General features: G+C 37.6%; 3 protein-coding genes across 9 annotated transcripts; 1 reads left to right on the top strand and 2 right to left on the bottom strand.

The window, feature by feature from the left end:
- Positions 1-2,233: 2,233 nt before the first annotated feature.
- Positions 2,234-16,359, bottom strand: rab12 (RAB12, member RAS oncogene family). Its single transcript, XM_026925219.3, has 6 exons — positions 16,002-16,359; positions 12,875-12,935; positions 9,277-9,415; positions 7,612-7,701; positions 6,335-6,439; positions 2,234-5,245 (listed from the first exon to the last, which is right to left on the bottom strand). The coding sequence occupies exons 1-6, from the start codon at positions 16,264-16,266 to the stop codon at positions 5,138-5,140; spliced, it is 768 nt and encodes a 255-aa protein (XP_026781020.3). The 5' UTR covers positions 16,267-16,359; the 3' UTR covers positions 2,234-5,137.
- A 1,357-nt stretch (positions 16,360-17,716) lies between these two features.
- On the top strand, positions 17,717-29,263 carry napgb (N-ethylmaleimide-sensitive factor attachment protein, gamma b). The gene is made up of 12 exons (XM_026925218.3): positions 17,717-17,881; positions 18,208-18,275; positions 19,622-19,706; positions 20,938-20,955; positions 21,055-21,085; positions 21,291-21,400; positions 21,913-21,979; positions 24,138-24,208; positions 24,416-24,494; positions 26,117-26,196; positions 26,536-26,665; positions 26,930-29,263. The coding sequence occupies exons 1-12, from the start codon at positions 17,826-17,828 to the stop codon at positions 27,065-27,067; spliced, it is 933 nt and encodes a 310-aa protein (XP_026781019.1). The 5' UTR covers positions 17,717-17,825; the 3' UTR covers positions 27,068-29,263.
- Positions 29,264-29,393: 130 nt separating this feature from the next.
- LOC113533233 (piezo-type mechanosensitive ion channel component 2) lies at positions 29,394-115,815 on the bottom strand. 7 transcript variants are annotated; one of them, XM_026925211.3, is made up of 56 exons: positions 115,227-115,815; positions 106,469-106,564; positions 98,486-98,611; positions 90,203-90,245; positions 85,160-85,322; positions 81,230-81,512; positions 79,866-80,079; positions 77,324-77,492; positions 75,726-75,827; positions 74,282-74,317; positions 72,785-72,914; positions 72,408-72,574; positions 71,446-71,676; positions 70,361-70,475; positions 69,507-69,706; positions 69,045-69,193; positions 67,701-67,874; positions 67,320-67,361; positions 66,703-66,735; positions 65,907-66,106; positions 64,682-64,842; positions 64,280-64,456; positions 64,028-64,150; positions 63,051-63,251; positions 62,608-62,812; positions 61,614-61,715; positions 61,269-61,434; positions 59,234-59,477; positions 58,481-58,577; positions 57,977-58,145; positions 56,761-56,850; positions 56,149-56,285; positions 55,823-55,891; positions 50,966-51,069; positions 49,764-49,862; positions 48,715-48,835; positions 48,505-48,573; positions 46,872-47,038; positions 46,349-46,542; positions 44,701-44,874; positions 43,161-43,736; positions 42,454-42,712; positions 42,070-42,252; positions 41,630-41,918; positions 40,352-40,484; positions 39,612-39,759; positions 38,659-38,873; positions 38,374-38,532; positions 37,289-37,436; positions 36,803-36,991; positions 36,547-36,639; positions 36,164-36,333; positions 34,904-35,017; positions 34,692-34,771; positions 33,626-33,821; positions 29,394-31,431 (listed from the first exon to the last, which is right to left on the bottom strand). In XM_026925211.3, the coding sequence occupies exons 1-56, from the start codon at positions 115,288-115,290 to the stop codon at positions 31,179-31,181; spliced, it is 8,811 nt and encodes a 2,936-aa protein (XP_026781012.2). In that variant the 5' UTR covers positions 115,291-115,815; the 3' UTR covers positions 29,394-31,178. The 7 variants fall into 7 exon arrangements, with proteins under 7 accessions (XP_026781012.2, XP_026781017.2, XP_026781014.2 ...); XM_026925216.3 differs by lacking the exon at positions 49,764-49,862; XM_026925213.3 differs by lacking the exon at positions 55,823-55,891.
- Positions 115,816-125,132: the final 9,317 nt, after the last annotated feature.

The raw sequence follows: 125,132 nt of genomic DNA, 5'->3' as shown, positions 1-125,132 counted from the left end.
ACCCGGGATGGGGCGTGGGTCCATCATGGGTCACAATCGCACACACACTCACACAATATGAACAATTTGGAAATGCCAGTCAGCCTACGATGCATGTCTTTGGACTGGGGGAGGAAACCAGAGCACCTGGAGGAAAGCCCCGAAGCACAGGGAGAACATGCGAACTCCGCACACACAGGGCAGGGGGATTCAAACCCCCAACCCCCAGAGGTGCGAGGCAACAGTGCTAACCACTAAGCCTACATACTCCCACAAGTGAAGTCAGTAAAGCCAGGAGGAATAAACAAAGTGAGCAGGTGGAGTCGAGCCATGCCCCCTGTTACCTTGGTAACAGGTGTGGTGCTCAGGGTTGTCCTCATGTCCTCATGCAAATCCAGCATCTCTCAATGCAAATCCACAAATTCTGACTGAAGCACTTTACCACTTCCACCAGCTTTAGATACAGCCTCGAAAACTGGGAAGTGGTTTTCAAAAGTGGCTCTAGTGAAGATTTTAAAGTAAAAAAAAAACAGTTCCAGTAATTGACTCATGTACTAAAGCGAATCGGGCAGTAGTGGTTCAGTGGTTAAGGCTCTGTGTTGCTGATCAGAAGGTTGGTTCAAGCCCCAACACTACCAAGCTGCCACTGTTGAACCCTTGAGCAAGGCCCTTAACCGTATCTGCACCATATCATGGCTGACCCTGTGCTCTGACCCCAATTTCCTAACAATATGCGAAGGATATTTTCGAAGAAAGAATTTCACTCTACTGTAATGTACACTTCTGGGCAAAAATATGGGCCAAACCCAAAATGGCAAAATATAAAGCTTTTAATGGTCTTAAGAACAAATCACTGTTCAGTAAATTAACAAGAATTAAACAGATAGATAAAGGAAGTTAGTATGGGAGCTTTTCCCTTTGATTTCTTGAAATGTTAAAGGCTTGTGGCCCTTGATGGGCTGCATCAGGTATGGCAGAAAACCATATAATGGCTAATAATCTTTAAAAAAAAAAAAACATTCCAGAAGATATTTCTGGAAAATTTTGTACACCAAGAATGTCTTAGTTTGAATTTTACATCAAATATTTTAATCATTACCATGATTTGACCTTTGCGTACAAGAAGGCTATATAAGTGGATTTCCCTGTTTCTAGCTTTTCCCCAAACAAACAGTTCACTGCAGCAAAAGTAAACCAGCAAATGGAGACACAGGAGCTCTCAGGAGGGCATTTGTTTAATTCTTGCTAATTTCTGACCAATGATTTGTTGTTAAGACCATTAAAAGCTTAATGTTTGCCATTTTGGGCTTGGCCCATTTTTTTTTTGCCCAGGAGTGTATATGTAACTAAAATAAAGCCTTGTTCTTTCCAATATCATACATAACTAAGCATACATATTAAACATACCCAATACTGAACATAATGGCAAAATAAAAAAATAGTTTTGATATTTAAATTGTCAATATGTCAATAGTCACCTCCAGTTGTTGTGCATGTCACATTTAAATTTAATTTCAATTCAGTTGTATTCATACAGCATGTTTAACAATAAACATTCTCACAAAGCAGCTTTAAAGAAATCCAGATGTAAATTCAGATCCCTAATGAGCAAGCCAGAGGTGATAGCGGCAAGGAAAAACTCCCTGAGAGGACATGAGGAAGAAATCTTAAGAGGAACCAGGCTCAAAAGGAAACCCATCCTGTTCTGGGTGACACCCAGTAGTGAGAAAATACACGATTACTCTTTCACAACTGTGTACTGTAAAGTCAAACAGTATTACGTGTTGAAATAATGTTCAGTATGAGTATATTGTGACAGTTTATATGACTATAGCAGCAATTCTTAGGTAAGTCTACACTACACGTGTGATTATCTACTGACATGAGGGTGAGTCTTGGCCATGAACAGGGAAAGTGCAAATCTTTAGGGTGTCCATGTGGGATCCATATGAGCAGAAAGTGAATCACAAGTCCGGAAAGCTCCAAGCAGAAGTAGAGCGTCAGCAATTTAGTGTTAAATCTATGCCAGGATTTTCACATGATGAAAGACCTTCTATTGAGTTTCTATTGAAAATGCTTTACTCTCATTCTTTTTGCTGCAACTGGCCACTTGTGTGATGTAGGTTAAGTGAAAAAAAGTCAACTAGCACCTGTTGGAAACAATACTGAATCATGTGTAATCTGACATCGCCATCTAATGGCTTGAAGGAGATACTGAATTCCTGAACAGCCTTAAAACAGAAAATAAGAAGAAAAAAAAAAACCTCTCATAAAGGTAATAAATATATTTTTTTTATTTGCACTTCATTAGTTCAAGAACACCACGAGTTATAAATATCACAAAAATGTTTAAACATGCCAAACGGTTTCAAATACCTAAACTCAGATTACAAAGTACTCTTCCTCACCTCAACATCTAAGTGAGGGTCCATTTCACTTTTTTCCCCTTTTTATTGAATTTTTTTTAATAAGTTCTGTATCATAAATTCTAAAATAGTCCTATAGGTGATGAAAATTAACATAAGGTTACTCTATACAAAATGGACATTTGTAAAGGCAGCAGTTATTGCTACTTCACTAAAGAAACCCTCACAGTGGGATGAAGAATTTTTATGGGCCATGACATGTTCATGTTCAATAACACAAGAGAAAACCATGTGACAGATTTACCAAGTGTGATTACTAGTGTTTCTGCAGCAATACTGACGCATATAAAAAAAGAAGAGAATTTGACTTAAAAAGCTTTCAAAAATGGAGAGTTCAACTTAAAACATCCAAGAAAAGAAAGAAAATCAACAATTCTAATTTCTCTTGGGAAAAAAAAAACAGGCAAAAGAACTTGAGAATAGAGACAGAAAACAATTCTAGCAAAAGCTTAGTAAATCTGACTCATCGTCTTTCAAGAATCCAGAATACAAACAAAGGAAAACAGAAGTAAAAACAATTATGCACATAATAAGTCAAGTAAAAAGCACTTAGTGATAAATAAAGGCCCTTCATCAACAAATCTGGCACTTTCACCAAAAAAAAAAAAAAAAAATAGCAAACAACCTTCAGGTTAGTACACATTCCCTAAAAATGTCAGGAACCATGAGAAATACTGCAAAGTTTAGGTTGGTTTATAAAAGTTTACAAAGCTGTTGTTAGAAATCATATTAAATATGAAAATGAAATACATGAGCTTGGAGCTGTGTGAAAACTCCTGCACTGCTACACGAGGGTTAGACGTTCAGTACACAAACACACACCTGTTTCTCAGAATAAGAACCAAAGCTGCCACATTAGTTCTTTATGCAGTTATGGGGTATTTCGTTTAATGTGAATGTGAATGTGAATACATATTAACACCTCGAAATCTCTGTGCATGATTGTGAGCACTCAAATCAAATCAGGAGCACTCAAAAAAAAAAAAAAAAAAAAAAAAAAAAAAAAAGCTCCATTTTTGTCCTCATCATAAATTATTGTGCCTTTTGTTAATTAGTGATTACAGGAGGCCTAGAAGACTAGAACACCAAAATGTTGAGCCGTGTTATGAAGACAATCAATTCAAATAATCCACAGCATCTTGGCAGACCAACGTGACACCGCCAACTCATGGCGTGACGCGAGTATAATAGCTATTTGTGTAAATGTGTGTGTTCCCATGGCAATATCTGCAGTGACAACAAAATAAGATGCTCCAGAACGAGGTGCAGCATTTACATTTCATCATTCAACAGTCCTTTTTACAATACAGCCCCTAATATCCATTTACGTGACATTTAGTCAGGAACAAAGGGCTGTGTTCTTGTTGTCGCTATTTAATGTCATCTACGCAGCTTGTTTTTTTTCCATGTAGCCCTTTAGGTATAAATGTTGCAGTTCTTTTAGCACCCTCTATCAAACCCTCTGTAATTTAGTGTAATTCTATTGATTCAAAAGTCGCAGAAATGGCACTGGTAGTGAACTATATCATGCGTTAGTGCTTCAGAGTTTTCTGTACGCAGCCTGCCCTGGAAAATCTCAGCTACGAGTGCGGATTGTAGTGCAAGAACATGACGAACAGGAATACTGATAGACCGAGGCTGTAAGTCTGACCACCATCCCCTATCAGAAAATAACCAGAATTGGAAACTCTGGTGTCTGGTACATTTATAGATTTGCAATATTTGCTAGAACAATCCTAGCAGGCAGAGAGAGGGTGGAAAAAAAACCCAGAACTGTACCACAAAAGCGCTAGTGTATGTCAGTGGATGAGACGGGAATTGTTTTGAAGGTGTGCACCAAGCAACAGTAAGAAAGCAGCTTGGTTTTACTGCTCCTTAATAATAAGCAGCTCCTCCATTTTTTTTCCACTGAAGAGCTGCCTTCGACTGCTTTCAACCGAAGACTGAGGCTTGTGAATTCACAAATTAAAGTTCACCTATCCTTTCTCCTTCAGTGAATTACATTTATTTGCATTTGGTTTGACTGCTGCTGTAAGTCGTTCTGGACAAGGGCATCTGCCAAGTGCCATAAATGTAAACGTAAATGTAAATGCTGTAGCTGAAAAAGCAGAAAACCCTAGTGTAGCGAGGGATCGTGCATGCTACTCCTAAACGAAACTCTTTACTGGATGGTAAATCACTCAGGAGAAAAGAGGAGCTGTTTGAATCGGGAAGTCTGATCTGACTTGCTCGTGACTGGCCCAGCTTTAAATCAATACAAGACGTACACTCTTGAGGTCATGAGCGTGCACTTGATCACTGAGATGCTACAGAGATGAAGAGTTCTTAAAAAGACTGAAGAAGCTTGAGAAATCTTTTTTTCCTCCTTATACTGAACTGGGGATATTATATATGTATATGCGTGTGTGTGTGTGATGCGCTATTTGTAGGTGTGTATGCAACTAGACGGTCAGAGCAGGAGAAGTCGGTTGGTCAGTCTGGATTTCATGTAGTTGGAAACCTTACAGCGGTATTGTACAGAGACAAAGTCTAAATGTGGTGAATTATTCTGAATGTTTTTGCTCCTGGAACTGCCCTCCCACTGCACATGCCCTGGAGTCCACAGCTCCCTGCAGGTAGGAAGGCCTCAGTGCATTCAGGGGCACTCTACCCCCTGGTGGTCAGTCGCTGGAAGTGCAGGGGCTGATAGGAGACGATGGGGTTTTTCTGGAGCAGGAGGACCGAGATGAGGCTCAGCAGCAGCGCATGCGAGGAGGCGGCAGTTCTGGGGGCACTTCAGGCTCGGGCTGAAGGGAAAGGACGCTGTTGGAGAGTTCTCTACTGGGCATTTCCAGAGGCATCTGCAGAAACATGGAACGTAGATGGCCCGTATTATATAATCTGCTGTAGGTCTGAAATGCCCTCTATCAAAAATAGTAATTCAAATGTAAACAATTTTTTATTGAATTCTCCAGTCTTATTCGAGTTGAGAGAAATTAGTTGTTTTCCCACCCATTTCGACTTCCTTTTTATTTCAGTGTTTTTGGTCAACAAGGCAAAATCTGTTTGTAAAAATTTGTATGTAAAAATAATGAAGCATTACTCTTATGGCTACTTGTGTGCTATATCGTTGTGTCATACATAATACCTAGGTTTCTTCTCTGCTATTGTAGAATCTGAAACAGGAAGTAATGAGTCTAGCCAGTAATGTTATTGGATGACTAATCCAGGAACAGCTCACTTGTACACATGGTGCTGTCGCATTTTGTTCCACTGAAGCAAACACAAGACTGGACTCAAATTGAGTAACAGACTTCACACTTGTCAAAACATCAACCGTTCAGCACAAACAATTACATTTCACTGATAAGTTCATTTACAAAGCAGTGACCATGAAATGAGTGGAAGTCCCAAGGTATTGTTAGCAACTAATTATTTTTCATTCATTCATCATCAATTAGCGCTTTATCCTGGTCAGGGTTGCGGTGGACTCATTCACACACTCATTCACACACTCATTCACACACTCATTCACACACTCATTCACACACTCATTCACACACTCATCCACACACTCATTCACACACTCATTCACACACTCATTCACACACTCATTCACACACTCATTCACACACTCATTCACACCTAGGGGCAATTCAGCATAGTTGATTCCACTTGCCAGCATTTTTTGTAAAAAGGAAACTGGATATCCTGGAGGAAACTCATCTAAACCTCCACACAGACAGTAACCTTAGCTGAGCAATCACTTAGCACTATGCAAATATCCACTTTCACCTAAAGCTGATGGCATTAGGAATTTGTATATTAAAAAAAATCACTTTGTTAAATAAATAACACCCCAAAACTGACCAGAATGATGTGCATAATCATCTTGTATACATCAGTAACTTTGTGTTAAAAGACAGAGATAAAAAAAGAACAATACTGACCTTGCTCAAAATATCATCCACTAGCTTGAGAAAGATCTCATCCACATTGAAGTTGTCCTTGGCGCTGGCCTCGCAGAATCGCATCCCTGATATCCGTGAGGCAAACTGCCAATCGGGAGAGAAAAGAGAGATTCCCAGCTTACAAAACGTCTGAATAAGCAACTAACAGCACTGAACACTGAAAACAGTTACTATTCAATGCTTAACCATTAATCAGTTTATGGCTAAGATGATTTAAAGTGGTTGTGTTTTGTTTTGGCGCTTCAAGTTCGGCTAGTGCTACAGACCCTAAACAGATGAGATATCTTTTTTTGGATTTGAAACAGAGAGAATAAATCAGTACTTGTCTGTCTATGTTTTTAAACATTCGGTTTTCATTGTCATTGTCAACAAGCCATGTACATCAATGCCAGATCAGACCAGGGAGAGTAAACAAAATGGAAAAAAAAAAAAAATTGATGAAAATCTGTGAACACACTCCCCTTTCTGATCTAATGTCTCTAGCCCTGTAGCTAGTGTCTGGTCTGATGAGCTGCCTTCGGCTAAAGCATTTACATAAAAGTATACGACTTTTATAAACTGCAACAGATGATCTGCTACAGATCGTCCACAGCTAGTTTTTTCCCTTATGTTGATCAGTTCTGCTACAGTATTTTTTTCCCCCAAGTACTCGATGTGGATCGCTGAAATACTTTGCTACGTCTGTACCTGCGATTACAAATCATTTTTTGTAGAGTTTTTTAATAAATGATCTTGATTTAAAGCAAGAGGGAAATAGAAATTCCATGTTAATGCCAGTAACCTGAATTCAAGTTTAAAAAACAAACAAAAACAAAACAGCGAGCAAAGCATACTCAGTATAAAATACACCCTGAAGAAATAAAGATAGCTTTGGATCCATTACAGTTTTTTTTTTCTCTTAAACCATGCCCTTTCTGACTTCCCCTCACCTCCTACATCATAACACTGAAAGGAGGGTGTAGTAAGGAAAGCACTTTTCTAAAACTGGCTGTCACACAAAGACGAGCCAAATCAAATGATATATTCGGAAAATATCTCAGTGCGTCTGTCTACAATTATTCGCAGCTTAAGTGCAATCTCTCTTCGCTGTTTGGATAGAAGATTGCAGAGATCATGGTGCATTTGTGCTAAGTTCTGTTCCTGAAGTCTACAAGGGCTCACCAATGGCTCATAAAATGGTGTCATGAATTCCACTCCTCAACAAGGGTGTGTTAAAAACAGCACTGCGTTACACGGAGCTTGTGAGACACACTCACCCTCTCGGCCTGCTGTCGTGCAATGACGCGGTCGGCCTCACAGTCCAGCTTGTTCCCGACCAATAGGAGCTCAGCGTCCTCTGATGCGTACTGTAAAAAACGCAAATCGAACGCTACATTTCACTGTACATCACTAAAACTTTAACGTCTAGCGTTCCAGAATTATTGGCACCCTTAGGAAAGATGGCATAAAAGGTTATGAACAATGTCCCAGAAGTCTCCATACATAGGAGAAAATAATACTTTTTAGCAAAATGTAACTTTAGTTACAAAACTGCCTCTACATCCTCTACATGATGGCCATTTCTTTGTAAACACACACTGAGTCGTCTCTCCCACTCAGGATGAACTCGTGTTAACACATCCAATGCAATCTTGCGACAGCTTCCCAATCCAGCCATGATAATGATTTCAATATGTTCTTCTTTTTGTCAAAGGCATTCTTAAAGGCTATCTGGGGGAAAAAAAACCCCTGTAAAACAGAAGGATGAGTATGCAGAAAAAAAAGCACTAATCCCCATTGCTGAAGGATATGGTGGAGGATCTGTGATGTTGTGGTCTGTTTTAACTCCAAAGATCCTGGGAACCTTGTTAGCACACATGACACAGTGGACTACATGAAGTACCAGGAGATTTTAAACGAAAATCTGGCTGCCTTTGCCAACAAGTTACAAGTATGCACTGGTTGGATCTTCCAGAAGGACAATCATCCAAAACATACATCCGAATTCACACAAAAATGCTTCGGTGATCACAGAATCAAGCTTTTGACAGGATCATCTCAGTCCCTTGACTGAAACCCTGTGAAGTGGAGCTGAAGAGAGGACTTGTAGGGGATGTGGAGAGATTTTGATTTTTTATTAGAATAAATTTACATAAAATTAAAGCTTAAGACTTCTCTCATATTTTAAGTGTGAGATCAAGTTAATTAACCACAAAGCCATTTTCCATAACCTTTTCCTACTCATCTTTACCAAGGGTGCCAATAATTCTACAGCTTGACTATATGACAAGCATTACATAAAAACCTACATTAGGATCCAAAGGTCCACTAACAATAACTATTTATATTTAGCCTTTTATGAAAACGACATTCTCAAATCTTTCTAAACTAATGCGAGAAAAATAAAATGATCCAAGATCAAATCAAGTTTATAAAAGCCTCCTTCAAATCAAACGAGTCATGCGCTAGTCATTTTTAGATCGCATTTCTATAAAAAAACGTTTTTATGATAAAAGATAAATACTGTTATGATACATTTTGAATAATGTTGCGGTATAAAATGTTGCTCATATCACTCCATCTCTATACGTATAATTTTTACCATTTAAATGAAACTCATATCATGAGTGAACCAAAAAAAGATTAATGTTATGTGAACAGATATTCAGATATAAATTTATATTTCATACAAGGATTTCAGAGAACACTGTATTCTTAGATAGTCGAGTATCATCTGAGTAAAATCTTCCATTAATAATAGATAAGAAAATAAAAACGCTGTATGTTATGTATTAAAGTAACGAATTCGTGTGTAACATTGCCCTTTAAAAATGTCAGAAGTATAACCAATGCACCAGTAAAGAACATGGCTGACCATCAAGCTGCGTTTAGACTGATTCTGTAGCTCATCATGTGGTTATAGTTAGCAATGCTTACACTACCTTGTCGATCATTTTCATCCATTTGGGCAGGTCTTCAAAGGTTTCCTGTTTGGTGATATCATACACCACGATGATGCCCTTAGCGCCTCGGTAATAGGCTGAGGTGATGCTGTTGAATCTCTCCTGACCAGCGGTGTCCCTAAAAAAAAAAAAAAAAAAAAAAACCACTACATTACAGCATCTCAAAATATAATAATCACTTCCTTACTGCATAAATATGAAACAGCTCCATAATACACCGCTCGGAGATAACGCACTAACTGAAGCACTAGAATACAATGATTTCTAAATTACACAAGGCTGAGTGTTAGTCGCATGCATGGACATGCTTTAGCATTGGAAGCAGATTTAAGTGAGATTGTCTGCGTGCAATGTTTATGTAATTAAAGCATTAAATCTGAGTGATTCATTTGCATTAGACTTACCTGATGAAAAATGTAAAAAAAAAAAAAAATAAAAAAAAAAAAAAATCACGCTATAATAATATTAATAACTCTATTAGAAATCAGTTGTTCTTTTACTAGATTTAAAAATGACAACCTGTACTTTTACTGTACCTTATCCACCCTAGCCTGGTCGCAATAAACAGGATATGATGTCACAGAGAGGGATAGGTGAGGCGTCACATGGCAGTGATGGCGTGTTAAGGTGAACAGGGGTGGAGCCGAGGATGCTGGGTAGCTGGATGTCAGTAGATATGTGACACAAACAGAAGACATATAGAGAGGGAGGTGGGATTAGTAAAGGGTGAGGGTCAGAGGTTAGAATAAACAGCTGGAGGGATGGAGGGATGGACGGATGGACTGAGACATATTAAGGAGTATGAGGTAAGGGGTAGTGAGATGCATGTAAACCTTTTAACGTTTCGTCAACTAGTGGCATTTCTTACCCATCATGCTACAGTAACTGGTCCAGTCCTTTCTAATGAGTAGTTAAACCGTGCCATTTTCTAATATATACAGTGGAGGTCCAAAAGTCTGAGACCACACTGAAAATCTGGGATTTTTTTTTTTTCATTTAAAACTGAAAATAACCAAAAGCTTTTAGAATTCTGAAATATTTAAAGCATAGGTTCAATATCTTCAATATTTAATATTCAAGATTCCGCACTATTTCCAGGTCTGTATTTAAACGTAAGCAAATGTGATATTGATCATGTTAACTGCTTGGTAAAAAAAATGCCAGATTTTTCCCTCATGCCTGATCTCTTCTGTTGAAGCATGTGTTCAGACGACACACTGATGGATTTGATCTAAAATGGATCATCAGGTTTTATACAAACTTGTGGAGTCCATGTGCGCTCGAGTGCACTCTGCCATCAAAGCAAAAAAAAAAAAAAAAGGGGACATAATGAATACTAAGCTCTGAAATTCATGTAAATATTTCAAAGATTCTACTTTTCACTCAAGTTGTTTTCAATAATATATTTTGTAATGAAAATTGTATTAAATTAGAAAAGAATGTGAAATAGGAGCATTTTCACTAGCGCTCTCAAACATTACTGACAAGTTTGAAAGAAAGACAAGTTTACAATGAGAAATAAGTTCTCACTTTGATTATCAGCATCAGCAGCGTCTCTGTCTCATCACCTGATGTAAAAGTCACTCGTGGCTTTTAAACACGAGCCTCATCGTCGTCTCTTCACACGACTGACTCTCTGTTCACGCTAACACCGGTGGGGAATTAAATAACCGAATAAATCAGTTGGTTAAATCCCTTGTCTTTTGATTCGGTCACTTAAACAGTTTAAAACTTTGTCCGCTGTCATTTGTACAGTGTGTATAAGAGCTCTTCTCTGTTTTGATGATGATGATGATGATGGTGTGATGGTGCAGGAGAACTCAGCTATTGACAGCTGGTGTTTGATTACAAACTGAATGGTTCAGGCTTATATTCACTCCACTAGAGCATATATCTAATGAAACAACTTGAGTCAAGGCTGAAATTTGCTGTGTGAGGAAATCACGCTTAGCTAGTGAGACATTTTTAGACATCTATACCACAGTGTTTGTTAAACTGGCTTCTTACCCAACGTGATCTTTACAGGCCGAAAGACAAGGTAAGGTTAAGAAGGCGCCTAAATAAATACAGTAGAAGTGTCAGAGAATATTCCTGGCAGAAAATCGCTGACAATTTACTCGCAATTTTTGGACGTCTTTCCATAATTCAGCTATAGTGACATCTGTCAGGTTTGCTTTTACGTGTTATACGTGCTTAGGAAAAAAATGGAGTGACTACACAGGCTTGAGCTTTGGGGAAAAAAAAGATGTTTTCAGAAACACCAGAAGTTTTTAATCTTAGGTGGATAAAAACTTTAACGAGGCAGATTTGCACTCAAGCTCAAATATAAAGGCAGTGCAATGATCAAGCTCATACCTAGTCATTTTTACTACAGCTCAATCCCTCCCACTATGTTGTTGTTCCTCTTTCGGCTGCTCCTGTTAGGGGTCGCTACAGCAGGTCACTGGTCCGCGTATTTGATTTGGCACAGTTTTTACGCCAGAAGCCCTTCCTGATGCAACCCTCCCCAATTTTACATGGGCTGTTGAACGCAGCCCCAGTTACTGCAGTTGGTTCCCTGGCCGGGAATCGAACCCTAACCACTAGTCCTCCAGGGACCCCCATCAATCCCTCCCAATATAACATACTGAAAACATAGATCTCAGAGCTTCCAGATTCCTTTAACAACCCAAAATGTTCTCTTAACAAAAAAAAAAAAAAAAAAAAAGACAGGAACGCAGAATGAGCTGGTATTTGAAATGATAAAATCTAATGGGTTAGAACCGGAACTGAAGCAGTGACAGACTGAGGTTAAAAGCAACAGAGAAGAGAGGAAAGAAAGCCATTCAGAGAGGAGAAATGCGGAGAGGAAGATACAAAGAGACGTCAGTGAACGTAACAGGTTAATGTGAGTCATCAGACTCAAGCTAATTAGTCATGTGGGCTGCAAACTTATCTGCAGCAAGCAAGCATGTATTAATGCACTGAATCTGCTAACCAAAACATGGGACTTGGCAAGTACACTGGGGTATTCCCTCATCCACCCCCGGTATATACTGTAACGTTTATTTTTTTAAAAAAGAAAGAAAGAAAGAAAGAAAAGGAAAAAAAAGAAAAATGGTCTTTACGCTTGTATTACTGACATGAAAGGAAAACCACCAATAGGATCATCAAATAGCTTTTAAAAAAAAAAAAAAAAAAAAAAAAAAAAAAAAGAAAGAAAGAAAAAACAGCATAGTTAAATGTTAAAAGTTAAATACAAGTATCTCAAATTTTCTATCATGGTATATCATCATACCAACAAACCGCAACACTGTTACTCTTGTAACACTACCACATTTCGAAACAGAAGAATTATGATACTCAGAGATGCACTTCTACTAACATTCAGCTGGCTATAAAAATGCCTCAACTTCTGCATTATCCTGATGCTGGAATTAGTCTGTCAGCGTGACCCTGAGGGAAGGAGGGGGGGAAATTATGGGTTAGACTTCCCGGCTGGGGGCGCACGTCTGTCCGTCTTGTGCCTCTGAGACACAGGAAGTGACACAATCAGGGCGAGTCAGTGATAAAGACGGAGCGCATCCTGTCCACTTACCAGATCTGCAACCTGATCTTCTTTCCTCTGAGCTCCACCGTTTTGATTTTAAAATCCACACCTTCATGAACAGACAGACAGACAGACAGACAAGAAGAAAGCGGGACACAAAGACAGACACAGAGAGAGAAAGAGAAAAAGAAAGAAATGTTTAAAAAAATGTGGCAAAGAAATTGCCAGAACGTATGACACTGGCATGAAAGCAGAAAGCTGATCTGAACGTTATTCGCTGTGAAACAAACTGCTGAATTCTCAAATCTGATTGGTCAGGAGGTGTTGACTGATTTTCTATAACAGCAGCTCTGACAATCGCGCCGGCTGTAATTCAAACCACAGGATTAAATTCATTTGCTATGTGTATATACTATCAGCTAATTCACAAGGACTTGTATGACAAAAGCTACACATAATCTAAACCTAATAAAAAAAACAGCATAATTGTTGATATGGTGGTGTTTTCTGTGAGGAGATGTTTATTTAGCATGTTTGGAAGGAGTCTCCAGTGTCAGCGTTAGAAGTAAAGCTGTAATTCTTCCACAAGATGGAGGACTTTGCACTTTGTATTTTCCCAGCAGCAAGCTTCATTTTTTGTCTTATTGAAGAGAAAAAAAATAGCGAGAAGCTGGTGAGGGATTGACAGTTTATAGCTGCTATAATGTAGTTAATAGCTAATAGTAACATTAATAAACATTCCATAATGCTTCAGGATGTGCTTTTATAGGAAAATTATCAGCTTCGGGGTGTATAGGAGCACCGCTTAATGTGGGATTAGATTAGTAGACTGTCATTTCAAATTTAAAACTTTCAGGATCCCTAGAAAGGTTTATAAAGGGCTTTTATAATTAATTAACTCTTTCCCACACATTCAAAATCTGATCAAAATGACCACAAAGGTCAATGTTAACAGTGTACTAGCCATTAAAATGTGGAGGTGAAGAGTTCATTATCAGCAGTGTGTTTTGTGAGATAGAAGCCTGCACGCCGTGTTTTACAAGGGTGACGGTGCAGAAAATGGAGGCCAATCTGTGTGCCGTAACAGCTGCCTGTGAAAGTCGGACTATTTTGGGAACTCGGTTCCGCTGACTGCTGATCTGATCTGAAGGCCTGAGCATGTGAGGGACACGGTTCAGTGTCAGGTTTCAGACTGATATATTTTGTGTATGAGCTTTGGGAAAATCCCTAAATAACATTTATGTCTGACTGGGTCATCACAGACAAATAAAGCATCAGCAGTGTGTTATTATGCTGATCCCGTGACTGACGCAATAAACACAAAGCTCATGCTTAGTGTATAAAATACTGAGTTTGCGTTTGTCCATTCCAAATATAATTTTTCATGATTTATAGTAATTCTCAGACTTTTATGATTATGATTGTAGACTGTTCTATTAAATGTGCATTAATACATGTACCAGGAGTCGTCAACTGGTGGCCCATGGACAAGATGAGGACCCAGTAAATTATTTCAACAGATCGAACAGAGCACTTCAAACAAACACTGTATCAGCGCTGATAAAGACATGGGGTTAAAAACTAGCTGTAGTTCCTCGACTCCAGTTTTCTGAACACACACATGCTCTGCTCCCATAGCGGATCCTCTGTTGCGTTTTATCCAATCATTAGCTAAAGGAGCCTATCACACCACAGACTAGCTACAGAACTAGACCTAAGGTTTTTTTTATACGTTTCTCATGTTGTTTACCCTCTCCGGTCTGAATAGTGAACTGGCTTGCTTTACAAAAGGCGAGGCTGAAAAACAATCTTAAAAGACGACTGGACAGAAAAGTATGTGTTTATTTTCACTGTGTCAAATTAAAAACACGTCTCTCTTTAGGTTCTATGGCACTGGTTTAAAGCGGGAACGTGAAGCACCACTTCGAAACTAAACATTACCACGTCAAATTGTCTTATTTATAAACTAATCATTAATATTCAAGCATTAAATGGCAACTATGGCGACCATTCCGTCAGGTTAGTTGCTTATCTGGACATTTCTGGAATTTTTATATATATGTATGTATATGTATATATATATATATATATATATATATATATATATATATATATATGTATTTGTGGACCTTCACAAATTTTAGTAAATATACATACATATACATACATATATATATATATATATGTGTGTGTGTGTGTGTGTGTGTGTGTATGTGTGTGTGTGTGTGTGTGTGTTTGAACTTTCTACTGTTCAATGTTTTGATCTTAATAACCTATAATCACCAATCAATAATATATAATAATCATATAATACTAATATTACTACTATTACTAATAATAATACTCATCATCGAGCTAAAACATCATCTTCTGGAAGTGATTTTCATCAACAAAACTGAAATTTACTAACAAATAACAAATTTATTATTATTACTATTATTATTATTATTATTATTTATTACTATTAAAAAACTGTACATTCAGAGATTATTAATCTTGTATATACATATTCTTATATAACACCAAAGCGGATAATGTTAAGGAAAATTTGTGAAAATGAACCTTAAAAACAATCTATAAACATGTTTAATGACTAACCAGCTCTTTGTTACAGTTATGTTTTATTTCACTCAGATAAAGTTACACTTGAGTGAAGATTGTTGTAATAACTACCATTATATACCATTATAACTGGGTCATGTGACGGCGATATTGATATTGTGACATATCGTGATATGAATATATCGCGATACTGATGTGATGTGGTCATATCGCCCAGCCCTAGCCCTAGCCTCATGAACAGTCTGGATGGTAGTTAATTTCAGGTTCAAACACCTCCATGGCTCAGATCAGATGTGTGTGTGTGTGTGTGTGTGTGTGTGTGTGTGTGTGTGTGTGTGTGTGTGGAGAAACCCCAGTGACCTGATGACCTAACCTGTGCTGTTGACTTCTCAGATTACTTCTAAAGGCTGCTGGTAGAATAAAAGATGTTTTTTAAGTGAAATGAGGCGTGTAGATGAAGCTTGCTGGCTGAAGTAAATCTTGTGTAAAAGGGTTTAACATGTGAACACAGACAGTAAACAGTGTTTAGCTGTGAGCCAGCAGCACTCTGGCTAACTCTGAGGAATAAAAACAGCTCTGAGATCACATCCAGGAGGAGCTGTTAGTTTCTTACCCACGGTAGATTTACAAGCCTCACAGAAGGTGTCATCAGTGAACCTCTCCATCAGGCTGGTTTTTCCCACACCGCGGGAGCCGATGATGATGATCTGGAGTTTATAATCCGCCGGTCTGGGAGCCATCTTCCTGCGGCGCGACTGCGCTCCCATAGCGGGGGAGCCGGTGACGGGGCTGCCGCTGAAGCCGCCGCCGCTGCTGCTGAAGCCGCTGCCGCCGCCGCCGCCGCCGGGCCTCCGCTGGATTTCACACCTCGAATTCATCCCTAACTCCACATCTGTGACCCGGGCTCGGTTTAGGACTGGACCGCCATCATGTGGCAGCACTTTAATCAACTTTTTAGCGGCCCTTCCGTCGAGTTAGACAAAGTTTTTTCCTCTTCGCGGTTGTCTGGTGTTAGGTAGAGGAGAACTGTCGTTACGTCATCGCGACTTCCGGTTCCGTCCCGTTTCGCGTCCCGTTACATGTTTGTCCAACCCGCATTGCGACTAATCCCACCTAATGTAACAGGATTGGATAAATACTAGTAAACTCACCACTCATTGGGTCATGAGCTGCACGAGATTAGGGCTACTAGCCAATCCAGACTCAGGAAGCAGGATCATTCAAAATATGGGTGGGAAATAATTACCAAGGCTTTTTTTAATTTTTAATTTTATTTTTATTTTTTTTGTCAAATAATCGTCTGTTTAAGAGTCCAAGACAGAAATGATTTTCAAAACACACTCACCAAAAAGAGTCATTTGTATGAATTCAAATTTTTTTTTGAATTCTAAAATTTCCCAATGGCTTAAAAAAACTTTATTTCTCCCTTATTATATAAAGAAAGTAATTAATATTCAGAGCTATCATTTATGATTTTTTTTACAAGGGAGAATTAAATGTATAAATGACATTTTTTAACTTTAGAACTTTATTTCTCCCTTATTATGTAAAAGAAATATAATGCCAATTTGTACTGTTAACACATTTAAGACTACAGAGATTTAAACATTATATAAATGATATTTGCAAATATAAATACCTTTCTTCAAGACATACGGCATCTATCTATCTATCTATCTATCTATTAATGTGAATCTTGTAATGTGTAAACTTTAGAGACACATATAATATAAAACCTACAGAGATATAAATATTATAGAAATGATACTGGTACATATGAATTACTTTCTTTAGGACATGCAGCATTTATCTATCTATCTATCTATCTATCTATCTATCTATCTATCTATCTATCTATCTAGTGTATCTAGCTATTTATTAATGTGAATCTTGTAATGTGTAAACTTTAGAGACACATATAATATAAAACCCCAAACCACAGAGATATAAATATTATAGAAATGATACTGGTACATATGAATTACTTTCTTTAGGACATGCAGCAGTTATTTCTTTCTTTCTTTCTTTATTTATTTGAATCTTGCAATGTGTAAACTTTAGAGACCACATGTAATATAAAACCCCACAGAGATGTAAACATTATAGAAGTGATAACTTATCTTTAGGATATTTATTTATTGTTTGTTTGTTTATATTTATCAGTAGATGGTGGAGTCTGCAAGCATTACAAACACATAGGGACAATGCAAACCTAATTAAAAATATTAAAGAAATATTTTGTATCTAGGTTAAAGTGCTTCTAATAATATCTAAGCAAATGTGTAAATAAACCGCAGCAGTTTGGCCTCTCGGGCTGCCGTAGGTAGCCAGTGCGGGTGGGGGGGTGAGGAGAGCGCGCTCATCCCCTCAGAGCTGTGTGAGCAGAGTCCTGCTTCCCTGCGCTGCTCTTCATCCTTCACTGCTTCCTCTTCACAAAATGGCAGCGCAGAAGATAGCCGAGGCACACGAACACATCGCCAAAGCGGAGAAATGGTGACAAAAGAACAATTATATCATTTCATAGCTTTATACCAAGCCTGAATGGCATAAGCAGTTAGCAGTTAGCAGTGTACTAACCGAGTTTGCTGAATCCAGGTGCATCTTACGTCATTCATGTGTGTGCAGTAACTGTAATCTCATTGTCTAACATTAGTATAGGTTATAATCGGTGTAGCGCATGCGCAGTGTAGTGCTCGCGGTTGCCCTGGTGACAGCTGTAGTGATGTTGCTCTTGAGGTCACAGTGATGCTGAGGAGTAGATGATGTGTGTAGGTCATTCAGATATAGGCATGTCTAACATCTCCAGTGTTTTTCTGAAGCTTAAAGACCAGCATGACCAAGTGGAAGCCGGACTATGATGGAGCCGCATCTGAGATGGCTAAAGCTGGTGAGCAAAATAATAACACAGCTGATGACATCCACACTAAATGTCCAAGCACCATGTGCAGACAAGAACCTAGATTATATAGGGGCCCTGGTCAAAATAAACACATGGGGCCCTTCAGACAGATTTTTGTTCTTATCATGTCTTCATGTTACCCGGAGATATAATTATACAATGTACATTTAAAAGTATTCAAAACACATCTAACAAAACATACTGTGTTTATTTTTTACAGCTTCATGCTGTGTTTTACAAACAGGAAATCAAACGTCAGTGAGAAGTATTTTCATTGTTAGTTAATGTTAACTAATATTAACTAACGTATTAATTAACGTAAAGTATTGATTCGCAGGAGCGAGAGACACAGTACCGATACTTGGCAGTCGGTAACCGCCGGTGTTGTGTGCATCATTCCCGATACCACCTATTACATTTCAGCCCACATTAAGAACTGCTAACACTACGCAAAAACATGCTAACCCTAGCTAACTAATTACCAATAATTCATCTTGCAAATAATAAGGTGAAATAAAACTGAAATTGGACAAAAAGATGTGGTTTTGTTTGTCTTTAATTATCCCTAACTCATTCACCATTATCTCCATCACTTCTACTGCTGTCCAGTTTCCTCTTTTCCTCTTCTTCTTGTTTTGTCTTGCGCTTCTGGCTGCCAGATAGGTAGCCTATGTCCTTTTCATTTTCAGGATTTAAAGCTTGCACGAATCGAGTGTGAAGGGGTGGCGCAGAAGCATAAACGAGTCTTCAAAAGAGATAGCACCCCACAAGTGGGATTGCTGAGATGTTGCTTTGCATTATAAGATGAAAATTTCTGATTATTTAAAGGATCAGCCCTTGGGGGCCCTCTCAGAATGCGGGGGCCTGACTTGCCTGCCCTGTAGCTACGCCTCTGACCTTGTGTCTACGCTCAGTGGTCGCTGTAGTCCATCTGTCTCTAAGCACAAGGTCAGCCTCCTTCTACCTCATCCACCAGTGGAAAGGGTACACCGTAGGATATCAGATATTATTTGGGTGGTGGTTCATTCTCGTTAGTATGAGTGTATCAGGCATTTCTGGGGGTTTAAACACGTCAAACTGTGCATGAAAAAAAGATTTGTGTCCAGCAAGCTGTATCGGCACAATAGAAAGCACTGTAATATCTAATAAATCAACCAGGAAGTGCACACAGTGTCCTCCGATTCGACATCATTGTCAAGCCTCTGAAAGCTGAGTCACGTGTGTGGGAGCAGGAACAATTCTAAATTGTGTAGTTCTCGATGTCCTTAATTATTTGTTTAGATTATTAGTTGTGGATCACTGGACTAAATGAAGTTGCCGTTCCTTTCTCACAGCTGTGGCTTTCAAAAATGCAAAGCAGTTCGAGCAAGCAAAGGATGCGTACCTGAAGGAGGCAGAGTACCACACGGAGAACAAAGCGTATCCTTTTCCCACGGCTGTGACCACGCTGCCTAACTGTAGCGTAATATTAGATACCGCAGTGCTGTTTAATTCTCAATTCCGATTGGTCAGAATGTGTGTTGATAAATTTTCTTTAACAGCAGCTCTGAAAATAGTGCCAGCTGCAAGGTTTATATGAATGCACTCGTTCTGATAATATGTATCATTTCTATAGTAACAACGTACACACGGACTTGTATGGCAGATGGTCCTCATAAACAGGTTAAAAATGTACATTACATGGCCAAAAGTTTGTGGACACCTGAACATCACACTCGTCACACAGTTGTATACTGTAGGATGTCTTTGTGTGCTCTAGAATTAAGATTTCCCTTCACTGGAACTAAGAGGCCCAAACCTGTTCCAGCATGACAGTGCTCCTGTGCACAAAGCGAGCTCCATGAAGACATGGTATGCCAAGGTTGATGTGGAGGAACTCGAGTGTCCTGCACAGAGCCCTGACCTCAACCCCACTGAATACGTTTGGGATCAACTGGAACGCTGACTGAACCCCAGGCCTCCTCACACAACATCAGTGCCTGACCTCACTAAAGCTCCTGTGGCTGAATGCGGAAATCCTAAAATCTAGTGGAAAGACTTTCCTGAAGAGTGGAGGTTATTATAACAGCAAAAGGGGGGACTACACATGGAATGGACTATTCAAAAAGCACATATCAGTGTGATGGTCAGGTGTCCACACATTTTTTGCCATATAGTGTACAGTATATGTAAATGCTGATCATTTTTCTGGGAGGAGATGTTTATTTTGCATTTTTGCAAGGAGTCTCCAGTGTCAGCACTTCAGAGGTCAGAGGTAAAGCTGAAACTTGTAAGTTTTTCTTTAAGTACATAGGGAAAGTCTTTAGAACAGAGGGCTTCTGGGTATGCATGGTAACATGACAAGACACATTTCTCTTTGTAACTTAAAGAGAAGTAGCTTTTGCGAATAAGACAGGACCTTTCATATGCACTAAAAAGGGGTCATGGTAGCACAATTTTGAACAAAGGTTCAAACCACATTGGAGAATTTCAACACGTCGCTCTTGTGCTTCTTCACCCACGTCAGGATGTCAGTACAGGTGCTTTCAGTTCTCGCCAACAAAATAGCAGCCTGGCGAGTAGCATGATAAATAAATTGCTTATTTCAAAACAAAATGTGAATTGTTCTAATTCCATCAACCCATGTTCTTTACTTAACTTTAATAAACAGATTGTTCCATGCTGCAAAGTAAGTGCTCAGAAATGCTTTATTTGGAACTAAATTGGTCATTAATATTTATTAAATGCTGGTAAATTGTATATTTTTGTAATTCTGTTTTGACTCCAGGGCAATTGAGCAAGCAGGTATGATGCTGAAGGTGAGTTCTCATTTGTTAGTCTGGGGTCACATGTGGTCTGATAAAAAGCTGTGAATGCTAATGTAAGTAAGGGCATTTAATAAATCTGGCATGCCTATCCACTGTAACATAACAGCTTTTGGATTTAATCACGTCACTGAGCCAGATTTTGAACTGAATCGCTGTTACAGGTGTGCGTAACTGAAGAGATTTGTCGTTTCTACAGGATATGAAGCGACTCTCGGAGGCTGTTGAACTGATTGAGAAAGCCAGCGTGATGTACGTGGAGAACGGAACATCAGGAACTGCAGGCATGGCTTTGGACAGAGCCGGCAAGTATGTGACAGCATGACGGTCATCACTCCCTAGCCTCTAAATCCAGAAGAAGAGATTTATGATTAAACGATTAAAATCTACACACACCAAAATTTAGATTTTTTGTTTTATTTTGTGAAAAGAATATCCAAAGTAACAAATTTTGGAAGCTTGTGACAGTTGCATTAGGCATACTGCAGCGCATATTTGAATCATCACCCCTTCTTGTGAAATGAATGAAATAGTCCTGTCTGTATAAGAAAAATGAAAAAAAAAAAAAAACACACACACTCTATATCTGAATACATTTTGACTCTGAAACGAGGCAATAACATAGTCACATGGTTACAGTAAGTGAAAAATTAGATTTTCACCATTATGTATTCACCATTGCCTTCCAATATGTTGGCTGGAAATTGTGTCTTGAGTTAAGAAAAGCACAATTTGTGATGAACAAATCTTATTATTTAATTGTATTGTAATATTTCCCAGCTGTTTTGGCTGTACCTAACTACCAGGTTGCTTTCTCACAGACTTATAGAACCAGTGGATCTGGAGAAAGCAGTGGACTTGTATCAGAAAGCAGCATCTGTTTTTGAGGTAAGATGACACATTATAAGAGGGCGGTTATACTGAATATCAGGACGGCAGTGATGTGTAGGTATTCAGTATAACCACACGATTGCGAACGCTATATTGCTTTTATACAACAGTTCTATAAGCAAGAAATGAATATAGAGTAACTGACATTTCGGACACAATATGGCCAAATGTTTTGTTTACTTTTGCTCTGGTAGTGAAAATAGATCCGAAAGAAGCTACAAGCCCGTGAACTAGCTAGCTCACACTGATTTGTACATTCCCGTTAAAGATGGTTCCGGCGCAATTAGCTTCCCTTCTTCCGACAAGCTTTCATATTTTAAGGCAAAGGTTATATTCATGAAAAATGTATCATTTGCCATGTTCGCTGATGATGTCACTAACTCTACTGTAGTAACTGCTTCGAACTAGGAAGTGGAATTTTACGTGGCGAACACAGAAAAGCAGAGTGATACACACACTGAACCGTCCCAGTGTGGTTATACTAAATATAAGCACCCTTGGAATGCAGTTCGACCAATCAAATTGGTGGACTGGAACAAACTGTCGTATAAAACAGTCAAGTTAATTCAAATCACAGGTTTATATGAAAGCGCTTTAATGCATTCTAATACATTAGACTATAGATTTCTGTAGTAACAACTCATTCACAGAGACATGTTTAACGAAAGTGGTGGTATAAGACAAAGAAAAACGACTAATTATTGCTAAGGTGAAGTTTCTGTAATGAAACATTTATGGAAGGAGTCTCCAGTGTCAGCACTTTGCAACAGTCACTAAGTTTTGTGCCATGGGAAAGTCTTCAGAACCCAGCAGTTTGCACTTTTCCTGGTTCTCAGTAACATGAAAAGCTGCATTTTTTTGTCTTATTCACTTCAATGTAGAGAAAAAGAGAAGCTGATGAGGAAATGACTGTTTGTAGCTGCCATAATGTGATTGATAACAGGAACGAACTTGTTTTGCGTACATTCAACAACATTAAATGTAACAATACAGCAGAAAAAATTGTGATGTGTTGTTCTTTAATAAATAAAAAATTGTAATCATTGGCAAATTGCTGTGGTATCAGAGGAATGAAACAGTTGTTTTAAGTGATGTGCTGTTATAGGAAAATAATCAACTTCAGGGTGAGAACAGTAACTTTGCTTCACATCAGGCTGCATGACACCATGCCACTGTTGATTATTTTCCTGTAATAGCGTGCCACATTACATTTTATTCATTATTTATCTTGTTGTCAGAGATTTTGACAGTTCAGTGGTTAAAATTCTACACTATATCACTATATCACTATGTGATATCATGCCAGGGGGACCAAAAAATTCCCGGAATTGTTAAAAAAAATATATATAGTGTTATAAAACTTACAGTATTTCTCCTGTAATCCCCTTCAACGTACTCTCCTTGTGATGCAATACACTTGTCCCAGTGTTTCAATGCTCCTACATTTCCTGTAGTCATCTTTTGTCATCATGTCTAGAGCCTCCTGTGTATTTTTTCTGGATTTCTTCCATGGTGGCGAATTTCTTCCCCGTCAGTCTCATCTTTAATTTCGGAAACAAAAAGAAGTCACAAAGAACAAGATCTGGCAAATACAGTGGATGTGAGTTTTTCTGGTTAAAAACTCCTTGGTTGACAGCGCAGTGTGTGCAGGTGGATTGTCCTGGTGCAGGATCCAGTGCTGAGTGCACCACTTCTCCGGATGTTTTTTCCCGATGCTTTCCCCGTTGACGCCTAAGCACTTCAGTGTAAAATTTGAATGTGGCGTCCGCACCTAAGCGATTTTATGTTGAAGTGCTTAGGCAAGGGGAAAAAATTCTCCACCGTGGAGGAAATCAGGAGGTTCTAGACATGATGACAAAAAGATAACTACAGGAAATGTTTCCAGGAATGGGAGAAACACTGGGACAAGTGTATTGCATCACAAGGAGAGTATTTTGAAAAGGATTAAAGGAGAAATGCTATAAGTTTTATAACAATTCAGGGAATTTTTGGGTCCCCCCTTATTTGTATTATTCATAATAGCAAAAATATTTATATATATATAATATTTGCTCCTACTGTTAATTATAATTGGTATTTAGCATCACTTGGCAAATCTTAAAACGCAAACGTTTCACAAGCTTTATGAATGTCCTTGTTTGTCCTCCACTTGCAGAATGAGGACCGGCTCAGACAGGCTGCAGAGCTGCTGGGAAAAGCCTCCAGACTTCTGGTGCGACTGCGCAGGTGAGTGTGTGCAGGCGTCTGTGAGTCTGACCCGGTCTGACCTACAGTCACATTTCCGTTCTGTGCTCCATTCCATCTGTCCTCTTTGCCTTTTTCCTGTAAACGATTAAGACTGGCACAGAGTCTGCGACTAATTTTAGCCTCTTAACTTTGAGAGATAATGCAGTACATCTCGTCTTCTGTCATACCTGTCTCACTGCTCCACAGGCTGGACGAGGCAGCTGTCTCTCTGCAGAAAGAGAAAAACATGTACAAGGAGATTGAGAATTACCCCACTTGCTTTAAGGTACACTTTTATGTGTGAGAAGGGTATAGTGCATCAAACAGCACCTATTACCACCTTTAGACAGTATTGACACTAACATGGACGTGTGAGTGTGTGGGCCATTTTTAAACATTTTACTGTATTTTACTGATCACTTTATGAGACATGCCTGCTTTGTTGGTGCACATAATTGTACAGTTAGCAATTGTACAATTGGTCTTACTTGGCCCTTCGTCAGTGTCTGACCACTGATCGGTGTCGCCAGTTTCTGACCACAGGAACACTGCTGGATGGCTGTTTGTAATTGCTGGACTGTTTCTCAATCCAGCAGTGACTTTGATTTGTTTAAACCCCAGCTCATATCAGCACCACACACACTACCATGTCAGAATAAACATCAGCAGATGATCTACAGTCACATACAAAGCGATCTAGATAGATAGATAGAACTTAATTGCTATTGCACAGTACAGATACTCAGCAATGAAATGCAGTTTAGCATCTACCAGAAGTGCAAATAGTAGCATTGTGGAAATTAACAAAGTGCTGGTTGAAGATGAAATGAACATTACTGTGCAAAGGTCTGAAGCACATGCAAAGAAATGCTGTAGAGCAAAGATGCCTTCAAAAATAATGAAACTAAATGTTTCTATATTACAAAAAATACTATAAAGAGCCGTAAACAGTAATAAATGAAACATAGCCAATATTTGGTGTGACGATCCTATGCTTTAAAAAAAAATAGTAGTCTCAGGTACAGTTAGTGCAGTTTTATAAGGAAATGAGCTGTAAGTGTTTTTTGCACAGTACTGTGTATATACAGTAAACAAATAATAAGGCTATGGGCAGTGTATATGTGCAGTAGCTACTGAGTAGATAACAATATGAATGGTAATTACACTATGTTTAATAAAACAACTCTAATAGGTATAAAAAAAATATAATATACAGCACTGTGTAAAAGTCTTAGGCACCCTGTTTTTTTTAGTACAAACCTTGTTATAGATTTTTTTTTGACTTCTACATTATCAAGTCAGTACAAAAGCATTTTAGATTTCCAAACATTAGTTTTCCAGCACAAAATTAAATGTTACAGAAAAATGTTTGTATGTCAGTAAAGAAAGCAGGATATTATGTAAGAGACACTTTTCAGACAAAAAAACATAATGAAGGCTGCTGGGTTTTGCATGAAAAAAATAAGAAGTGAGTGTGACAGTCAAAGTCTCCAGAAGAGCTGTGGCTGCTTCTGCAAGATGCTCAGTAACACTTACAGCTCATTTCCTTATAAAACTATGCAACTATGCAACTAATTGTACCTGAGAGTACTATTTTTTTTTTAAAGCAAAGGATCATCACGCTAAATATTGACTTTGTTTCTTTTATTACTGTTTACTGCTCTTTATAGTATTTTTTAAATGTAGAAACATTTAATTTCATTCTTTTTGAACGCATCTTTGCTCCACAGCATTTCTTTGCATGTGCGTAAGACTTTTGCACAGTACTGTATGCAAGTAGATGCAGTAGATATGGTAGATGCATCTAATAAAAAGGACAATGAGTGCAGGTACAAGGTATATAGATAATTTTCTTTGTGTTATTATTACCTGTAATTGTTGCTCTGCTTCATGTGGTTCTGCCTGTAGAAAACCATAGCACAAGTGCTGGTCCATCTCCATCGAGGCGACTTTGTAGCAGCGGATAAGTGTGTGAAAGAGAGTTACAGGTATGAACCGCTTTATAACCCTGTTATATTTGATCTACCTCGTAGCTACAGAGTCACTACGGTCGATTTAGCAAATCGCTATTAAAAACTGTGATAGAGATTACCTTTAATTAAATTTTGTAGAGACTTAAAAATGTAAACATTGTGTGTGTCGCTCACTAGAAGGCACTGTTGTCCTTATTCTCGAAGATAACGAAACGTTGCTGTCAGTGTTGCGTCAGGAAGCTGTGTATCATTAAGCTGTGTATTAACTTTCACAGATGTGATTGGTCCATGTGATTGATTCCTGTTCTGTATTTGGGAATACTTACAAATGTGCACCTCTGCTTCCTGTCTTAGTCTTCCTGGGTTCAGCGGCAGCGAGGACTGTGCTGCAATGGAGACGTTACTGGCGGGTTACGACGAGCAAGACGAAGATGAGGTGTTTCGTGTGTGTAACTCACCTCTTCTCAAGTACATGGACAACGACGTGAGTGCATTCATCCGTAATCTCATACATAAACAAAAGACTTTAACAGAACTCTGCATTGTATATTGGTATTCATTTTCTCTGAGAGTAGTACTGGCTGCAAGGCAACAGGTCACAGGTTTATATTAATATTCTCATTCTAATACGTTATCGTTTCTATATCACACACCCCCAAGTGTTCTATTGCTTACTTAGTCTTTAAAAACATTATGTGTAATGCACAAGACATGACTAACAGTGCTCTGGTCTTGTCTCTATGGACAGTATGCAAAGCTGGCCATTTCTCTGAAAGTACCTGGAGGAGGGGGGAAGAAGAAGAAATCTCCCAGCGCTCCACAGGAGGGCGCTCCAGGAGCGCCGGCTGCGGAGGAAGAGGACGAGTATGAAGGAGGACTGTGTTAAGTTAATCTGGGAAACGTCAGCACTTATGCACCAAGTGCGCACAGTATGTGCACAATAGAGAGAAAGAGAGTGACGGAGAAGAGAAGAGAAGAGAGAGTATATATTTCTCTATAGAGAATGTGTACGAGAGTAACAAAACATATAGGTGTATATATACTTTGTGACTTTCCCATTCCATCCAAATCCTGATGAATGACTTTGTTTTCTGTGCAGAGTGTCTATACTCTTGAAGCTCACTGTAATGAGAAAGGAATACTTCAGCATTGTTAGCCCAATCTCTCAATCTGTAACATATGTATGATTACCACAAGCAAGAAATTTCCCTGTAATAAGAAAAAAAAAAAAAACAGAAAACCTGTTTACTTGAAATTCACTTAAAATGTAAGCATGTTAACATGAAATACTTATTTTTCTACAACGCTCAAGTTTTTCAGTCTAAAGTTTGTCAGTTAAGCTCTATTTTCTTACTTCCTCACAGAGATAAGACTACTTTTGCAGAGATAAAAATTTGTGTTCATGCTCTAATGACTTCTAAGCACAGAAAGGCTGCATTTACAGCTTTACAGATACCACAAAACCTTTGAGAAAGCACAAGTAAACAGTAAGTTTTTATTGTATTTTAAAATGTTGGAAAATGACATTTTAAAAATGACATACCAGCTTTGCTAAGACTGTTTCATGCTACGTTCTTTATTTTTAAGGTGTAACAGGTGTCGTTTTTGAATTTCAGCTATATAGTTGAGAATGTTTATTCCGTTATAAGTGAGTTTTCACTAAATAGGGTTTCTAGGACAGGGAAAAGTAGAGAAATTTTGGTCTGAGGAAATATACAGTAGGTAGAGATCAGAATAAAAAATACTGGAGTATTCCTTTCAATCAATATAAAAATATAACAAAAGCTATTTTTATGTTATTAGTTTATTTACCAAAATTTCTTTTATCACGTACATCTTATATTTACTATGTTACTTACTATGTGTTGTCATGTGTACAGTATCCTGTATCATTGTGAATATCAAATTGTTGACGTGGTTTATGCAGGCATATGTAAATGACGTGGTGTACAGTAACTTATTCATTGTGTTCTTGAACTCGGCCAGTGCTAACTGATGTCTTTTTTTGTCTTTGTCTTTTTGTCAATTATCCCTTTAATGTATAGCTATCAGAAAAAATATGACTGCGCACAAATGCTAGAAATGCGTAATATTTAATTAAGCAAGCTTCCCAGTGAGCTACCATTATTAATGACAAATACTTTAAACATTTCTTTCCAATTATATTTAGAATGAACATGTAAATTTAAGCTTGATTTCCCATTAATGACGGGTCTTTTCAGTGACTCTGATTATTTGGTTCAGCTCAACAATATCAGTCGACTCTCTTTGCTTAAATTGTTCTATGAAATCTTACTCTACCGTCTAATTAACAAAATAACATTAGTCAGCAATACACTTTGCAATATCTATCTAATCTAATCAGTAAGGCACTACAAATATGCATTAACGACTACAGTAAGTGTTTGTGCATTCATGTTTTTTTGTACCTGCTGTACCTGTCTGTGCTGCATTAAGAAGATTATTCTGATAAATTGATATGATATATATGCAAGTTGGCTCTCATGGTTCACCTAAAAGAGCCGAGTCAAAGAGCTGACTCGTCTGTCAGTGACACGTTGTGATTTCCTACACTGTCAGAGTGCGAAGAGTACCAAATGTGTGTTAACATCTGTGCGCTGAAATGAATTTAGGAAACCTGGGTTAAAATTAAAGTTAGGATCAGTTCTCTTGTCTGTATAGCTGCATTCATTAGGCAAAAGGAGGTCTTTGATAAAATGCACAGTTTTAGAAATAGCTATCAGGATGTCATTTTTGCGTTTTAAAATCCTGACACAATGTTTTCTGTTTACAGCAAGACCAATGACAGTCGTGACGTGATGTTTAACACTGTTCAGCTGTTTAACACTGAAACCTGGCGGACTTTTAGGAGTAAAGCCGTGCTTTGAAATTCCTACAATGCATATCCAATAGTTATTATCCTTTCAGATCACCAAAAACATGAGGCTGTAGAATCATATAAAACAATCCTGATGTGAAGGGGGTTCTTCTGTGTCTAATACATTCCTCTGATGATGCTGATGATAATGATGATGACGATTAGTGTATGCACAGCAATAAACACCTTTGTTGGTGCACAGTACCTGGTCTTTCTCTTGTGTGGCTTGAAAATTAAGATGAGTTTCATAGCAGGAGTAGGCTGATAACACAAATCCATGAAATATTTTCCATTTCAACACCTATACATATTCCGGTATACATCCTGTGCACTAAGAGCCCTAAAATTTTTTGTTCTTATTTATATTTGATGAGGCCGTAGAGTGAGGAGTTGAACTCCCGCCCTTCTCCCTCTTTAGTCCATCATTACTGTATGCAAGTGCAGTTGTTGTTGCTGTTTTTTTCCCCCCACTGGGTCTTTATGAGTGCATTAGTGGGCGGCAGCGTTGCAGAGGAGTGTTTAAGATGTACAACATGGCATCAGCACTACAAATACAGTGTAACAACTCAATACTTCTGTCTCCTCTGCAACAATCAGGTTAAACAGATTTACTTCAGTTTTTGACAAAACGCTCCAAGTTCCTGTTAATAATAGAACAAAAGAAATCATTTTGTACTTTCAGAGTGCAAATAAAATGTAAAAAGGAGAATAAATGTGGCCTTCTGATATGTGCTTTATTTGAAGGTCATTGCTTTTCTTAAGCTCTTCTATTCCATCCTGACATTCTGCTACAGAGCAAACCTCATAAAGCTTCACATTTCTTTGTCCCTGTAAAAGCATATGTACATGTGATGTAATGAAAACACCTCATGTTTAAATAGTAATTATTCTCTCATGCTACAATGGCTTTAAATAATGCATAGTTCAGAAACGTGAGGAAGATGTGTAGGTTTCGTTAATGCTCTTCTCCCAGTATTCTTCTAGTGTCTCCGTGTGTGTGTGTGTGTGTGTGTGTGTGTGTGTGTGTGTGTGTGTGTGGCAAGAACACTGGGACGTGGAGGTCAAACTTAGAAGAAAACTTGAAAATTGTAAACTGCATAGTGCTGCCTCTTGAAAAAAAGCAAAGACAGCCCTTTTCTGTGCATAAATACACACTCCCACTGATATACTGTATGTACAAATCAGCCCAGTATACCCCCCCCCCCCTCCCTTTTTTTTAATAAATGTATTAATTTTCATATTGCTTTACCCCTTCCACACAAGCAATGAGTCGTTATCTTCACATATAGGCCTATACCTTTCTGACAAATATGATATCTCCCAATACTTGCACATCATAAAAAAGTTCATGCTCCATAGCCATCGATCAACCACATACAATCATTAATTAGCATCACATAATCACTTTTACTGCCTCTTTCTTTCTTTGCCATCTTACGCTTGTGCATACGGACCGTGCTCAATTTTGTGGGTTTGCACGTGAGATAAAGTACTTGCCCAGTCCGATGCTCTAATACGCAATGGAAAAGAGGACATCTCATGATGAAATGACCGGTGTGTGTTCCTGAGAAAAGACATCGAATGAATGAAAATGCAATTATCTGTACAAACTAAATAAGGCAAGTGTAGATTGTCGGGTGATTGCTGCTGTGTGTCGCTCCAGCCTTCTGCAAAACCAGAAGTCGTTGCCTCTCGCCGCTCAGAAAATAAAGCACTTGGTAATAAGGTCTGTTGGAAATCAACTCAAGTCCTCAGACTCTGATCTTAATCACACAGGGATTTGTTGACCAGCCTGTCAATCAACATGATGGACGGCCCTCTGGGCTCATGCACTCCCAGCAGTGAAGGATTGCTTTTGCAGTGACGCATGATGGGAAGTAATCATGTTTATTAAAGCCCTTAATAATGTACAATTAGCTACAGATCAATGATCTCTCCCACACTACGCCTGATAAAGTACAGTATATGTGAGAGACCAAGAACTGCAAAATGCAGCTAGTTGCCAATTTCAGCTGGCGTCTCATCCAGCTGTTAAAACCCCAGCCTTGTGCTTCTCCATGTCGATTAGGAACTCCTCATGCACTGAGTGTCCTTGTCCGTGACATTACACTTTTCCTCCTCACTTGTTCTTCTCCCTGGTCCATTTGATCATGGTCTCTGGAGAGCGGTAGAGGAAAATGAGCTTGGAGTAGAGGTCTTCCTCCAGGTCCAGCTCTCCTGTTTCTCGGACGAGGAAGATGTCAGTGCAGAGTTTAAGGATGCGGTCCACATTAGGCAGCTCCTCGAACATGATGGTATGTGAGATTCCGCTGAAGAACTCGCGCACAAACTTGCCGATCACCAGCACCACAGACATGTACAAACCCATGATGCTGAGAGGAGAGAAGTGCAGCAGGTTAAATCTAATCTTGCCTTCGAAACCACACACACACACACACACACACACACATCATACATACAGTATTTGTGCTATATTTCATTTTTCATTTAATATCTTCACGGTCCCTACTTTTTTGCCAAATCTATTTCCGTGAATTATAACATATTATACCACACCGCGATTGAATTCTCGATTCTGATTGGTCAGAAGGTGTTGATTACCTTTTTATAACAGCAGCTCTGACACTAGTTCCAGCTGCAAGGTTTATATTAACACACTCGTCCTATTACTGTATTGTTTAACATTTATATAGTAACAATCAAAACAGGGACTTGTATGGCAGATGCTCCATGAATTAAAAAAAACATACAATCGTTGATGTATAACGTTTTCAGTAAGGAGACATTTATTCAGCATTTTGGAAGGAGTCTCCAGTGCCGGCACTTTGTAACAGTCAGAGACACAGCTGTAAGTTTTCTGACACATCAAAATCTTTAAGACGGATGGATGGTGAGTGTACGAATGTTTATCACTGCTATAACTTGTTTTGCGTACAGAACACTGCTACAACTTGCTTTGCGTTTATAACTGCTGTTATAAAAAGGTAATCAACACCTTCTGACCAATCAGAATCGAGAATTCAATCGCGGTGTGGTATAATATGTTATAATTCACGGAAATAGATTTGGCAAAAAAGTAGGGACCGTGAAGATATTAAATGAAAAATGAAATATAGCACAAATACTGATGTGTTTTTACATTAAATGTAAAAACAAATGGATAAAATGTACGTCATGTTCTTTAATTTAAAAAAATGCCAGTGTTGGCAAATTGCTATGGTATAATTGGGATAAAACACAATGACTATATAAATCAATGTACTATCATAGGAATATAATAAACTTTGGGTTGGGAGTAACTTTGCTTCACTTTGGGCCCAAATCACACAACCCTGTCATTGTTTAATTTCCTATATCAGCATGCTCCATTATGTTTTATTCCTACCATGACAGCTTTTGCTCATGGAAAGACTTGGATCTTGCATGTATAGTAATGTACGTCTCTCTTTAACATTATATTCTCATTAAATTGGGAACAAATGCCATGCAGCTATATGTGACTGTAACATTATACTGTTTTATATTGTGTTTTTTCTCAACACTGTTGTGTTGTACATTTAATCCCATGCGAAGTGGCCACAAGGTGGGTGGAATGAGGTCAGTTCCAAAATTAAAAAGTTTTCAGAAAAGCACCAAGTGATGTGAAGCACTTTTTTTACCTCCTGACCATCAGGTCACAAGGTACGGGCAAGTGAGGAAGACAAACTAAATTTCGTTTTGTTAGTGAATGACTATGAGGAGATTTGACAGATGCTGAATTGAAAATATTTCACTGCTAATATTCCAATGTTGAATTATAACTAAACATAACAACGTGGGTTTTTTGGAATATTCACACGTGCGTGATGTGTTGTCCAGCTTTACCTACAGTTAAGTCACACTAGCAGCTCCTGTTCTGTTGATTTTCTGCTTCCAAATCTAAGGCGAAGGCAACACTTGGCTAATAGTTAGTAACAGCGTTACTGGTTACAATGTGCACGTCTCAGCACAAAAGATACTCTGGCAATTTAAAAAAAAAAGTTTGAAAATGCTATTATCCATCTTCTCTTTTTCTGGTTGCTATGTACGATACATCTTCAAGTTCTCTAGGACTTGTTGCTTTATATTTTGATATTTTCCATCCAATGTGGTGTATGTAATGAAAATGATTGTAGAGGTTGCCCCAAAAGTCTCCATACATAGGTGAAATTATCACTTTTTAGCAAGATGTTTCATACTTAGTTTATATTACATATATATTTTTTTCAGATAGCCTTTAGGAATGCCTTTGACAAAGGAAGAACATATTGAAACTATCCTCATGGCTGGATCGGGAAGCTGTCGCAATGGTGTGATGGACTTGCAATTACATGCACAACAGATGTGTTAACACAAGTTCATCATGAGTGGGAGAGACGACTCTGTGTGTGTTTACAGAGAAATGGCAACCATGTAGAGGATGTTTTGCAAATAAAGTTACATTTTGCTAAAAAGCATTAATTTTCCCCTATGTATGGAGACTTTTGGGACACACTGTAGTTGTGTAGAGATGAAAAGAATAACAGGTGAAGGTTCATGTCTACTTACCCATATCCAGCCAGAAAGCCCAGACTAGGAGGGCTGACCTGATCACTGAAGATATAGAGATCCAGTCCAGCCTTTTCACGGTCTATTGTTTTCCGCTTGATTTTGCCTGACTTGGTCTGGTTCACAATCCACCACTCCTGAACCTTTCCCGCAGTGCTGTTCCCTCGGCCTAGCGTCAGGGTGATGTTTTCAAACTCTGGAACAGAGAGAGAGAGACAAGGGGGCTAATTTATTTCAATATCCAATAGGTACTTTAACCAAATAATCACTTCAATTTTTACCTATTTCTGTATTTAAGAGTTGAAGTGTATTTTCTATATATATGTAATATATAATGTGTGTGTGTGTATGTGTGTGTAGTCTTAGGCACATGTAAAGAAATGCTGTAGAGCAAAGGCACCTCTACAAAAATTAAATGTTTCTACATTAAAAAAATACTATAAAGAGCAGTAAACAGTAATAATTGAAACAAAGTCAGTATTTGGTGTGACGATCATTCGCTTAAATGATAAAAAAGTAGTAGTCTCAGGTACAATTAGTGCAGTTTTATAAGGAAATGAGCTGTAAGTGTTACTGAGCATCTTACAGAAGCAGCCACAGCTCTTCTGGAGACTTTGACTGTTGCATTCGCTTCTTATTTTTGCAGCAAAACCCAGCAGCCTTCATTATGTTTTTTTGTCTGAAAAGTGGTTTCTTACATAACATGTCTTTACTGACATACAAACATTTTTCTGTAATATTTAATTTTGTGCTGGAAAACTAATGTTTGGAAATCTAAAATGTTTTTGTACTGACTTGATAATGTAGAAGTCATAAAATAAAAATCTATAACAAGGTTGGAATAAAAAAATAGGGTGTCTAAGACTTTTGCACAGTACTGTATATATATATATATATATATATATATATATATATATATATATATATATATATATATATACACATGTAGTATTTATAATTTTACTTCAACAAAATACATTAAGGGGAATACAAAGCGATAAAAGATTGAACAATCCAAGGGCTTTTGACTGATTACACAACGATCTCAGGGCCCTGACTGACTTACCTGCACTCAGCTGATCGATGGGTTTAGCATTGGAGTCACTTGGTGCCCGCAGATATCTCGGAAAAATGTTTTCGATCAGCCTGCAATTGTACATTTATAGATGAATTAAACAATTTTCCCCAAATCTTTCAAAATGCAGAAGCCTGTCATCAAAGAAGTGCTAAAAAGCTGCTAATCATCAAAATACTGAGTCACTAAAAGTATGCACTCACACAGACGATGTTTTGTTATTTAACAGTTCCACAAGGTTTGCTTTGGTGTTTTCCTCCAGGGTGATGATGTGTTTGCCTGCTGCTGTCTCTGCTTTCGCTCCTAAAGTGAGGTTCCTGCATAAAATAGACAAATATAAATACACCTAAAGAGAGCTTTCATATAAAGAAAGACCCTTTTTACCCGAGATTACTGATCAGCGGTGTAACATTTATCAGCTAATTTGGAATTTGGCATTTTATTATTATTGTTAATCTGGATATAATTACTGAAACACAAATTTTAGTTCGATAAAACTGAATGGCTTTAGTCAATGAATATTTAAAGCTTTTGCTTTATATTCCTTTTAGCTGGGTTTCTAATAGACAGCAGCTTTTTTTTTATAGAGAAGTGAAATTATTTAATATTTTGCATACACCTGATAAACGTAAATTAGATTTCTGTGACCTTACTGCACAGTTATCATTAGACACAAGACAGACACTAAAAAAGCCGTTTTAATTTTTTGGTGATAAAACATTTTCTATAATAATGTCACTGTTGTTCCAAAGGCTGAATGTTATCAAAATTGTTAGGAATATATGTTTCTGCAACCACAAAGCTTTAAAGTTAACTCCGCCCCCTTGCACATGAATGAGTGTATATCAAGCAGTGTACATTACATATAAAAAAAGTACAATAGACATTTTATTTGTGTTTCATACTTGTACAAATAACCTGGAAGGTATTTAGGTATTCTTCCCTAATGCACCTTTTAATTTCTTTGTATTTTCCGTTTCTTGTCTTTGCAAATTTGGTCCATGAAGATGAAGGGAAAAATGTTACCAGGTGACTGTTATGACTGACATAACAGTTCTTCTAATTTTAATGTGACTACATTTCATCTGACATTTTAAACACAAAAACAAATTTTTATTTATAGTTTAGGTTTCATTAGTGATTATCAGTTATTATTCTATAGTCATGTAATATTAAAAAACGTTCATATTCAAACAACCTTTACTACCTGTTTGGAAGTCTAAAGCGAGATAAGCTGGGCAGAAAACCAAGAGACAATGCAAAATGTCATCATTAACCCTTGCTTGACCTTGGCCTAAACTTATGTTCTTAGCTTTATAAAACTAACATGAGCTATCCTAATAGTTATCGAGTGTTTACTATTATCCTCTAGAGACAGATTTGAAAATTTGTAATAGTGGGTTAGATGCCAGATCATTTTTCTACTATATAAAAGATAAAACATTAAAGCTTGTGAGCTATACCTCTGTACAGACCAGGCGATGGTTAAATGGAATTCACTATCCTGCTCCAGTATTTTGATTAGGTTCTCCCGGCTGGGTGGGCTGATGGTCCACAGCGAGTTGGAGCTCCCCTCTAGGTGGGCAATGGTGACATCCTGATACACATACGCCTCGAGAAACTGCAATGCCATCTACACGGGAAAAAAAACACCACCTTCCTTCAATCTGCTACCCACCCTTAGATCCATCAAAACTTTAATCATAAACTTCAATAAATGAATAGAAACAAAGTTGATCTAAATACACCAGTGAGATTATCTGCCTCAGATAAAGCATTATCCTGACTTCCATTGATCACGGTCAGATGTTGTAGCAGGCAGACGGACACTACTCCAGGTACTTACAGAATCGTAACTATAGGCTTTATTGAAATCCTCAAACTCTTTTGAAGTGATGTTTATCAGGTTCTTCTGTTGAGCACTCATTGTGAAGATTGGCTAAACAAATGCATAGAGGGCAAAACAGTGGGATGAAGAACAAAATTCAAAAACATCAACACATTTTCTGCTTGTATCATGCAATAGAATGACAAGGAGAAGACAGTAAAGTTTTTAATAATTATACAGATTATTAATGCCCACCCTCCTGGTGTATACATACCTGGAAGCCTCCGAGTGTGAGACTAACAGAGACGTCCAGAGGTGCATTGACGACGCCTGCTACTGATTTGACCAGGGACATGAAGAGCAGAGGGAACCAGACGATGCAGATGAGCAGCATAACAATCATGCCACCCATCCCATACTTCACCACTTTCTTCTTTTTCTGACCCCGAGGCTGAGGGTAACGCTGGAACACACACACACACACACACACTCAACTGTATATACATTCATCTAATCCATGGATCTGGATCCTATCATAGGAACACTGGGTGTGACATGGAAATACACCCTGAATGGCATGCCAGTGCATCACAGGGCACCATACACACACATTCACACACTCAATTCACACATAGAGCCAATTCAGAGTTGCCTGTAGTGTGTAGATAACATATAAATGGGATGAATATATTGAATATATTTAGTGTGTATATATTTTCGGTATTACATCACCCCTGTTTCTTATACCATGTTTTCTTACCTTTTCAGACTCCCTCCAGCACTTGAGCACAAAGATGTGTGCGTAGATGTCCTCCACACAAATCCAGCTGGACAAGCTGAGCGTCGTGTCGGTCCACACCCAGTCCATTACGGCACGCAGCTCAGTCAGAAACGGGATCAAACGAAACCTTCACAACACAGTCAGTAATTCCAGGGTTAACACAACGGCGGGCGAAACAGATTTCTGCAGCAAATTTCACTCTTTAGAGAGGGGAAGCAATCCCATGACATAATATATTTACATTTACTTGACATTATGGGTAACTTAAAGAGAAAGTACTGTGCATTATAATATAAGAGGAAAGTTGGCACAAATGGAACACACAACTGTGTGTGTTTTTCTCTAACACACAACAGTGACTTCATTCCATCCATATATCACTTTACCATATCACTTACTCCAACAAATTCACATACGTGTGCTCTTAAATGTTAGATGCAGAATGTAACTGTCTTGTTCTATCCCTAAAATTATGCATACCTCACTGTTATTTTATATTATTTCAAGCCACTTCATTTTTCCCGGTACGAAACAAGATTGTGTTAGCAAATGTACTGCATATGCATTTACATTTTTATAGTACAAAGTACAGTTTAAAAAATGTCTACAGAATGCCAGACAGGGAAGAATGTGTACAGATAGGTAAGAACTAAAGAAATTAGGAATAAATTAGTGCATTTCCTGCTGGAATGAAACTGCAATCCTGGCTGTGCATGATTATTCAGTTCCGTTCAATTCCTTATTTGTCAAGCAGCGGTTTCCTCTAAATGCTTCCAGTAGCTATAAACCTAATCTCAGCCCTATGCAATGTACTTCTGCAAATGGCTGAGAATGTTTGGAGCTTCATTTTACAAGCGTAGATGGAACTGATTCACCACACCATTTCCTTGTGGCATTAAATTACTTTTCAATCTCCGTACTATGCTTTACTACATTGGAGAAAAATGAAGTCAGGTTACATATAAGTGCTCATATAAACCGTCATCCTTTGCTGATCCTATATCCACAAGCACATCCTCAATCGATCAGATCAATCAGTGTATTTCTCATTAATCTGCTCTCACCCTTGAAAGAGAAAGAGGTTGACATAGTTGTAGCTCTTGGTCAGAAAGTTGCCCAGCACTCGGGTGGGGTAGCCACAGCGGATCTGATAGGCTGACAGACCGAAGTAAATACACTTCACAAAGTACCACAGCTGGGCCACTGTGTTCTGGCTGAAACGCCTGGAAGAGAGCGCATAAGCAAAGTACTTTATTAGCTAGCTCTGTAGAAGCTGCATAGAAGTTACAATGTAAAAATGCAATTTGTGTGTTCATGAGCTGCAAATAGAGTATCTAGACGTCCATTACCTTTCTGTTATTCCTGGCAGGATGAAAAACATCCAGAAGTGGATACCAAACACCAGGATGACCTGGAAAATCACTTTGCCCATGACGGTTTTACGCAGGTACAAAGCTCGATCTACAACCATGGTCCCGAACTGGATCAACACCATCACCAGGAACGGACCTGGGACCTGATCTTCGGACAACGAGGATGTGATGTCTGCTCCTCCCTGGTGTTTCTGAAAATCGCATGAGAGTCAGATAGAAGAGATTACTAGAATGACAGACACATAGAACAGACCCAGGACTTAACAGGAAATTGAATTGAAGAAATAAGAATTAAGAAGCTAATACTTTGTGTATATGGTCGCAAGCAACAGATACATTCAATACTAGTAAAGTTATGTACCACACCTATAACGCTGCCAATATTTTTGGACGTAAATCTTTTATAATATTTATTGTCATTTGGTCTGGCTTATTCAGCCACACCAACAAATGGTTTGTAAGTATGTGGTGGTTTGAAAAAACCCTTTGCATGTCACTGTGACTGAATTTTGTGACTGAAACAGCCAAAAAAAACTAGTTTCAACCAAAATTTTGTTTTTCTTCCAATATCACCCGTTGAGATTTCTACTTTACATACACATAAATGTATTTTACCAAACCTACTACTGCCAGATTTTAAATAATTGAGTTACAAATCTGCAGTTTTCAGAACAGTACATAACAGAAAATTATTATTATTACATTTATTACATATATTTGAATTTGAAGGGTTTCTCATCCCCCCGACCAAGATTATTAAAAAGTGGGCACAAAAGGAAGTGCAACAAATAAATACTAAGATGTTAAAAATGAATAGAAAGAAACAATCAATACAAATGTTACAAATGGACAGAGATAAACGAGTCATTCCCAATATTGTTAAAAAATAGATAAGTCTTTTGAAAGAGACTGTGGAAAATCAGAAGTACCCCAAAAGCCCAGAAGCCGAAGACGATGATGATGAAGTCAACAGTGTCTGCCAGGAACATGAGGACGTAGACGTCGGTCACTGCGCTGTACTCAGGATGGATGAGGTTATAGAAGAACTGACGGATAGGGAGGTAGAACTCTTTTCCTCTGACAAAAACACAGAATGGATAGAAATGCCGCTTATTAGTACAGACACTAAAACATAACAATGGAAGGTAATAATTAAAGGGGAAAAAACATTGGCCAAAATTAGCAAGTTAGCAAGAAAATTAGCAAGAAAATTAGCAAGAATCAAACAAATGCACTCCTGAGAGCTCCTGTGTCTCCGTTTGCTGGTTTACTTTTGCTGCAGTGAACTGTTTGTTTGGGGAAAAGCCAGAAACAGGGAAATTCATTTCTATAGTCTTCTTGTACGCAAAGGTCAAATCATGATAATGATTAAAATGTTTGATATAAAATTCACACTAACACATGTCTGGGTGTACCAAATTTTCCAAAAATATCTTCTGGGATTTTTTTAATTAAAAGATTTAAAGAAATCAAAGGAAAAGCTCCCATACTAACTTCCTTTACCTATCTGTTTAATTCTTGCTAATTTCCTGACCAGTGATTTGTTCTTAACACCATTAATATAAGCTTAATATTTTGCCATTTGGAGCTTGGCCCATTTTTTTGTCCATACAAAGACAAAATGCTAAACCACAAGAGAACTGTTTCGTTTTCAGACACACACACTTACTTTCTGAGGAGAAAGACCTTGGCTTTAATGAGCTGCTCTCTGACTTTCTCCATGATGAGCTCCTTGCGGCTCTTGGGTTCTACTCCGACCTCGCTGCTTCCTCTGCGGCTGCTGTTCCTTGTGCTCGTGCTGCCTGGGGGAAACACAATATATTCAATCATGCAGAGACGGCATGTTATTATAAATTATTTCCATTTGCCTTCAAATATGTTCACAAATGTAAATATCGCATTTGAAATTACAAGACAATATTACATTGTACAGTGAAGGTTTATGTAAAATACATAACATAACATTACATAATGCTAAATGTGCATGAAAATAACATTTTTAAATGTACTGAACAATTCATTACAGTATTTTTAAGAATCTGTTTGTTTTTCTTTCAGTGATTAAGGTATCATTTATCTCTAATAACTAAAAAATTAAACCCTTTTTTTTACTATATTTTCAAAATTTCAAAATACGTTTTTAAATTTCTAGGAAAACATGCATTATAATAAATCAAAAAATGTATTAACCCATCTCAGGCAATAATTTCTAATTTATTTCAAGGTTTCTTTACAGAAGATGGCTGCATTATCTTGTTAAATGAGTAACAGCTTTGAAGGTAAGACAGTTGAGTTTTTTTTTTTTTTTTTTTTAGCAAAGATTTAGTAAATACAAAAAAAATCTAGCTAACTAGCATCCATCCTAATGGTATGAAGACAATAATAATTTTTATTATTTAAATATTAGAAAATAATAATTTTTTATACAAATGTAAAATTCATTAATAATTAAATTAATCTTTCAGTCTATAATTTGGGTAACATGGTTATACTTCCAAAGTGACCTTTTCAAACAATATCACAATTGCACTGAATATGAGAACTTAATTTTCTTCTTCCAATGATCTCCAAGAAATTCAAATGAATAAAATAACTTCCTGTTGAACATCTGACTTGTGGAATATTCCGAATATTTCGTAGGAGTGAATGTGTTCAGGTTACAAGGTTGAGTGAATGTTGTAAAACTAAAATTTCAATTTTTCATAACCTATAATGAGTGACTTGTGGAAAAGAATGTTTCAAGCATGAGATGTTAAATGCTTTCACCCATGAATTCAAAAATAATTTGAGTATTTTAATGATTATATCTCAAGGTAAAGTGTAGTTACAGTGGACTGGCAAAGCAAAAAAATTAAGTTTTCTATGCAAAGATTTTATTAAAGATTTAATAAAAATGTAGTGCTAAAATGACGTGTAACGATGTACGCCCTGAAATCAGACCTCTCACCTCTCTTGGAGCGTTGGGATGAGTGGCGTGAGATGTATGAGCCGCCGCTGGAGCTCTTGCGCCGCTGGTACGTGCACTGTTCAGGTTGGCGCATGTGCACATGCTGTGTGGATCCAAAGTCCATCGAACTTCCCAAGTTGAATTTCTTAGAGCGAGGGGGTGAGCTCTTCTTTTTTGTCTCTGCTGGTATCACTACTGCCATTTTGTCTTCATCCTCGGACTCGTCACGATGAAGAGAGGCGTCTTTTTTTGTCTCTTTGGGGTCGTCCTCGTCCCACAGACCATGGCACTGAAGTAGTGAAGTAGTGTTTAAAAACGATATCACTCGAGTTAAGGATGGATAATTGCACGTTTCAAAAGAGATAAATGCAAATGGACCTACAGTGGGTAGAATCTAAAGATTAAAATGAAAGGGTATGAAAATAAATTCAGATAAGCACCTTGAGGATTGAGCGATGGAAGAAGAGGGCAAGCAGCTGAACGAGGTCATAATGCACATAACCATCTTTTTTTTCCACTCCAATGATGTTAGGCGGGTGATAGGGCTTCTTTCTGTCCACCTCCAGGTTCTGATTGAAGGGGAAAAAGCTGAACTGGAAGAAGTATTTGATGACGATGGTAACCTAAAGGAACAAGTTTAAGCCAGTGACAGCAGTTAAAACGAAATTCAGTTCAATGTATTATTTAGCAAGACCCTAAAAGGTTATTTAGAGCACCAGTATCATCAGTGTAGCACAGTGTTACACTTGCAATGAATTTCCACAAGCAGTGAACTTCTGTGTGCATATTAAATTGATGGAACTTGAACTTAAAGAGGAATTTGCCTCTGTGTAAATGATGGCAGTCATCCAGAAGCGTTTGCTGGGTCTCGGAACAGACAGCATGGCCCACAGGAAGATGAGGATGGGCAGCACCAGTGTGGCCATGGAGGCCGAAATCATGTGGTTGAGGATGATGACCAGATAGCAAACCATCTCAGAGTGAGCCACTAACAGGTTGTAGAGGGCGTAGCATAGCTGCAGGCCCAGCGGCTGGGACTTGTAGAAACGCTCCGAGGCATCCAGCTCCTCATCATAAAACATTCTGGAAAAATTGAGGGAAATAAACGTTGGTTGTGAAAGGGCTTCTTGCTAAGAGGCAAGTAGACTAGAACTAGGAACTAGGAAATTGTGTATATCTAATTATGCATTTGGTATTACCTCTATACATCCAAGTACTGGGTTTTTGACTACTGGAGGTTTTATTAACACTGGTTTTACAAGGGTTTAACCTTCAGGATTTGGTTTTAAATAATAAAAAATGCTTAGCACAAAAATAGTCACTGTCACAATGAAAGGGTCCCTGGCTTAGAAATGTTTGAGAAACCCTGGTCTAATTAATCTCACGAATGAGTTTTTTTATGTTATGAGTGTAAATGGTACACAAATCACTATGGAACTTCACACCATTCAGTAGAACTAATAAAGCTCCTTGGATAAGTAGCGATGCTTGCTGCTTACTAGACATAAATGTGATGCTTTGTAAGTCTTACTTGTTGAGCAGCAGCTCGCTAGCTGTGAGTTCGGTGGTTTGCGAGGGCAGCAGTGCGTCATCCGATAGTAAATCTGATCTGCTGTCTGAGGTCATCAGCATGAGCTGCTTTTCTTCATCACTCTCCTGTGAGTCGACCGAGAGACGATCGAAGCTCACTGCTTTGCTATAGCTGGGTGGGACATCTGCATCTGACGTGTTTGGGATGTCCGTGTCTGGGGTGAAAAGCTGGCCGCATGTCCTCCCTGCTGGCATGAGCTCTGGTCCTGACGATTCGCCATCCTCCCTCCCAGGGCTTTGAGCTTCACCATCATGCTCCTGCCTGTCCTGCTCCTCTTCCTCATGATCTTCAGGAGCCCATTCTGTTTCTTCAAGTTTTTCTTCCTCAAGCTCCAGTTCTTCTCCATGTTCCTGTTCGGATTCAGGCTCAATGGAGCTCCAGGGGCCTGTCTCTGCTTCCTCAACATGTTCAGGTCTTTCGTCATGGTGATGCAGTTGATCTTGCTCGTCCTCCACCTCATCAATGGTTTCGTTGGTACCTTGCCGTGAGAATAAAGTGACGCACTGAGTGGCCTCGCTGTTGAAAACACAGAAAGCACACAAAGACAAGGAAACCACTAGTAAACTAAGGCTGTCTTCACAAATATAGCACTGCATCATCTTCATTTGGCTGGGTTGGGTTAGCATTAAATAGTAAATAGCAGGGACATGAGCGCTCATTTCCTGTCACGTTGGCCCACTGGTGACTAACTGTATTCTAAAATGCTTTGTTTGCTGTTCTTTTACTGCTCGTCTGGAAGTATTATCAAGTGTTCACACTGCAGGAACAGTATGAGAGCCCAGTGTTTGAACAGGAATGTTATGCTGACAACACAATGCTGATGTACAGGAAGACATGCTCTGAGGTTACATTTCCTCTGTGTCATGAGGCTTGATTTGTTCCAGAGATCATCAAGTACTAAAAGCCATGAGGAGTGGTTTTACTTTCAAATTCTCCTGTGATTAAATTAATATATCTCCTGTCATTAATTAATATATTGCCATGTCATGCAAGACAATGTAATGCAGCAATCTGCAGTGCATTAATTTAATTAACTATTATTATTATTATTATTATTATTATTATTATTATTATTATTATTTTACCTATAAATCACAGCTTATTTTATATATGTTCCCACCAGCAATGAACTGAAACACAGTACACTATGAAACAAAGCAGCTAGAAAAGTGCACTAAAGTAATACTTGTCATTTTATGATCACTTTATGTATTAGTTTGCCAATTTGCCATGTCCCTGGCAAAGTGATTGAATTTCATTTTTCATTTCAATTTCATTTTTCACATGCTCAACATCCCATATGAACTCAAACAGGCGAAAGTTAATCACCGCCTTAATATTATGTATTACATTGACTTTAATTGCATCTCATTAAAGATAGGCCAAACGTTCTCACTAAGAAACATATACAGTCAAACAGAAACCTAAGAATGGGCATAAGGAGTGGAGATGAGTGAGGATGTGTAATAGCGTTAAAGACCTGGAGATGTTGCTGCTGCCGCTGTCTGCAGAGGAGTTGGACATGTCCATGCTGTACATTTTGCGCAGCTTGGGCCGAGCGCGTTCGCTGGTTTTGGGCACATGTTGAGGTACGTCGTCCAGGTCGTCCAGCGTGGACTGGCGGGAAAAGAGCATGGTGGCCTCTGTATATGCACTGGATGGAGATGGATGGAGATGTAGAAGAAGAAAGGAATTGATGAATGGAATAATATGATGATATATGTTCACTAGGTCGCTATAAAAATACACCATCGTTATACCTCAGTGGTTCTCAATTCCAGTCATGTAGAATGCTGCACTGTGGAATTTTCACTATTTTCATTGTCTTAACTCACATAATTCAACTTATAAGCTTTATAACCTTATCAATGAGCTTTAGTGATATGCTAGGTAAAAGAAACCCCTTATATGTACCATATTAAAACTAAAAACAGTACAAAATACACAAGGCTCCCAAGTACCTGAGCATCCTTTAATAGACATAGCAAGCTGAGGAAGTTGAGAACAGAATAAAGAAACCAAAGAAGTTTAAATTATACCAACAAGACATTTAGTGTGTTACTTTTCACTGAAGTTCCTTCATTATCCCATTACCACTAACAAAACAATCATGATTTTATTTTGTATATTTCCTCATCCCTCTGAAATTAAATTCTGGTTACATCATTCCCAGCACAACACACAATGTGCTTTTGAATTGTTTTAGATGTGAGTGTGACTTACATAAAGTGCAGCACACAGGTGTTGATTTTAACCCACATTCAGATTTTGGTCATGCCAGATGCGTATATATGGCGTTTTACGGTAACTACCTTCGGATGGCTATGCTATGGATCTGCTGTGAATTCTGGATAATGTGAAAATGTTGAACAGCAGTGTTCTACAGACCGTTTTGGTATTATTTTTTAAAGTCTATGCAGACTGAATGAAATGTGCCATAATGCTTCCTTCTGATTAACTTTTTCGACTACTAAATAAGCATGCTTTGAGACAGTTACATTCTCACTTGCAAACGTTGTACTCTGTATGCTACTATCTCTGGTGCAGCTTAGTGCATAATCAGAGGTAGATAATCATATAATGAATATTAAATGGAAATATCGTGATGCATCTCAGAAAAGCAAAACTCGTTTCACCAGTATTTTGCATCGCGATATTCGAGACAACAAAATTCTGCATCATGCCTATAAGCCATACATTTCGGTCCTCTTCTCTCTGTGAAACTTACTTATAACAAAATATGCACCATATTTCTCTTCTGAAGATACAGAATTTCAAGAGAGGAAATGGAGTGGATGTTCCTAAACACAACATTATGTCGGGTCAAGGGGTGAGAAAGGTACACATTTTGTGAATATTAATTTGATGATGTAATGAACAATGTAAGAAAGCCTGATGGAATGCAGTGATGAATGAAATGCCCATGATCCTGTCTGTATAACACTGAAATAAGAGCCCTTTCACACTACATCAAGCTTTTCTTCTTTTAAAAATGTGAATATGTACAGTGTTCAGATTTTCCAAGGACTGAATTTTGCATCAAGGACTGTATCACTTCCATAATATAACAGTAACATGATATTTTATAGTACTAATGCACACAAATAGTGACACAAATACACATATACCTGGAGATGCTGTCTCGGGATGCCACAGAGTCTTGGCTCTCTAATGTATATCCTCTGCGTCTGCGTCTGGGTTTCTGAGAGCCTGAGTTTGAGTCCTCTTCACTGATCCGATCCAATCCGGACTCACGCGACACATTCAGACGCATCTGCTTCTGGTAGTACACATGGATGCTCTCACGTGATGGCACGTTGCCCTGTGGGATCAGAGCAAAGGTGAGCTTCTGCTTAGAATTTCATATGTGTAAACAAAAAAACTCTTAGACCACTGGGATTAATGTACAGTTCAAAACATCAGTAAAGTAATCCAAACATTTTTTTTTAATTCAAAAATTAAATTTCAGTGGAAATATTTATAGAATTAGGTTTGAAATTATAGGATAAATCAATTTATTTTTAATTACAATGTCCAGTGTATGTTCAAATCTGTACAGAAAAAAGTAAAGAAAATTTTAAGAATTCTTATTATGAGCGTGTGTGTGTGTGTGAGTGTGTGTGTGTGTGTGTGTGTGTGGGTATGCCGTACCTTTTTGACCTCTCTGGTAAGCATGCAGCGTTCGATGCGCAGCACGGTGGAGATGTCGATGTATTCTTTACAGATGCTGTTGATCCACACAGTCAGGCTCTCCAGAGTGGTCAGGAACAGCACCCAGGTAAACTTGATGATGTTGAAAACTCTTTTAATAATGTTGTCTGTGAAAAAAGAGGGGCATCATTGTACCTTAATAGTTGTGGAGATATTTGGATATTTAGAAATCTACAATGATATAAAACAGTATCACACAATAGTTTACAGTTTATAGCCCATGTTCTGTGTATTTATTGTTCTGTTCTGTGTATTTATTGTCTTGCACTCATCTGACACTGTTGTGTATTTGCACTTTATGTAGTCTTGCGTACTGTTCTGTGCACCATGGTCCTGAAGAAACAACATTTCGTCCCAATACATACAAGCTATATAGAGGAATGACAGTAAAAACTCACTTGACTTGACTAGACTTGACTCGATCTGCCATATAAAAAAAGTTAAGGTAGGTAAAGGTGACTCACTATAATGCACTGAGTTAAGATTATATTCAGAGATAGTTTGATAAAGAAGGCAACGAAAAGAAGCTCAAATGATGGGCAGAAAGATAATCTTAATAAATGTACATCCTGTCCACTGCATACAAGGCACATTTTAACTTCCATTATACCACAGCGCTGTTCTCGAATCTGATTGGTCATAAGTTGTTAATTGATTTTCTGCAACAGCAGCTGATAGTAATTCTAGCTTCAAGGCAAATCGCAGGATTAAATTAATACACTCGTTCTAATACATACACGTTTCTATAGACGTGTATGTATTAGAATACACGTCTATAGATTACACCATACACAAGGATATTTATGGTGGATGTGCTACATAAACAGATTTTAAAAATATGTATAATAGTTGATATGGAGAAGTTTTCTGTACAGAGGTCTCTGTGTCAGCGCTTTATAACAGTCAGTTGTAAAGCTGTTCTTTTCCAACATGGAAACGTCCTCAGGAGGAAGGCATGATAAGCTGTGTTATTTTTTGGCTTATTAAATTCAAGAGAGAGAAGAAGAGAGGATGGTGAGGGAATGACCGCTTATTGCTGCTATGAAGTAAATAATAACAGGAACTACTTTGTTTCATGGACAACAGCATTAAACATAACTATAAACAGGTCCAAATTATGATATGTTGTTATTTAACAAGTAAAAATTGTAATCATTGGCAAATTACTGTTGGAAAAGAGGAATAAAACAGTTTGGGACATGCTGTTTTAGGAAAATAATCAACTTTGGGGTGGTAACAGTAGCTGTGCTTCGTGCAAGGCTGCATCACAACACCCCGTCATTGATTATTTTTCTATAACAGCACGCCGCCCTGTTGTTTTATTCCTTACATCGTTTTTTTTTCTCTCAGAGTTCATAGTGGCTTTTATATATCCAATATATATATCCTAGTTAAGTTTATTTGCAGCCTAACTAAAACAGAATAAACTGACTGAGGTCAGTGTAAATTATATTTCTGTCTGATTAAACAAAATGAAGGAAGTAATAATCCCTTAAAACGATGTGTCTTGTATATGCATAAATTAGGACTGGGTTAAAGGTAAAGAGCATTTAAACAGGGATTTACTAGATACCTGGTCCTTCCTTCTTCTCCTCCTCTGAGCTCTGCTGTTCATCATCTCCCATCTCAATTGCCACTTGACCTGCTCACACACACACACACACACACACATTTTATGCTTTACTGAATGCATATAAAATTAAGCCGATATAACAGTTTATGTTAATTGTGTTACGTAATGTGTGTAAAATTGTAACTCCTGCTTAGGATTTGCATAATGCACCTTCCTCTTTGTCCTTCCTGTGTTTACGCCCTCTTCTGTATCTTTTCCAGAAATGCCGTCGCTCCTTACCCCGCTCCTTAAGAGCTGTTTTGGAGTCTGTGACCCATGCATGGTACACAAACTGTGGAGCAACACAAGCCACCATCAAATCATTGCAATGGCTTTAGACCACAGGGTTCAGACACTGGTCCTGGAGTACCCCCTGCCCTGCATATGTTAATGTTTTCCCTGCTCTATCACACCCTCTTCAACTCAGGAAGGGCTGTTAATTAGCTGATTAGTTGAAAGAGATGTGTTGGGAGAAGGAAAAACACTAAAATGTGCAGGACAGAGGGGGGACTCCAGGACCAGGATTGAGAACCTGTGCGTTAGATAATTACATAAACAAGCTTCAGAGAGCTTTAGTGAGTTTCACAAAGTCACAAAACTCCAGCCTGAAGTCAAATAACCATCTTCAACTTGGTGACAGAATGTATAAATTTGCCTGTGACATGATATCTTCTGAGTAATATATGTCCAGATCTTTAAGTGTGGTTGTTCGAATTCAGGCTAGAAACAAACCAACATAAAGAATGGTATGATTGCAGTCTTTTTTTGCCCCACTGGCACAGAAATAACGTTTGCAATCTGAATTACAATTTGTTTGGTCTGTAATGATGACTAGTATACAGTGGGGAAAACCATATAGACACAAATGAACACAAATATGTACAAGACATGTACTTACAAAATAAATAAATAAATAAGCACACCGAACCTGAATACATACAGTATCCAAACCACCGATAATGATGATGTCATGGAAAACGCATGCCATAACCAGCCATGACGATGGCAATTAATTAAATAAACAAATCGCACTTCAGATTTTACCAACGCTTTTTCATTCCATGTTGCATCATCTGAGAAAATCATTTCGACATTTTAGGACCTTATAGACATAAATTCGACAGCATGGAGTGGAAAGGCAAGGCACTATCAACAGATGCACATAAACCATAAACAAGCACAAGAAACCAGACAAACACAGCATAACCTTTAGGTGATACCTTGGCTGCCCTGATAAGATACTGAAGGATAGTTTTGGGCAGTTTTAGTATAGACCTGGGCAAAGCCAGGACAGCTGAGGCAAACTTTCCAATCGCTCGCTGAGGGAGAAAAATAGAGGCAGCCAGTGTCAGAGGGAACATGTGGAAATGAGTTGAGGACTACAACCACAATTCTACTATGAATTTGTGTACTGTTTAGTACAGGAGTATGCAGTTTGAATGCAACCACTAAATCAGTGAAGTAGAAGGAGTGCACCTAAAAAAAGCTACTGTTTGACTAAACAATACTCAAGTGGCTCACTATCAAATTTACAGCACTGTACAATTCTCAATTTTTATTTATAGTCACAAGGTGCTGATTTATCTTCTGTCAACTCAGACAGTTGTGCAAGGTTTATACTATTGTGCTTATTTTAATATGTCGTCATTTCTATAGAAACAACTTACACAGGGAGTTGGCAGATGTTTCATGCAAACATAATTTACAAACTCGTGTAATTGTTGATATGGTGAAGTTTTCTTTTAGGAGATGTTTTTGGAAGGAGCCTCCAGTATCAGTGCTTTGTAATGATCAGAGGCAAAACTGTAACTTTACCAACACAAGAAAAGTCTTCAGGACTTTTTTTGTACTTTGCAGTTTCTCAGTAATATGACAATCTTTATTTATTGTTGTCTTTAAAAAAAAAAAAAAAGAAACTGGCACTGCTAATAATGTTCGCAGATGTTCCACTACATTAACTATAACTGTAAATGGATTAAAACTATGATGTGTTTTTTGCAAATTGCTGTGGTATAAGAGGACTAAAACACTTTGGGACATGATGTCATTGGAAAAAAATCAACTTTGGATTAATAACAGTAACTTTGCTTTGCGTCATCATGCATAACACCAGCCTGTCTGTGATTATTTTCCTATAACAGCACACCTTCTCATTTATTCCTTCCTATTATCCATATTATGAATCCTCACCTCAAGGTTGCACAGTATAGACAAGACACTGGTTCTATATTGGGTCATTTCTAATGCTTTGTTCTGTATATGAAAACATTTTACATTGTGTAAAACTATATGGCTTTAACCCTAGCAGATAAAAAAGACTGAATGACTAAATCTAGACACATTCAGTGATGAAAATATTTGCTGCTGTAGTGCTGGCATTAAACAGCATCATTCCTATACTGAAAAGCTCGAATCTTCTAACCTGGAATGCTGATTTCTTTGGAGGTTCATCATCTTTTTTCTCTTCTTCTTCCTCTTCCTCTTCGCTGTCAGTCTCAAACAGGTAATAATCTCCGCTCCTCACCACTAAAAGAAAGAAAGGGTGGGAATGGTCATTCGCTCTATAGCACAGGCCACGCTGGCAATGCCGGACAGCAACAAGCGTGTATAGGTTTTAAGATTTTATTGTAAGGAAATTCATAATAATCCAAGGAGTTAAAAATGATTGTATTGCATGAATCCCTGACTGAGGAACCAGCCTACACACGATCTGATCATAACAGTCAGAAATAGTGGATTTACAGCCAGGGATGGATTGCAAAGAAGCTTTGAATCAGATATACCACATTGTTCAATAAAATCTTATGATCTTGCTGATGTTAGCAACACTATAGACACTGCACAACAAATTTGCACAACAGACATTAAAAGTGGTAAAGCAAGTGAAACAAAGCACAGGTTTAAATGAGTTTAAGACATAGACAGAGCCTAAACTAGTAAAGAAGATTAAATTTGTTATGTACTAGATATGATTAAAACAGCTCCCACTAACTAACCAAGAACTACAGCATCAAAAATGAAGCAGGGATGGTTAATGGTTCGAACAGAACAGACCAGGAACATTTTATCCCCTGTGTCCTGTCCTGTTTGCACTGTAGTACAGGAACTGGAGTAGGGAAACTGCCTTGTGTCCTTGAACAGAACAGCCACAATGGACAGGGTTAGGGTGGGAGTGTTGAAATAGGAGTGTGAACAAAAACACAAGCATGTAGAAATAAAATCGACTTCTGTGGATGAAGGATAGAAACAACAAAAGCTAACTAGAACAGCACAGCACAGAGATGAACTGCTCAGCCTGATGCAGGAGTATGTTGTAAATTATCAGGTGAATTAATTTAACATATATTTCATAAAGGTAACAGGTTAGTTTTCATTCACTGCTAGCCATATTAAAATTCCGAGCAAAATAATACCAAGACCAAAGGAAAACGTTTTCAACTGTAACCTGTCAGCACTGATCAGTGTCTCTGTGAAAGAGAGAGTTCCCAGCCATGGTTCTTTGTGTCTTAAAGGAATCCAGACTGGAAAAAATGGACTCTCTGTTTCTTTTAATGAGGGTGAGATAAATTGAAACCACGGCAAAGATTCTTAACTGTGGGCTCTAGGGACCAGGCCAATTGTTTTAATCCATTGATGTCACTCCAAGCCAAGGACCCAGTACCACCCAGGTATTAGCATTTTTCCTGTCCTCAGATGCAATACAGTACATATCTATTTAAGGCTCTGATTTTTCCAAAGGTATACATGAATCTTTTAGTAACTTCAGTGATTTTCATAAATTCTAAATACTCCCTGTCTGTAGAATGTAATATGAATACATATTTACAGTGTCTTGCATAAATATTCACCGCCCTTGAACTATTCCACATTTTTGTAGTGTTAGAACCTGGAATTGATATTAACTTAATTGGGATTTTTACCATGATTCACACAATATATCTAACATTTAAATATACACAATATTTTATTGTCACACAAAGTGTAATTAAACAAAAAGGCAGAAATTGTTGCTTGGTTGGTTGTTGGTTGCATAAGTATTCTCAACCCCCTGATTGAACACTGAACTAACATTAAACCAGAATAGTGAATTGTTATTAGACTTCTATGCAAGTCACGGATTGTCAATAACAAACACTATGTTCAAACACAAGGTTGCACATAGGTTCACTTGGTACCAGAGAACTTCGGGCCAAAGGTCAATGATCGATTTTGTAATTGTGTCATCGGATTTGAGACTGGACACTTGTGTAAAGACATGAGGAGAGCTGTCAACTGATCACTACTTGGAGTGAGTTGGATTTGTCACATGGGGCACCAGCCAGATTTACTTGGTAAACCCAGAAGAGCCTTCTGGAGTGTCAGGCAGAAGTTTTGGTGAGAGAAGAATTTAACTCCCACTTCTGAAAGGACTTCTACCATGTACCAAGTGAGGTTGGAGACAATGATTCTGAATGGACCATGTTCAAGTCTTCAATCATTGAAGCAGCAAGAAGCTGTTGCCAGAAGGCTGCTTATGCCTGTCAGCCTGTTAGGCAGTAACCCTAGGATATGCTGATGTACACCAGTTTTGAGGGAAGCCATCAATTTGAAGAAGGAGGCCTTCCAGGTAATGCTAATGGAGGGCTCTCCTGATTCAATTTAGAGGTATAGAAGAGCCAGGAGGTCTGCTACAAAAGCAGTTAGCTGCAAAACCGAAAGCTTGGCATGGGAGGAGATTGTAAAGACCATGGAAACCATGGACTTTTAGGTGGCCCCAATGATGCTCTGGGAAACTGTGAGATGAGACACAGCCAGAGATGTTAAAGGCACTGGACAAGGTTGGGGTTGTGTGGTTAACAGGCCTCTTCAATTTGTCATGAAGATCTGGGGCAGTGCCTTTGGGCTGGGATGACAAACTGGGATGGTGGAGCCAGTTGAGGTGGTTCAGGCACCTTACAAGGATGCGCCTAGCCCCCTCACGCTAGAGCTGTATCGGGCACATCCCACTGGACAGAGACTCCAGGACAGACCCAAGACCCACTATCTTACATGTGTCCTGGGAATGACTGAAGAGCCCCCTCAAGAGGAGCTGGAATTTGTGGACAGGGATCGAGAAGCCTGGGCTGACCTTCTCGGCTTGCTGCCACTGTAACTCCTACCAGGAAAAGCGGAAGGAAAATTACTAAATGAATTAATACAGCTGCAAATCTTCTGGGATATGTTTCTATCAGCTTTGCACATCAGGATCCTGATATCAAAATTTCTCAAAATTGGCAACATTTCTCAAGCTCTGGCAGACTGGAAGGAAACTGTTAAGGAACAGCAATTTTCAAGTCTTTTGTAAGTTGTACTGAGATCATGTGGCAGTTTATTTGCACAAACGTGGACATTCTACTAATTATGTAACTTCAGATGGCAGTCAGTTGTAGCAGAACTAATCTAGAGGTTTGACAGCAACACGGATGAACACTTATGCAATCACAACTTTTACTTTTTTATTGGTAAATCATTTTGAAAAGTATATTGATTCCCCTACTTAAATTTTATGGGGTATTTTTTTTGTAGATTCATGATAATATGATCCTAATTGAGTCCATTTCGGTTCCAGGTTGCAACACTACAAAATGTAGAAAAGTTATAGAAGGATGGATACTATGAATACTTATGCAAGGCAATGTATTTTATATATTATTTCTATGTTACAATATAAATACACTGTCAAATCCAGAATTATTGGCACCTTTCAAGAGAATCAACAAAATTATTGTATATTATAAATATTACAAAAATTCTAATTTTCCCCTCAAACAATTGTGGGAAATTACTGACCTTTCTCTAGATATGAGCTTATTAAATAAAAAAAACATACTTCTTTCTCAAAATCATATGTGGAAAAATTATAGCTATCACTAAAGAATAGTTAAACTAAAATAGTTAGAGAAATTTTTTTTAAAACAAAATTGCTCTGTGTTGAACTGACAAGCTCATGTTTTCTTGGAGTATGAATATGAGGTTGCACAAGTGAGATAGATAGTTGTTGACCTTGTAATTGATTAAAATACATTAAAACTTAAGAAGCACAATCATAATTAAATAATTTAAAAATATAGTAAAATATATTGCCCTACTGCACACTGAAAAGGCTTATGAGGGAGGCAAAGAAGACCCTAAAGATCATATTTTTCTTTGTGAAGTTTCAAGTTTCAAAATCAACTTCTTGACGTCCATCTATAACAAGCTATTATGGACTGGCAGCACAACGAAGCCCTTCCTGAAAGTAGCACACTAAATGCTGAGGCTTTATCAGAAATGTTGTCTATTTAGACCATCGACATTTTTAACAAAAATGTGGACTGCATGTGGAAGAGCATCCAGTATAAAATATGGCGGTGGGACTGTTTTTAGGCTGGAGGGCTGCTGGCTCTGAGGATTGATGGTCTGCTTCCACTGAGGATAGCTGGCCATGCATGTTTTGCATCGACCATCTTAGTTTTTGAATCTGAACCCATGTGAAAACCTGTGGCCTAAATTGAAGAAAGCTTCAAAGGGCATCTTGCTGAGACTAGAGTTGTGCATCGATACTGGTATCCCGCAGGATGCAACAAAAGGGTCTCACGGGCGTGAAGTTTTTATTCCCATGCAAGCACGAGCAAGATATGAGGCTTGCAGGACAAACATGTTCATGCACAGTGCATTTACAGCCTTCATTCATTCCTCCTTAGTAACTGCCTGGTCAGGGTTGCAGTAGCTTAAATTTGGCTGCTAGTTTGTTTATATTTTGGGAAAAAAAATTAAATAAATTCATTACAAAATATTAGTCGGGTACAAACAAAAATAATAACTGTGTGAGCGGGATTAAAAAAAAACAGTCCCACGCACATCTCTAGTTGAGACCAATTATAAACTCGAGGGATATAGCTGAGGTTGTGGAATTGTCAGAGCCAGAATTCACACACCACTCTGACAGTGTGTGTCTGTTTTTTTTTTTGTGTTTTCCAGTGTTCCAGGGGCAACCAAAAAATGCACTACTGAAGAAAACTTTTACGTGTGAACAATATAGCAACACATATGTTTAATGTATTCATTTTGCACGCTGTCATGAAAGGTGCCAGTAATTCTGGAGCTGTCTGTATTTTCTTATAAGCCTTAAATAGACTCAGGAGAAGCATAAGGCCTGGGTGATTCGAGTTTGCTGATTGGTCGGTCTCACTGAGCCCTGGTGCAGTATGGGAATCTTCTGAATTCTGGTCAAGGACACAAGGAACACTCAGAGCAGAGGAAATTATGATAGTAAACCTACTGGAAGCATGGTCAACCCAAGGCCTCCACCACTGCTTTTTTTTGGCCTTGGCTTTCTCTTTCTCTGCTCCTACAATAAAATGGTGGCAAGATCATTAATATAACTGAATTAAAAAAATGTATCAAAATGTATCACACATACAAGTAAGTGTATTTTCTTGTGTCTATGGTGCAAAATCTAACGACAAATAATGAAGTAGTGTTACAGTACGCAGGATTTATCAAAAATGACATTTCACTCTTGGCCTACTGTATATTATCCACTTTAGCTGCTGGCTTACACCAGTTTAAACATATTCTCCTTTACTTCAGATGTGCTTGTCGTACCATCATCATCATCATCATCCTCTTCACCAGCATCAGGTGGAATTAGGGTCTGGCTGTCTGTAGACTCCTGGGTCAGGCTCAGCATGTTCTCTTTCCCCTTTTTAAACTTCTGCTGCCGGGTTTTAATGCGATCCATCCTGGGTTAAGGCAGTCACATTCATCAGTTATGATTTGGGCTTTCTTTTCATAAAGACCTAACTGGAACTACATTTGGGATAACCTTCATGAAATTTAAAATATTATTCTTGGAATTCCAAACACTTTTCGAGCTACGGTTCGATCATTGGTGATGCTTTATAAATATTTCTGATAGGCTTTTTCGTTGTCCTCCTTCCCTACTTTCTTGATAATGTATGACCATAAAAGTCAAATAGCAAAAGCAGGAATTGAAACCTGAAATCCTGCAATAAAATTGAAATTTTAACTGTTTTTAATGATCCAGCCAAGGGAATATTTGATGTCTTATTTTGTAACAGAAAGAGGAAATTGGCTATAACGCCAGTTAAACTTGTTCAACACAAAAAATACATGATTCCAAATGGTCAAAATCATTCTTGCAGATCCATGTATACTTCAAATCCATGTGTAGTGTGTATAGGTGCTGATTCTCACTGTCTCTTGAGCTGCTCCATGGATTTATTCTCCTCTTCTAGTCGAGCTCTCACTGCCTTTACTATGGAGGCTTGGAACAGCTCTGCTCCTCTGAGAGACACACACAGAGAAAAACGGATTAACCTAAAAAATAGTTGTGTTTCTGATGCTTAAATGAGAAAAGTTTTTGGGAAAAAGAAAATTTGGAGCATATGACTAATGACCCAAAATGGATTAACATAAAACATAGTTGTGTTTCTGATGCTTAAGGGAGAAAAGTTTTTGGGAAAAAGAAAATTTAGAGCATATGACTAATGACCAGTTAATGTGCAACTATCATTTTGGGATTTAACAAAAAGTTCTTGAACCAGACTTGAAGCAACAAACAGCTATTCGTTTTCGGGAACTGTGAATTCCTGGAAGTTTTTGGGTGGTTCTTAGTGTTGTCTTTCATGTTCATAAATTTAACTGAGCAGACTCATTCACAACCTGGCAAGAACTCTGTGTAGCAGATAACTGAAGAATACTAGTAAAGTTTCCCTGTAAGGAAAATTTTAGTATGCTTTATATGACGCACTTGATTTCCTTAGGTACCAGAAATATCTGTTCTTTAAGAGGAAAGAAATGGGAATACTTAAGAGCAAATATAGAAGAGGTTTTACCAAATGCTAATGTATATACAACTGCTATACTGTACATATGCGGCAGTCTGGGAGAACATTGTGCTGAGTTTTGTCTTACAGCCAAAATACCCTAAAAATTGGGTTGTGCTCAATTTTTTTTGTCTATAACATACTTTGAAACTCAAACTTTAAGACAACATAAATATATTTACCAAAAACAGTGTAGAAGTGTTTTTTTTTATTATTAACCTTCTAACCTTGCACTGGCTCATGTTAGGTAGATAAGAAGCTAATTTAACAAACTCTAAAAACAGTTAGTTTTAATCGCTAGCTTTCCTTACACAGTGAATTTATGCTTCTACCAGGTTGTTGGTTACATGTCAAGCTTCTGATTGCAAATGGTCTAAACAGCTGTTAAATTATCCATGATGCACACTGTGGAGGTGACATTGGACAGCTGTAATGTTTGAATACTCATTAAAAATGGGAAATTTAGCCACAGAACAAAAAAATCACTGAATTAATCAGCGATTATTTCAGCACTGATGTAAGAGCGGACAGTGATTGTTGCGTGAAGAGTGACGATAAGGTTAATATTCTTAAACACAGTGTACCTAGAAGCCAGAATCTGTCCAGCACGTATATCGGCCACAACGTGAAGGAAGTAGTAGCTCATGAAGACACGTCTCTGTAGCAACAGAAAGCTGAAACAGATGCTGTCCCAGATGATTCCTGCCTCATCTTTAGGCAAGTCACAGTCAATACTAGAGACTGAAGACACACCTAGACACATACATGTAACATTTCACATCAAAAGAAGCAGATTAAAACTTTTGATCAGTTATATTCTAAGGTCCGCCCTGCAAATAACCTTGTGTATCAGAGACTAAAAAACAACAATAAAGACACTGCAAAGGAATCTGTGCAAAACAATCAGCTATTGTCTTCTGGTCAATTAAATAATGTCATGCTGCATGCATGTGGTACAACAGCATTTACTGATTTTACCCTTGAAGTGCAGTACACAAACAATTGCTGAGTGAATTTATACCAAATCCAGATTTCAATAAGGAAACATTGATGGTTGGGTTCATTGGGAAAAGTAATGAGATCCATACCTGGCTCATACTCTTTGATGGTGCAGGCCAGACTCAGCAGCTGGATCAGCCAGCAGCAGTTCACCTTCAGCATGTTGATGTAGCCACAGGCAAGAATCTGGGCAAAGCAACCATGAGAACCACAGAGAAATTCACACACGTGTTCAAAATTTTAATACCAAATAAACACTTGTGCATATGTGCATTGTACCAAAGAAATTGTCGTTAAATTAGCATGACATAAAAACACAGAGATGCCAGTTTATTAGGCACACCTGTCTTGTACTTATACTCAGTGGTGGACAAATCACTAGCTTGGGTGCCTGGATTGAGCAGATTTGGGGTCTGGACTATTAGTTTTATATTCATAGAAAAAGATTTATTCAATCAGAAAAAGAAAAATACTACTCCGAAAATACTACTTCCGAATCTCACCACCTGCTGCACTACACGCATCAGTCAAGGAGCTCTGGTTGACAGTAGAACGGTTTTTACTAGGATGATTAATTAGTTTGCACAGATGACGGATGATCTTTTCAGAATCAGGAACGACCAAATAGGTATAATTTCACACAGTATGTCAGAAGGGCTGCAGTCAGTAATTGTATACCTACTGTCCTATATGGTAAATGACAAACTAGTGATGGAAGGTACCTAATAAGTGCACCTTAGTGTACCTAATAAATTGGAAACTGTTTTTTTTCTAAACAGGTAAAACAAGAAAATGCATTTAGATGATTATTTAAAAAAAGAAAAAAAACTGATGTGTCTCACAGAGAAGACGTTCTTCATGGTGATGACGAAGACATTGTAGGCTATCAGGAAGTCCCAGTAGTGCAAGATCTTTTTGATGGGTTTGAGTAGTAGCTCTCCGCCGAACAGCAGGAAGTAGAAACACGCCACCAGGTAGCCCATGCAGAAAATACTGATGCGTGTTGTACCCGTGATGAAGATGATGGTCAAGACAAACCAGAACAGGTAGCTGAACATGATCACCTTCAGCATGTCCAAATACGACCTACAACACACCCAGTACCTCTTCAGAACAACCAGCAGCAAATCCTGAACTGTACCATTATCAGTGTTTATGCACTGTTATACACAACGCCTGTAGACATGCTGTTTTCAATTATGCATATTTATAATGTCCTTCTGAGAGGTGGGATATGTTAAACTAATTGAATATCTAATTTCACATTGGATGAAAATAATATAAGATGCCAAGATTGCAGTTTTGTGTGTCCATTTTATTAATTTAGATGATATTTTGATGTCTTTTTCTGACACTGATGCCTGAATATTATTTAGTAAAAGTTCTATTTCTCACTATAAGACTACTTGTCGACGAGTGCATTGTTAGTGGAGTCGATGTTTCCGAGTACATATACATGGGCAGTAGTGGCTCTACAGTTAAGGCACTGGGATCTTGACCAGAAGGTTGGGGGTTCAAGCCCCAGGACTGCCAAACTGCCAGTGTTGGGCGTTTGAGCAAGGCCCTTAACCCTATCTACTCCAAAATGTTATTATCTTGCCTTCTGGGAAACATGTAAATATCTTATGTAGCTTCTGAAAGCCAGTACTAAATGCTAAGCTCTTTAAACAAAATAATAACAATTTATACCAATCATCTTGTTCACAAGTTTACACCCCTCCCCCGGCTATTAATGTATCGTGTTGCCTTCTTGAGCATCAGTTAATGTTTGCACCTTTCTTTTGTAATAGAGTCCCTCAGTTGCCCTCAGTGTGAAAAGATGGGTCTCAGGACAAACAAGGGGCTCATGAACAGTATCACAAAACATAAAAACAGTCGTTGATCATTCAGATAACAGCACACAGTATTAAGATTCAAGCGTATGTAAACTTTTGAACTGATTCTTTTGTGCAAATTCAGTTATTATTGTGTCTTGTGAACTACATGCAAACACCCTCTATGTGAAATAGCTTATTCAGGGCAGTACTAAATAAAAAACAAAATGCAAACTTTATGATCCCTCTTATTTTTAAATTATTAACATTTGGCAGATCCTGCAAGGCATATTTAAACTTATGACTACAACAGTATAAAGGAAGTGAGTGCTCACCATATGGGCTGTAAAAGCTGGCATGTATGGATCTTTATCATCTGAGTGCACTCTAGCCCTCTTACCCACCTGGGTGTGCACTAGATCACTCCATACATTACCTCTCACAGCCACTCAGAGCTGTGTGTGGAAACACTGATAGCTAGATGTAGGCCCCACTACTCAGCCTGTTTTAAGGGCATTGATGAAAAGATACATACAAGTGTTGCTGATGGGCCAGAATGGACAGATTCCTATCTCTCTCTCACTTCCTCACTGATCACCTTGTTGAGAAAACAACTCACTTTGTACATAAAAGCTGCTTATTGAGTTAGGCAAACAAAATTGCATATAAGTGAAAGTGATGGTGAGCTATGGACAACACGCTCCATCTGTAATCTGATCTGTGGAAGAAGAACTTGGGAATGAGAGGACAGGAAGGATGGATGGGGAGGTTCTGTGCATGTTGATGCACAGATGATTTGCAGCTGACAGTCAAGCCAGGGCACAGCAAAGCATTCACAACACATTCTGTTTATTTGCACTTTGCATAACCTTAATATTAAGCCCAGCTTCAACGTTTTTAAAGCCTAAAGCGCTATACAAATAAAACAGAACCTAACAAGCACAAGAGCTCTGGTGATAGTTTGCTCCACGAGATCTCTCTCATTTACTGCCATAAATGTATGTAGCTTAATATTGCTAAATCAAAGGAAATGCACTGTGTGTGTGTGTGTGTGTGTTAGCACCTGCAGTGTATAAAGTCTGGGACGGGGTTGTGTACGCTAAACGAGGCAGCATCCAGATCTCGGCAAATCTCTACGTTTTCTCCAGCCATCAGACGGACTGCTGCTTTATTCTCCTCATCAAACACCTGCCGCTGTAGTGACGCACTCAGCAGCAGCATGAAGTCATCTATAAGAGAGAATGAAAGAAAGAGAGAGAAAGGAAGAGAAGTAATAAGGTAAAATTGCACTTCTATGAAAGATTTCATCCTTTCAGTTTACTGTTAATCAACACACTTAGTTACGATAATAGTTTTGAAATTTGCCAAACATTTAAATATACAGTAAGAGTATATAATCATAACTCACAGATGAGAAACTTGGGGTTTGGACTTGTGCGGAAATCAGGAAGGTAGAGCCACTTAATGACGTTGGAATCTGTTGAAGAGTTGGGGAATCTCCAAGGGTAGTCTGCAAAAAAACGTCAATTCAGTTCCATTCAATTCTATTCAATTCTATTTGAATAGATCTTTTAATAATACATATTATCCTAAAGCAGCTATACAGAAATCTTTATGTAATATATATGTAGGTTCCTAATGAGGAAGCCAAAGGTGACTGTGGCAAGAAAAAAACTCCCTGAGATGACATGAGGAAGAAACCAGGAGGAACCAGACTCAAAAGGGAACCAGGCCTCTTCTGGATTACACCCAATAGTGAGATTATAAATCATTAGTTATAATCCCATATACAGGTGTAGAAGAGTAAAGGCAAACAGTACTAAATGTATTAAAAGGATGTTCAGTATGACTATCTATCTATAGGGGGAGAGAGAGAGAGTCCTGGGATGAGCACAAGATAGTCTTTATGATTACAGTAGCAGTTCTCAGGTCCACAGTATACAGGATTCAATTATCCATTGAATAAAGTCCTTTTTTTTTGGGAAGTCCAGATCTTTAGGATATTCATGTTGCACCATCGACAGCAGCAGACAGTGAATCACAAGTGCAGAAGCTTCAAGCAGAATTAGAGCATCAGGATGAATCAGGCAGATCCAAAGGGCGAGAGGAGTGGAGAGCAGTGGAGGTGTGTCAACCGAATGAACTTCGCTGAGCTATAAAACTCTACTGAAGGTTCTGGTTAATGGGAAATAAACTGATTACAAAAAAATGCTAACACAGCCAAAAATAAATGGAATATGGTCACAAGCATGATCTCAGCTGCCTTTTGGTTCCTTCTAGTTTCTATACATGTTACAGCCTTGTTACATGTAAACTCACTACCATATCAAGTCACTCTGGCTAAGGTAGCTTTCCACAAACATCCAAACACAGATTGATTGCATGGACACACTCATGCTCACCTTTACATGCTGCTGGTGGGATGCCTATACAGACAAAATACTGAAAGGTGATCATGCAGGCCAGGAAGCAGCAATATTTAGGCCAGATTTCAGCAATGGCCTTTCTCCTGCGCCGGTACATCACGGCTGCCAGAGCAAAGGCATGCAGCATAGAGTAGAAGTCCATGCGCTGGCCAATCACGTTCACCGCCAAAAGGAAACATACCTGAGACAAGAAATGAGGCACACAGATTGCAGGATAGCACAAAACATTGTATACAGTTGTGAATTTAGGGCTCAAAGATATGACATCATTTCTGCACCTGAAGGAACTGAACTGTTATAATAATTCACACCACAGCACTGTTGAATTCTCAACTATAACACCAGAGTGTTTGCTTCCAAACTGTACTCATTCTTTCCAAAATATGAATACAGTTGCTGAAGCACTGTTGGTGACATACCTCTACCCCAAACTTGTAGAAGGAGTAGTTGATGAAGTATTTGGCGCAGCTGATGATGCCGTTATCAAGGTGCTGACGAGTAATTTCATGGAAAATAGTTCGAAAAGGGGGAGGAGAGAGCTTGTTGCGTAGCCGGAAATACTCCTGATGCCTGTAGATTGTTACCTCGAATGCCAAGAGGGCCAACATCAGTAAGTTATTCTAGAGGAAAGACAGCATCATCAGCAATGTTACACAGTTAACATGCAGCCTCTGTAGAGCATAAGACAACACTAAACATCAGTCGAGATGATACAGTATGTTGCTCTCTCACAGGAGGAGCATTTTTTACCGAGTGCACACACTCACAGGAAACACTGTGTATAGAAAACTACTCCCTCACTATGTGTGTCACACACAAATAAACGATTGTAACCCAATCTTAAGGCTAGCATTTTGTTCATCAACCAAGTAGGTTAAAAAGAATGGGGCATCACACTTTCCTTATACCATGCTGAGTTGAAACTCAGTGCTGAAATTGTTATCAGGTACATCTACTACTTATGATTTCTGACCTTCTGTAATATAGCAAAATGATTTCAGTTTCTATAATGCTAGATTTTTTGCTCGTTAGCTTCACTGCTTGAGCAGTGAAATTACAAAACAGCCAAATACACCAGTGACACCAAACATGGCTTGGTGGTTTGACTGAATTTGAAGAAAGTGAAAAGATTTGTGTAAATATGCTGTTTCCTCTAAACATTCCATTAACTGAATGAATCAAGCTTTGCAATATCCAGTGAGCACCAACTGACAAAGAGATGTGTATGAATGTCTATTATATAGTCTGGCCTAAAGAGTTCCACATAAAGATGTTGTTCTTGTTACATTTTTAGTCAGCACTAGTCTGCCTTGTTCTGCCATTTTTATTCGCCATTAAGTCTACGTATATGATGACAGACATATACCGTACATTCTTCCATAATTTGTCTGCTCACCCTTAGATTTGGCAAAAGAGAGGGGAACTTCACAAGTCCAACCCAGTTTGCAGGGTCTACTGGATTCCTGTACAGCAAAGACTCCTTCATGTAGTTCCTCTGCACCTCTGTGTAATTCATAGGCTAACAGGAAATATGAAGATGCATCCATCAGATACTGAATATGGAAATCACTGACAAAGAGTTATTAGACATGAAAATGAGCTAAATGAATGAATAGCTTTATATAACCGGCTAAAAACAATCACATACCATTGTGCAGTTACTTGAGTATGTTTCTGGGGTAATCGTCTCCAGCTGGTACAACATTTTGCAGATGATGATAACACAAGTCCATACAGTGCAGATGCTGGAGGCCATATGCCGGAACTGACTGTAGGGCAGAGCGAAGGCCCATGATGCCAGGAACACGTAGTTCAGCAGAGACACCTGCAAGCATCAGTTCACATTAATCAGACTGACCCTTCATGTTAAATTGGTCTTACTCTATTAGAGATGTGCAGGGTATTCAAGTATGCAACACCTCTATCTCATTTTAAAGTTGCTCAATTTAGACCAAAAGGGCACAAAGGGTAAAAAGACTTTAAAGGCATTAAATACAGAGAACATGAATGGCTTATTTGAATTAGATATTGTAAAATAGATTGCTGTTACCTCAGTAACAGACACCAGGATGATGTAGGAAGAGACTATTTTGATGACATGTATCTCCAGCAGCCACCAGATGAAGAGCTGCAGTTTATGGAAGTACTCCAGAAACTTCAAGAACAGCACAGTTAGACGGTCCACCACCAGGTGCCACTTATTTTTCAGATCTACAAACAGAGCGAATTTAGGATTAATGCAAAATGATGACTAACTGCAATCTGAACTGGGGCTCTTTGCAATATGCACAGTGATACCTAGTATATACATAGCTGGCGAAGTCAAAAACATATGTAAATATTTATGTGAAGAAAGTTCCTCGTATTCAGAGCCTGGTTACGCACACACTTAAATAGATTTTCTGGGTAGACCATTCAAATTATGCGAATTGCCTGCGTGTAGTTCATGCCTCAGAGGTTGCCTGATTTTTCTTGAGTAGAGGTGTCGCTGGGTTTTTCAGTAGCATCTAGACCACCACTTTTAAACACAAACACTTTAAAGGGACCAGACTATTAATTAATGAATAATAGCATATTTATGGATTTAATATTCCATAGTTTTCTTGACTGTATTTACAGCTCGAAACTTTAATTCCAGAATGACATATTGTGCTTACAACAAACTGTTAGACAATGGCCCTGGTCTTAATACTGCTCCTGGCTCGAGTCAAGAAAAATGGGCCTAATTCCAAGGTCAGAATCATGTGTAACTGGGGTAACTGCCTCTGTTTTATGGTACCCTGCTCACACAAATCTCACAGACCCTGCTCACACAAATCTCACAGACCCCGCCCACACAAATCTCACAGACCCCGCCCACACAAATCTCACAGGCCCTGCCCACACAAATCTCACAGACCCCGCTCACACAAATCTCACAGACCCCGCCCACACAAATCTCACAGACCCCGCCCACACAAATCTCACAGACCCCGCCCACACAAATCTCACAGACCCCGCCCACACAAATCTCACATACCCTGCCAACACAAATCTCACACAACCCCAATGACACAAATCTTGCGTACCCCATCCACAGATCTCACACACCCCACCCACACAAATCTCATGCATTCTGCTCACACAAATCTCGCGCAACAGTCTGAATAGCAAGTATTATATTAACCTCCTTCCTGATCAGCATTGTACACACCACTCTCGTTCATTCTCAGTTATGATCCATGTTATAAACTAAAGAATAAAATGCATGGATAATAATAAGAATAGCGTTGTACCAGAGCTCTCTTCTGATGGGATTTCTGGATCTGTAGCCGCACTGCAATGTTGACTCTCATCATGGATGGAGCCCTCCTCTTTTTTTTTCTCCTCTGCTATGCTCTCCACCACCATCATCTCCTTCTCCTTGTCCACCAAGGGTTCAGGAGAGGAGCTTATCATTGTGAGATCTGCCAAGCTGCCATCTGGATGGGCGAGTCTGTTCACCAAGAGTTTTCATTAGAGAAACAGGGACGGACGGTGCACTTGCCTGTTTATAAGAGCACTAACCTATGATGTTCACAAACATTTGGAATTTACTAAAAGACTGATATTTTTTAAAGCTACACTGCTTATGAGATTAGTATCTAATAACATTCTATCCTTTCCAGCAAGCAGATGATCATATGGGTTAGCGCCTTTATAAACAGCAAAGAGCTAGACTGGGGTTGAATTGTACAGGCAGGGTTCAGATCATGGATGCTGTGAGCCCAGAGTCTTCATCGAGCAGCAGGGATGTGGTTATGTATGTGAAAGCATTTCAGGACAAACAAAATGTTCATTTCACTGGTTAAGGGCAATAGTCAGTCAATAATTAATAGGAAGTAAAATATATTTCATGGTTATATTATCAGTCAGAATTAAGGGTAGGATCCATGACATTAATGAAAAGCTTGAGTAGCAAAAAATGGGCAGCACTATCATAAAAGATGTCTTCGTCTCAGGTGATGGAGGGACAAGGGGGTTGAAAACTTGCATGATATGGCTGCAGGGCAGTGGTAAGCTTTTTTCCTATGCTGCCACGAGCTTACTTACTTGCTCTGAGGAGATGGAATTTTTTGCTTGATGCTGTTAAAAAAGCAATCATTTATAAAATTGAAACACAAAATCAAACGACTGAAAGCCTAAGCTTCAAATATCAAACTGTAATATTACAACAGTGCTTTAGAACAAGAAAATGTCACCAAACAGTAACATTTGGGAAGGAAATGGGGTGAGGAGACTGTGAAAATGGGAGGTGCTTCGAGAAAGGGGCGTGCACATTATTGACATGCTGAGGAGAGTATTTTTGGAGGACTTTGAATGCAGTCAGTGGATGGAGGGGAGATGGTTATAGAAAGAGATGTTACTTTAGGGTCCAAACATGTCTTTAGGGTCACCAGTGGTAAAGTAGAGTGCTAAGGATACATCATTCACAAATTAATGATATATTACTAAGTTCCAAAACTTTACTAGGTCATACAACACATTCATTACAACCAGTCTATCATATGCCATCATTCAAATCATTTGAGTTCTCTTTTGGAATAGTTTCACTAATTGAGGAGTGAACATAGGAGAGAGAAAGAGGTGAGGGAAAGAGAGAGGGAAGGAGATTTGAACATTCAGAGTGGAGGGTCCATGGGTGCTATGGAGCACGAGCAGTCACCCACCTATCCATAATCAGACAGATACGGGCACTGACTTTGGCATGGCTGTGGGGCCAGTGCCATTACCGATGGCAAAAGAGAGACGAGAGCAGACAAATGGTTAAAACAGGGACAGGAAGTACATGTGTAAAGCTCACTGCTTGATTATGAAGTGCTTCCTGGGTAAATAACACAATAAAGACATGATCCTAAAAGAGAATGAAAGTGAGCAAGAATAAAAATCATGATGATGAGAATTCAAGAGGAACAAGTGATGTTTTTGTTGGGGGGGCTAAAAAGAAAAAAATATGCTTTTTACATAACTGCAGACACTGGTTCAAATAATAATAATAATAATAATAATAATAATAATAATAATAATAATAATATGAGTCAGCTCTTCACCTGTAGATGGCATTGTCCTGTTTGGCAGCCACAGCCTTGAGGTCAGTGAGCTCAAGAAAGCGCTCATGGAAGTAGTGCAGGTGAAGGATGCAGACTAGTAGGAAGGAAGTAGGGATGAAGATGCGTGTGAACAGGATACCTACAGAAAACCTCTCCAGACCCAGATCCTGCAGTCTGTATGAGCCAGAGAGAGAGACAGACAGAGACAGAGAGAGAGAGAGAGGGCAACCAGTGAGATAAAAACACTATTACATCATGTCATACACTATCAAATCAATCAGATAATATATGTGTTATGTTTAATATCTTTACTGAAAGTATGGATGCAGGCAACATGTCTTTTGCTTTTATTTTAGACTTTCCAAATTAAAGGATTGCAAATGCAATGTTAAATATTCATGAGTTTTTCTGTTGTAATAATGTACAGGATGAAGCTTCAGACATTCTATACTAAAACAAACAGACTGAAGATCTGGTACCAAAAACTGTTGTGAAAACACTTCCTGTTTGAAAACAGAGAGGAAGAATGAGGGAGTCAGTGAAAGACTGACTGAGTGACAAAATAGTTTTGTACTATATTTTGGTGCATTGCTACATTAATATAACATATGCAGTATGTTCTGTAATATTTCATGTTCTCATGCTTTCTATTGGTACAGTCCATTCATTCATTCATTGATTCATTAATAACCTCTTCAATAACCACTTCATCCTAATCAAGGTCATGATGAATCTGGAGCCTTTCTTAGGAACACTTCCTCAATGAATATTACACTGTAATATTAACCCTAGAGATGTTACAGTAATATTAACTCTAGAGGTGCTACAGTAACATTAGCCCTAGAGGTGCTACAGTAATATTAACTCTAGAGGTGCTACTGTAATATTTACCATAGAGATGTTATAGTAATATTTACCATAGAGATGTTACAGTAATATTAATCCTAGAGGTGCTACTGTGATATTAACCCTAGACATGCTACAGTAATATTAACCCTAGAGGTGCTACAGAAATTTTAACGCTGAAGGTGCTACTGTAATAAACCTAGAAGTGCTACAGTAATATTACTTTTGAAGGTGCTACAGTAATATTAAACCTAGAAGTGCTACAGTAATATTAACTTTGAAGGTGCTACAGTAATAACCCTAGAGGTGCTACAGTAATATTAAACCTAGAAGTGCTACAGTAATATTAACTTTGAAGGTGCTACTGTAATAAGCCTAGAGGTGTCACAGTAATATTAACCCCAGAGGTGCTACTGTTCTATAAACCCTAGAGGTGCTACAGTAATATTAACCCTAGAAGTGCTACTGTACTATTAACCCTAGAGGTGCTGTACTCACTTTTTCTCACTCATGCCTGTCACATTGGACCAGACGTTGATGGAGTTGTCAAATTGGCACGTGTAGATGAGGGTGAGTACCAGCATGGTATACACCACCACGGACATCCAGAAATATTTCAGAATCTTTCTCCACCACTCATAGTGCACCTGCGCAAACATAGCAGCCACCATCACATCTCATCATGCTTTGAGGTTCTCAAAAAATAGTACTAAACTATCTTTCGCTGTAACTTTAATATATATCTTTCATATTATGGAAATGTGAAAGTTTCTTACTAAAGGGACACAAGACTAAAGAGTTTCTGAGAGTGTATGAGTGCAAACAGCTCCAGGAATGATCCTGTAGTCACCCACTGATTCATCACAGAGCAGTGAATCACACAATAATCTGACATAATAACAAAGATCTACTCTGAATATTCACTTTGAGCATTCTCTCTGAGTATTTAAAGCTTGATACCTGATAGAGGGCCACGCAGAAGAGGAACAGCATCATGTAGATGATCTTGTACATGACGATGCGTCCTTCAAAGCTCACAAAGAAGAACATGCCACCACAGATGTAGATCCAGTACTTCACTAGCATGCCCATCACCAGATTTCCCACCATCTGCATCAGGTCATTCTCGCCACCTTCCTCTTCCTCCGACTTCTCTACCTCTACAACACAAAACATTTCTCCTCCCTCATCAGGACTCAGGACTCAGTGTCATGCTTTAGATAGCATTATATATTACCATAATACAGTCCTTTAGAAAAGTATATATTATTCATTCAGTAAACGCTTCAGTAAATGCTTTATTCTTGATCTGAGGAGGAAATACACCCAGGACATTTAGAAGATCTTTCTGGTACTTTTTCAGGTATTTTTAAGTGATAATTCAGCATACGCTGAGGTTATAATGCAGAGCTCCTACGCACTCCTATGTGGTCTGCTAGCACTGGTCACTGAATGGTTAAAGGTTCTGGGTTACTGATCAGAAATCTGGGGGTTCAAGCCCCAGCACCGCCAAGCTGCCGCCATTGAACCAGGCCCTTAACCTTATCTCCTCCAGGGGTGCTGTATCATGGCTGACCCTGTGCCCAGACCCCAGCTTCCTAATAAGCTGGGATATGCAAAGAAAGGAACTTACTATAATGTACAAGTGATGAATAAAGGCTTCTTCTTCTATCAGTCGATCCACAGAGATGGAACATTTTAAATATTTTTAATAGTCCAATCAAACACTACTCATTAGACTACATAGATCATCATGTTTTTTTTTTTTTAAAGAATATAATTCAGGCTTTGGCCAGCTGGGGTGTTATGCTCACCCTTTTTCTCTGAGTCGACTAAAATTTCAGAAAGTGTAGCTTCCTCTTTTAGCTTGTCCTGCCGTTCAGTCAGTGTCTGACGCAGAAGTAGCCAGAAACTCAGCAAATACAGCACCTTATGACAAACCAACAGAGAAATTTACTAAGCATACACATACACATTTACAGTTGGAGACATTTGTCAAAGTCAAAAGTAAAATTTATCCCAAAGTGTGTAAGGGGACACATCAGGAATAACATCAGAATGTTTTTAATATGGATAGAAATAATTTTCCAGTTTACTTCCATCATAAATCTACAAAGCAATGAAAGTGGAGGGAAAGCCACCAAGTTCATACACTAGGGGTAAATACATATTGGTCAACATTTGAAAAACTGCCAAGAGTTTCCCCCAAAATGATAAAAACGTTAGGGCATAAAAATCTAGGATAAAGCAATGATAACATACACTTGTGGCTGGAACATGGCTAAAAAAACTGGCAATCCTCAAGTGGACAAATGTTATGTTCATTAGCTAGCCTACTGGGCATGTGAAAGTTCCAATGTGTTGCCCAGTCTCATGATTTGGTTGCTAGGAAATCGACGAGGGTAAATAGCAGTAGCTAATGTAATGTAATAACCTATGGCCAGCTAGTTAGCTAGTTACAGTAAGTGCATCGATCCAGACTAAGGGAACACAAGAAAGCGTATGTTCATTACCCTCTTCTAACAAAGTTCCTAATGTGAGAGATCATCTCTCACCCATGCAAGCTAATTAATCTGCTTAGTAAAGTTTCAGTTTCTTTTGTGGCTGATGTTTGTAGTTTATTTTAATTAGTAGATTCAGATTCGTAAGCTTGCACTACAATTATAGTACTAAACTGCATTGAACCACTGTGAAACACATGAATATACCAAATTAAACATTCTGCAAAAATGAATAAGGAGTAGAGTTTATTTTCTCTTTTACTTCGTGTTGATCCTACTTGTCTGCCGGCAACTATGAATAAAAAATGAATGGCCCAGACACAAAATCTGCTTGTCCCACTGATTTGTCCACCCCTCAATCACTCTAATTAGCATGGATTGTGCCTTTCTCTCGTTACCTTGGAGCAGAGGTCAGTGAAGGGCTCGGTGGACTTGAGGAAGAGGCCGGGGACAGAATTCAGAGACTCAAAGCTCCAGATGTACTGCAGCACAATTAGCAGGTTCCCATACGCCACCATAAAGGGTGAAGTGAGCATGGCATACTTTCTCCTGTCTCTCACCATCCACAGAGTGCAAGACCACATGAGGAGGACAAATGTCAGCCAGCTCACATATGTAATGCTCCAGGCCTGAGAGAGAGAGAGAGAGCGACAGAATAAACAGTGAGAAAAGAAAAGCGAATGCTAGGTGACGGGATCGGTCACAGGTTTATATTAATGTGATCGTTTCACAAAATTATTACTTCCATAGTACCCACTAATTTATATATGTACTGAGGAAAATCCACAAAATCTACTGAACAGATTAAAGAATCATCGTTTAACAAAAAAAACATACAATCGTTTATATGGTTAAGCTTTTCGTAAGAAGACATTTATTCAACAGTTATTGAAGGAGTCTCTAGTGTCAGTGCTTTGCAACAATAAGCTTTCCAACACTTTGCACTGCCTGGCTTCTTGGTAGCATGACAACCCTTTTTTGTCTTAGTAACTTCAATATAAGGAAAAAAAGTGAGACATTATGAATTGATAACAGAAACTAACTTGTATTGTAGACATTCAATAACATGAAACGGAGCTATAAACAGATGTCATTCTTTATTAAATAAAAATTTAATCACTGACTGTTGTATAAGAGGAATAAAACACACGGTGTAATTGTTAAACAATCAACTTTGTGCTGCTAACAAGGTCATCACACCATTACGTCTTTGATTATTTCCCTATAAAGGCATGCCAATCATGCTTAATTCCTTAATTCTTTAGAATGTTTCTACATTAAGACCCTGTGGCTGACTGTGTCATGTTACATTAAGGATAAAAACTGCAAGGCTTGATCGGTTAAACCTTGACCGGCTCACCATCATGGAGATGAGAGCGCAGACGTAGCTCTGCTTCATAATGAAACGGAAGACTTTGACAAGACCAGAAGGAGCTGCGGTCTCCTCCTTCTCTTCGCTCTCCTTTAACTCCTCTTCCTCCTCCGGCGGCATCTCCACCACCTCATACACATCTCCGTCCTTTTGATCTGTACAGAGCAGCATTATATACAATCGCTGCATCAATAAAGATAGTTCATGTCAGAGAACAGTGATATTAAATGTATAACTTGACAAAAAAGAATACTTGTATATCAGTCAATTTTAATGTTATTTAATACAGTAATCATTATGTATTATCTCAGTCTGAACTACATAAAATCACATTTCGTTATTACGTTTGTGAAATTTCATCTTACCCTCAATATTATTGGATTGGTCCACTTTATACTTAGGGATAGAGAAGAGGTCCAAGCTGACTGGTCCATTCTCTGCATTTAGGGTGGGGACATAACCAAAAGATGTCCCATTGGAGTTCATCAATACTGCCTATGAGGTAAATTTGATAGAAATAATATTTTATTCTTTATCCCTTAAACATTCAGTGGTACCCCTAAACGAAGGAAACAGCTTTTAGGATATGTTTTTTTTTAGCCAATGAGATGCTCAAATTTTAAGATGCAGATGCAAATCCTTAACAAAGATGCAAGTTACATCACTTAGATTTTCTGAGGTTTTGCACTGCCAAACTTGCAAGGCTTATTAGACATTTTCCTAGTATCCTATCTTGTTTAGAAATTTTAGTTTTTTTTTGGGATGCATCTTTGTGGCGCTTGTCATTTTAGTAAAGCATGATATCATTACTTCAGGGTATGGATATCAAGGTATTAATACAGGGTTCTAAGGTCTTCCAAAATACACTATATGGCCAAAAGGAATCGGACACCTGACCAGTCATGCCCATATGTGCTTGTCTGAAATTCATTTCCAGTTCTAGTCTCCCCTTTTCTGTTATAATAACCTATATATTGATGTGATGGTCAGGTGTCCACATACTTTTGGCCACATATCAAGATCTTTAAAAGTAAATTTACAACCAGAAACAGATATATGACCTTTTAAGGCATGTAAAATCTGAGTCAGTGCTGGCTCACTAACATATATATATATATATAAAAGAAGCCAATTACAAGCACATTATAGTTTTATTGTCAAAATTCTGAAAGCACTGCTCAGTTATTGGAGTGAGAGCACTAGGAAAACTGTTCCAGTTCCATGCAGATATAATCTGTCTACTTTAGAATTAATCATCAGTTCGACTTGCACCAAAAGGTCTAAATGAGAAGTAGAGATTCCTCGCTTATCAGATGTTTATAGTAATATGAACTTGTGAGTGTGAACATTACAACATTAAAAGAATCAAATATATCTGCATACTCAGGACTTACTACAACATGCATAGCACACATTCACACTAAATAAAGCTGGGATAACATGAGACATGTAACATTTGGCATGGAAACTAAACTGAAGTTATTGGTACAAAAGAGCAAGCAAAAAACAGCAGCTAAATCAATATTTCACATTTGTACATACCCAAGTGCAATTTTTATCTGAAAAATACTCTTACAGAGGAAATACAAAGGAAATAAACTCATTAAGGATATCTCAACCAAGCTAAAAAAAAAAGGTTTGCCTTATTATACATGCCTCTTAGATAAAATAAATTATCCAACAAGGCCATAAAGTCATGCCTCAACAAAAACCCCAAAACATATCATGCCAAAACAAAGCAAATGCAGTATTTGGACAAGTACAAGGACCAGATCAATCATAGTACATATACCAGGTCTTAAATTTACTGATGTGAATAGGGATTTACATAACACTCTGGAAAACCACAAATGTTCTCTAACCTCAGTAGTGCTGTAAGCATCCTGAGTGGACAGAAGCTAGAGAGAGAGAGAGAGAGAGAAGCAAAAGAAAAGAGTGAGGTGAAGATATTGACCAGCAGAAGGTCGATGGCATTATTGTTCTCTAACATCACCGCTAAGCTGGAACAATGAGGAGCAGCACTACTGAGAGATTATAGGCAATCACTCACACACTCGTTCTGGGCAAAAGCTTTTAGTGTTTCCGAGGAGAGCTGCAACTGTGCAACATGGCCGTCTTCAGCTGGACAAAGCCCAAAGACTCCTGTTTCTGACCTGGAGCTTTTGAGGTCCTCTTTATGCCTTAATCTGAACTGTCTATTCACACTTTTTTATTGATTTATGAGCCATTGGTGTTTTAGTTTTGTCTTTCAACTTGAGCCATGATCAAATAATAGTCAAAAAGTAGCCAATGAAATTGGAAAAAGACTATAGATAGAGGTATGATGGTATACCATGACGATAAAATATGCTATACCGGAAACTATGGTGACTTCCTATACCAAAAAACATCCCTTATGTTATGCTACAAGATTAGTCTAACACAGGGGTCATCAAGTGGAGGTCTGGATGCGGACCTGCGAAGAATTTTAACAGGCCAAACTCAAAAAAAGATCCATTTAGTGTGTGAAAAGCGAGAGATCAGATCCTTTTCCAATTGCATGCATTTATGTAAATTATTTAGCTTGAGACAGCTCATTGGACCAAAAACTAGCTGCAGGGCTAAAGATATTAGGTCAGAAAAGGGAAGAATTTTCACAATTTTTCATATCATTTACCCTTTCCAGTCTGATTAATGAAGTGATGATATGCCTTGTAAAAAAAAAAAAAAAAAAAAAAAAAGTAAACTCAACTCAATTAATAAAAACTCAACAATAAAAATAGAATGTTTTAAGATAAATGTACAGAGAAGTATGTGTTTATTCTCTTCTTCAAGTTCAGCACCAATTGGTCCTCACGAATACTCCTGATTTTAATTCATTTAATGCACACACTGTTGTTGTAGTGTTATTGATTATTTCATGTCATCCTCTTTAGAAATTTGTAAAGATATACCATAATACACTGATACTGGGTTGGATAATTATCACGGATGGATATTTCACCATTCCAACCCTGATCAGTGAGGACAGACTGACTACAGACGTCCATGAATGTTCTTTATTTGGCTTGTATGGCCTGACATTGTTACGGTCTTGGTCCGCCTGGATCTGATCCCAAAAAGATGTTTTTTTGGCCCATGTATAGTTTGACATCTAGTATACAACCACAATAGCTGTCTTTTGTATGTCCTCAAAAGACGTATTAAAAACTTTCACTTTGGACAAAAGCTAGATGTTTCTTTTTGTCCTTTTTTGTCCTCTTTGTGTTGAGACCTAATGGAATGCATATAATATCAACCCATATGTAATAAGTATGCATTACTTACATCCTTCTCTTCAGTCTTCTGCCGTGTAGTCCACCATAGTTGCCTCTTTTTTTCTGCTGTGGGGGGCGTGTTTTCTTCATTCATCTCCTCTTCCTCATTCTCCTATAAGACAAGGCAATAAAAAATAATAATAATAATAAAAGTTAATTAGTAATTTAATCTAACGCACATTTTACCTCTGATCTCTGATATTTTACGACACATTAAACAAATATCATCTGGAAAAAAAAGACAATACACACATACATGATCTTGCAGGCTGACCTACAGACACATTCAATAGTAATACTGACATTAATTTGATTAATATTGACTGTTTCTGGAATGTCTTCCTTATGTGTCACCCACAGATTTACACTGTAATCAGAGATGATCAAGCCTTGCTTTCTAAACTGCAAACAGGGAAACACTCAGCCCGCAGATCAATACGTTCTCAGACAGGCAGGTTTTTAAAGGACACATGCTATTGACCACTCTATAAAACTGCGTGCTCTGGAATCCTGCAGCCGTATGAGGGACAGGATGGAGTATTAATCTGTTCTTGGCTACTGAGAAGGCGTGCTGGGGATACAGTGCTCAGGAATTTTACATGTCTCAGTGTATGCAGTCATAAAAAAAAGAAAAGCCTGTGGTCTTATTAATTACATCATTACGTTTGAGTGTATTGACTGGCCAGGGGAGCGCTAGTGTCATTAACTTATATAGCTAGCTGAAAACGCGTTGGTTGTTCAGATTTTATGGAGTGTCCTAAAGACTGCTATTTCTTACTCACAGTCATCAACATGAATGAAAACCATGACCTTGTGCCTCATATGCTGCATGTAAAAGATAATACACATGACATCTACTTCTTTAGTTATAGACCTTTCAATAGTAGAAAAATTGATTTATGAACTCTAATAATATTAATCATATTATTTTAGGGATACCAAATCTAGAACAAGGAGATCTCTCCACCCTGCAAGCCTAGGACTTCTATAACAGATTTTTTAAAAAGTTTAATAATCGATATGGTTTTCAGTGAAGAGATGTTTATTTAGCATTTTTGGAAGGAGTCTCCAGTGTCAGCGCTTTGTAAACAGTCAGAGGTAAAGCTGTTTTCTGACATGGGGACATCTTCAGGATGAAGAGCTTTCTGGTTTCTCGGTAACGACAAATTTCTTTGTCTTATTAACTTCAAGAAAGAAAGAAAAATATAGGCTTGTGAGGAAATGGCTGTTTATAGCTGCTATAACATAAGTGAAACATAATGTAACGTCTTTCATGAATGTTCCACAACACTAAATTTAACTATAAATGAATTTTAAAGAGTATGTCGCGCCATTCTTTAATGAATAAAGCAATTGTAATAGTTGGCAGCTGCTGTGGTATACGAGGAATACAACACTTCAGGATGTGCTGTTACTGGAAAATAAAACTTTAGAGAGTTCTTCAATGTGCTATAGCCCATAATGAGTCAATTTCACCCATATCCTATTAAATTCTAATTTAGAAAACGTACATACTAGAGATGGGATTACGGGTAGCTCAATGTTTCAGTGCAGTAGAGTTAGGAATCAAAGTATACTGTAGGCCTGCAAAAAATAAAGAGTCTTAACCGTGATCATCGGATCTTGCAGCCAAAGGCGAATCAGTGTGGCCAGTGTGTAGTATAGCAGCAGGAGCATGATGGGATTGACAAAATGATGCCAATAGAGATCAGGATAGACAATTAACTTCCATGTAGAGGAGCAGTTTGTCTTGATTATAGGAGAGATGCCAAACAATCTGTGAAGAGAATAAGAAAGAAGAAAAGTAATTAAACAGATCTTACATATATATTTATACACACACACACACACACACACACACACACACATATATATATATATATATATATATATATATATATATATATATATGTGTGTGTGTGTGTGTGTGTGTGTGTGTGTGTGTGTGTGTGTGTGTGTGTGTGTGTGTGTGTGTGTGTGTGTATGTATGTATGTATCCACAACTTCAAAACTCTTTAAAGCTTCCTTCACTGTCTTTGTATGAACTATAAATAGCATCATGTCTTGTATGAATTATTTTCTACCTTTATTGACTTCCACGTGATGCAAATTTGAGGGGAAAAAATCACTGCGGTATTGATATTCATACCACACTGGCATTTTTTTTTATTTACTGGCACCAATACTAATTTACTGGTATACCAGAGGATTGGTCAGAAACAGTTGATTAATTTCCTATAACAGCACGGCGCTGAGAGTATTTCCAGCTGCAGGACAAATCACAGGTTTATTAGTAATGCACTCATTCTAATGCGTTTATCCTCATTCATTCTACGCATTCTAATGCATAATAGTTTCTATGGTAACAACTTACAGTATGGGCTATAGCCCATAATGAGTCCAAATTAATCCATATCCTGCTACAAGACTTAAAATATAATTTGTCCATAATTTAAAAAAACACATTGAAATCTCTCAGTTTTTCTTTGCAATACTTCAGTTAGGCACAGAGGGAGGAGACATGCATGTCACAGATGATGCCTTTTGGGTGATGATATCACTTCCTGCATGGCCTCTTCCTGCACCTGGGAATGGCTAAGTCACATGACTCTATTGTGAGGGCAACGGGATGCGGGAAGCAGAGTCTGTCAACACTCTCTTTCAACAGTTGGGCAAACCAAGGCCAGGACTCTGTCATCAGCCATAATTAGGCCATGCATGGGACACATTTACTGTGTTACTGCAGTTACAATGAGTCAGTATGCTCAAAGAGGAGCCAAAACAACACCTAGTTTAACCTAAAAACACCAGTGTATGGTAAAGTAATACTAAACACATTAAACAGTGTTTATGGAAATTACTTCAAATTGACAGGGTAGGTCAATTTTAACTTTATTGTGGACTATACACATTCCTCATGGTCATAAAATCCACTGCAGACAAACAATGCAGAGTGTTGGTCCATAGAAGTGAGAGTGCCTTTATAGGGTCTGAGACTAGGCCCAAATGAATAGAGGGAAGTGAGCATCGTCCAAGGCGCTGAAACTATACTTAGAAGTAATGGCCTTACTGTTTCAAGGAGAATGAATAAAAGCTTCTGAAATCGATTTGTGACCATGAAATCTATGACAAGAATAGAAAGCTACTGGTAAAGTGCTGGGTGTGTATAGAGACCTGGATTCCATTCTTACCTCAATCATAGCATTATGAGATTTTATGGGGTATATATATTATATATTATGGGAAATTAAGGGGCATTTTAGAACATACCACTTGCATGGAAACACCCCATGGATAATATGATAACGGTTATAATGCAGTTGTGTCTGGCAGTAAAGAATCATAAATTGCCCAGAAATGCAAACTGAATGAAATGAAATTGCCTCTCTATATATATATAGCCCCTGAAGTGTCTGTCCATCACTTAGAGATAGACAGATGCTCAGATGCTACAGGGGCTATCTAAAGGTCTGAAGAAAATTGAGGTAGCTAATCATATATAGTACATGCATCTGTACTGTATATACTGTAAGCATACTATGAACAAAATGAGCTAAAATAACACCTAGTGTTAGTGATAAACTTAGTTGCATTGTTCATAATAAAGCCCACTCTTTAGCAGCCAGCTGTAATAGCAGATGTGAGCAGATGTTGAACAGGTTCAGACCAATGTCTTAAACACGCTGACAACAAGCAACACCTGTTTATTAGTTTCCAAACAGCCACAGCAGAGACACAGCAGCGTGCTGCAGGGCACAGGCACACTTAGACATGCATTATTTACTAAGCCAATATTGCTTTAAAAAAGATACCAGACCTCATAGCACAGACACTGCTAGATTAGTAAGCATTCATAATAATCTTTATGAATCCTAAGCAGAGCCCTCTGAATGCATAATAGTACTAAATTTAAATGCACTAGACCTGCAGACTGGTTATGAAACATAACAATAACTATTAGGTTAAAATGCAGACTATAAGAAGGTGTCTAATACCTTTCAGTTGTATCCATATGTATGTTGCATTATTAGTTCATTATTTCATTTATTAATTTATCAGTTTTTACAAGACCTCATAGCCATGGTATCATTTCATGGTAGCCTGAGAAAGCCTATTTTACCACAAGATCTCCAAAGCAGTTAAACTCAACCTGATGTAGCTGTCATGGGGTGGGATGCTGTCCTGGAGGAACTGGAACTGGTAGAGGTAGAGAACGATGAGGTGGCCGGCACAGAAGATGGCCATCAGCACACACAGACAACTGAAGAGCAGTGTGTCGAAGGTCTGGCAGAAGGACCACCATGTGCACAGTGCGAGGAAGATGAAGAAGTAAACAGCTGAGGTCAGAGAAGGCAGCATCATGCCTGTGAGTGTGGATGCAAAAAGAGTGTTGAGTCAAATGGTGCATAGAACTAAAAACACACATTAAACACACAAATCAAAATGAATACACTAATATTAGACTAAAGGACATGTTGACAAATCTTTACCAGCTGTCACTGCACTACATCTGCCGTTACACTGGACATTTATCCAGATGTACAGCACCATATGGTCCAAAACTCTCGTTATATACTCAACTAATAACTATTTTTATACCACAGTATTGTCGTATTCTCAAATCTGATTAATTAAGTTTCTATAACAGCAGCTCTGACAATAGTGCCAGCTGCAAGGCTTATATTAAACAGATTCAAAATGTGTTGTTATTTGTTATTTAACAAAGAAAAATGTAGAATGCTTGATAAAGTGAAGATTTTTGTAAGGATGTGTTTATTTAACATTTATGGAAGGAGTCTCCAGTTTCAGCAATTTGGAACAGCATTAAAAGTTTTCCGCTACATGAGTGAATGACTGTTTATTGCTGTTTTAACATAAGTCATAACAGGAGCTAACTTGTTTTGCAGATGATCCATAACATTCAATTTTAAAACTATAAAAGGTTAAAATGTATGATGTGGCATTCATTAATAAATGAATTTAAAAAATGGTATAAAAGGAATAAAGCACTTTGGGATGTGCTGTTATAGGAAACTAATCTAGCACTTCAGCATGGTAATAGTAACTCTGCTTCACATCAGGCCACATCACACCAGCCCATTGTTAATTATTTTTAAAGTTCCTTACTTATCTGAGTTGTAATTTTGTTGAAGAAATATTATTAAGTTGCAAAATTATACTATATTCCCATAACTAATTATATCAAATGGACCCCAGTCTTTTGATATTGGAGTGTTGCTACCTGTCACTGACACCATCTGAGATTCTAGTTGAACTTTTGTCACTGGATAATCGTTATTCAACGTCTATAGACGATTTTTAATTATGTCGACATTGTAGGCCTAAACAGATAATAAAAACATTAGATGTCATTAGATTCTTCGTCATCTGTTACCTAAAAGATCTGCTACCTAAAAGATTATTTAACTGCTAAATACATCTGTCACTGGTTAATAATAATTTATTTTTAAACAATAGAATTACTTAAAGTTTTTACTAACTTGCATTTCTCACCTGTCAGGCCCAGCAGTATAGTCACCACCACCTTCCCTGCTGTAGTGATGAGATTACCAATGATATCTTTTACTTTAGCTGCCACTCCTGCAACTATGCGCAGGACCTTCATCTTAGCGCTCTCCTTCACTTCCTCCTCCTCTTCCTCCTCCTCCTCCTCTTCTTCATCCTCTCCCAGACCCTCGTTGTCCTCTTCCGCTTCGTCTTCGGCATCAAAGTCCTCATCGTACAGGATCTCATCACCTTCTTCGTCATCAGGGATTCTCTTCTCATCGTCCTCCTCCTGTGCGAGGAGGCAAAGAAATGACCAAATGGCACAACACCATAAATCCGAGCTTCTAATTGGTCACTCACCCTAATGGAGCACCATTAAGAGAAATGGTTATATGTATACATAATATGTTGTGAGTATAATGTATGTTGCTGTATAAATGTATGTTGAGTCTAAGAAGAAATTCCATGAGGGAACAATAAATTAAAAGCTGGTGATATGACAGAAAGTATCACGATACTGGAAGACATTTTTATGATACATGAAATGTATTACAAAGTATAGGTTTGGTAAGCAAGTGCCCCAAAAAAATAGATCAAATCTTTTATGTGTACAATGTCTTCAAAAATAAATTAGTTTAAACTAAAAAGGAAAAAAAAAAAAAAGTCTAATAATTGTAATAAATTTTTTTTTACTATTTTAAAAAGCCAATACAAAATTTTAACAAAAAACCAGCCTCTTCCAAACAAAGATTGTCACTGCTATTTAAAAGTTTTTTTTTTTCTTTTTTTTTAAATATCACCGTACCTTTGATATCTCAGGAAAGGGTAGTGTAATTTTATTTTCATGAAAATGAGCAAAAATGAATGCATAACAATACCAACAATAATGTGACATATTGACAGTTTTGTCTTGACAAAATACTTCTTAAAACAACATTTTTTAGGGCAATTTTTTTCCACAGCACACTAGTTTCTGAACAGGGGATGTGTGTGACATAAACAAAGCTGCTGTAGATTAGATAACTGTGAATCTCTCAGCAACAACACACAATAAACCAAACAAGCTTTTAACTGCTCCACATGTGTGGCCTGGAGCACAGGAACCAGCACCCTGTTAATGGCAGCACAGCACACTGGCTCTGCCTGGTGAGACCCTTTACACACCATGTGCTAACAGTTACTGAATAAACATTATAGCACTGCTTTCCTGGATACGTTCCTGGATTAACCTTAGTGTTGCTGCAATGTCAAGGGGAATTCACTATTTATCAGCAAGATTTTAACATTCAACTCATTCAACTCATCAGCTAATTAACAAAGCCTTCATGAATTAAAAGAGGGAAACACTCTGAAACAATAAATAAACATCTGGATCGAGTGTATTTTTAAAAAAATTATTTTAAGTAGATTTTCCTTAAAAGTAACAAGTTTCCTCAAACAAGTAGTTTTCAATTAGGAGTCTTAGGAGAAGCAGTGAGGGGCTCAGCGTATTTGAGAACTTGATGGTCGTTTTAGACTCTTTATCATCTGCTACCTAAAAGATATAATTGATAAAGACATCTATCACTATGGACTCTGAACCGTTCGAGCCTCAAGTTTGGTCCAAAATGTGAATGGTGTTTTCTTTCCTGCTTGGGTGTTGGGACCACAAGAAAATACTAAAAATCAGCAAAATCCAATGCCTACCATTTTGCGAACATGAGTGCACAAAAGTGATATATGAGTTTGTACAGTTGAGCCATGGGTCAGTAGTATTGTGAATCCAAACCAGTGATTATAATTATAATTGATTATAATGATTATAATCTTGATTATAATGATTATAATGATGATAATTAAAATCATAATTATAATTATTTTATGATTATAATCCTCACCCCCAAAGGAGTATTTGGAGTATTAAGTGTGAAGATGCCCTAAGTAAAGGCTCCTTGATAACATAATGTTCCTACTATATATATATATATATATATATATATATATATATATATATATATATATATATATATATATATGTATATACAGTATATATGATTTGACTGGTAGTGTGAGTTACTCAGCACCCACTCCCAATAAATTAAGTTCTGGCCACATTAAGGGAAAGGGGAGACACATTTCCCTTTATATCTCAGATTTTATGCGATGAATCATGCACGGTGCTCTCTTTATCCTCTAACTCTGTAACAAAATAAACATGTATGAGAAAAAGCAGAAGAAAAACACATAAAACACCAGTATTGCTGGTAAGGATGTTGTTAACAGAAATCCGATTATGGCTTTTCGTTTTATCTAATAAATATTTCAGGAGTCATATTTAGTTTTGCCATGTATTTCACAGTTCAAGCAGTATGTTTTTTTTTTTTAAAGACAACTCAGATTCCAACACAGATAGGTCATTCTTCAAGCATAATCTACACTCCTGGGCAAAAAAAATTGGCCAATCCTGAAATGACAAAATATTAAGCTTTTAATGGTCTTCATGCTAATTTTCTGACCAATGGTTTGTTGTTAAGACCATTAAAAGATTAATATTTTGCCATTTTGGGCTTGGCCCATTTTTTGCCCAGAAGTGTATATATTGAAAACACTATTTCAGCAATTATTCAATGGCCAGTAATTGTGTCTGTGATATGGAAAATATAAACCTATACATTTTAACATAAGTTCTTTTTTTTTGCTTCCACACTTCCCTTTGGGCCATGTAGTAAAAGATCTAATATTCTTAGCAATATATCTATTGAATAAGCCTGACTAAGAATGCATGTGCAAACATAACTGTCAGCCCATTTAAAGCACATCTTTAGTAGGTCATTTTTGCATTGTCTGTGATCAGCAATTTCAGTCAGGTGGTGAATTTCAGGTGGTTAAGGCTCTGGGCTACTGGTTAGAAGGTTATAAGTTCAAATTCCTGCACTGCCAAGCTGTCACTGTTGGTCCCTAGAGCAATACTCTCAACCTTCATCTGCTCAGCTCAACTGTAAATCGCCTTCAATGAAAGTGTCTGCCAAATGTAAATGTAAAATGAACAGCCTTATTTGTACTATAATGAGGATATATTTTTGATGGAGACTATAAAGCACTTCTGTAAGTCACTCTGCATAAGAGCGCTGGATATGTAACTGTAAATGTAAATTAATCAACAAAACGTGTTACAAGGAACTTAAAATCCTCTCATTTATGTGCACTGGTGTGCTTGTGCAATCTGAACCAAGACTAGTACGTTTATGTCAACTTATATCTATTAAACTCCGCATTTATATATGTCTGCTTATGTATGTATATATATATATATATATATATATATATATATATATATATATATATATATATACACACACACACACACACACACACACACATATATATATATATATATATATATATATATATACATACAGTACTGTGCAGTCTTAGGTACCCTTTTTTTTTAGTACCAATTTTGTTATAGATTTTTATTTTATGACTTCTACATTATTGATTCAGTACAAAAACATTTTAGATTTCCAAACATTAGTTTTCCAGCACAAAATTAAATGTTACAGAAATGTTTGTATGTCAGTAAAGAAAGCAGCAGATTACATAAGAGACACTTTTCAGACAAAAAACATAATGAAGGCTGCTGGGTTTTACTGCAAAAATAAGAAGCGAGTGCGACAGACAAAGTCTCCAGAAGAACTGTGGCTGCTTCTGCAAGATGCTCAGTAACACTTACAGCTCATTTCCTTATAAAACTGCACTAATTGTACCTGAGACTACTATTTTTTTTTTAAAGCGATGGATCCTCACACCAAATATTGACTTTGTTTCATTTATTACTGTTTACTGCTCTTTATAGTATTCTTTTTAATGTAGAAACATTTAATTTCATTATTTTTGAAGGCATCTTTGCTCTACAGCATTTCTTTGCATATGCCTAAGACTTTTGCACAATCTCACCTGTTCCTCTGCATCAAAGTCCTCGTTGTACTGCGCCATTTCCTCTACTGGTCTCTTCTTCTCCAGACTCCGACACAGCAGCCAGGTGCCCAGGCCTGCCATGAACATGCCGATGTCTGGTAGAAACACCCGGATGCCATTTCCTACATCTGCCCCTATAACACTAATCAGAGAGGAGAATGGAAATCAGTCCATGAGCTTCATACTTAGAAGCTCTGGTTAGGTCAATGAAACCCTAACTATACATCGTCCCAATATCTAAAGTAGAGTTCCAATGCAAACGAAACATTTCTCAAATATGAATACATTACTGGGAATACACAAATGATTGTTCTAAAGATACAAATACACATATCGTATGACTGTATTTTTTTAAGAAAGCTTGCCACGTTCACAGCGCTCAAAGTGTGCATCGAGATTAAGATCCCATGCAAGTGGGAGGTTTTTACTTGAGCAAGCAGTCAGATATGATGCTTGAGGATCAAACAAAGATCACCTACAAGTGCATTTACAGTGGTCCTTCATTCATCCTTAGTAACTGCCTGGTCATGGTTTTGGTGATATAAATTAGGTTACTGATTTGTTTACAGTTTGGCTAATAGAATCAAGTAAATTCATTAGAAAATATCAACACACATCTGTACTTGAGACCAATTATGAACTCGAGCGATGTAGCTGAGGTTGAGGAACTGTCAGAGCCAGAATTCACAGACTCTGCCATTTCTACCTCTGTTTTGTTTTTTCAGTCCTTTCCAGTGTTTCTGGCAGTGTAGAGGTAGGCTATTTAATCAAAATGATTTAAAAAACTTCTCCTTTAGGTCACTTTCACTTCAGGTTTAATTTGAATACAGATACAGATATGAATATTTGAGGCATTAAACAGATACAGATAGTGGCATTGTGTTAAACCTCTACTATGCATATAGACCAAGATGATCAAATTGATAATGATCAAAAAGTTATAATAATGTCATGTCATGAATTTACACTAGTGGTTTGAATAGCCTTTAAAAACAGTTTCGTGATTATACCTAAATAATCTGATAAAGTGCAGAGATAATAAAGAAGTGCTTGCATTTAAAAGGAATGATACCGCACATATAAACTTCTTATTGGTGTTCATTTACCAATAACAACCTGAATACCATGTGTAACCGTGGAGGTCCGGTGAACAAACACCATCTGTGATGATGGAAAGATGGGAAGTTTATTGGAATGCAGTTTTTTTTTTCCCGGCAGCATTTTCCAGCTACAGCTTCTTGCACATCTGTGGTGTGCTACAATACTTGGATTTTATATGCCTCTCCACCCAGTTCTATAAAATCAACATTTCCCCATATTAAAAAGATATAAATATTTCTCATTAGAAGCACCAGGCTTCTCTAAAACAGCCACAGTGGAAATAAGGCTTTTTTTTTCTTTTTTTTTGAAGTGTTATTCTATTTAGGAACGATTTATTCAAAACAGTTTCTTTCACAGTCCTATAAAAGCCTGTATTGAACTTTTCTTTGAGGAGCAACCTGTTTAGGTCTGTATAGTCAGAACTAGAACTTAAAGCCCACAGAGAAAGACATCTCTGATTTCAATCTTGCAGAATAAGTAAAGAAGAATAGTTATTGCATTAATGTATGTTGTCGCTGAGACGTCTAAATTAGAAAATATTATTATTAATATCATTCAAGGTTGGAGATAAACATCATCCTTATAGTTTACTAGCTGGATAAATATAATCAACAGTTACTATAAAAAAACTTGTTTACTACATATTTATACTATATTTATACTAAATATTTCTGCACCCTGCAATTTATCTGCTAATTATATAAGTATATTTATGTCTCTGAACGCCAGACTATGCTTCAGATCAAATTGTTTACAGCAATAAACAGCTCTTGCTCTCATGTTGATTGCACACAAAAACCATGCAATTATTCCTGCAGTCAGGAAAGTGTGAAGCCCAAAAGGCCGTGTTTCCAGACTGTGTTCACCTCATAAAAGTTAAGAGTTGCAGTAACAGGTAATCAACGCCTGCTAAGTAGATTCCAGTCTAATCAGAGCCCACTGGTGTTTCCAATCAGCTCAGGTTTACCCTTTAAATAAAAACCCCAAAGAAACAACATCTGAGTCAAGGGAAAATGTCCCTACTGTGCTAATGAACACGGTGCTGTTTCCATTTCATCTGTGAAGATTTGGGGGTTTTAGAAAGTCCCATTAAACTGGATGCTCCAACACCTCTAGATAAAAAAGACGACGTAATCATGGTTTCTATCTTTTCTGGTCCAAAACGGCCACTTTAGTCTTATCTCTCCCTGGCGTGCCGGCTCTAAGTCAATTTGGCGGCTCTGTTTCCTCCCTCTCGCATGCCTCCGTGCCAGGTTTAAGAGGAGAGACACATCACCGTCCCGTAATGTCACGGCTAAATGCCTTCGTTGGAGTAACAGGTCAATTAGGGGCATAAACAGTTTAGAGTTCAGCTTCCTGCCACTTTCAGCGGCTCCACTCTTAGCAAAATAAATCCACAGACACGCAGCCCGCACTTATGAGAAACCACGGCTAATTGTATCAGGGTCTTATGAGTGCCTCCGCATGTCAGATTTGGCTCTGAAAAATGTAGGCTTTCAAAAGCAGGTCAGGTGTAAGTGGGTTTAGCGCTCAGGTGGAGCTGTATGGAGAGATGGGCAGACTGCCTGACACGCGCGTAAGTGGGCTGTAATGCTGTTTGTCTCTGTTTGTTTCCTGCTAACAGCAGGATGATGCTTACACAGGCAAGCAACTCAATAATTTAAAAATATCACAGAGGTCTTTCTCGCTCCTAGACTTCAAACAACCAAGGGTAAGTCAATAATTTTCCACCACTTACAATTATTAGTAGCACAGCATACACTGTGGATGTTATCTGTTCCAAAGACACTGGGAGCTAAACTTGATTTTACACAACCATTACTCATTTTTACAGCGTTACTATAAAACCTGTTTACTCGCAGCAATGCAAGTTAATACATTCAGTGAAGAATATTTCTAACTGTAAATTCTGTCAACAGGTACCCAAGTATGAGGTTATGCAGTATTTGCACTGAGAGCTGATTCAAACATATATAATATTCTGGACTATTTTGGTATAGACAGAAAGCTCACGATCATAAAACTCCCACTGTAACTTTTTTCTTCAGGTAGGCCTAGGTATTTATAATGATGATCTGAATCATATCTCTGGGATAACTCTAAAAATAGTTTTGAAAATTCAGGACTGGCAATAAGGAATTTGTTAGTGAGTTAAGTAATTTGAACCTGGTGCTTATGCAGTGCTTATGCAGCGTAAAGTTTGTATGCATTTGATTTTGTCAGATTCAGTACCAACAATGCTAACAATAAAATCTTAGCAGGCTTAGAAAAAAAAAAACAGAATTTTACCACATAAACTAGAGAGCATATTGGCAGACAGGAAGCCTCTATAATAACAGCATAAATTGCATAAATGCTTGAACTTATATTTAACTGCAGTCTGCAGAAATGGTGGGATTCTTGGGATATCATTAGCTAACTACTTTCTTTTAGTGTTTGGTTTTTTTTCCTACATGTGCGCCAAACAACTGTAGGAAAATAGCACAAGCATTTTTCATGCTCCACATCATGTCCCCTTCAGTAAAGTGCCTTTCTTCGCCAGGCAAATTTTAACTGTGTTTGGTCTGACCAGTACATTAGCTTGAAAAGCAGAAAAGTGTAGTCTCCTGTATCGCCGTAGCAAGGAGTAGACCGTAGATGTTGGCTCTAGTGGTCGACTGATCAATCGGCCTGGCTGATATCAAGCATTTTTCGGCAACTGTCATTGTCAGCAATCAGTAACAGCTCAAGCTCCCACTGTCTGCCCTGGCAATCGGATATTGTTTTTCAATCAAATGGCTTAAGAAAGCACTGGAGTTACCAGAGAAGAAATGGTAAGGCTCAGTTCCAGCTATGCAATGCATTATCTGCCATTTATAAGATAAGCAAGGTTTACTTTAGCCTCTATATAATTTGTGTGACTCTTGTCATTTAGTGAGAAAACATGATGCTAAACTAAGATAAGATAAGATAAGATAACAATACAAACACAACAAAAGCATAACGCTTTGCAGATTGCATGCTGCATACCAGATACCTGCAGAACACATACTCACTATAGATTAGGGCTGAACAATACAGCATCCACATCACAAGTTCTGCATGTGTATTTGTTTGTAGGAGACAAAAACTGGCAAATTTTTGCAATTTTCATAACTAATCTCAAAGAGAAAATATGTAATATGTAGTCCATGTAAAAACTAAAATTTAACTGAATTTAATTCAATTTAATGAGTATACTGCAACTGGGTTTGCACAAATTGTGAATGCACCCTTCACATGTGCTTATATGTGCATGCACTCTGAATGGCCAACCATAATCATTCGACTCCTTGTGCCTCTGCCGCAAGTCGAGTCCTTCTTGTTAATCATTTGAAATATTAAAATATAAAATATATTTCAAACAGGAAGGAAGATATTGAAGAAAAACTGTTTCAGACATGTTTCACCCTGTTCGGATCAATTCCAAAATGTAATCAATTCATCTAGTGGGTAAAATGATAATTCCGACAAATATTTTACCACTCGTTCTTGAGATATTGTGCTAGCGAGAATCTCGAATGGATGGACAAACTGAAAACATAATGCCTCCAAAACTTATAAAAAGTGCTGCTGGTGCATGAGGGATGTTTAGTGTAGCACAAATGTTCAAAGTTTAAGCAAATGTAGTGTGTTATTATACTAGTCTATGGTTGTATGGAGACAAAAAAAAAACTAATCACATTATGGCACTGGCCACAGACAAACCCATATAGGCCAACCACCTTAAAATCTTAAAATGACCCCATACTGAAATATTATGGAATAGATTACCAAAATTTAGGTGACAAAATGGACAACACATAAGCATGCACATATTTCTCCTCTCTCTCTCTCTCTCTCTCTCTCTCTCTCTCTGTTTATACAAAATCCATAGTGTTAAAATAAAATGATGTATCTTACCTCTCAAATCCAATTTGTCGTATAGATTTCTCCCAACCTGAACCTGGTGGGGGAAAAAAATAAAGCTCTTTACAATCTGGTACATTTCCACGGCATATTCTTCATGGCCTGATTTGTGAAGCAAAATAAAAAAAAAACTCACTGGTAAGTTTTGGTTCAGGCAAGCTTTGTATCATTAAGCAAAGTTCCAAAGGATATTTCTATAATTTTTTGCATCAACCATTTTACAATAATTATTTCATAATTAGACTCTCATATACACTCACTATCCACTTTAATAGGAAAACATGTACACCTGTACATTTATTCAGTTATCCAATAAGCCAATCTTGTGGCAGTAGCGCAATATATAAAATCATGCAGATATATGTCAAGAGGTTCAGTTAATGTTCACGTCAAACATCAGAATGGGGGAGAAGTGTGATTTCTGCGACTTTAACCGTGGCATGGTTGTTGGTGCCAGATGGGCTGGATGGAGTATTTCAGAAACTGCTGATCTTCTGGGATTTTCACACACAGCAGTCTCTAGAGTTTACACAGAATGGTGTGAAAGACAAAAAAACATTGAGTGAACAACAGTTCTGTGGGTGGAAATGCTTTGTCGATAAGAGAGGTCAGGGGAAAATGGCGAGATTAGTTTGACCTGTAAAGAAGGATATAGTAATTCATATAATCACTCTTTACAACCGTGGTGAGCAGAAAACTATCTCAGCATGCACAAAACATCGAACCTTGAGGTGGATGAGCTACAACAGCACTTTAATTTCCGGTCAGCTCAGGCCAGTCTGGTTATTCTCCTTCTGGTTAATCTTTCTCATCAACAAGGTGTTTCAGCCTGCAAACCCTCCGCACACAGGATATTTTTTGTTTTACGCAGCATCCTGTGTAAACTCTAGCGACTGTTGTGTGTGACATTCCCAGGAAATCAGCGGTTTCTGAAATACTCCATGGTTGAAGTCACATTCTGATGTTTGATGTGAGCATTAACTGAAGCTCTTGATCTGTACCTGCATGATTTCATGCATTGTGCTGCAGCCACAAGTGTGGCTGATTGGATAACTGCATAAAAAAGCAGGTGTGCAGGTGTTCCTATTAAAGTGGACGGTGAGTGTAATCTGTATGCTTTCAATAAGTGAACAAATAAACAGGAAATGATACCCAGGGAGACACAGTAAGTACTAACTAAAAGACTGCCTAACAAAGTTTCTGTTCATCATTTCCAGTAATTCTCTGACAGCTGAGAGGTGCAAGCAGTTGAACTGCGCAACACTTGTGACTGAAGCATTTACAATAATGACAAATCAATATGTCTGACGGTTTGTTAGTAAATTAGCTGCTCAGTTAGGTGTCAGATTGCCTTTTGAGACTAAGACACTATTACAGACACTGTTACTATTCCAGCCTCTGATCCATCATCATGGTCTGAACCTCCCTGTGTCAATTACCTGCTGTCAGCTTTAATTAATGTCACACAATCCCAACTGATGCTCTATAAAGGCTGATGTGATAAGCACAAACCTCAGTCGACTATATTTATGTACTGCATGTAGGTAGTTGCTGTAATGTATTTAAGGACACTTTAACCAATTTGTCTTTATATCGTAATAGCAATAGATATAAATAGATATAAATAACCAATCCGAAAGCTTCTCTGTATTCCTGCCTATCAATTATTTTGTGTATGCACAGACAAAAAGACAAGGATAGGGTAGAAATCAACTGGATTTCAAGAAAATTGAGTATGAGATTACAGGATTAAAGCAGAGTTAATGGCTGGTCACATGGTCCACAACGAACACATATCCACTCACCCCTGAACTTAAAAGTTCTCAACTGACTGACATTTCCAGCTCGTTAGCTAACTTACTGACGTTGGCTAGTATACTTAGTTGACAGAGAAGCAAAAAAAAATTAGTACAAATTAGATATGGTTAATCTTTCTCAGATAATTATTAAATCACCAACTAGGTTGTAACCAGGCTATTCGGACTGAGATGTGAGCATCGCACCCAGCTAATAAATAATGCAAATTTAATTAGCAGATTTTTACCTAAGAACTGCTGCTGTAATCATAAATTTACTGCTATTCACAAAATATTCATGCTGAACATCCATTCAATACACTTGAATCCACAAACAGTACTGTTTGTCTTTACTCCTCTACACCTGCATACTGTTATACTTATAACCTATACATCTATAGTGTACTATTTGATGTCACTCAGAAGAGGTTTTGTTAATGGCTTCTGTTGTGCTATGCAGAGGGTAGTCTGGTTCTTCTGAAGGTTTCTTCCTCATGTTTTTTCAGGGAGTTTTTCTTTGTCACTGTCATCTCTGGCTTTCTCATTAGGGCTCTAACTCTACATACGGATTTCTATAATGCTGCTTTGTGACAAAATCTACTGAAAAAAGAACTATAGTATAAATAAGACTGAATTAAATGAATCACTATAGGCAGTGCTTAGTTACTTATCAGGTAGAGAAATGAAGCTATAACACTGTGCTGTGTACACACTTGTCTAAGTAAAAAGGGGTTTAGGAGAGAGATCTGAATAAAGGGGATTGGCTTAAAGGTACTGATTAAAAAAAACCTGCCATTTCATTTAAAATGCATCCCTCTGTGCTGTGTGTGTCTATGAATGTAGCTATATTGAGCTGTAGAATTGGCACAGAAGAGTGTCGCTAAGTAGAAAATGCCTACTCTCGGAATAGCATTACTGAGGCCATTAACAAAACATTTCTCCATTCGAACAATCCAAAGAACACAAAACAGCCGCCACTCCAAACAGCTGGATGAATATAAAGCATATCGCCTTTTCCTCAGCAATCAGCGGTGATGAAATCCCACCCCTCCAGCACTACCCAGTTTCCTAAACCCTTCCTTGCAGCAATACTGTAAGACAGTTATACTCATTCTACCATTTCATCATTTGTGGTCATTTTAAAATCAGACTTAATGACTAACACAGTGATACTGTGATGATAATTATCATGTGTTGCAGTTTCACAATACATAATATTTCATTACAGTTCATCTCCATACACTGAATAATGTATAGGATATTACATTTGTAAAAAAACATATATGATATGATACTTATGATCATGTTAGGTTTAGCTGCTCTGCTTAATACCCAACTTACCCAGTCACTGGCTTTTGGTGGACTTTTCTAGGCAATGTCGTGTTTGTGCCATATTCTTTTCATTTGTTAAAGGTTTTCCATGGTTTTAAAGGGATTTATTGGTGCTCCGTGGGATGGTCAAAGTTTGGTTTTATAACCAAACCCTGACTAGCACTTTTCCAGAACTTTATCCAAGGCTTATTTTGAAACTCTACTTTTGATATTTTAATAGCTCTTTGGTGGTCATGAAGCTGTTTGATTAGGTATGTTCTTTAACAAACTCTGGGGTCTATCAGGTACAAGTATATTTATATTGAGGTCATGTGTCACTTTAATTGAATACACGTCAAATAATTATGTGATTTCAGATTGCAACTGGTTGCATCAGATCTAATTTAGCTGAATATTTATGCAATTGCATCTTTTACATTGTTTATTTTAAAATAAATTTACAAATAATATTGATTTCCCCCCACTTCAATATTATGGGCTTTTTTGTGTAGATTCATGATGTATAATCTCAATTAAATCCATTTCAATTCCAATTTGTGACATTACAAAATGTGGAAAAGTTTTATTATACTTACGCAAGCCACTGTAAGTGACACAGCTGGCCACATTATGAGTGTACCATTTATGATCACGGATACATGTTCCACAAAGAGGAGTCACATGTCTTAATGCTTCTGTACAATCAAATATTAAATAGATACCATTGTGGAACTGAAACAAAGACGGTCCTTTGTTCAGTTGTTTATTATTTACTTAGAGTCATCATTTTTCAGGAAACACATAAAATCAGGTGCACTCAAAGACAACTGTAAACATAAATGTTTACATGTATAATATTATCAATCTTAGCTCATACCAGGGCTGCAGACTTTGGACAATGGATGCTGCAGTATGGGTTCTAGTTCCACATTTTCATTTCATAATAATGGTTACAATCATGATATTGGGAAAAAATATTCCAATATTTCCAGTATTAAACTGCATATACGCATATTAGGGATGTAACAAAAGAAATATTCTTCTATTTGCATTCATTGTATAAGGTGCGTACAATGGTATTCCACTGAAAGGACCTCAGTGTAACTAGCAACAACATTGCATCCCAGCTTCGTACTAGACTTTAAAAGCGTGTTGAGCAAATTTTCTGAGTCTTTCTGGAATGTAACAAACCCAAAATCTAAAGTAAATCTGATAAACTATTATTAGGAAAGACATCTTTGTTTTGAGAGTTAGCCTGCTTACTCAGTCACATTTGGTAAAACGTTTGTCAGAAAGTGATCAGGATTCAAGCATTTAATATAGTTATGTTCTATGTTGTTGTTATATTTTGTGAATGAAAATTACTTCTTTTTCCAGGAGCCCTGGGTTTTTTCAGTGTTTTCCAGTGTTTCCAGGAGTACAATGACAGAGTTGACATTTATTAATAAAAAAAAAAATGTCCAGACCGTGTCCACTGTCCGTTCACATCCCAATACAGATACAGATATTTGGAGCACTAAAAAGATACAGACAGTGGCATTGCATTAGACTCCTAATGCCTACACTGCATATAGTCCCAGGCCAAGTGCTATTAAAATGTCAGCTGTGTTAAAATGCACCTCAGAGCACAGGAATCCCATGTGCAGGCGTAAAACTAACAGGAATTTTTATTAACAATTTACAAGACCATGAAGGTCTAGAAGGTCATACATTTATTAGCCCTACTAGGGGTCACATATTTCTGCATGAAGCTTTTAGTGAAGCTATGGGAAAATGGTTGCTCCATTCGTAATCCTCAAAGATATTATATATGGTCTTTGATGGTTCTGTCAAACCCCAAATGCCCTTTCTCTATCAGATACTCTGCTCTGCGTGCTCACTCTATAGCACAATGTGTCTTTTTTGACTAGCAGTAACTTGTGTGTGTGTAAAATGACAAAAATGACAGCAGTCAGCACAGTGCACTCAACCCACCACTGGCTGAGAAAGACATTATGAATCACACTATATATATCTATATCTATCTTCACAGGCATAGAGTGTTGTGGTGAACTGGGATGTTTGGATGCTGTCGCCTCCCCCACTCTGCACTTGCACTCTGGACGCAAAGTACATTGTCCTTAACCATTACGGGACAAAAAATACCTAACAATCACTATCTTCTTCTTCTCTCTCTCTCTCTCTCTCTTGCTCCCTCTCTCTCTGTCGAGCTACACATGCTACTCCTAAGATACCAGTGATCCTGACCCCTTCTCCTCTCCGGACCTGCCTGATTCTTCCTGATGCCCTACTTCTGGTTGGAGTTCTCATCAGTTGGAGATCGAGATTAGTCACTGCTCCTGGGGGTGGCCCCACATGGACAGCTTGAAGATCATCAGGATTGCTGGGGATGGTGCTGCTTGGAGTCCGTGGAGATGGCTTTGGACTGCGGTTCAAATTGGCAGTTGTACTGTAATGGCTTGGGACTATGATTGCTGTGGTGGCTTTAGGGGCTGCGGTTGCCACGAGAAGTTTTGCACTAAGGTCTTCATGTGAAAACTCTAATGAATTTCCTGGTTACACAATTGCACTACTTGTCCATGTAGTACATAGTTATAGAAGGGATTTATTTATAATTGCACTATCCGGTGTCAGCCAGATGAGGATGGGTTCCCTTTTGAGTCTGGTTCCTCTCAAGGTTTCTTCCACATATCGTCTCAGGGACTATTTCCTTGCTATCGTCGCCTCTGGCTTGCTCATTAGGGATAAATTCATACATTTACAATTTATATCCTGAATGTATTTATTTCTGTAAAGCTGCTTTGTGACAATGTCCATTGTTTAAAGTGCTATACAAATAAAACTGAATTGAATTGAATCTAATATGGATCATCAGATTTTACACAACCATAAACCTGCGTCAGCTCCAGTGCACATTGCCATTAAAACAAAAAGCGGACATACCACATACTAAGACACTCTGAAATTCATGTAAATATTTCTAAGATTCTACTCTTCACTCAAGTTGCTGCTGATAATATCATTTGTAATGAAAACTTTTGTTAAATTGAAACGTGTGTGTGTGAGTGTGTGTGTGTTACAAAGTGACACTGTCTGTAAAGTCTGCAAAATTATCTTTATCAGAACTTTTGCTCCAGAAATTGCTCAAGTAACACCTCTGTCATGGTTTTGCAAATGTTTCCTGGTTAATGCCTTAATGGCTTAGTTGGCACTGCAAGGACAGAAATGTGGAGCAAAAGGGTGTCATGTTATCAGAGTATCACACACACACACACACACACACACAGAGCCCACAGATTGTGGAGCAATATTCCCACTTTAGCTCTATGACAAGAAGCCAGAAAAAAATGAAGGAAAATGAAACCATTTAAACAAATACCAGGACCTTAATTAACCCCTTATATGTGTTCCTTCAAATACAGTGCTACTCCAGATATACTTATTTTAATGCTTGAAAAATAAAATTCACAAAGCCACGTTAAAATTAGATCTTGGTAATATTCATCAGCTGAGCTCTTTATTGATAAAGAAGCCATATGCAAATGCATTACTTTACATAAAAACTGAGAGATGATTATTCTCTCCAGACTCAGGAGAACTTCTGTCTAGACAAACTAGAGTTTAATAGTGTTTTATAAGCTTTTAAAAGTCAATTATCAGCTATAACTATTTACTTCTCATAAAAGCATACTGATTGCTATAGTCTCCCTTCCTCCTTAAGTGAATATTATTTATTTCAATGAATAGATTTATTTTTTGTTTACGACTGTGTGAATATTAACTGTAGTTACATGACCTAGCATTATGACAATAAGTTTAAGATTTTAAACAATGCACTGTCTGTATGGATGGACAATATGTGTATTAGCAACCATACTGGATGTAGTAGAAATTAAGAACACCAAGTGTGATCCCATTTCAAATATCAACTGGTTTCAACAGCTAACGTAGGGCCTTTCTCTGGAAACTTTGCGTGCTACACTTTATGTATACACATATATTATATACTGTATTTCCAAAGAAACAGGACGTTTGTTTGTTTGTCAGTGCAAAACACAATGATGAGCTGCTTCCATGTGCCATGTGTGTGTATGTTTGCATGTTCACATCTGAATTCATTCAAGGCCCTTCCTAGCGTTCAGGTACTGGATCTATTCTTCTGAACTTCCCTGAGGCATCAGCTGCACTAAACAGATGTGACAGCCTAATGTGCCTCCTGTCATAACCTTTAAAAGCAGAGTCACAGATATGATCGGAAATGATTAGAAACTGCTGAATGCTCCTTAAATGGCATTAACCACAGCACCATTTCATTTGTGAAATCTACTTGACTTAAATCTATGAGATAAAACACCTCAACAACAATGCTCTCTCTGTATCGATGGACAATGTGCCTATATTCAACAAAACTACACACTGGTATATGTGATAGAATTTCTCTTGATTCCATATGAGTGAAGTCAAAAGAAAAGTTACGACCACTAAATCCTGCCCCTATCCCTAACCTTTCATCTGACATGATTCATGTAAATTGTTGTCTCAAGATGTCTTGTGTTATTGTGTTTGATATTACCAAAGAAATTATGAGCACTATAATAGTTTTAGCCTAAACAGAAACAGATTTTACATTTGAGAATTTGAAACTGTGAGAACTGTTTATTCCATATTATACCACAGTATGGCTGAATTCTCAAATCTGATTGGTCAGAAATTGTGCATTAATATACAACTATTGTTTATGTTACAGCTGGAACTACTGTCCGAGCTGTGCAGTTATACAAATATAATGCACAATTTCTGGCCAATCAGATTTGAGAATTCTGACTGTTACAAAGCACTGACACTGGAGATTCCTTCCAAAACTGCTAAATAAATGTCTCCTGACAGAAATCCTCACCGTATCAACAATTACACATGTTTTAATCTGCTGTGAAATGCCTGCCAAGTGTGGGTTTTTTTTTACTATAGAAACAATAATATAAGAGCCTGAGTGCATTAATATAAAGTTTATACAATTACCAAAAATTATACCCTAGTTACTTTTTTTCAGTAAACTGCTCAGACTAGTGCAGTCTTAATACTTATTTAGAAATTACTGGATCTCTCTCTATAAATCCTCTGAGTATACCTATATGATTTTGGGTCATGCTGAAAAATATGTTGGACTCACAGTTGAAGCCGGGATCGATGTTGTTTCTGGCTAGCAGACTGTTGACAGTGATCTGGTAGATGATGTGGAACAGGAGGAAAGTCATACTGGTGAAACACAGCGACTTCAGCAAGCGCCCTGTGTGGCCTGTAGGAGACATAACCACATCAGCACCAAAGATTCACTGAAATAAAATCAAATTACACTCCCCCCCAAAAAAGCTTCAGGTATTTACTGCATAATTGAATCAGAGAATAACACTGAATTAAATGAATTGTGTCAATGACATTGCAGCTCTGTAATCGTATTAGCACCAAAGGACTTCGATCAGATTAATCAGATTAATAAAGACTCCTATTTGTTCTAGTCTAACAAGACAAATTGCAATACAATAAGGTCATACAGGCTTCAGAATGGCTATATAACTCTGTGTAAGTGTTGAACAATGCTTTTTGGACGAGTGTCCACATTGTGGCTGAGCAGGAACCATAAAGAGACTAGGATCAGGTCGATTTGAGGAAATTATGGTTATAAATCATGATGGAATGCAACCTAATGTGGTTCAAATGAAAATACGGATGTTTGGGTTTTTTCTCTTTTAACAGATACAGCTGCCAAGCGTATGGGCTTTTATAGTACACCTACGGCTATTCTGAACCCTAATGATTGTTACCCTGTTATATCCACTGTGTATATGTGCATCCCCCATTTTCCACTGAATAAGCATTGCTGGTGTTCGTTCTAGAGCATGAAAGCTTAATCTATATGCTTCTTTTTCTAATAAAAACATCCAAGCTTAAATTAGGTGCTATTTATATTTGGTAATTTAGCAGACGTTTATGCTCAAGATGACTTACAAGCATGGACGAATGAGCAGGTGATGGATAATGTGCATGGGATTTGAACTAATAACCTTCAGGTCACAAGCACAGAACCTTACAGCTGAGCAAAAATTGCAAAACACTTCAATTTCTCGCACTGCTAAATATAAATCGCCAGTGTAGGTATCAGAGTTAAAAATACAAAAACCAATACAAATATAATACACATCGGATAAGGACATTTGTCTGTGTAACCTACTATCGCATAAAACCTCACACTGCCAGCAATAATCAATGAGATGGAAATATATACTTTCGGCATTCATCATTCGAATGTACAGAGATTTACATAATAAATATTCAGCAGATTCACTTGGTTTTGTGAAGCGCAGCCTTGCAACCTCTTTGAGCAGCGTATCAGTTTCAGGCCTTGTCCGTGCTTGTTCTCACTAATAAACCAAGAGCACGAAACAATTTACTCATTTCCCCTTCAGTTCACCTCTGGCAGTCAGAGAGCACAGAGAACGCTTGTTCATATGAAGCTGTTGGAAGAGAGAGAGTGAGAAGCCTGCAGCAGTTCAAATTCTCTGCTAAAACTCTCAACCACATCATAGTGCTCCAGATGCCGTCCAGAAAAAACAAAAGCACAAACGATTAGGAAAATATCAGAACGTGGTCATGTTTTTTAGTGTTGAAAACGAGACTTTTTGTACTGTTTTATGTCTGCTAAGTCATTACATTTAGATTTAGATTTACTTAACAATGCACGCTGGGTGGTGTGATGCGGCACGGCGCGCAAGTGGAGCGCCAGTGTGCCCCAAGACAACACACACACACACACACACACACCAAAGGGCATAATTATTTTCTTATAACAGCACGGTCTGGAGTGTGTGTGTGAACTCTGCTTATACCACAGCAATTTGCCAATGATTACAATGTTTAATTTATTAATAAATGACATGCTTCACAGTTTTATGGTACATGGTTTATAGATTTAATGTTGTGGAAAGTCAGAGAGACAAGTTAGTTCCTTCTTACTTATGTTATAGCAATGATAAACAGTCATTCCCGAACTAGCCTCTCTCTCTCTCTCTCTCTCTCTCTCTCTCTCTTAAATAAATGTCTCCTATAAAAATGTCACCACGTCAAAAATTATAGGTTTTACTTGTTTTTTAACCCATTTATTATTAGTCTTAAATTATGTAGAGTGTCTGCCATTCAAGTCCCTGCGTATGAGCTGTTACTATACAGACAACAACATATCAGAACATTAATCTATTAACATTAATCTATCATTCACGTTATGGCTGGTACTACTACCCGAGCTGTGCTGTTATACAAAAATAATGCACACCTTCTGACCAATCAGAATCAAGGATTCTGAGAATAACATGTAAAAAAAAGACATGTAATAAGTTCCATTTTGAACATACAGGACCATTGTAATTTTCTTTCCAAATACAATAAGATCATTATTGGCTCATTCCAACAATTTAAGTACTTTTAGAAAAGGCGTCAATAATTCTGGATAATTTGGAAAATTTAAATTCAATAATATAAGAGAGATATATGTCAAATTATATCAATAACAACTGGCTTATTAAACATTTAGCCAGTGTGTGTATATTGTATATAAAAGCTTGTCCTCTAAGGACAGTTAGTATTTCATTATTTTTTCACCTACTGTGTTATAATCTTTACAAACGATCAGGCTACATCATTAGAGCTGTTTTGTTTTTGTGTTTGTTCGTCACCGGGAAGCATGATGACAAAATGCTTCCATGTGTCATGTGTGCGTGTGTGCACGTTCAGATCTAGCGTTCAGGTACTGGATCTATTCTTCTGAACTTCCCTGAGGCATCAGCTGCACTAAACAGATGTGACAGCCTAATCTGCGTCCTGTCATAACCTTTAAAAGTGCAGACAAGATCATAAACCACTGAATGCTCCTTAAAAATGCTTTAACCACATCATTTTATTTGTGGAATAAATAAATCTATTTGACGTCTCTGTCCTACAGTTTGATCTAACTGCAATATGTCATGCTGAATTGTATGTTTTGTATTGTAACGTGAATATACTCAAAAAACTATGGAATGCCATTTGAGGCCAAAATTAAATACAGAAATATACATTTTGATTAATACTATTATTCTTTTAAAGTCCAAAGCGTTTTTTTTTTTCAGCAAGACCTTAATTGGAGACACTGCTTATCTCAAGGACTGAATTTTTTTTATGGATAAAGGTATGAATTAACTTAAAGTGAGCTGTAAGTGTAGCAAATGAGTGTTCAGTCAGCTTGTCCTTAAAACATGTTTTCTTCACAGAAGAGCACATCGAATTAACAGAAAATTATTTTATTCATTCAACAACTCAAAACAGTGAATAAAAAGCATGATAAAATAAGCTACACCTCACGCACGCATTAACATTTCATAACCTCGATTTAGTATCTTGGAGTGTCATTAATTTGTGCACACAAACAACTAGAGCACAATATAAAAGAAATACAAAGCTGAATAATACGACACTTTGGAGCAAAAGCTATTTTATAAGCTGATAATGAGGGTCGAATCCAAATTAGTCAAATTAGACAAGATTAGACCAGTGATTAATTAAATTAGACCAGATTAGACCAGTGATTAATTAAATTAGACCAGATTAGACCAGTGATTAAAGTAAAATTACAGCTAGGACTATTCATGCAACAATATACTGGCAATATACTACACTCCTATTAGATGTTTATTTCAATGTTTTCCATATTCTAATTCACATATCATCATTTTAGTCTTTTTGTTTGGTTTGTTTTTTTTTATTTCTAAACTGTCTCTTGCTTTTATGTTGCATCATATTATATTTGACAAAAAAGAAAAAAAAAACACAGTCTGCATTTTCTATTCCCAATTCTTTTCAGGATTAAAGACCAGTATTTGTCTTTAAAAGCAGTGGTCTAGATGTTATTGAAAACTCCATATTAGACACGTCTACTCAAGATCTGGCAACCTTGTAGGCATGAACTACACACAGGTAATTTACATAATTTGAATGAGGACCCCAGAAAGTCTACTTACGCTGCTACATAACCCCAATTTGAATATGTGTAAGTTTCCCCATGTAAATTTGAACTCTGAATATGTCACTTTTTATAAATATATTAAAATGGTAGGCCTTTAAACAGATGAGTCCTGAGCATCCAAATATTTAAAATATCAGATAATATGTAATATAATTATTTGATTTATTACCTGTAGCCTTGTCTTTCCTATGTCGACTTACACTCATCGGTCACTTTATTAGGAACACCTGTACACCTGGACATTTATGCAGTTGTCCAATCAGCCAATCATGTGGCTGCAGCACAGTGCATAAAATCATACAGATACAGGTCAAAAGCTTCAGTTCATGTACACATCCAACATCAGAATTGGGAACAAGTGATTTCTGTGACTTTAACTGTGGCATGGTTGTTGGTGGGCTGGTTTGGGTATTTCAGAAACATCTGACCTCCTGGGAATATCACACAACAGGCACTAGAGTTTATACAGAATGGTGCGAAAAACAGACAAAAAAAGGAGGGTATTCAGGCTGAAACACTTTATTGACGAGAGAGATCAGAGGAGAATGACCAGACTGGTTCAAGTTGATAGGAAGTTTATAGTAACTAAGCACTCTTTACACCAGTGTGAGCAGAAAAGCATCTCAGAACACACAACACATTAAACCTTGAGGTGGATGGGCTACAACAGCAGAAGACCACATCAAGTTCCACTCCTGTCAGCCAAGAACAAGAATCTGACGCTATCATGAGCACAGACTCACCCATACTGGACAGCTGAAGACTGGAAAAAGACCAGGTCTTCTGCTGTCGTAGCCCATCCACCTCAAGGTTCAATGTTTTGTGTGTGCTGAGATGCTTTTCTGCTCACCATGCTTGTAAAGAGTGATTATTTGACTTACTATGTCCTTCCTGGCAGCTCGAACCAATCTGGCTATTTTTCTCTGACCTCTCTTATCAACAAGGCGTTTTCACCCACAGAACTGTTGCTCACTCAATGTTTTTTGTTTTTCGCACCATTCTGTGTAAACTCTAGAGCCTGTTGTATGTGAAAATCCCAGAAGATTTCTGAGAAGCAGTTTCTGAAATACTCAAACCAGCCCATCAGATACCAACCTCCATGCCACGATCAAAGTCACAGAGATCACACTTTTTCTTGTTTGAAGTGAACATTAGCTGAACCTCTTGACCTGTATCTGCATAATTTTTTGCAGTGCGCTACAGCCACATGATTGAATGATTCGATAACTGCATGAATGAGCAGGTGTACAGGTGTTCCTTACAAAGTACACAGTGAGCGTATACTGATTGTCTACATGCAAAAACATACCAGTGTATTTTGCGCTCTGCTGTTTGGTATAATTTTAGACTACACACCGAAACCCTTTTCCTCACATATGTCCTCATTCTGTCCATGCCAGCAGTAAAGTTCAAGAAAGTGAAAACTAGTCATTGAAGCTTTCCCAGCATCTTCAAACAGACGACAGTTTGAATCTGTCACCAATAAACACAAACAAACCCAGATCCTCTAATAGGGCCAAGTGCGCCATTAGCAAAACATGACTCAGAACTCATATTACTCATTCAACATTTACAGAATATAACTTGGAACAGAGAAGAATTGAACACTTGTTCCAGGTATGAGTGCTGTCATTCAATACGAGACACACCAAGTCTCGTCTGAGTGCAAAGTAAACACTATACAGTGCAGTAAGTGCATGTATGTGTTTTCATCAATTTTTGATTTACAGAAACCTACATACTGGATTCACGTATCCTACTGATTCCTAGTGGAAGCCTTAATGAAAAGGCAATGCATGAGTACACGACAACAAACCCTGGTTCTGATATTGATAATTAAGCTTCTCAAATTTCCATAGAAGAAATCGATAATATATAATAACAACTATACCAGACTTCAAAGATCTATGAAACACCATGCAGGAAGCACATTTCCTTTACAATAAAGGCAGGTCTCTTTAACTATTGATGAGGGTGTAAGTGGTCCACTTTAGAACCTGCTATCCTCCTTCTCTCTTCTGAAGCTATGAGAGCCAATGCAGTGATGTCCCTGCCCTTCCTCTGACCCATCTGAACACTGCATCTTTCAGCAAGACACACATTCCTCCATGGCTGAAGGCTTAAGCTGCTATACTCTATCTACTCTATATTTATTTCATCCATAATATAAAAGAGAACATTTGCTTGATGATGTGTGTTGTTCAAATTCTAGTCATGAATGAGTGTGTGAATGAATAAAAGTGTTTTAATCCTTTCTTTTCCCCTTCAGATGTCTCTTCAGCCTAAGAAGTATTTTCTGGGTGATATGAGTATCTACAAATACAGTTACACAGTTACTGATAATTGGAAAATAATCAACAGCAGGGTGGTGAGATGCTGCCCAAAGCAAAGAGGAGTTACTGTTACCACCCTGAAATGTATTATTTTCCAATAACAGCAACCAAAGTGGTGTATTCCTCTTACACCACAGCAATTTGCCAATGATTACAAAATTGAATTCAATAATGTCACTTTTAACCATTTATTAATGCTGGGGAAGCAAGTTAGTTCCTGTTAACACTTACATTATAAATCAGATACAGTAATTCCCTCACAAGACTCTCTTGAAAAAAATAAGACAAAACACACACACACACAGCTTGTCATGTTATGTAAAGTGCAAAGTCCTGAAAACTCTCCTATGATGGAAACCTTACTGCTTCTTACAGCTCTGACACTGGAGACTCCTTCCATACATGCTCAACAAACATCTGACAGAAATTGATGATTATTCATGTTTTACTTTGTTAAATAACAGCATGTTTTTAATCTGAGTATTATTAGGTTTAGATGATATGGAGTGTCCACCATACAAGTCCCCGTGAATGAGTTGTTACTAGAGAAACTGTCAGAAAATAAAGAATATTAAAATATTCTGCTGTTATAGATAATTATACCTTATCTGATTGTTCAGAAGGCATTTACTGTATTATTTTCGATAGGTTAATATTAATGCGCTCGTTCTAATCCATTATTGTTTCTATAGTAACAGCTCATACACAAGGACTTGGACGGCAGACTCTCAACATAATCTAAGACTAATAATAAACTGATTTAAAAAATGTAAAATCATCTTTGATGTGGTGGTTTTTTTGTTAGGAGACATTTATTTAACATTTATGGAAAGAGTCTCGGTTGTAAGCACTTTGTAATATTCATGGTGCTTTGCGAAGTTTATCAGCACAAGAAAGTCTTCAGGACTGAGGAGCTTATACTCTCTCCGTTTTCTCTGTAAAATGAGAGAGAGAGAGAGAGAGAAAAGAGAGATACTGGTGAGAGAATAACTGTTTATCGCAATTATAATGTAGGTGAGAACAGGAACTAACTTGTCTCTTATTCACTGGTTAAGGCATTAGACAGCTGGTTGGAAGGTTATGTGTGTAAGCTGGTTGGAAGGTTATGTGTGTAAAGCTGCTTTGAGACAATGACCTTTGTAAAAAGCGCTATACAAATAAAAATGAATTGAATTGAATTGAATTATGTGTTCAAATCCCAGCACTGCCAAGCTGCCACTGCTGAGCCCTTCAGCAAGACCCTTAACCCTCAGCTGCTCAGTTGTATAAATGTAGAGTGAAATGTCCTATCACTTCTGTAAGACACTCTGGATAAGGGGGCCTGCCAAATGCCATAAAGGTAAATGTTAATGGACGTTCAACAACATTAAATCTAACTATAAACTGTTAAAATATGAGGCATTATTCCCCCCCTGAAGTGCATTATTTTCATATAACAGCACAGTCTGCCATGTGTAATTCCTTACTCAATCAACACCTTCTGACCAATCAGTTTCAAACATTTAACAGCACCGTGGTATAAGCAATACAATCTTTTCTGTTAGGCGTATTCTCTTTAAGCGCTCTAAACAATAAATAAGGCTTTCAAGTCCTGTATTCAGCTGCATTAAAGGCAGACACGCCACTTTTCTTTATATACAACCACAATATCATTAGCGTTTTTAAGCCCATTGGTTTCTTTTCACAGGCCACTTAGTAGCAGGGTTGAGACGGATTTGATCCCAGCATTGGATTTGTGACAGAAGTCATGAATTAGAGTAGCTCTTACTCTTCATGGTTGTGCTGGAAGGCTCGGGGAACAGCGGGATGAGGAGGAGGTAGATGAGGTAGACGAAGGAGAGCCAGTTGTACCTGAAGAAGCATGCTACAGAGAGATGGGACACACACACATACACAAAACCAGACATATGGTTAGGAAAGGCTTCACATAACCTGTAAATGCAACACATACAGATGGGTGACAAATTATTGGATATCAACCCAATTGAACACATAATGGAGATTTTGGAGCAAAGTGTTAGACAGCGCTCTCCACCACCATCATCAAATGAAGGAATAACTTTTGGAAGAATGCTGTTCATCCCTCTAGTACAGTTCCACAGACTTATAAAATCTGTGCTAAGTTGCACTGAAGCTTTTCTGGCAGCTCATGGTGGCTCAACACTTTAGTAAGACACTTTATGTGGGTCTTTCTGTTCATTTGTCATCTGTCTGAACAGAGCAAGAAGCTATGAGGACGTAAGATGTACTGGGTAACTGTTACATTCTCGTTCAAATCCATCTTGCAAAAAGATACAAAATAAGACTTATATATGAAATTAAAATCATCTTGACATGGCATCATTTACAAAATGAAATCAGGCTTTTTTCACATGCGCTGCTCAATAATTAAAATGTGGTATATTGGACCTTGGAAGTGCTATGAGAGCTGAAGATTAAAAATGAGAATTCACAGTATTCCCAAGGGATTGGAAACAAAAAATATATTTAATATATATTTAATTAAAATATATTTCATTACTGCCATGGTACAAGTAATGACAGACTCCACTCATTTTTAAGGGAAAAAGATCAATGAATACAAATTGCAAGAATTAACATTTTGCACAGATTTAATATTTTACTGTGCATATTGGTGAAGCAGCATATAAAGTAGGCCTACTTAACTCCTAAATGACTCATTAACTCACGAAAAACAATGACAAAGACGCGTAAGGCAGACGTCCAAACGTTACTGTCTAGCGTTTGAATGAAAATGTGCAAAGAGCGTTTGCTTGGAAAGAATTCACTTCATCAGAGCTTATGGACAGCGTGTCATTGCGAAAGTCCACAAGTAAAAATGCCTAATGTATGAAGATAAATTTAGACATTTACATTTTTTGAAGTACTGTGAAACTGCTTCACAGATTTGTGCAGCAGCCTGGGAAAACTTTCACATAGTGAAATTTTGAAAATTTCTACTATATACTGAAATATGTTTCTCTTATGCATGTATCTCAACCACAAGTAAAGCTCTATCTAGCATTTTAAAGTCTGGTTATCCCCAAAAGTGAAAAAAAAAAAGTGCATTTTAGGAATTTCATTCTGATGTGTCAAAGGAGCATCATGGACATTTAGACAGCTGGTCTCTTACAAACTGAATTATGTCCATTTCACTATGGCACCTAGCTATCCAACAACTTGATCATATTGTGATATTCACTGTGCGAGGAAATCACACTTAGCTAGCAAGGATTCAGACATATTTTGGCAAACTGCCTGTTTTTACCAGAGTGTTTGATAAACGAGCTACTTATCCAACATCTTTGCAGCCTAAAAGTAAATTAAAAAGTAAATAAAAAAGCAAAACATGTCCAGGCCATGGAAAGTAAATTAAAGAATAAATAAAAAATTTCCACGTTGTTTTGGTGAAATATATTTATGCTTGAGGTGTCAAGGTACAGTACATTATAAGAAAATAATTTCAGGTCAAACCTTTTTTTTTTCTCTTTATATATATTCAGCTGTCCAGTTTCTGTGAGCCTGTGCCCACTGCAGCCTCAGGATCCTGTTCTTGGCTGACAGGAGTGGACCCTGATGTGGCTGTTGTGGCCCATTCACCTCAAGGTTCGACATGTTGTGCATTCTGAGATGCTTTTCTGCTCACCGCGGTTGTATTGAGTGGTTATTTGAGTTGTCGTAGCCTTCCTGTCAGCTCAAACCAGTCTGGCTATTCTCCTCTGACCTCTCTCATCAAGAAGGCGTTTGCAACCACAGAACTGACACTCACTGGATGTTTTTTTCCCCGCACCATTCTGTGTAAACTCTAGAGATTGCTGTGCATGAAAATCCCAGGAGATATTCCTCAAATACTCAAACCTAGCACCAACAACAATGTCACAGTCAAAGTCACTGAGATCACATTTTTCCCCCATTCTGATGTTTGATGTGAACAGTAACTGAAACTCTTCTCCCATATCTACATGATTTTACGCACTGCACTGCTTCTACATGATTGGATGATCAGGTGTACAGATGTTCCTATTAAAGTGACTGGTCAGTGTACACTGTATATGCACACTCCCATCCTGCGATCTGTATTATTAATATTTATTAATGTGAAAAAGCTTCTGGATACTTATATGAGTATATGAAAAGTTTGCTGGGGAGTGTGGAAAACTACCAGACCTAGCTCCAAATTTCAGAAACAGGTTTGTGGGTTACGGTAGGTGTCTAAGCATTTGGCATTAATATATTTGAGATGCTGTGTAAATATATATAATGCATTTTCACACACTGAGTCAGTAGAGTTTAATGGAGTATTTAAATTGCATTGTGAATTTGTACAGCGTATCAGTGTTCTTTAGTTATTAATGGGCACTCACAGGACTAAAGTGAGAGCTATAACTTGTTTTTGTCATTTCATCAACAGAAAAGTGCAAAACTAATAAATTCAACCACAGAACTAAAACCTGTATAGAGGATCTCATCTACAAAACAATTTAGAAATTGACAAAAATTAGACAGATCTCGTGCCTAATGGCCACGATATCTTTTTATCTTTTCAACGTGTGTAAAAGTGAAGGTGAGAGGAACAAGACACATCTGGCTTTTCAAGAGGTTTCTTGGCTCTGAAACATTGCCATCCAGATGGCAGCAGCTGGATGACTGCTAATCCCACCATTTCCCACAAAACACTCGTCTGACCAGAACATTTTTACATGGTCAATTTAATAAGCTTAGGTTAAACTGCAGAAACGTTCCCATCATTAATCCATCTTTTTGTTTCAGTGAAATGAAAAACAATATTCCTCCTGTCATTTAAATAGTCTTCCTGTCTGTTAAAATAAATCTACTGGTAAGCTCTGATGGAATACAACTGTTCTTACTTCAAGCAGCTCAGGCCATTAGTGACTCAACCTGCGTCAAGTGTGGTTAAGTACGCAGTACTATCCATAACGTTTAAATTAAACACAAATTTTTAAAGATTTGAACATCCTTTCAGAAGGTTTCTATCATAGTGCATACACATTAAGTAATGACTATAACACCTTGAGATGTGCAGTTATAGGAAAATAATCAATGATGAGGTGGTGTGATGCCATTACACCCCTGAAATTGATTATTTTCCTATAATACTACACCCCAAAGTTGTGTCATCCCCCTATACCACAACAATTTGCCAACAGTTATATTTTTATTTATTAATTAACTAAACATCATGCTTTTATCCAATTACTACATTTAATAATAATTGGATAAAAGCATGACGTTTAGTTCAGAACAGCTGTGAAACAAATTAATTCCTCTTTTTTTTTTTTTTTTGACATAAACATAAAACGCAACTTGTCTTGTTAATCAAGAAGCCAGGAAGCACAAAGTCCTCTGTCCTGAAGACTTTCCCATGGAGGAAAACGTACTGACTGTTACAAAGAGCTGGTACTGCAGACTCCTTCCATAAATGTTAAATAAACATCTCCTTACACGTTTTATTATTAAGGCTTAGTTTATATGGCGTGTCCAGCATACCTGTGAATGAATAGAACGAGCACATTAATGTTATTTCAATTACAGCTATTAATCAATAGCACTGAGGTACAATATTAAATCTGTATTTTGACATAACATGACATTGTTTTAAAAGGGTAGATCAATAAGACAAGGATCACAAATGAAAGCAAGCGTGGCTAATTAGCATCCTGATGCAATAAATGAAAGCAATTAGCATGACAACACCTGCAAGCGTTAGTATAATATTATAATACTGATCAGCAAGACGCCAAACTAGTTTTGCCAGTTAGTATAAAACAATACTAATACCAATATTAACTGTAATGTACTTGTCAGCCATACTAGAGTCATTGAGTTGAAATATTCTTTTAAGCCTCATCTCACAGAGCAAGAAATATGGACTACAGTTAATAAAGTACTGGGGGTTTTGTTGTTTGTGTCCACACACGAGCAGGTCTGCTGAAGAAGATAACACTAAATTAAATACCAGCTAACAGCAGAGGAAACAATTAAGCGCAATGACTTATGGCACTACAACATATATGCTAGTATATGCTAGTAAAACCAACAACCATGCAGAGAGCTTTCTGAGAAAGATGTGGGATCACTGAGCAAAGTCAAAACTGGATAGTAATTACATGGCAGTGCAGAGATTTGAACTCATAACCTTCAAAAATTGGAAATCATAAAGATTTCTTGGGTTGTGAGTTGAGATGGTGGTCTTAGAGTTCATAATGTTCGTGCTCACTGTTCGATTATTTTAGTGCCATTGAGACCAAAGACAGAAGACGACAAAGTTCTGAAGCTGTCTGAAAATTCTGATTAAAATCTCAGAGTGCAAGTGCTCATCTACAACGCTCGTCTACGATCAATGGGAGGATGGCATAGGATGGCGGAAAAATAAAATAGTGGCAATGGCAAACCATAAACAAACATGCTAATGGACCAAAAAAAATAACCTTCTTACTTCAAGCTCACAGTGAACAATGTAAGGCCACATGACATGATGAGTCAGTCTACACCTAATTATCCTGATTATGATCCTGATAATCAATTTACACCTAATTATCCTGATTATGATCCTGATACACCTGATTATGTCTGGATTATCAGGATTACATCCGGATAGAGCTTATCCACATAAAAATCCAAGCTGAAATGCCCTCAAGACAACTTCAAAACATTTCAATCTGATCGTTTAAACCACTTCATATTTTATCCAGTTATACATTTTATCCAAATGTTATGTAAGTGTAAATTCATTTGCTTCTCTAAGCCAAACCAAACATCCTCCCCAAGGCATTACAAAGTAATGCACATGGTCCTTTTTTTTTCAAAGATGGCAACCATTTTTTCCATAAAACAACTGTATGTATAATGAGGAACAAAATAAGAAGTTTGGGTTATTACCTGATGTGCAAATTAAATGGAATAAATTGATGGATAAATTGATAAATTCTTATCAGCACCAATCCAGATAGAAGATTCATATAGTTTCAGCCTCAGAGCATCTGATATCTTTTGTACACTTTTCTGGCAACAAGCTTCAGGATCTTGAAGGTTGCAATCTGACTGCTTATGTTATTTCTGTGTATATTCACTATTTGTTACACACAGTAGCATGAGCATATCTAAACATATATAGTCATAAGTTCCTTAAATTCTCTCTCTAAAAGTTATTAAAGAGCTTTTTTTAAAAAAAAAAAAAAAAAAAAAAAAGGTAGTGGTGACTAAACTTTCGTGTCTGCAGGCAGACTTCTTTCTGTGCAAATGTACCAGCAAATACTAGAAGGCTGGATGGTGAGATGCTTAATTTAGCTATTCAGATTTAGCTGGTTCTAATTGAAATCAAAAAGCTCTTCATTAAATTCTTGCAGATGTTATGAAATATAAACTGATCCAAACCTACTTATGAATTTTCTCTGCCAGTCTCTTCCCATTAGTAATCACAGCCAAGCTCAGTACCACAGATCCAGGACACCACTCTACTGAAATGTATACAGAGTGTTCTGTAGACTAATCTGAACACATTTAGGTACACTTAACGAGGGTCTACTATAATAATGAGGGTCCACTACTGTTACGGAACAGCCAGCCATCAGTAGCTTGTTTAATGAGCTCTGATGGTTTTCATAACCTGGTTCTAGTTCAGAAATATGAATACACAAAGCTGTGGTTTTCGAATATGACACTCATGGGCTTGCCTTAACTGTTGGGTTTGATCTGCGGTACAGCAAACTGGCTCAGGAATAATTGATGCCTTTTGAGAAGAGAAAGCCACATCAACTGTTGTGTTTAAAAACACTTACTCTAATGTCCACCCTACATCCATGGCATTGGATCAATTTTAATTACTTTTGACGTTGCGCAGCACTGCACGCCTGCAATCCGAGTAAGAAACTGAATTTATTCATGTTTGAGGTGTCCAACATTGAAATGATTTAGTAGACAAATTTCCATCTGATATTAAATCACAAATAAAGCCTCAAACACCCAGGTTATTCATTTTACAAAAATTTACAAACACATCAACTATTATCAGTTGCTCTGTTACCTCACTGCAAATGCCAAATTAGCAAACAAAGTTTTATTGCTTTTTGTTAAAATGTACAATACACATTATCGACAGCAGGGTAACACAAACATCATCATGTGGGGGTAATTTTTAATTTGCTTATATGCTCAAATTGAAAAAATCAGCCAGAAGACTCATTATTTCTTAAGGTCATTTTTGCACTCAGGCTTTTGGAAAACCAGGCAACAATAAATTCCGCCTCTGTCCCTGACTAAAAGTAGAAACCTAACAGTAAAGAGTGTTTATCATCTAGACATGTCTACAAACAAAGCAGTGCTCCTGTTTCTCAAAAATGCTTTTGCCTCCCATAGCCATGTCGAGTTCCTGTCACGTTTTTTCCTGTTACCGCACATTCCTGTGACTGACCTCTGCTTATCCTCACTTTCAAAAAAAATCAAATCATCAAATATTAAAGGTGTGTTTACGATAATGGGCAGCCAGTTTTTCTCTCCTCTGATGCCACATTATTAATTCATGCGGTTAAAACGACTTTCCAGCGATTAATGGTAGATGCTCCACGGCTCAGTGAGATTGCTTTCTGAGGAAAAAGAGCAGACTTTCTCAGCTGTCAAACGATACATTATCGGCCTATACAGTTGAGTGGATGTTATCTACAGAAAGAGCTGTGGGCAGGCTGAGAGGATGACTCTTATGGGTGACAGTGCGTTAATTCACGTCCGTTGTGGTCAACCGTACATCAAATTAAGCCATCAAGTTTAGAAATTAAGGGGGCATTATCTTGTTGATTACAGTTAGCTTTAAAATGAAGTGCTAGATGGCTGATGGCTGATGGGATACAGGAATAGGAATGAATCAGACAGCATGCAGGGTCCAGTTCGATAATTGTGCCGGATTTGCACTATTAGCAAAAACATTAGAGATCTCCCATTTGAGCTGACAGCAATCAAGCCCGACTGCCATTAAGACTGTAGTCTGTGTTGAAAAACACTCAGCAAAAAAAATTCTGACATACGAACATATCAATAGCCTGTGTGTCAGCTGAAAGCTGAAAGCCTAGGCCATATGATTATATAGTATATACGGTACGGCATTAGATACTTACAGTCATGGTCAATAACATAATATTCTAATATATCCTAAACACTTCTAGATTCTAGGTTAAATAATTTTGACATGACTGTACTTATTAATCTTAAATTGTGATGCACTTTAACCAGTGAATGAAGAGTACTGCTAACATGTACAGTGTGTACATAAAGTCCAGCTGGACACACATGACCTTGTACGCAAATATAATAAATACCTATTACATTGTAACTCTCTATTGACGTAATATAGATTATTTCCTGTCATTATTTCCAAACATGAGTGTTGTAATGTAGAAAGGATATTTCAGAAGTTTTCTTATGGAACCTAAACCTAATTCTGATTTTAATGAGTGTCTCATTTTCGGATTATTTTTGGCTCTTGTAAGTCATCACCTAGCATAACATTGTCAAACACTGCACGAGTCATTAACACATTACAAGCACATATGCGAATACTGTCATTAGTGTTATTTTTTGTCGTTGTATGTCTTTTTGTAAAATGTATATACAAAATACTAACTTCTTACATTTAGAAAAATGTAAAAATGTGAATGAATAACACATATTTATATAAATATTTACATAGGAGTAATTGTTAGAACTAACAAAGATCATCTTAATCACATTAATTTAGCTTTAAGAGAGCTCTTTCATTAGGATTAACCATTAAGGATGCTTGCGATGTAAATCATTACACTTTCAGAAAAATTGGCACTACCTTTCCCTGGGGGTGGTACCATTATCTTTTGTACCTTTAATATGTATTGTCACCATCAAATGCAGATCTACGATCTAAGATCCATATATAAAAGATTTAAGGTTAGACTGTAATTACCTTAACAGCTTCAAAGGTACACTTTACCTTTTTAGGTAAAAAATACATAGTAAAGGGACACAAGTGTAAGGAATGGTCCCTTTTTGTCAGAGGACGTAGAGCTCTATACCTCTCTAAGTGGTTTGGAAATAACATCTTAATGTATGTATGTATTGAGCTGAAGGATTTAGAGGCTAAAATGAATTTTAAAGATGCAAAAATATGTCTGAAATAAGGTCAAAGGAAGTATTACATCAACTGCAATGAAGGTACAAATAGTTTCCTTAAGACCTGTAGTGTGTAGAGAGGTCCAGCTGGTCACACATGAGGGTATAAGAGTTGTAAGTGTTCATTCAGCACTGCAGGTGTTAATTCAGCACTGTATATATGTCAGGAGTGTTTGTGTAAAATGTGCTGTCACTAAGCCAGTAAAATCCAGACATCCTGCTACAATTTGACAGCAAACACCAGTATAAGCTTATCTGGCAGCTGGAGGGATCTGAGCAATAGGAGCTCGATGACTTCTTTACGCATTGCCCTGTGCATCACTCTTCACTTTTTTTGTTAGGTTGTTTTTTTTTTTTTTTTGTCTACTCACCTGCTGCCAAGCAGAAGGGCAGCAGCAGTCTGAAGATCAGTCCACACACCACCTCAGACGCCATCGCCTGGGAGACTGCTCATCCAGCTTGAAATGCAAAAGCGAGGAAGTCAGAACCAAACTTGTGCTATTCCGTACAGAACTATCCGTCCCGCACTGTCTCTGCTCCACTCCCGCATCATGCGCGCACGCGGGAGCCGCACAAGTGGCGCGCGCCAGTGATCTCCTCAATCTTCTCCTTATTATTATTATTATTATTATTATTCTCACTTCTGCTTCCCAGTTCCAGTCCGCGATCCAGCTTACCAGTCCCAGGATTTTGTCCCAGGATTTCTTTCTAATAAATAAAAATGAAATAAAAATAAAAAGAAGAAGAAGAAGTCACATTCTGCTCTGTAGGGAAGTTTAATTCTTTTTCCGATCTCCTCACTTCAAGATCCTGGATCAGGTTTATCCATCAGCCATGTGCCCAAACAGGACAAACCCAAAAGTCACTGCTTGTAGTGTTGGATCTCCAAAAGCCATTTTTTTTCCTAGAATAGCATTTAATATCTATTATTATTGTGCATATTTAACGGGCTCGGTTTCAAAGCCAAGCTGGACTGAAAGCTTTTTTTCTGCGCACTTCAATCAAAACTCTACAAGGCTGCGACGACGCGGTGAAACGCTGACCAATCAGAGCGCACTAACCTCCTTTATGATCAAACAGATAACCAATAAGGATGGAGGGGAGGCGGAGCTACAGAGCCAGTCTGCCTGGGCAGTTCATTTGAGCTAATCATTTAAAAAAAAGAGCCTTCTAGAGAAATGTCTGCTTGTCTGATAGGCAGCAGTCACATTATTTTCCACTTTTATTACAGTGATTGTTTAGATACCTCTACACAAAACCAGCCAAAACAGAGGAAGCCATTTCACTAAGAATGTAAACAAACAATTATGACTGAATCAACTGAAAATATGAGCCACTACTGTACACTGTAATGGCCATTTGAACCAGTGACCAAGCATGACTTCCTGGACTCATCCATACCACAACTGCTACACTAACAAGAGAAATGACATTCATATAGTTATATTAGTCAATATAGCTATTCATATAGTCCCTGAGTTCTCAGGAAGCATACAATAAAAATTACCTATGCTATAACAAAGTCACCCTGTGTCTTCAACAATAATTTACTTACATTACCGTAAGCATTTTGGTGATTTTTTTTTTCCCTACCTCATACAAGGTATTGATTCAAGTTATCAAATCAGGGTCTGTGTAATGCAAAGTTTGTTAAATATTCATCCATAATAAATTTGATTTATGTTAAGTTGGCTACTAATGGTTTTGATTAGGAAGGAAGAGCTGGTGCTACATTGTGTTGCTTCTACATTATCTTATAACCTACTTAAGAATCACTTTTAGGCATAGAATTACATCACCACTGTTTTTCTAAAAGCAATTAGCCTACTGTATCTAACCTCTTTGTAGCTTTTAGTGCCTAACAATTTCCTCACAACTAAGAATAGCTACAGTGACATACGGTAGTCTGCTTTATGTAATTTTTTCATAAATATCTTAGAAGTTGGCTGTGAAGCATGTTGGAGCATGTTGGTTTTATCCTGGTTGATGCTCAACATATCAGATAAACGTACCAAGTTTTCACAAATTGTTTGCACCAACTATTTACATGACTTTAGATATTGGTCCTACAGGCAATGAGCAAAATATGAATAAAATGATATGAATGGCAATGAGTGATATTTTCTATAAAGTCGTATTTTAACAATATTTCTCAAGTAGTGTAATTTATTCTGCAAAACTTTGTGGTTTCAGATTTATTGGTACCTCTATAATTAATAATTGGTAAACCCTTCCCCAGAAGAAGTAACAGCACTGAGCCATACTATGTAAGGTCTACGAGGTTGAAGACACTTGTAGAAAGATCTTAGGCCACACCTTCATAGAAAAAAAATTCAACACATGTTTATGCAAAGTTCACTGCCTCCTTCAATTCAGACCATATTCAGATATTTTCAATATTGTTCAAATGCACAATTATTGATTATTATTATTTTTTTTACAATTATCTTGTTGATTGATCTTCCAAGCACAAAGTGTTAACCTCACAGCAGAAGCAGCCAAGTTATTCACTAAAGCTTGGTGGCACTTAACAGAAACCATGATACCAACAATCGTCAACAAATTAAGCTCCAAATCAGTCCCAAGGCATCAGTGATCTCGCATTATCTTTTACCAAACTATGTGTATATGGCCAAACACTAATATTACAAATCATGAGTCCAGTTGTAGTTCCAATGACACTTGGTGAAGTTTAGGCATGGTGTTTGTGTTGTCTTTTGTGCAACTGTTACAACAGTGCGTTCTTATGGTTGTGGTGACTAATGGTGAATTTTCCAAAAGTTTGACAGTTAAAAAAACCCAAAGAATCAGACAGATAAATTATATAATTCTAAAACTGTCATCTTTGGGTTCCACTGTGCAAGGTGATCCTTGAAATCTCTTTCTTTTTTAAAGCTTTTTATTTTGACTCTGATTGTGCTTAATGGTGTTTGAAAAATATATTTTAATATCCATTACATGATTTATGCATGTTAACAACCGTTTGTCTTTTTTTTTGCATTAAAAGCTCTTTGGTTTTCTGCATGGTGATGGATAACAAATGGATTTTAATTGTGTGCAACGTCATTTTAAATATTTATACATATTTACACCGTGATTTTTTTCCATTCTCTTGATGGATGTCAATCATTTTGGCACTAACTATAACGGCAAAGTAAATTACAAAAAGATTTAAATGCAATGGTCTTAAGACTGTTTTCTAGATAAGAAAATACTCTTTTGAAAGAATGCATAAAAAAAGAAATTATAACCCACATAGTCCTACATTACTTACTTACTTACTCTTGAGAGGCTGCCAGCTAGAGTGACTCCCAAATACCAAATTTTTCCCTGGGTATCCATCTGTCTATCCATCTATACAAAAAGTACAATTCTGATGTTACTTTCTAGTCAAGGATATACTTCAGTGGAGATTTTCTAAAAGTACATCACAAACACTGCCACAATGTGACAAAAAGTAGAGGTTTTTAGGAGTTCTTTGGAAACTATTTTTGTAACAATCTAATTTTATGTAGAAACAATTTTTAAAAAATCTCTTCTCAAGACAAATATAAAAAAATCTCAAAACAACTAAGCAGCATATTTGAGGTTGCTGTAGCCAAACCATTGTGGAGTATGGTGTTGGGTAGTTCTGGACTGAAGGTAATTTGGGATATGTAATTGGATTAAAATACCAGATGTACATATTTTATACATTAATTGAGTACATTTACACTAATAACTATCTTGGTTTATTGAGTGTGCCCATAAACTTCATAATTGCTGTTTGTATGACTGCAGTATATCTAATCACCCCACTTCATAGTAATAGTAGATGACAACTGGAATTTCAGCTAAATGTACACCCACTGACCGATTTGTTAGGAATACTAGTACAGCTGCACATTCATGCGATCATCCAATCCACCAATCATGTGGCTGCAATACAGTGCATAAATCACGCAGGTCACAATCTTCAGTTAATGTTCAAACATCAGAATAGGGGAAAAATGTAATCTCAGTGATTTAAATTGTTGCCTGGTTGCTGGTGCAGACTAGCAGGTCTTTTTCCAACCTTCAACTGTTTAGTTTTGGTGAGTCTGTGCACATTGTAGCCTCAGACTCCTGTTCTTTGAGTTTGAATCACAGCAATGTCACAGCCATCTGTGGCCAGGAGTCCAAGAGATCAAACTTGGCAATGCGGTCTGGTAGGAAGGATGGCATACTCTTTCCTAAATCAGGGATAAATTGGGGGAAGATTCTTGTTCTTGGCTGACAGGAATGGAACCCAATGTAGTCTTCTGCTGTTGTAGCCCATCCATCTCAAGGTTCGAGGTGTTGTATGTATTGAGATGTATTGTATTGAGCTTTTCTGCTCACCATGGTTGTAAAGAGTGTGTATTTGAGTTACTGTAAGCTACTGTCATTTTCCTCTGACCTCTCTCATCTACAAGGTAGAGCTGGTAGAGCTGCCACTCTGTAGATGCTTTTTTGTTTTTCACACCATTCTGTATAAACTATAGAGACTGTTGCACAAGAAAATGCCAGATCAGCAGTTTTTGAAATACTCAAACCAGCCGGTCTGGCACCAGCAACCACATTTTTCCCCATTCTAATGTTTGAAATAAACTGCAACTTTTGACCTTATTCATCGCTCTGCTGCTACATGATTGACCAATTCGATAATTGCATGAATGAGCAAGTGTACAGGTGTAGCCAGTGACATTAAGTTCACAATAAAGGTTGTTGTGTTCTAAGAAGAAGCCTAAATAATATCCTTGTGTCTACATCATTACATAATGTTTCATCTAATTTTAACATAATAGGGTGAATATAAAAATGTTATTTGTGTGTAACTGTTTTGTTCTTTTTAATGCACGGAAAGAAGTATTTTTTTGAAGAATGTTTTTCTTGTTGAAATGGATTGTATTTTTATTCCAAATGATTCTACATTGAAACTAAATGAACCAGTTAGATCAGAAGTCAGTCTAAAGTACTCCAACAGTATTCAGATTAAATTAGAATTAATATGAATATTTCCATTGTTAGTCATTTGGACTATGTAATTTGTAATTACATTTATTCAGTAAACAAGCCATGGTTTGTACATGGTAGCAGAGACAAACCCTTCCCAACACAATCTAGCCTGGGTCTTTTGTCTAGCATGGGTCTATCAGTCTATTTTATTGTTGCATTTAGACTAATAAAATGTGGATCACTTGTATTTTATTTTCCAAAAATCTGTAACTGAGCCAATTCTAAAATTTCACTAAAGACCAACAGCTATCAGAAATATAACTGACTTATGATTTTCTAGAAGCATCAGCCATGCCTGACTGGTACAGAACAGCATGATCTCATTTGCTTCTGTTAACACAGCTACTTTACTCAGGCAATTCTCTTCAGGAAGCAAATGACCAGCAATGCTGCTTTAGTGGCAGAAAGTCAATCAATACAGAGCAAAGTGGCATCTATTGATTGATGTCGATAGTTTTTAAAGCTATTCTCCAAAGGCCTAGTCCTTGTGACTAACAGACACCAGGAAACAATCGTCTGTGATCCATAATTCAGGAGATGTTAAGCTCACAAGCAAAATGCATGCTACTTTCTTGACTCCTGTTCTTTCTTTGGCAAAGCTCGGGAACTTTGATTATCCATCTCCCATGAACATCAAGATGATTGATCACAAGACTCTTATTTAATGCACAAGGCATTGATTGTAAATGATGGTTCACAAAACACATTGCAATTGATCTTTTGATAGGGCTAGGGGGTATCTGTTGGAATCCATAAAATGCAAAGGCAAGTTTACTGTTGAGTTTATTGGTCCCCAGCATTTACAGACAATATAATTTGGATATGCGAATGAAGACAATGCTACTGTAACTAGTAAAGTGCATTACTTCATATCTAGTAATTCAGTAATGTTTGGTTTGGATATCAACTTTCTTATTTCTTATATTCAGTCATTGAAGAACTATTAAAGATCTGATATCATAATCGCCCCAATTCATTGTGTAGAACCATAAAAGAGTGTGTGTGGATTCCTGTGACTTTAAGTATCACTTTAATAATCTTCAGCATCATATGTAAAACTCTCATGATGCCTTGTTAACTTCCGAGCACTAGAGTTACCCATCATTATCTCCATTATTGAAGGCCATCTATAACATGAAAATCTGCACTTAAGAGCTAGCCACTCAAAGCTTTTAGCACTTATCACGCAACATTGTACTGTAAAGCTACCTCTTTATACAGTTTGTATACAGGTTTACATTCAAAACAAGGGGTAGCTTTTATCCAAAGCAGAATCTGTTACTATAGAAGTGATACTGTATGTGTTACAGGGTCTCCCAAAAGTCACCATACATAGGGGGAAATTAACACTTTTTAGCAAAATGTCTTCCAGATTTTGTCATACTTAGTTTATATTATATATATTTTTTCAGATAGCTTTGAAGAATGCCTTCGAGAAAAGAAAAATCATTCCCATGGCTGGATCAGGAAGCTGTCACAAGGTTGTGATGGACTTTAACAGGAAACATGGCAAGCACATCACACACGACTCTGTTGCCAAACAAATCCAAAAAGACTGGAAGTGTTTCAGACCAACCAGGACGTCGACTGACGTAGTGCTGTCATACATAGTCCCCTATGTATGGAGACTTTTGGGAAACCCTGTAGAACGATAATATTAATATAAACTGGCCACTGTAATAGGAACACCTGTTCACCTTCTGACCAGTCAGAACCAAGACTCCAACAGCATGCTGTATAAATAAATAGATTTAATCCAGTGTATCCTCGTTATCCCATTTCATATCATCCCTTTTTAGATTATTATTTTAATGGTTTCAAGGGATCAAGACCATTGCTTATGTTAAACTTACCATTTACCATTGCTCATGTCAAATAACGTCATTCTGTACTGAATCACAATCCACAAATATAAACCACACGTCTGAATCATACACAGTCACATTCCTTCATTTCTTGCACCTACTGATCACTCTGAAAATGCTGCCTAAAATATTACATCAGTGGTCATGAAAAATGCAAATATTGCTAAATTTTGTAAACTGGGTTTCATAACAAGCGCATTTTTCATGGCTGTGTCACTTATTCTTACACATGTGATAATCAGTCATGTGTATGAAATAAATAGTCTTTCAGTACAGAAGAGATATACAAACAAAATTCCGACTAAACAAAAGAAAAAGACTATCAAGTTATTTTCACAGTTCTTTACAATTGGTAAAAAAAAAAACCTTATATTTCCCAGTGAAGAAATATAAAGCTAAAGAGTTTTGTGTAATGCACCCCTAACTCTAGCTACCTCACCGAAAACCAAATCTAATTTTCTCTTGTTATACTTTAATAAACAGACCTGCTTATTACTGTTTAGTTCCTCATGAGCTTTTACCATAGGATTCCGTCTTATGTTAGATGATCCAAATTACTCTCATTATATTACAGGAGAAGTTTGGAAAGAGCTTGTGATGGGTTGCCTTTAAAGGGAGTTCTGCTGTGTCTAATTGAATCACATGGCAATCTCAACTCAAGGCACTTTGCTGACTGGACAAAAAGTGAAGTAATGACCCTAGGCTATTATACTAATAAGAACAATTTAATTATACAAAAGTATAGGCAATAAATATAATATATTCTGTTCAAGGCCTGCAGCAAAATCAAGAGAAAGGGCTAGTGATAGTACGATAGTATGATAGTACTACTGATATCTCTACTACTACTGATGTTACTATTACTAATTCCATTACAACTCTATTAGCACTAATACTATTACATGCACCACTACTAGTGATACACCTACTACTATTACTACCACTACTGATGCTGCCACAACTACTAACAATACTGATAATAATGTTACTATGACTATATATATACTGCATTTATACATACTGTGCATATATATATATATATATATATATATATATATATATATATCAATTAATGGTCAGTTCTCGAAGTTGATGTATTGGAAGCAGGAAAAATGGGCAAGCGCAAGGATCTGAACGACTTTGACAAGGGCCGAATTGTAATGGCTAGATGACTGGGTCAGAGCATTTCCAAAACAGCAGGTCTTGTGGAGTGTTCCTGGTATGCATTGGTTAGTACCTAACAAAAGTGGTTCAAGGAAGGACAACCAGTGAATCAGCGACAGGATGATTGGCGCCCAAGGCTCACAGATGCGTGTTCCGATTCCACAAAAAAGCTACTGTAGCACAAATTGCTGAAAAAGTTAATGCTGGCTGTGATAGAAAGGTGTCAGCACACATAGTGCATCTCAGCTTGCTGTGTATGGGGCTGCGTAGCCACAGACGGTCAGAGTGCCCATGGTGACCCCTGTCTACCGCCGAAAGCACCTACAATGGGCACTTGAGCATCAGAAATTGACCATGGAGCAATGGAAGAAGGTGGCCTGGTCTAATAAATCACATTTTCTTTTAAAGCATGTGGATGGACGGGTGTGTGTGTTGTTTACCTGGGGAAGAGATGGCATCAGGATGCGCTGTGGGAAGAAGCCAAGCCGGTGGAGGCAGTGTGATGCTCTGGGCAATGTTCTGCTGGGAAACCTTGGGTCCTGGCATTCATGTAGGTGTTACTTTGACACGTACCACCTACTTAAACATTGTTGCAGACCAAGTACACCCCTGCATGGCAACGGTATTCCCTAATGACAGTGGTCTCTTTCAGCAGGATAATGCACCCTGCCACACTGAAAAAAAAATATTAGGCAGGTGGTTTTAATGTTTTAATGTTATGGCTGATTGGTATATATATATATATATATATATATATATATATATATATATATATATATATATATATATATATCAGATATATATATATAACATCAATCTGACATAAAATTCCACCTTAATAAATTGGAATGTTAATTAGAGACTAAAGTGTCAACATCATTAAGAGACAATAGTCATAACTGAGTGTTATTTTTAGAATTCCTGAATACAGATCATGTTTGTAACAGTAGGCTGCTCAGAGAACACAGCAGACACAGGGTAAAAACGCCTGTGAGATTTTATTTATCAGTGCTCAGGCTGTTTGGCAGAGTCAGTGGGCAGTAATGTAAAATTTAAATAAACAAAAGTGCAGCTCTCAGGATGGCCACTCAGCCTCACCATTTAATGAGAAAGAATACATAAATAAGGCATTACAAGCACTACCAAAGTAATCAAGCTACTCTATCTTAGCAAGAACTGGCCACTGGGGGCATTATTTGGCAGTGCTTAGACCTCTCAGGTCAAGCTATATTATTATTATTATTATTATTATTATATTAAAAATAAAAAGATAGACAGACCTAGATTTGAAAAATAGTGAAAACAGATATTTAAGTATAATAAAAAAAATTACAGTGACTATCAGTACTAAACTTTATGACATTCTAAAAGGATTATGGGGCTTTATAAAATACATTGAATAAAAATTGCATTACTTTGGATTTAAATATACTCTTGACATTAATAGATTGAATATGACTAGGTAATGAATTCCAGATGAGAGGGTAAAAAAACAGTAGGGTAAAAAAAAAGAGGACGGTGCAATGGATTTAAAAGGAATATTGGGTATTGCCAGCATGGGTATTGTTGCAGGATGTGCAAAGACTTAAGGGAGAAGTTCCATATCTAGGAATGTTTCTGAAATGAATGTTATGTATGTAATTTAGGAGCCATTTAACTCAGAGCTTCACTGGCAACATAATAACCAGCTTTACCTCTTGTATCCTCTGTGGGTCTTTATCAGGTGCTGAAGAGTTTTGTTCTGGGTAGACTGGAGATGATCCTTATTTCTCCTGGGAAGGCAGGAGTACCAGGACACACTGGCACAGTCGAAATGACTGAAATGCTGATGTGAGGTATTTCTTCATATCCACAACTTGATTTTGGGGTTAATAATAATTAAAACAACAACAACAATAACAATAACAACAACAACAACAACAACAATAATAATAATAATAATAGTAGTAGTAGTAGTAGTAAGAAGAAGAAGAACTATAACTTCATGCCTTTTGTGAGATTTAATAGACTATTTAATAATTAACATGTAATTTAACTTTAAATATATCTCAAATAATTATTTTAGATCACTATTCCAATTATTCAAAATTTAGTAGCATATTTCTACCTTCACATTTTGTGCTCGAAGGCTGACATGCTGCACATCCTTGCTTCTGTCGCCATCTACCGGCGACATGTTGTTACTTCAGGAGTGTTTTAAAGCTGAACCGAACAATTCGATTAAGAAACTTC

Source organism: Pangasianodon hypophthalmus, chromosome 21, assembly GCF_027358585.1.
Source record: "Pangasianodon hypophthalmus isolate fPanHyp1 chromosome 21, fPanHyp1.pri, whole genome shotgun sequence".
NCBI classification, from domain to species: domain Eukaryota; kingdom Metazoa; phylum Chordata; class Actinopteri; order Siluriformes; family Pangasiidae; genus Pangasianodon; species Pangasianodon hypophthalmus.
This window is presented reverse-complemented; position numbering and strand designations above follow the sequence as displayed.

Coding starts and splice junctions, on each gene's coding strand:
- napgb (XM_026925218.3), top strand. CDS start 17,826: ATGGCAGCGCAGAAGATAGCCGAGGCACACGAACACATCGCCAAAGCG. Junction 18,276..19,621: donor ATCTGAGATGGCTAAAGCTG/GTGAGCAAAATA, acceptor CCTTTCTCACAG/CTGTGGCTTTCAAAAATGCA. Junction 21,401..21,912: donor GCTTTGGACAGAGCCGGCAA/GTATGTGACAGC, acceptor GCTTTCTCACAG/ACTTATAGAACCAGTGGATC.
- LOC113533233 (XM_026925211.3), bottom strand. CDS start 115,290: ATGGCGTCTGAGGTGGTGTGTGGACTGATCTTCAGACTGCTGCTGCCC. Junction 81,513..85,159: donor ACTTTGATGCAGAGGAACAG/GTGAGATTGTGC, acceptor CTCCTCGCACAG/GAGGAGGACGATGAGAAGAG. Junction 37,437..38,373: donor AACCTCTTTCTCTTTCAAGG/GTGAGAGCAGAT, acceptor TGTGTTGTGAAG/GTTTCGTTTGATCCCGTTTC.
- rab12 (XM_026925219.3), bottom strand. CDS start 16,266: ATGAATTCGAGGTGTGAAATCCAGCGGAGGCCCGGCGGCGGCGGCGGC. Junction 9,416..12,874: donor AAGATCAGGTTGCAGATCTG/GTAAGTGGACAG, acceptor TTTTTTTTTTAG/GGACACCGCTGGTCAGGAGA. Junction 5,246..6,334: donor TGGATGATATTTTGAGCAAG/GTCAGTATTGTT, acceptor ATGTTTCTGCAG/ATGCCTCTGGAAATGCCCAG.